The sequence below is a fragment of the Balaenoptera acutorostrata genome, chromosome X (assembly GCF_949987535.1).
Source record: "Balaenoptera acutorostrata chromosome X, mBalAcu1.1, whole genome shotgun sequence".
Classification (NCBI taxonomy): Eukaryota; Metazoa; Chordata; class Mammalia; order Artiodactyla; family Balaenopteridae; genus Balaenoptera; species Balaenoptera acutorostrata.
The window spans coordinates 60,626,165-60,749,831 of record NC_080085.1 but is presented as its reverse complement, the minus strand read 5'-3'; the positions used below and the strand labels follow the sequence as shown (position 1 = coordinate 60,749,831).

The window sequence follows — 123,667 nt, the reverse complement described above, 5'->3', positions numbered from 1 at the left end:
TACATGATCTTAGAAAGTCAATTCCAAAGGTCGCCTGCAAACCCCTCCTCTACCCCCAATACCAGGCAGTATTAGACCCGGAAGTGGAGAATAGCCCTTGAAAAGTGTTCTGGCTCAGCTTTTCAACACTTACAATAGATAGCTTTGAGGAGAAGAATCCCTGGGTAAGTTGACCAAAGAAGGGGGCAAAAATGTACTGTGTGATGCCTTGGCAGTGGGCTCACCCAGCAGGCGCCTTCGAAGCTGTTGTACGTAAAGTGGGTGATGATAAGTAGGCCAAGTGTCACCCTGGGCGAGGAGGAAATTGATTCCCCAGAGAACCCCCCATTCCATTCGATACCATCACACCTTCCTGTTCCCAGAGCCCAACCCAGACCCCTGCTGCTCTGACCCCCAAGGATTGCAGGGTTTGGATTTGCGCAGAGACTGGTGCTTGGGTGCCTCGGCTGTGGGCCTTCTGGTGTGCTGTGTGCTTGGCAGGTGGGTGGCACTTGCTGCCTGGGGTCACATGGCACTCTGTCCAACCATCAGCGTCGCCCTCAGGCCTGGTCTCAGGGCCATGTCCCCTCAGGCGCTGCCCGCAGCTCCGAGGTGGGAGTGGGATAGTTGGGGGTGGGGGCAGAGGTGGCCAGGGCTCAGAAGGAAAGCTGAAGGACTCACAGGGTGGGTGGCCTTGACAGAGGGAAGTCAGGGTTGTTAGAGGAAAAGCACGTGCTGCAGGAAATCTAATCACTGATGTGGGGTGGCGGGTGGGGAGGTGGCTCATTCTAGGTAGTTCCATTACCCTCCTCCAGGAGGAGGAGATACCAAAGCGATCAGTGGGCACATCTGGACAAGCTGATTTATTAGAGTGTTGCAGTGGGGCTTCCACACAGAGGCACCCGAGCCAGGCGCTCAGCTGCCCTCATCCCCCTCAGCCGCCAAAGCCTCCTGGCTCTCCTCTCTGCCAGGCTGCTGCTGAGTGAGCTCCTCGATGACTATATCCTCAGAGCTTGCAGAAGCAGCAGAGGGAGATGGAGGGTTAGGAACAGCTGTCTGAGCGTCTTCCACATCAACTCCCGTTTCCTGATCCCAGAGAAGTGATCCCTTCCCTGCTTTCCAACTCCGATCCTCACCCCCTCTCAGCTGCCCCCACCCCACTTGGATCACACTGGCTTGTTTCCTTTGTTCCCTCCCCAGTCTGCCAACACAAAAGCCCCCATGAGGGCCAGAGGGGAAATAAGAATGGAGGGTGGGAAGGAGGGAAGGGATGGGAGAATGAAAGACGGGAGAAGTTAGGGTGAGGAGGTGCGGGGGGAAGGAAAAAGAAAACTGGAAGGGATGAGGGGGAAGGACGATTGGGAGAAGAGCAGGAGGTGGAGGGCGGGGGACGCAAAAAGGTAAAGAGTGGGGCGTATGAAAAGCACTGAACTATGACACGAAGCTAAACCATACGTTTCCACTGCACACCTATTGAAAGCAACACTCCAGGGAAGCTTTTATCCATTTCCATCGTCATAAAATGGAGAGTGGCAGTGGGGAAAGGGGGGCGAGGTTTCCAGGCCTCACATTTTCTTACCTAGCGGCCTCTGTAGCAAGCATGGAGAGGGAAGGAAATATGGATTGAAGCTGATAAGTTCCCTGAAGAAATGTCTTGTTACTCATTCCTCTCCCTTTTTAACCCTCTCCCTCCCATATACACAATACACACACACACACACACACACACACACACACACCCCTTCCCCTGAAAACCTAGACACCCAACCTACCTATTGCTATTCAATCTCTACCCAAACTGCCAGTCCTCGATTCATGAGATCAGAACTGCTTGGTCCCCAACCCTCGGGACTACTGTTCCTGTGAGTCCCACCTGGTCACTCACCGTTCGATGGCTTTGGATGCATCAGGATCAAGGGCAGCTCCACGCCAACATCACTGCAAGGATCCCAAGGTAGATTTACAGATTTCCCTCCAAGGCCACCCCCTGAACCTCTCTCCCTCAATTTTTCAGTCCTGGGATGCCCTTAGATTCTCCCATGTCATTCTTTTGGTCTCCTGATCGCATCCTCCCCTTCTTGCCCCAGTTCCCCCTCCCCACAGTGTCTTACCTGGCTGTCAGTTCGCCTAGGATGCTGAGGGTAGAATGACACCCTAAAATTAACAGCTGGAAATGGTTAGTAGCAACCTAATTTTGCAGGGGAATGAAGGATTGTAAGGCCAACTCAACCACAGAATGGGTTTCTGGAAGGGAAGGTGGCTTGTTCGTGGAGCTCACAGGTTTGGGAAACTGGTCCAGGAGAAGGGGTGGGGAATAGCTTGAGTGGGTCAGTCCAACTGGGAGGAAAACAGAAGTGGCTCCCCAGCCCCTGCCCAGACAGACCCTGCGCTCTCACTCACCCTCCACAGGACACCATCAGGTTGACTCTGACTTTGTAGGACACCAGGATCCCCAGCAGCTCCTTGTCCATTCCTGGTCGAAGACTGGAGGTGGTAGTATTCATTGTTGTGTGTTTGGAGGGGAGGGGCTGGGGGTTAATTCATTCAGTGCACCTTTTGTCATCTGACAGGTCTCCCAGGCTCTGATCTCCTACTCATTGGGACCACATTTCTGTTCCTCAGATCCAGTTTTACCAGGTCACCCTCTGCTCAGGAGCCTACCTCTCTGAATATAACTACTACACTGCTTGGCTTTCATGACCCTTAACAATCTAACCTTCCTGCCCTAACTCCCTAACACCTGGGATACAACCTAAGCGGACCCATGCTCTCTCCATGCTCAGAACGTGCCATGCAGATTCCTACCTTCTAGCCTTTGCCCAGGCTATGTTCCCAACCCGGAACACTCTTTTCTTCCTCTGTTGCTATCCAGATCCAACACCTTCTTCAAGCTCTAGCTCCTTCTGTCTCCTCTAGGAAGCCCTCTCCAGCTATGCTGGCTTCTATTAACTTCTATCGGATTTATAGTCTGAACCACACGTACTAACATTTAACTGTTAGATTGCATTTAAATTCCTCTTTGTTCTCCGTTTAGGCTGTAAATTGACTGAAGGCAGAGACTGTCTTAAACGTCTTTGTATCCTCCCACATTGCTTAGCATAGGAATAAGCATGTAACAGGTGTTCAATGAAAACCCACTGATTGAAAAATAAGGCACAGAAAGCTATATGATCTTGGGAAAGTCTCTTCATTGCCCTGGGATGCTGATCCCCTATCTGTAAAATAATGCTGTTTGTATGATTTCTCAGGCTCTTTCAAGCAATAATAGTCCATAGCTACATGATCGATAAGGCATAGGGAAAGGCAGTGGGAATTAATGCTTGTTAGATGGTGGCAGATGGCTTTTGGTGGGAGACACATCTTACACTAGGGCCTCCAAGTGTTAGGCATAGGACCAAATGAATGATTTGATAGAATTATATCAATTCCTATCATATTTTTCTTCTTTTTGTCCTCTTTTCTCTCCATTTCTCATCTGTCTTCCATTGAACTTCTATCTTCACTAGAGAGTAGCTGCTGTAGAGATCGCAGTGTTAGAGCCAGATGACATGTGATAGAATCTTTTCCACCTCTGCCACTTATTAGCTACGCAAGCTTGGACAAGTTCCTTCATCTCTCTGAGCCTCAGGGTCGTTAAGTGTAAAGTAGAATAAGAATACATATCCAGCCTACTTTAATGGGATTCTTATGAAGATAACAGTACCATACGTTAAGACCTTTATGAGCTGTAAAATATTATACAACATAAGGAATTTTTCCTTTCCACTTTTTCCTTTCTTGTTGCCTATGACCTAAGCCTGCCATTGGTCCCATGGGTATTATTTAGCTTACTGTTGGCCCTCTTGCCTGGAGGCAGCTCTGAACACTGACCTAGGGACATTTTTAAAAACAGGTAGGCTTCATTGAAGGTGAAGCCTCAGAACTGTATATATAGCACACAGAATGGGTTGGGGGGTAGAAAATGAAGGTTGGGAGTTACATTTGAGCTTACATCGTGCTAGAGGCCAGATTGGTATCACCATGCTTAAATTTGCCATCCAGTGCCAGGCCCTGTTTCTGACAGTTGGCAGCCAGGAGTGGGGTTACTGCAAAGCTCTTGGAGAAGGTGGAGTTAGCAGCTATAGTCTCCCTTTCAAAGGAAAAGAAGAGATGAACTTAAGCTAGGCTTGCCAACTAAGTGATTCTCATTCCCAAGATTTTTTTGCACGATTCCACGAAACTACTGGAGTATCCAAGAGAGCTGGCATGTCTGACTGTGGAGAGTGGGAACAATTCACTCTAGTGGGAAATCCTTATGCCTCTGCCCTCTCTCAGGACTTGATGATCCTCTTGTGGTATCCCCCCTCCAGCTCTCTTGAGAATCCCTCCCTCTTTCCACATCAACCCTCACCTTGATGTTCCTCAGTCCTGGGCTCTTCTCCACTTCCTTCTTTCCCCAACCCCCTCCTCTGCCTCCAGACCCCGGCCCTCTTCCCACCACCCTATCCCTTGGCTCTCTGACCCAGGCCCCAGGGCCAGCTCACATGAACTCCTGAACGAACACAGTCTTGGTGTACTTGTCTAGTGAATACAGGACGACATCTGTGATCTGGTCAACTGAAGAGCCAGGAAAAACACATGACTACAATTAGTCAGCCATCCTCGAGACCCCAACTTGCTGCCCTTGTACACGGGCACACTACTCACGATATACTAAGATGTGCATATGGACAAACAGAGATACGTGTTCTGATAAGCCTGCAATGGAGGGAAAGCCTAGATGAATTCAGACTGGGTAAGTGGGGCAGAGTTCTGGAAAAAGACTTCTGGATTTGGGACCAGGTGCAGGGGGATAGGAAAAGAAGCTCACCTGAAATCTTGATCTTTTTGATGACCTTGTTGGTGCAGTTGTTGATGGAAACGTTGACAGTGATGGGTTTGCCGTGGTAGTGAACCTGAAGCAGGAGGAGAGGCCCATTATAAGACTGGAGGGAGAACACCCAGATCAAGACCTAGAATTTGTTTCCTCAGTGCTTTTGCCACCCTGGCTTCCACCCTTGTCTTCCCAAGTAGGAGATCAATGAAGAAAGGGTGTCAGAGGGGGTGCATGGTAGGGGGCAGGAAATGGGGGTCACAAACCTCCCTGTCCATCCAGGCCTGGAGTTGTAGGGGCTGAGCTGACAGAAGGAAGCGGCGAACAGTCTGGGCCCAGGGGCCAGGGCCTGGCTCCAGGGGTGCAAAGTGGATTTTCCGAATCACCAGCCGCACAGAGTCTCTAAGTAGAGGCCAAGGGGACAGCCAGAATGTCTCCTTAGGACTCACAGACCTTTCTCATGCCAACCCCATAGCCCAGTCCTTGCTTGGGGAGGGGAGGTGGTGGAAGGCCTCTGTCAGAGAACTCCTCTGGACCCTCAAGGTAGGTATCTAGACCACAGGTCAGCAAGCTATGGCTCAGCGGCCAAATCTGGCCTGCTGCCTGTTTCTGTATGGCCCACAAACTAAGAATGGTTATTACATTTTTTTAATGGTTGAAAAAAAATCCACAATAATATTTCATGACATGTGGAAATTATGTAAATTTCAAATTTCAGTGTCCATAAATAAAGCCACGCTCGTTCATTTACGTACTGCCTATGGCTGTTTTCACACTACAGTGGCACAGCTGAGTAGTTACAACAGAAACTACATTGCTCACAAAGCCTGAATATTTCTTTTTTGGCCTTTTACAGGAAAGTTTGCTGACCCTTGCCCTAGAGCAAAGAAGAGAAGTCAGAGGGAAATCAGAACTGGGCATCTGAGTTGGTGGTGACGGTACTACAGAGGTTAGAAGTAGGGCTGTTTCTGTCCTGAGAGCAAGATCTGTTTTCTGACGCAGGCTGGAGGCAGGGATTTTGGAGAGGACCAAAGAAATACCTCTTGGAGACTTTCTCCTCCAGGTTTTCAGCACAGAAACTCTTCACTTCAAAGTCAACACCACAGGCCTGCAAAGGGGCAGGAGCAAAAAGAACTCATTTCTGACACTACCCCTCCCTTCCTCATGGGTTTATAAGGAAATGTCTGATCCCGTCCCTTAGCTGTCCCTTTCTCTAGTCTTGTCCATTTATCCCCCTGTCCCTCTTTCTCAGAACCCAGACCTCACCTTCCCTGTATCATCAGGACCTGGCTGCAGTGTCACCAAACAGGGCAGGTTGACAACCATCTAAAAGATCAGAAGGAGGTCAGCCAACAGAAGAAACAGGGACCCCTTTCCTCTGTTCTCCTTCTTTAGCTTCCTTTCTTAATCTTCCCTGGAAGCCTTACCCAGGACTTGGGGTCAGTACCTGCAGGGTAAAAGGGTAGGCATTGTCCCCCAGCTTGTGCAGCAGTCGCTCCTGCAGGACTGTGAGGGGCCCCTGGGGGCTGCTGTGCTCAGCTGGGACCACTTGCTGGACCTGTACATACAGATCTTTGCAGAACGTCAGACCAATCACATCCAAGTCATCATGGCCATAGTGAAAGGCACATGTCAACATGACAAACACTGCAGGCAAAGGAGGAAGAGAGTGACCTGTCAGACCTGAGGAGGAAAGGAGATCTTAAATAGCTCAGAGGAAGACATGGAGAGACAATGTAATATGATCAAAACAGTATGGCCATAAAGAAAAGGATCAATACGTTTGACTATAGTAAAATTTAAAACTTCTTTACATTAAGAGTCTTTATAAATAATGAAACAAGCAAAAGCCTGAGAGGAAATATTTGTAACACATATAACAAACAAAAGTTTAGTGTTCGTAATATATAAAGAACTCCCACAAATCAGTAATAAAAATATAAACAGCCCAATATAAAAGTGTGCAAAGTTTATGAATAGGCTCTGCACAGAAGAGCAAAATGGAATGGCCAATAAGGTATGAAAACATGTCCAGTCTAATAATAATCAGATAAATGCAAATTAAAACCATAATGAGAGGACTTCCCTGGTGGTCCAGTGATTAAGGCTCCGTGCTCCCAGTGCAGGGGGCCTGGGTTCGATTCCTGTTCAGGGAACTAGATCCCACATGCCGCAACTAAGAGTTCACATGCCGCAACTAAAAGATCCTGCATGCTGCAACTAAAAAAAAAATCCCGCATGCCACAACGAAGATCCTGCGTGCCGCAACTAAGACCCAGCACAGCCAAATAAATAAATAAATAATTTTTAAAAACCCACAATGTGATAACACTTCACACCCATCATATTGTCAAAAACTTTTAAGTCTGACAGCACTATGTGTTGAGCAGTGCTCCAGATGTGGAACAATAGGGTTCATTACACACTGTGGTGGGAATATACATTAGTACAACCACTTTTTTTTTTTCTGTCAGAGTCCCTAGGTTTATTTATTTATTTATTTATTTCTGAAGGCAATTCAATTAATGAGGAAACCAGTAAGATGTTAAGACTGATACAAGAGAAAATTCAAGGACCTGGAGATTTGTAGTTGGTCAAAGGAATGCAGAAAAAAATTTGCTAACAAATGAGTACAACCACTTTGGAAAACTGTTGGGCACTATCCAGTAAAGCTGAATCTGCTCATATCTTATGACCTAAGATGAATTTAGAGGAAGTCTTGCTCATGTCTGTAAGGAGATACCTATGAGAATGTTCATTGCGTCAATGTTTGTCATAGCATAAGATTGGAAATGATTTAAATACCTATCAATGGGAGAATGGGTAAACAGTTGTGGTATATTCATATCATGGAATACTAAACTGAGGTTAAAATGAATGAACTAAACTCCATGTATTAACATGGTTAAGTCTCAAAAACTATTGAGTAAAAAAAGCTAGCTGCAGGATGATATGCACAATCTGATACCATGTACATGAAGTTGAAAAGCATGTAGAACAGTACCAAAGTTGCTCACTGATATATAAATATAGAGTAGAAGTATAGAAACATCATGGGAATAATAAACATCAAATTCAGGATAGTAATTATCTGCGGTGGAGGCAGGAAGAAAAGGAGGGAGGGAGGAAGGAGTATGGGATTAGGGAAGGATATACAGGAGACTTCAGTTTGATTCTGTAATTCTTTTTAAAGCTAGGTGGTGAGTACAGGGTATTCATTACATCATTCTCTAGGGTCAGAATACTTGGGCTTGAATATAACTTGCATAAATCCCTCGACTTGTGTGAGCCTCAGTTATTTCACCTGTCAATAATAGGACTGCACTGAGAGCTCTACATATGTTATTTGGACCTCACAATAATCCTCTGAAGTATTATTATCTCCACTTTACAGGTAGAGAAAATGAGCTCAGAGCAGCTAAGTGACAGCCCAGGATTTCAACTCAGGCCTGACTCCAAAGCCCAGACTCGTATGTGCCCAACTTAACTCATAGGATGGTTGTAAGGAGTTGATGTATGAGAAATCCCTTTGGAAATTTAAATTAGATGTGGATGATGATGATGATGATCATGGGAATATTAGAAAAGTGGAACAGTTATAAATGAACTTATACATTGCAGAGAGTACCTAAGATTAGGGGCAAATAGAAAGTCACTTGAGTGCACTAGTGGTGTGGGATAGGGTACAGAAAGATACCTGTCCAAGGACAGTGACAGAGACTGAGGGAAGGAAAGATTTAGAACAGGGGTGGGGAATCTTACTTTTAATCAGGAGCCCTGACCCAAAGAAAACTACCAAGAGCCACACACTAGTAGAAAGCAACTCATTTTTGTATTTTTAAGAGATCAAAATATCAAACAGCCAAATTATCTGCTTTTAAAATTATGAGCAAGCAAAAAAAATGAATCTATATTCAAAAGACACAACAAAGACTGAAAGTAATGATAATGGTAGTGTTTATAATGACTGGGGCAATGGGCAGCCTCATACCCTGCAGGAGGGAGAGTTAATTGGTACAACCATTTTGAAGGGCAATTTGGCAATAGAAACCTTTAAAAATGTGTGACTGCCCTTTGGCCATTCATTCCTTTTCTAGGCATTTAGTCTAAAGAAATAATTGGACAAGTATGAAAAGAAATACATACAAGCATGTACTTTATGGGGTTGTTTATCATAGCAAAAAATGTCCAATGATTGAAGTTGGCTAAATATATTATGGTACACCCATACAGTATACTACTAGGCAACTTAAAACTTTATAGATTTTTACATATTGCATAGGTAAAAAAGATTAGAAAATGTTATTTATAGTATAGCACTTTTAATAAAAATATAGATATTTTTGCTCAGAAAATATGAATAAATATGAAGTGAAATATTAGTGATTATCTCTGGGTGAGAGGATTACAGTCTTTTTCTCCTTCATCTGTACTTTCTAATATTTCTACAATGAAGACAAACTTAACAATTTCCAAAAGAGACAACAAATTAAATTCACCTTGGTTCCCAATTATGCCAATAAAAGTGGGAGAAGGGAGAGAGAAAGAAAAGGAAAAGGAAAGAGGGGGCAAAGGAAAAGAAAAAACAGAGAAGATGAGAAAAAGAGGAAAAGAGGTGGCTGGAAGGAAGCAAGGGAAGGGAGGAAATGAAAGAGATGAGAAATAAGACAGAAAAAGATCAGGCGAGGCCAGGCAGAAGGGTATCTAATAGCCCCTAAGTAAAGGTGTTAATCAGATGAATTGTTCTGTCACATTCCGCTGTGGCATGTGGGGAGGGCATCACTCCACCCCCAAGATCTTATTGGCTCTCTGGCAGTTTAGAATCATCCTTTTTTTAGTGTGTTAGGAAATAGCTTGTTTTTATTTTTTTAAAATTCAACATCTATTCTAAAGTTATTAATTTATATTTATGTTTATTATATAAACAATACATATTAATTGTATGGCAATCAGAAAACACAAAGAGAATCAAAGCCCTGCCATCATACATCATATTCCAGAGATAACTGCTGTTAATTTCTGTTGCATTTGCTTCCCAACTTTGTTTCTATAATTAAACATAAGGCCACCTTAGCTATTGACTTCTCTCTCATTGCCTTTTTGAAATGAAACATTTTATTTTGAGATCATCACATGCAGTTGTAAGAAATAATACAGAGAGATCCCACATCGATTTTTGTTGAACCACACTTCATTCGCACAACCGCATATGTTGCCCTACAACCAGCCTTTTTCATTCAAGGTGTAGCGTAAGCATATTTCACATCAACAAATGCACCTCAAAAGAAAAAAAAGCATATTTGAAAATATGATGCAAATAAGATTATCTTCATAAAAGTAACAAAACATATAAAGTAGCTAAGGAATAAACTTAAATATATACAACTTAAATGAATAATAATATAAAACTACTAAGGGACATGAAGAAGATTAGAATTAAAGGAAAAAACACATCTTATTCCTGGATTGACATGCATTTTTTCAACTAAAGATTTCTTTCTGTAGGTTATTCTGAAGACTTTGTAGGACTGTGAAAAAATGATATAGGTTTTAGAACTACAGAGTAATTGAGAGTCTTAAATAAGTTGGTTAATTTACTGGCCATACCCCAAAGTTCCTCTGATATTTAAAACTGGGTGGACTGCTTATCTGCACTGTTTAATCTGAGTGACTAAGTCTGGTTTATTCCACAATATCTAAAGGTTACATCTGAACTAGTATTCATCAATTTGTTCTGAGCCTTTTTCAAATCAAACCCAATTTTCAGTCTAATTGGATCACAGAGTAAGAATTAAAAGAAAAAAAAGTGGCAAAACAATATTTCAGTGTAATCTGGATCTATAATACTGTGGCCAGAGCAATGTCGCTTGCTGTTACTTGCTGTAGTTATTGTTTGTTTCTTTGTTTGGGATTTTTTAAATGGGAAAAATGGGTTTCCCTACACAAAGGAGATATGGAAAGACATATGCAATTGAAGGAAAAAGCAAATGCAAAGTGGCAGGCTGAAGGTCACATCCACCCTATGGAAAAATAAAGTTTTTTGATTTATCCAGGCCTTTAAAAATCTTTTAATTAGTTACCAACATTTGAAAATCAGGAAATTTGCATTAAAATATGGATTTCTGGTGTACTGGATCTTTCCATGGGCAGTCTAAGCAAGAGGCACCACCAACAGTAATGGAGAAAATCCGAAATTTTAGAAAAAAACTTAATTTCAGCACACATGTAAATTTTGTGTGATCTCGAAAAACAAAATTTCATGTATGCTTTAGAAATATATCTATTTTGAATATCATTTGGGAAAGGGGCACTAGAATCTTTTCAGACTTTGGGCCTCTCAAGGTCGTATTCTGAGCTTCGTTTCCAGTTCCTCTTTAACAATCGGAAAATCTGGCTACACTGGGCTGAAATTCCCAGTGGCTAGCCTCCACCAGACAAGACATTCACAGTTCCCACTACTTTTATATTTTCTTATACCCCTCTGGTCCACTCGTCCACTCCACTCATTCAGGCTACTTGTCTGGCATGTGTGACATTTTAGGTTGGGGTCCCTGGCACATACACAGACCAACAAGGATTTTTACTTACTCTTTCGACCTTTTAAGTAATCAGGGTCAACCAGGACTACACCATCTGTGGAGAGGGGGAGAGATGGCCCTCTGGTCAGGAAAGGTCCTCAGACTATGAAACAGAAGTTGACCCCTGAATGGTTCCTCCTATTTTTCTCTTTAATTGGCCTCCTCCTCTGCATGGTCCTTTCTTGGCTCTCTTTTACTCCCTCACTCCCATTCCCTTCTCCCCAGGCTCTTTCCCTTTTTGGACTCACTGACCAATGGGTTCCACCATGTCCACATGGTCCACGAAGTCCCGTTTCCCCAAGTAGATGGAGAGCTGTTGTGGAACAACCTCCCATGTTATTCTCATAATCATCTTTGAATGGATTCCCCTGAAGCCCCCAACCCAAACCCCTGAGACCTTGAAGGACGTACCCACCTATCCCTTTTGCCCTCTCATTTGCCCAGCTGGGCCAGGTTCTCTCACCTTGCCATTGGAGCAGGTCTTCTTAAACACCCTATGAGGAGAAAATCAGAGGATAGGGAGGGGGATTGGAAGAGAAGGGAAGAAGAGAAGAAGAGAAAGGGAAGTGGGGAGACAAGGAAATATTTCTAGGATTAGAAGAAGAGGCCCAGGGACTTCCCTGGAGGTCCAGTGGTAAAGAATCTGCCTTACAATGCAGGGGACGCAGGTTCGATCCCTGGTCAGGGAACTAAGATCCCACATGCCTTGGGGCAACTAAGCCTGTGTGCCACAACTACTGAGCTCTCGGGCCTCAACAAGAGAGCCTGAGTGCCACAAGCTACAGAGCCCATGCACTCTGGACCCTGTGCGCCACAACTATAGAGCCCATGTGCCCTGGAGCCTGCACTCCACAACTGGAGAAGAGAAAACCCACACACCACAACTAGAGAGAAGTCCGTGCGCCACAACCAAGATTCCGCGTGCTGCAACTAAGACCCAACGCAGCCAAAAATAAATAAAATAAATAAATAATAAATAAATCTTACTGGTGGGATTGGGGAGGAGCTGGAAAAAAAAAAAAGAAGAGCCCCAAGGAGAGCGAAATGACACAAAGGTGGAGGTAGTTGGGATAGAGTCCAAGACACAAGTTGGGGAGAGGTTGCAAACCCCTCCACCCCAAAGGCAAGTACTTGGGTTTGGGTAAGTGACAAGTCACAGAATCAGAGAATTAGGAGTTCTTACTTACCTGGATATGTTGGCCATGGCATTGATGTTGAGCCTTTTCTGGCAAAAGGGAAAGAAGGAGGAAGGCTCAATCATTTGGTCCCTATTCTCCTTACCTGGCTCTGGTATACCATCCAGACACACCTAGTGTGATGTAACCTTTTCTTCTTAGATAGACACCTCACCACCATCCACGCCTCCTATTCTCCCTCCTGCCAAGATTACTTATTCAGCCATAATCTCAACTATCCTGGACATGGGAAAAAACCTTCCGTAGTTTTTACGAATTGTTGATTAACCATACTGTCTATTCTCCAGAAAGAGTGAGGCTTTTTGAAATAGCTGGGGCACTCTTGAGAGCCTTTTGAGAGAAGAAATTTGTCTGGAGAAAGGCCTGCATCCAGGAAAGTATGAGGAGAATTGGACTGGATGAGGCTGAACATCACCTGGCACACGGTAGGCACCAAGACATGTTCGTTAGATACATGAATGAATGAATGAATGAACAAAACCCAGACTCTGGCTTTGCTCCTGCAATGGATTCTGAGCCTGAGTTCACCTCACGGTGGCCTTAACACTCAGGTAAGAAAGGAGAAAGGTGTGGGAGAGAAAAGGTTGGTACCTTCATGCTCCTGGTTGTTGGTGGCAGAAACCTGTATGGAGGTTGAAAGCCTTCCTTGAACCTATTCATCGCTCACATCACCCTCCCCAGATTTTCCCACCCTTATCTCCATTCATGTCCCCAGGTGCTAAGCCTTGGAGTAGGGATACTTAGAGAGAGGAAGACGTCTCTCTAATGCTTTTCTTTGATGCATATTAGATCTGACTTGAGGGGTGAGCTTAGGGGAGCTTCCAGAGGTCTCTCCCAGGGTCTCTCAGCCTGAGTGCCTGTCAGTTGTGTCGGGAAAGGTGCCCTTCAAGTGCTTCTTGATATATTGATGGGGGTGCTAAGGGCAGGGGATATGGGACCTAGTATGGGCTGGAAATAGAGGACTTTGGACTATTACCTGGAGAGGAAGATGAAGCTCACATCCGTCTCCAGCTCTGGTCACTATGCTCACCTCCCCAACCTCTTATACCCAAGGTCCTCTGAGTTTTTAGATTGGTGGGGGTCAGGAGAGAAGAATAGGGTTCTGGGGGGGGCATGAAATACTGCTTTATAAATAGCGCAGGTGCCAAGAGTTTGGAAAGCAGATTAGTGGCTAAAAGATTAGTGGCTAAAAGATTAGCAGGCTCTTGCTGCTGGGACAGGGCGGAGTCAGGGGTTGAATCTGATGGTGTTAAAGTCAGGGGAGCTTGAGAAAGGGAAATACAATGTTTTGGCCTTGTGAGGCCTTGAACCTGAGGACCGAGATCAAAGGGGACTCTGGGATATTAAAAGAAAAGCAATGTGAGGGATAGAAATAGGAGGGCTCAAAGTATAGGCCTTTGTGATTCTGAAAGGAGAGGCTTGTGTCATATTCCAGTCTTTCTATATCTCTTGATCAACTATTACAGGCCACACAAAAGCCAAGTGTATGGGAAAGAGCACCCCTTCCCCAGCCCCCCACTACTTGGGACTTGGGACTCTTGAAGTGATGTTTAGAGACCCGATTATCCCAGCTTATGTGCACAGCAGGAGTCAATCTCCCATACATGGGGGTGGGGTAGGGCAGGGGAGGCTGAGTGTGTTGAGCTGTGTGCACATGTCTGTGAGCCTTGAACTTCTTTTCTTGTTGGAGAGGAAGGTAACAAAGGATCCTTGGCCCAGGGGCAGGTTCTCTGGGCAGGATGTTGCCTGTGGAGAGAAAAAGCAATTGACATCTATATCACCCCCACCTGAAGTAAACCTTTCCTGCCCCCCAGCTCTTGACTCTCTCCAATCCCTAAAACTAAGTCCACGCTATAGGCTCTAAGCAGCTTCGCTCACCTCATATGACCACTCATGGAATTAGAGATATTTCTGTCCTGCAGCTGCCAGGACCCCCCACAATGGTAGCAACAAAAGTAATCTTCCTTTCTTGGCTGTCCTTCCCATAGGGCCCAGGGCCAGGCTTCATGGACATGGGGGATGTAGAGACGGGATATCCAAGCTCTGGGGATACAGGACCTTACACCACCTCACCTCACCATAGTGCCGGCTGCGCTTTAGTATCTATCCATAGATGCAGCCCTCAGCCCTCCACAACAGCATGTCCGTTCCTCAGAGGGTGACTATGTCCGTGGCTCAGGGGGCTGGGCCTTCCCTATCTCCCACTCCCCACTGTGGGCACTGGAGAGCTAGCTGTCCTATAATCTCTTTGCCCAAATAACCGGGTTAGCCTTTGCCATTCCTTGTTAGTATGCACCCCAGGGCCTTGGCTTTTAGTCATTGTGACTCTTTCCTTCTCAGGGATTTTCAGCTACAGCTAGAAGCCCAGACTCTGCGGAGAAGGTTGGTGTCTATGGAGGAGGTCAAAAGTCAGAGTGAATGTACTTTTGGACTAGCCTTCAACCCATTTTTGTCTTCAGGCCCACACTTGAAGCTTAGCCCCTCTTTCAACTCAGGTCCATGGTACTCTCAACAGGAAGTAGATCTGGTAGACCTTTAATTCATTATTATGGTTGAACTTAAATCATTCTCTCTTTTCCTGGAGTATGTGCATTTCTTGCCAGAGGTATAATTTAGCAAAAGTAAAATGCACAAATTTTAATTGCACAGCTTGATGAACTTTTACCTACTGTGGAAGGCTGAATAATGCGCCCCCAAGGATATCAGGTCCTAATCCCTGGAACCAATAAATGTTACCTTATATGGCAAAACATGGACTTTGCAGATGTGATTAAATTTAGGATCTTGAGAGGGGAAGACTATTTTGGATCATCCGGGCGGGCCCTAAATGTAATCACTAGTCTGTTTATAAGAGGGAAGCAGAGGGATATAGAGGGAGATTTAACTGCAGAGACAGAAGGCAATATGAGGACTGCAGCCAGATGTTATGCTCTGGGCTTTGAAGATGGAGGAATGCAGCTCTAGAAACTGGAAAAGGCAAGGACACAGATTCTCCCCTATAGTCCCTCATGGTTGCAGGGTGGCTGTCACAGTTCAGGCATAGCCCTGCTGATACCTTGATTTTGGCACAGTGAACCTGATCTTGGACTTCTGACCTCCAGAACTGTAAGAGAATAAATAGTGTTTTAAGGCACCAAGTCTGTGGTAATTTTTTACAGCAGCAATAAGAAACTACTACACCTATGTATACATACATGTAACCACCACCCAGATCAAGATATAGAACATTTCTAGCTCCCCAGAAAATTCCCTTGTGTCCCTTTCCAGTTAGTAGTCTCCCAAAGAGAGACACCATAGTTTTATTTTGATCAAGAGTATTTGCATTTTATGAGGAGGCAAGAGTAAGAAGGCAAAGGAGTGCATCTCTAAAGGGGAAGTGTCTGGCCCCTGTGATAGGAGAGGTATCTTCAGGTCCTTACCCACCCTCACTCTGCACACCCCAGTGATATTCCCAACCAGTCCTTCCAGTTTGGAAGTGATGACCGGATAGCTGAGTGAGGAAGGGCTGGTTATTCCATAAGCGATCTTAGCAGACAGGATTGTTTATCAACTCAATAGGCATCTCTCCCTTCCTTCTTGTGGGCAGAATCCCCACTTTTTTATGTACCCCACCCTCCTCCACCTGGCTCTCTGCTCCTCTCAACCAGTCATGGTCATTTCATCCTCTTTGCCGGTGGTTGGTTTAGTTATAGGCATGATGAAACTCAGGCCACTGAGACATGAGGGGAAGCATGCTAGGGAGATTCTGGGAAAGGTTTCCTGAGTGATAAAAATAAACACACAGGAAGAGAGGCCTTCCTCTCCTTTTGTCAATGGTATTTCCATGTTTGGATACAATGCCTAAAATGCAACAGCCACCTTGTGACCATGAGAGTTGCTGAGCAGCAGGCTGAGGGGTGCAGATCAGAAAGATGGAAAGAATCAGGATTTTTTTAATGACATTGTTGAACTGTTGAATTAATCAACTCTAAAGCTCCCTGCTCCTGGACTTAGATGCTAGGTAATACATTTCCTTATTTTAAAGTCAACTGAGTTGGCATTTTCTGTTATTGCAGCTGACAACATACCAGCAGACTTAAGTGGGATCTGCACAATGGCACTGGCTCAGTGCGGGAGGATGGAGAGGAGGCAGACAAATCAAATGGTAGAAGCAGAGACTTCCCCTGCTGTCCTAGGTACCGGACACGGTGGTACTGGTCTCTAGTCTAAAGTTGTTAACAGCCTTGTTGGAGATAAAGAACAGACATTTAGAAAGACTAAAAGGGAACACTACAGAAAAGACACCTGGACAACACTAACTTAGGTACAATTATATGGAACCAGTCACTTTCCCATGATTTTATTAGTAAATTTGGATTGTCCAGGATTTCAGGTTACTGCTCCTTTCCATCAAGCCTGTGGGGATTGTCTTATTCCACTCCACACTGCACCTTACTTTCAGCAGGCGACCTCGTCTTTTCACTTCATAAAGAAAACCTAGGCAATTGAAGAGAAATTTTGATTGGAGGGAGATTTGTATGGTGGAATCTCATTGGTCATTATAATTATTCATAACTTGTAAGTTAAATCATGAGAGTGGATGGAGAGAGAGAGGGAGAGAAGGAGAGAGAAAGAAACAATGGAGGAATGGAGAAGGAGGAGAGGAGAGAAGAGATCTGGAAGTAAGCGTTGCGGAAGGGTCACATTTGGAGGAAGGAGGACAAAAAGGAGCCAGGGAAGGGGTCAGAAGGAACACCCAGAGTTATAGGAGAATCAGAGTAAAGTCACAGAAATGAAAGTGAGGAAGAGTTTCACAGGAGAGAGGGGTCTGGTCTGCAACCTTTCATAAGGCATGCATTCCTTTTGGCCCAGGTGACGTCAGCGGAAGCTAGCTTCTGGTTGGGGAATGTTGGGAGGGGTCTTTTCCTGAAGTAGCCACTGGGCGGCAGTGGTGGCAGCGTTGGCAGCTGCAGCTGCGTCCAGGAACTGGCAGAAACCTGGCAGAGCTAAACCAGCTTGAAGCAGTAGGAGCAGGAAGCTGGCTCCTGCTGGGGCTTCTCTAGTTTAGTGGACACTGGAATGTCCCCTTGAGTGTATGCCAAGCTTCAGATCACACTTGTCCTCCTCTGAAAAGGCCAGCTTCACCCCTGGGAGCAAAGTAAATAATAACAAAGTACTTTATAGATTTGCAGCATTTTATGGTTTACAAAGTGTTTTCACATCTATTAACCAATTCAGTATTCAGAAAACCCTTAAAGGTTGGTATTAGTGACCCCATTTCACTCATGAGGAAATTCAGTCATGAAGAGGTATCCAGGGTGACACAACTAATACGTGGAAGAACAAGGGTTTGAATTCAAGTCTGTCTGGCTCCAAACACCTGAGCCTTTTGTGCAAAATCACAGCGATCAGCTGTCCAGGACTCAGGCTATGACTGCCTTCTCCACGCCTACCTTCTATCCACCACACCCCCACTGGGCAAGGATCTCCAGGTTTCCCCCATCTAGGTTTCTGGGTCTTCCAGGAGATCTAGGTTCTAGATTCTAGAGCCTCCCCTGCAGCCCTGCCTCCTCCCCTCACTCCCAGCATCCAGCTGGGCAACATTTTCAGGATCTGAAGTTCAGTTCAGAGTCCCCATTGCTTCCCAGCTCCCTTCAGAGTGGATTCTGCTGCAGCTTGCTCCCCCTCCCCAAGAGCACTACCCACCTTACCCTCAGAGTCCTCCAAGCCCAGAGCTTGCTTCCTGTGCCTAAGACTTCCATAATCACGGAGCCTTAGTTAGCCCCAGGAGCCTCAGGTCCAGAGCTCCTGACAATTCCATGTTCCCTAGCACTAGGCTCTCAAACATCTAGGCTTGGTGTCCGTACTGTCTTGGCTGTATTCAGACCAGGGTCTCCTGGGGTGATAGAGAGAGACGAGGGGTGGTATGTAGGAGGGGGTGGAGTCTTTAAGGGAAGCATGTGGGCTAGCATCCTTGGGGAGGAGTGAATCACCTCCTCACCACCTCCTCTTACATGCATAATAGGCATCTTGAAATTGGCAGGTGGAAAAATGAGCTCCTCATCTTTCCCCACACCTACTCCTCTCACAGCCTTCCCCGTCTTTGTCAATGGTGTAAGTCCATTCTTCCAGTTGCTCAGGCCAGAAATCTTGGAGTCATTCTTGACTCCTCTCTTTCTCTTATACCCCTTATTGGTAAATATTGTTGTCTCTACTTTCAAAAGCCAGCCAGAATCTGCCACTTCTCACCACCTTCACCGGCCTGGTCCAAGCCACCATCATCTCTATTGGCAATGGCCTCTGATCTGATCTTCCTCCTGTGTCCCTAGCCTTGTAGTCTATTCTCAACATAGAGCTAGCCAGGGATCTTTCTAAAATGTGAATCAGATCCTGATACTTGTCTCTTCTAAACCCTCAATGGCTTCCCAGTCACTGAAAGTAAAAGCCAAGATGTCCTCACAAGGGCTTCCAAGGACCTTCATGATCTGGTTTGTGCCAAACTCTCTGACCTCCTCTCTATGTTTCCTCTTCCTCACAACCATCCGGTCCTTATTCAAAAGTCACCCTAATATTTAAAACAGAAATCCTCTCTATTCTCTTTCCCTCCTTTACTTTTTTCCATAACAATGATCATGATCTATATATTTTACTTGTTAATTTTATTATCTTTTCCCTCCCACTGGTATGTAAGCTCCATTAGAGTAGGAGTTTTTGCCTGTTTTGCTTACTATTAGTGAACTACCAGTGCCTAGAACTGGTCCAAGCACATAATAGGCTCTCAGAACATGTTTGCTTATCCTTTCCTAGATTATGGCCAGTGGCTTAGAGAGGCCATTGAGCATAGCAATTATGGATTGCTAAAGCCTGGTTCAAACGCTGGCCTTCCTGGGTTCGAAATCTTGACTCTACCACTAATTAGCAAAATACTTCAACTTTCTGTGCCTTCGTTTTCTCATCAGTGAAGTAGGGACAATCATGATACCTACATCATAGAGAGCCTGTGGGGCCATTAATAAGTACAAAGCGCTTAGAACAGCGCCTTGCATGTAGTAAGTGCTATATACAAATTTCTTATAATTATATGGACATGGAGTTAAGATTTATATCAGTAGTTTAGATTTTCTAAAATCTTTCGATGTGTTATCCATGCTAACATTCATTTTCCATGTTTCTGCTCATACAGATTTCTATGATCTTCCTGCAGTTTTAGTTATCTCCAGTGGCCTGGCTCTTCATCTGTCATCTTGGACGTTTCCTTGTGTACTCTCTCCTACAGTCATTTAGGAACCGTTAAATAGTAATCTCACTGGGCCCCAGTTTCCCAATCTGTGCACTGAGTGGGTGGGACTAGATAATATTGATGGGCCTTTCTAGCTCTAATGATTTCCCAGGACGGGAGGAGGTACAGGTCCCACGCCCAACCCCGCCCCCTTGGATATGCCCTCTGGCTGCCAAGGGGACGGGTGACAGAGTCAGCTGGGCTCAGCTTCAAGGGGAGCAGGTAGGAGACATGCCAAGTTTCTTGGGTAAGGGTGGCAATGGGGTTCCTTGGCTGGCCCAGGCTGGGGGAAGGTATCAGAGATCACTGTAGTTCAGAGACACTGGGACCAGGGGAGAGAAGTTACTGTGTGGAGAGATGCCCTCTTCACAGGGACACAGCTGTTGTGATGAGCTGGGAGACAATTTGGGTCTGGGTATCTTCCTACATTGGATAGTCCTGGTAGGCCTTGACCCCCTTTAGCTAACCAAGCTCTGAAGGACAGAGTCAGCTTCAGAAGAACGACCCAAACCCACTGACTGCCCTCCTGAGCCCTGGCACTGCCTGCTGCCTACTATTCCCCGGGCTGGACCGAGGGAGCTCTGGCAGGAGCCAGGCTGGCCCGGGTTACTCCCAGATGCATCCTCTCAACTCCCCCTTGTGCTTCAACCATCGCCCTCCCCATTCTCTGCTTTTTTGCCCCAGGTCAGGACTGGGGGGCCAGGGAACTCTGGCCACCCTCACTTCTGCCCTTTCCACCCCTAGGGGGACCATGACCAGTATGGAGTCCTCACTGTTCACAACCTTAGGCCCCCACTCAGATCCTGACGACAGTGAGGTGGAGCTGGACTGCCGGTTTAATGAGGAGTTCAAGTTTATCCTGCTGCCCGTGAGCTATGCAGTTGTCTTTGTGCTGGGCCTAGGCCTCAATGCCCTGACCATCTGGCTCTTCCTCTTTCGCCTCCGACCGTGGGATGCGACAGCCACCTACATGTTCCACTTAGCTTTGTCAGATACTTTGTACGTCCTGTCGCTGCCCACCCTCGTCTACTATTACGCAGCTCGCAACCACTGGCCCTTTGGCACTGGGTTTTGCAAGTTCATCCGCTTTCTCTTCTATTGGAACCTCTACTGCAGCGTCCTTTTCCTCACCTGCATCAGCGTACACCGCTACCTGGGCATCTGCCACCCGCTGCGGGCTCTGCGCTGGGTCCGCCCGCGCCTTGCTGGCCTTCTCTGCCTGGCAGTTTGGTTGGTCGTAGCTGGCTGCCTCGTGCCCAACTTGTTCTTTGTCACCACCAGCCCTAAGGGGGACATCATCTTGTGCCACGACACCACCCGGCCTGAGGAGTTTGACCACTACGTGCACTTCAGTTCGGCAATCATGGGGCTGCTCTTTGGCGTGCCCTTCCTGGTCACTCTTGTCTGCTATGGGCTCATGGCCCGGTGCCTGTATCGGCCCTTGCCAGGGGCTGCGCAATCATCTTCCCGTCTGCGCTCGCTGCGCACCATCGCTGTGGTATTGACTGTCTTTGCCGTCTGCTTCGTGCCTTTCCACATCACCCGCACCGTTTATTACATGGCAAGGCTGTTGGAAGCTGACTGCTGGGTGCTGAACATCGTCAACGTGGTCTACAAAGTGACTCGGCCTCTGGCCAGTGCCAATAGCTGCCTGGATCCTGTGCTCTATTTGCTCACTGGGGACAAGTATCGACGTCAGCTCCGGCAGCTCTGCAGGGGTGGCAGGCCCCGGCTCCCCACGGCTGCCTCCTCTCTGGCGCTGGTGTCCCTGCCTGAGGACAGCAGCTGCAGGTGGACAGCTACCCCTCAGGATGGCGGCTTGGGCAGATAGATTGTAACGGAAGCCGGGAAGTGAGAGAAAGGAGGTGAGTGCAGGGCAGAGGGGAGGGAACCTTATAGTGACACCCGATCTGGCTGCTTTGTCCTCTTTTCTGAGCTCTGGAGAGAGGCCCTCACCCTGAGATTTAGGAGGAGCCAGAGAAATCACGTGCGACCCCATCTCCCCTAAACCCTTCAGTTGCCCTCTCCTTTTTAGCCAAAGACATAGCAGCCACTCTTCGTCCTCGACTTCTTTCTCTTTGTTTCTGTCCCCTTCCTGGGGCCACTGGTCCTGTTTCTTGGTCCTACAAGGCTGCTGGAAATCTTCCCCAGCCCTCCTTCTCCTGCCCTCTCCCCCCATGTCCTTGTATAGCATGCGTTCCTTCAGCCAGACCAGAGCATTTAACCGGAGGGGTGAAGAAGCTGGGGTGATCTCAGGATTGGCCTGACTCATCTGACAGTGATAGCCAGAATCAGGAAGTGGGGGCACCAGCATATCACAAATGCCTGGGAAGTGACATATGTAGTGCCCACACCCACTCTCTGGTTTTCCCTGGAAGACAGGATAGTCTTGTCTACCCAGGTGCTGAACTAGGGCACAGTCCCAGAGAGCCTGCCTGCCAGGGCCCCCATGTGCAGCTAGAGGCATGGCCCTGTTGAATGGTGTGTAGCCATGAGGTAGAGAGGGAGCCCTGAGTCTTCCCATGGGGTGGGGACCTTGAGGAGCCTCAGGGGGCAGGACCCAAGCTGATAATGGCCTTTGGAACAGGAATGGGACTGGCCCTTCTTTATGATGTTTGCTGAGAACATATTTGACAGCTCTCCAGTACTTAATGAAAGAGAGAGTGGATGGCTCAGAACGCAAGGGAGGAGTTCTCGTGTCTATGGCATAAGTTCCAGCACCAAAGGGTGGAGCAGGTTTGTGCAGAGATTGGGGTGGTGACAGGGACCGAGGCCCAGAGCTGACTCTCCACTGGTCTCTCCCCTTTCTCTAGCTCCTGCCCTAGATAAATGATAAATCTGTCACCAGCTCTTTCAGATCAGGTTTTAGGACTTCGAGGACAGGGCAAGGCACTGGGAGTAGGACAACTCCCCTCGGAGTTTCCCATCCAGTCACTCCTCTCCAGCACTATCTTAGTGCTTACAGACTTCCAGGAGTGGGGTGGGGGGTGTGGAATTTGGGGAGCTAACTCCCAAGCTTTGGGAAGTAAGAGTTTCTGGGAAGGCATGCGTGAGAAGGGTAGGCACCCTCTCTAAAATTACCTTCCAGTCCTTTGGTCTCTTGAGTCTCCAGCCTTCCTTTCCTTTTGCCCCACTCTTGCTGACCTAGCTCTGATCCCTTGCTTGTCTCCTGGCTTCTAAGGGGTCTCTCTGGAGAGTAAGGTTAGGGCTGGTCTGCAGAAAAAAAAATGATTTTAGTGCCCCTGAGTCCCCCTTTGCATTCTTGTAAATGCTCCCTCTTCCCCTCTAGACATCAAGGACCCCTTCCGCTAGGAGTTAGTGAACTGGCCTTCTTCTTACTAACCTCCCAGTCTCATGGCCACTGCCTAGACTGTTGCATATGCTGTTCCTCACCGGCACTCGCTCCCTTTTATTCTGATGACCACAGCCTCCTCGCCTATCACCTCTCCTACCCACCAGCCCCACCTAACAAAGCTGCTCTCTTCATCACAGCTGACCCAGGCTCCTCCATTTCTCCAGTCCATTGAAGTCCCCTACGCTTAACTGAGACTAACTGCCCAGACTTTGTAGTCTGCTACTTTTGGGCCACCTTCCCTCACACTCTAATTTTAAACACCTTGACTTTCACCTTGGGCCAGTCTTCTCTCTCCTAGGACTAGAGGGGATTGCAGGTGCAGCCAGAGCCCAAGGCTGGCTTGACCCACTGAAACTTGATGTGTTAGAACTTCATCTAAGCCCCCATTCCCCTTAGCAGAACTTCATCTAAGCCCCTACTCCCCTTAGCCTGCTGAGTTCCTAGTGAGCATTCCAGAGCAACTCTTTCCTGTCTTTTCTACCTTCTCAAGACCCCAACTTCATCCTCCCCATGACCTCTTAAGAGTTACCTTGCCTCCTGAAAAATGGAGAAAATCTAATATCTCAGCTTCCCTCTGTTTCATGCACGATAACTCTACTTCTATATTCATTTTGTCTTTCTCCCTTTCTTCCCTGCAGTCCCAGAATAAGAAGTGGCCCTCTTTCCTTTTCCTTTGTTTATCCCTCTTCATTTTCAGTCTCTTCCGTAACTGATTTCATCTAGTCTTAAAAAACAAACTCTAGGACTTCCCTGGTGGTGCAGCGGTTAAGAATCCACCTACCAACGCAGGGGACACGGGTTTGAGCCCTGGTCACGGAAGATCCCACATGCCGTGGAGCAACTAAGCCCGTGCGCCACAACTACTGAGCCTGTGCTCCAGAGCCCGTGAGCCACAACTGCTGAAGCCCGCGTGCCTAGAGCCCATGCTCTGCAACAAGAGAAGCCACCGCAATGAGAAGCCGGCACACCACAAGAAAGAGTAGCCCCCACTCGCCACAACTAGAGAAAGAACACGTGCAGCAACAAAGACCCAACACAACCCAAAAATAAATAAATTCAAACAAACAAAAAACAAATTCTATTCATTTTATTCATTTCACTCTCAAATATCTGGAAAGAATACCATGAATCCCATTTCCTCATCACAAAGTCACCCCTTAACTCTCTGGATCTGGTTTCCTTCCTACACTTTTCTGTACCTAGAACACAAATTGCCTCATAAGCAAAACCTTTAATGATCTTTTCTCTGCCTTCATCCTCTTTGAGTTCTCTGCTTTGCTTGACCCTGTTGCATATCTTCTTTAAAAATTTTTATAAAAACCACATTAATAAATTCCACTATGACAACATTAAAGCAAAATTTGAAAGAAAATATTTACCTCAACTTCCCAACCTTAGACAATTGTTTTTATTTTTCCACATTCTGTGCTTTTCCAGTTTGTATAATACATATATATTTTTTTATATAAGTGCAATCATAGTGTACATATATTTTTTAATTCTTCTTTTAAAAAACTTAATTGCAGGGGCTTCCCTGGTGGCACAGTGGTTGGGAATCTGCCTGCCAATGCAGGGGACACGGGTTCGAGCCCTGGTCTGGGAGGATCCCACATGCCGCGGAGCAGCTGGGCCCGTGAGCCACAATTACTGAGCCTGCGCGTCTGGAGCCTGTGCTCCGCAACAAGAGAGGCCGCGATGGTGAGGGGCCCGCGCACCGCGATGAGGAGTGGTCCCCGCTTGCCGCAACTAGAGAAAGCCCTCGCACAGAAACGAAGACTCAATACAGTCATAAATAAATAAATAAATAAAAGAACGTGAATTTCTAAAAAAAAAAAACACTTAATTGCAGATACTCTCCTTGTGTTACAATCTTTCATATTTATCATTCCAATGGCCACATAAAATGACATCCATCAGTAGATTATATTTTATTTAACTATTCCCCTATTACTGGACATTTAGGCGACTACCAATTTTTCTGTGCTTTGAATATTTTAATGCATATAGCTGTTTTCTTCTTTGTAATCCTCTTCCTAGGACAAGTTCCCAGGGGTGAGATTACTAGATCAAAGAGCATGAATGTTTTTATACAGCTTGATTTCCCAAAGGACTGCACGGTTTTCAACACCACAATGACATGTGAGTGTTCCAGTTCCCTTGCAGCCCCAGCATTGGACTTTATTAGAAATGTTTTTGGATGGCTTAAACATTAACTTATTAACTCCTTTCTTTGATTACTCATGGGATTGAACATTTTCCCATATGTTTACTGTTTGCATTTTCTCTTGGGTGAACTCTCTGTTCATATCCTTCTCCAATTGCTATCTTAGTGGTATTCTTATCTATCTAAATGTATTTTTATTTAACATACATGTTAACCCTTTGTCATATTTGATATAATTATTTCTTCCATTTATTGTAATACTTTTAACTTTAGTTTCTTATTTTATCCCCTTGCTTTAAAATTTCTCTCTTCCTACTTTACTCTCTCTTATTACTTCTTCTCTTTCTCTTTTACTCCCTAAGTAAACAGAGTTCCAAGATCTGTCATAGTCATAGCATTTGGGGATTATTTAATCCCCTCCCCTCATCTGAGCCTTGATTTTTCTCTTGGAGAGAACATATATGCATGTGAATACAATTCAGTTGACTCATAGTCCTTGAGAGTATCTCAGAAATCTTCTAGGCCCGGGGCACCCCCTCACTTTACAAAGGAGGAAACAGGCCCAGAGATATGACTTGCCCATGACTTAGTAAATTAGGGGCAGAGCAGAGACGAGGCTCCAGGACCCCTGAATTCCACAGCTCCTTCCATTACACCAGGCCAACTCAGTTCTATGTCTGACCTTTCTCCTAAGCTCCACCTCTATGTCTTCAGTTGCCCACTGGATAGTTTCACTGGATCTTCCATTGTTACTTCCAACCCAAAATGTCAAAAACTAAACTCCCTGAACCAGTTTCCCTACCTGTCTTGCTCATTTGTGTTCATGGCATCTTCTTTTCTCAAGTCACCTAGGCTTGAAAACACTCAGGCAACTTTGACTCTTTGCCCTCCCTATTTCACAAGATTCTGACATTTCTTCCTTCATTATGTCAATTACAATTGGCCTTCCTTTATGGTCCCAGTGCTACCATTCTAATAGTGGCTCTTGTCACCTTCTCCCTGACTGACTGTCACTGCCTCCCAACTGGTCTTCCTCGCCGCCAGTCTTTCCTAGCACGATATATACAGTGCATATTGCCAGATTAATTGGCCCCAAAACTGCTTTCAGTTTCACTCTCTCACTCAAAAGTCTTTCATGGTTCCCCATTGTCTACAAGACATGTTGAAATCCTTTTGTCAGAAATTCAAGAGCACTAATGCATATGCCTCCCCATCATTAGCCTCACTTCTGCTCCCTTTGTCTTTACTCTTTAAAATTAAATCCCTCTTGCCAGGCGGATGAGACGTTGATCTGTGAACTTAGTTCTCGTTTCTCCATTCTTTAGTCAAAGCTTGTGCTGTGTCAAAAAAAAAAAAAAAAGAAGAAGAAATTCAAGAGCACTTTTTCAGTTTTATTTTCCATTCCTCCCCAGTACAAATCTCTCTTCTCCAGCTCTTTTGATCTCCTCATTCTTTTTCCAAATAAAGACTTTCGCTTTCTCACCTCTCCACCTTTATTCTTCCTTTCCCATACTCTAGAATGCCCTCCCTTTATTTTCCCACTGTCTTTTTCCTACCCAGTGTCAAAGACCAGGCTTAAGTCCCACTTCCTCTTTGAGGCCTTCTCTGCTGACTCTTACCCACAGTGAACTTCCTGGTCATTCCTACAGTAATTATTATCTATATCAGTCATTTGACACTTTTATTGTCTTTTGATATCACTTATACTATTATCCTGAATTGTTATTTAAGTTTTTATGTGTGTTTGTTTTGAGTTCCTACCTGTAAACCCCTTGAGTTACTGTGATAGAGAGGAAAGAGCATAGAACTGAAAATCAGAAGAACCAAGTTGGAGCCCTAGTTATCAAGGTGGGGCTCAGGTATGTCACTTGGATGAGTCACTCAGACTCTCTGAGCCACAGTTTCATCATCTGTAAAATGAAGATCATAATCTCAGCTTTAGATACTCCAGATTGTGACAAGACTCTGCAAATCTAGACAGCTAAGCAAATATAAATATTTATTTTATCATCCCATTTGCTTAATAAATGGTGCTTAATGAATATTTTCTGAATAATTACATCTCAGTAATTCAGCTTAATGTTTCTTCTCCTGGGAATATTTCCATGTTAAGAGGCCACAGAGCTCAAGGAGCCTAAAGATCTAGGGGTACTTCAGGAGCAGTGGAGGTTGGGAGGGCATTGGAAAGATACTTTGAAGGAAAGTAGGCCTGACCAGCATATCTCACATCCTACTACACTGACTACTCACCGCTTGGCTTACCTGTAAGGGTAACCTGGATGTGGAGTGAAGGAGGTGGTACATCTGAGCTTTTGCTTTCCCCACATTTTCTACTACTGCATCCCACAATCCCTAACTGGTTATGCTAAATGCTTCACCTGAGACCTCTGTTCTCTTTCATTCATGTGATGAAAGCCAGTGTTTTGGTGAAGGAGGTGATGAGGAGTAGTAGAGAGAATAGCAATTTTAGTCAGATAACCAGATGTGGCTTTGAATCCTTGATCTGCTACTCACTAGCTGCATGATTTTGTACACGTTATTTAATCTCTCTGAGCTTCAGTTTCCTCATTGATAAACTGGAGATAGTAATACCTATTTGGCAGGGCTGTTGTGAAGTGTCAATGGAGTAATGGATGAAAAAACATCAGTTACAGTTCCTGTGGGTGGAAACCCCTTCTCAAAAGTTCTCAACTTTAGTGTAGCTGGATGAGGAACCAGAATTCTACATTTGGATTTGGTGCTGCTTAGAAGTGATAGTTAAGTACTAGCAAGGTAGTGAGAGCCCAGTAGCAATGTTGGACCCTGAAGTCTGTCTAGCCTGCACTGAGACTTCTCTGGGATGCTCATTTTCCTTATGGACAGCCCTAGTCATTTGGCATCAATGCTTAGTATCTGGGGAACTGTGAGAGACGCTGGGGAAGAGACACTTACGGAAATGGGAAAATAGTCCCTGATGTGGGTCCAGGCACACCAGTTCCTTACCCAGGCTGATCGCCTGTCACCTGAGATAGAAATATCTGTAGGGGATGGTGTCTGTGTGTGCCAAGCCCACCCCTCCCGCTCACCCAGTGCTTCCCTAGCAGCCTGGAGGGACCGTGGCTCTGCTAGGGAAAAGGAAGAGACCTCAGGATGGTCCTGGCTGGCCTAGCTCCTGTGGCTCTGAGAACTTGGATGAGAGGCCTGTGGCATGGTAAGTGGGACTGCCTGGTTACAGGTTGAGATGGAACATTCTTAAGTCCTGTTCTTTCTAGGTCCATGAGTCTTACCTTGCTCTGGGGTCTTCCAGTCCAGGAAAAACCAGGCAAAGTAAAGGGCTGGTAGTGGCCACTAGGATGTAAACAGCAGGTAAATGGGCAATGGTTGCAAGATCCAAACTGATGAGGGAGCAGATCAGACCAAATTTGTGCTGCCAGACGAACTTGACCATGTCCAGCCCTATTAAGAGCCCTCCAAACTCTCCAAGCCCCCTGGTCCTGGCCTTCTGCAGAATCCAGCTCCTGCTTGTCCATCAGCCATGTCCACTTGTCCTTCAAACTTTCCCTCTATCATCTACCATACATTCCAGATCTATTTCTCTGCTTACCTGTCATCCCTGTCCACCTGCCCGCTCACCATCCCCCCACTCCTGCTCCCTGCCTGCCACCAGCTTTCCCCCCACTGCTTCCATTCATCCACCATCTTTTCCCTCTTGTCTCCTGTCTCCCTCCCTATTCATCATCCTTGAACTCTTGTTAAAACACTAGCTCACCCTCCCTTGTCCATATACTGTCTATATCTCCCCATACTCCGTGCATACAGCATCTGCAGCCTTCTACTGTTCCCCGTATACCATTCTTGTCCCCTTGCCCAGTCACCATTCCTTCCATTATCTCTGTCTCCCCCCACCCCCACCATGCTACTACCACTCCCCTCCCAGAATGGAAAATTCTATGGTTCAAATACAGGCGATACTTCTGTGTTTGAACCATAGAATTTTCCATTCTGGGAGGGGAGTAATGCTAATGCTTCCTCTGCCCCACTCCCCATGCTTCCTTAAGATTTTGGACATATCATGCTTATTCCATGGCCCTCATTTCTCCTCTCCAGATAGTGAGGGTTAGGAAGTGGCCGAAATTAGCTAGATCTACTCATAACCAACATGACCCTGTTCCACCTCCCACCTCCACCTGTCCTTTCTGCCCCTGAGACTCTATCTCTTCCTTCTCCAGGGCACTCGGGGAACTTGAGACTCCTTCACTTTACTCTGTAGTACCAACTGAGATGATCAAAGGCCAGAGATGAGACTTCCCATGAGCACAAAAGTCACCCCAGATCTGGTCCTGGCCTTTGACCCTGGCTTCTTGCCATGCTCTCTTGGATCAGTACACATATATGGCAAGGTCGCTCAGGGGCCAGTGCAGAAATACCAGACTCTGGAAATGCTTAGGCTGATTGAAACAAGGCATGATGCCCAGGAGCCTGAAGGAGACGAAGATCCCAGAACGGTGTTCCAACCAAAGGTACCACTAGCCTCTGGAAGCTCGCCCGATATTGAACGCATATAATTATGAGGATTTTCATCTCCCTGTCCTGTCCTGGTCCAGCCCCACATCTACCACCCACTGAAGGGGGCAGGCTCTGGAGTGGTAAGGACTGCCCCATCAGGTCTGAGCCCTGGGCCTTGCCCATTTGCCCTTTGATTCCCTCTCCTGGTATTACTAGAACATAAGGATGAAGAAAAGGTGAGAAGGGCTGCTATCCTGTCCTAGTTACACAGAGGTCCGGAGAAGGGAAACACCCCTCACATCACAGGCCACTCTGAGACTGCTGGGGTTGTGACCTCAGGGAGATGGCTGGTGGGAAGGGAGCGCTGTGGGTTTGTGGGGTGGGGAGCACCTGGGGTTAGATGTCTGTTGCGGCCGTTGCCCTGAGGCAGCCTGGTTCGAGGCTGTCCCCCCTCTTTTAATTTTCTATTATAAAAATTTGCCCCCACACACAAAACTAGAGAATGCAAGAAATTTTCATTTTTGTTTTCATGTTTTATGTTCATCTTCAACAACTATTAACATTTTGCCATACTTGTTTCATCTATCTCCCAGCTCTTTTTTTCCCCCCGCTTGGAGTATTTTAAAGCAATTCTAAGGCATCATGTCATTTCACCCCTAAATTTCACCATGCATCTACAAAAATTTGGATGTTTTCTTCGATAATAACAATGCCATTATCACCCTTAACAAAATTAATACTCCTCTAAAAATATCTAATATCCAGTCCATATACAAATGTCTTTTTATACTTGTGGGCCAAAAAGTTCCTTCAGTTTTTAAATAAAAATAAAAGGCACATTTTTCATTTTCACCAAGAACTTTATTGAACAATGTATTCACCGTTTTGTTCCACTACCTTCTGCCATTTTTCAGGCAACTTCATAATTCCATCTTCCCAAAACTTTTAATCTTTTTGAGCAATGAACTGTTCCAGGTGCCTTTTACAGTCTTCCAGGGAATTGTAAGTTTTCCCATTAAGAGAATTTTGTAAAGACTGAAATAAATGGAAATCTGAAGTTGCAATGTCTGGTGAATATGGCGGATGAATCAGAATTTCCCAGCCAAGCTGTAACAGTTTTTGCCTGGTCATCAAAGAAACATGTGGTCTTGGGGTATCCTGATGGAATATTATGCATTTTCTGTTGACTAATTCCAGACACTTTTTGTCGAGTACTGCTTTCAGTTGGTCTAATTGGGAGCTGTACTTGTTGGAATTAATCATTTGGTTTTCCGTAAGGAGCTCGTAATAGAGGACTCCCTTCCAATCCCACCATATACACAACATCACCTTCTTTGTATGAAGACTGGCCTTTGGTGTGGTTGGTGGTGGTTCATTTCGCTTGCCCACGATCTCTTCCATTCCACATTATTGTACAGTATCCACTTTTCATCGCCCATCCCAATTTAGTTTTTAAATTTATTTGTTATTTTTTTAAATTATAATCATTTTATTTAAAATTTTTATTGGCGTATAGTTGCTTTACAATGTTGTGTTAGTTTCTGCTGTACAATTTGTTTTAGAAACAGAACGTTTTAGTTACGTTTAAGTAGAGAATCACATGCGGAAATACGGTCAAGAAGGTTTATTTCACTTAACTCATGTGGAACCCAAACATCAAAGCGATTAACATAACCAAGCTGGTGCAAATGATTTTCAACGCTTGATTTGGATATTTTGAGTATGTCGGCTATCTCCCGCGTTGTATAACGTTGACTGTTCTCAATTAATGTCTCGATTTGATCGCTATCAACTTCAACTGGTCTACCCGACCGTGGAGCATCGTCCAGTGAGAAATCTCCAGCACGAAACTTCACAAACCACTTTTGACACGTCCGACCAGTCATAGCACCTTCTCCATACACTGCACAAATCTTTTTTTGTGTTTCAGTTGCGTTTTTACCTTTCTTGAAATAATAAAGCATAATATGCCAAAAATGTTGCTTTTTTGCTTCCATCTTCAATATCAAAATAGCTACACAAAAATTCACCAATTTTGGTAATTTTTTTTTTTTAAAGGATTTTCTTATTTATTTATTTATTTATTTATTTATTTTTGGCTGTGTTGGGTCTTCGGTTCGTGCGAGGGCTTTCTCCAGTTGCGGCAAGCGGGGGCCACTCTTCATCGCGGTGCGGGGACCGCTCTTCATCGCGGTGCGCGGGCCTTTCTCTATCGCGGCCCCTCCCGTCGCGGGGCACAGGCTCCAGACGCGCAGGCTCAGCAATTGTGGCTCACGGGCCCAGCTGCTCCGTGGCATGTGGGATCTTCCCAGACCAGGGCTCGAACCCGTGTCCCCTGCATTAGCAGGCAGATTCTCAACCACTGCGCCACCAGGGAAGCCCGGTAATTTTTTTTTTTTAATGCACGCTGATATGACAGCTGTCACAATACAATCTAACAAAATTGTTTCGAATGAAGTTAAAGACAACTAAATGCTACTAGAGCCAGCGTATGGAAAAAACCGAACGAACTTTTTGGCCAACCCAATAGTTGGTTAATTTGAATCAGGATCTAAACAAGGTCCACTGATTTTATTTGGATGTTATGTCTGTTAAGTCTCTCTCTTTAATTGTTCATTGTAAAATAAAACCCAGATACAGAAAACCACCTAAAACAAATATGGCTTAATGAATTATTATAAGACAAATACGTTGTGGCCACCGTTAGGTCAAGAAATAGAAGTTTTTCACCCACCCCGGAAGCCTCCCATGTGCCCCATTACAGTCACAACTCTCTTTCTCCTCCCAAAGTAACCATTATCTTTGACATTTAGAGGAATTGTTCCCTTGCATTTCTATGGTTTTATTACCCAAACACACTTCCCTAATGACTATGGTTTAGTCTTGTCCATTAAAAAGATTATTATAACCCTTAAAATTTCTTTTTTGTAAACGTTTTATTTGAGAATAATTTTAGATTGATAGGAGAGTTGCAAAGATAGTGTGGAGAGTTCCCTATACCCTTCACCCAGCTTCCCCTTATGTTACCATCTTATGTAACCATAGTATAGTTATCACAGCTAGGAAACCAATATTGTAACATTACTGTTAACTCCAGACTTTATTCGAATTGCACTAGTTTTTTTCTACTAATGTCCATTTCTGTTCCAGGGTGCCATCAAGTCCCATGTTGTATTTAGTCATCGTGTCTCCTTAGTCTTCTCCAGTCTGTGACAGTTTCTTGGTCTTTCCTTGTCTTTTATGACCTTGGCATTTTGTAAGAGTTTAGGTCTGTTTTAGTTTCCAGCTTCCCCCTCCATCCCTTTCTTTTCCTGATCATTTATCTGTTGAACAACCCACATTTGACCTGGAGAATCTCCCACAGCCTGGACTCCGCTTGCTGCGTGTCTGTATTTCCCCCAGATTGGCAGTTGGATTCAAACACTGGATCAGACTCAGGTTTGAGCCCTTCAGCAAGATCTTCATTTACTTTTAATACAGAACAATCCCACTTCCTACCCTCCTTTTTCCCCTGCCATTGACCTGTCAAAGACTGTTCTCCCTTGGAGTTAGCCTGTCTTCCAGACCTCAGCACCATCTCCCATGAGCAGGGGTGAGCCCCACGTACAGGCCAAAGTGAGGAGGGGGGGCAGCAAAGCCCTCATTCTTCTTTCTGACTCCCATCTCTTACCTTGTTATAACTTCATGCCCAATGAAGCAAATTGAGTTGTTGGTTTTTTTGTTTTGTTTTGTTCCTTGTTTTTGTTTGATTTTCACACCTGAAGTCGGTATGCTTCTAAAGGGATACGGACCATATCTTATTTTTAGATGTATCTTCCTATAATGCCCGGAAAGTCCTAGGTCCTCAGTATTAAATAAACAATCAGTGAGTGAGTAACTTAGTTTGAGGTCTGTGGTTTCTTCTGGGTAATTAGATCACAGGAGTCCTATGGAAGAGTGTGTCCTGGGGACATGAGTGGGGGGACAAAAGGCTGTACAGAAATAGAGGACAATGGGCACGTTGCAAAACAGGAAAAGAAGAATGAGAGGAAGGAAGGCAAGTGTTGACCTTTGAGTCGGTTTGGCAAAAGACAGAGTTCTGCATACTTTGCCTTCTCTGAACCTGGAGGGCTGTCCCCACTCCAGCTCTTCCTGCTAATTGAATATCAGCCCGGCCCTGTAGCAAGCTTGAGCATTCAGGCATTACTGCATCTCCTGCAATCTGTGTTGACATCCCTGTGCTTGAAAGTGAGGACTAGCCCCTGGCAATACAGGGGAGATTAGAATTCTGTCTTTCCAGAACAGGATTTTCTGAGGCGACATTAACTCCCTCTCCATGCCCTCTCATCCTTGTAAATTGTCTTCCTCAGGACTGCTCCTAGATTAACTTTTAATAATTTGTGCATTTTCAGTTTTTCCCCTTTATTTCCTCCCACCCCCTCACCCCCCCCAAAAAGAGGTCAGTTGTTGAGAAGACACTTAAGCTACAGTGTTGATCTGTACACATATATTTTCCTTTTAACAGCAGATTGCATCCTTTATTTTCATATTTTAATGTTTAAAATGTCATAGACTTCCATATAATAATAGTTGTATTTTTAATATCCATTGATTGAGAAATATATAACAAATGAAACAACTATGGCTATACATCATGACAGTATACATCGTGACATTTGAAAAAAAAATATGTGTAAGCATATTTTTTGTTCATTCTAGACAGTGCTTGGGCCATATAGGAATTTCCAGAACCCTTGTAATAATTAAGTTACTCCCTGCCCCCCACAGTGGTCTGCTGCTGACAGGTTAGAAACAATGGCTTGTTTGCTTTTTTCAAAATGAAAGTTGATTTTTTTCCTGATTATAAAAATAATTCATGTAATTCATAAAAATTTCAGACTACGCAAGGAAACATAAAGGAAACAAAAATGACTCATAATCTCACAATCCAGAAATAACAACTGTTAACTGTTCACATCCTGGTATCTCTCTTTCTTGACTTTTTCCTGTATGAATATAGAGATAAATATTGTGTCACTGTGAAGAGTTTGGGCTCTTGAGTCCAACATATCCCAGTCTGTACCTCAGCTTTGCCACTTAAGTGAACTATGGCAAATTACTTAACTGCTTAGTGCCTCAGTTTCCTCATCTCTAAAAGATGAGTATAATACCTACCAATACCATTGGGTTGTCATGAGGGTAAGTAATTAATGTAAAGCTTTTTCTTCAGTGCCTTGTTTATTTATATGCTCATATTTAAAGCTCAATAAATGTTAGTTATATGTATAATTTCTTAATCAAAATGAAATCATATTCTCTGTACTGTTTTGTAACCTGTTTTTTCACCTAAGAGTATATCATGGACATCTTTTCATGTCAATTTTCTTCTATCACATCATCATTTCATTGTATGGATATGCCATGATTCATTTAACCAATCTCCTATTATGGAGGAAGCACTAATTTTTAGACATGCCTCTTTCACTATCTGGTCAGACTTGAAGGCCCCCTATATACTAGACCTGGCAGGGCTGCTGCTTAGTTTTACCTCCGCTCAAGCTCAGGAACGTTTAAACACAAGCCAAGTTCGGGGCTGAGGTGAAGTATAGAAAAATGGGTCTTGAAAGGTGTGGATCACTGAGATCGCCTGTACCCAGGAAAGATCAGTACAAGAAATCTGTTGTATCAATACGTTGGTTTCTATGCTTTCATATTGTTTTCTTTTCTTTTTGAGAAAAAAAATTTTTTTAATCTAGTCTCACCTGAACTAAGAATGAGAGTGATTGCAATTCCCTAGGCCAGAGACTTCCTTGGTATGTGGGTGGTCCTGGTCACCATGAATTGTATCAGAGAAAATGGAGTGATGGCCAAAAGAAATTAGGAAACCTGGGAATGTGAGAACTGATTGTTAGTAAGCACACTGATCCTTTCTTTTCTTCCCCCACCCTTTTTTTTTAACATGACCTCACAGAATTGTACTAATTGTAATCCTTGGTTGATGACACACTCTCATTGTTTATGGATGTCCCCCTTCCCTCTCATCTATCTATCTATCTATCTATCTACCTACCTATCATCTATCTATTTATCTACCTATCATCTATCTATCTATCTATCTATCTACTTTTGCAGTAGGAATTGCCCTCTTAAGCACTACACATGAGAAGTACTGTCTTGCCCCTGTGTCACAACTTAGCAGCTACTTGTCTGGTCTTGGCCTTCACTTCCTTCTCAGACATCTGAAGGTATCTTCTTCTTCTTCTTCTTCTTTTTTTAGTTTATTTTATTGAAGTGTAGTTGAGTTACAATGTTTTGTCAATTTCTGCTATACAGAAAAGTGATTCAGTTATACATATATATTCTTTTTCATATTTTTTCTATTATGGTTTATCACAGGATACTGAATACAGTTCCCTGTGCTACACAGTAGGACCTTGTTGTTTATCCATTCTATATATTGAAGATATCGTCTTGATGCTACAGCTTTGGTAATAGAGTTCTTCTTTTCCTTATCTTCAGTCCCTGACCTGGTAAGGATTCATGACAGCAGCATCAAATCCTTAGGTGAGTTCTGTCACAATAGGATGTGGATGGCAAACAGCCAAAGCAGGTCATGGGGAAGGATGGACAGGCATCAATATTCCCTAAAGCCGATGCCTCGTCCTATGGAGAGCTGGATATCAGAAATGAGTTGAAGTTCTAAGATCTGGGAAGTCAGCAAGGTGTGGAGGTCAAGGCAAGAATAAACCAAAAGGCAAGGCCATTCCAAAATGGCCTTATCCCCCAAGTGACACTGCCTGCCTCTGGCTATCTGCCTATTCCTTTCTAAGCCTGTTTTGCATGCTAAACAATTGGATGAATTCATGCTGTGTGGTGTGTGCAGAAATAGCCAAACTGTGGGTGGCAAGAATCAAGGATTTGTTTAGTGCAGTGGGAGTGAAAACCAGAGTTTGCAAAGAAAGAACCTGTCATATCACCGAACATGGCTGGGCAGATGCTAACTAGGAAGCTGCTTCAGTTTCCCCGATGCCACTGGACTCTGAGGGACCAAGCACTGATCAGTCTGAAGAGGAACGGTTTATTGGTTGCAAACTGGTGCCTAAGCACCCTCAAGGGATTCTTTCTAACTCATAAGTCCAGGCACATTTATCTCATACTTCACATTTATCTCATACTTTATATCCCTGATATAGTCGTTTACCTCGCAGGCCCCCTGATGTTGCTGGAAGATTTTCCTTCCCCATCCTTTTCACCTTTGATGCCAGAGAGTCCTAAAGAGTCATCAAATTCTTCATCTTATCTTCTAGGAGAAGCTAACTGGTGTGGCTTGACTTTTTCAAGGCCCCACCTTTGTCTTATAAGGCAGAGTACACTTGCTGAAGTTTCTGTAGCTGCTGGGAGGTGGGTGAAGAGGGCTTCCCTCCCTACTGCAGGGTAGTGGGGAATTACATCAGCTTGTGTTGTCCTCTCCTGTTCTAAAAACAAAACTTTGCATAAGGTTTGTTCGGCCTGTGGGAATGGCTGAACAAACCACGTACATGCAGGAGACATGGAGATGCAAGAGGGGCCAAGCCCTACAAGCTGAGCTACCAGTTGCAAACTCAAATGTCTCTAGGGACAAGGGGTACTAGAAATGAGGGAACAGGCTGAGAGTTAGAATAGGGAATGGTGGGGATTGTGGTGAACTAGAGAGGGCATGCTCCTTCTAAAGGCCTTCAAAGTTAGTTTTTCCAACTTGTTCTTGTAAAAAAAAATTCAAGCATACAAGAAAGTTGAAAGAATAGTATAATACACACCTGTATATCATCTACCTCTTCAAGTCAACAATTGTCAGTATTTCACATATTTATTTTATCTGTCTCTCTCTATAGGAATGTATGTACATATGTATGTATATATGTATGTGGGTTTTCTTTTTCTGAACGATTTAAAATTTTAAAAATGACAATAACTGGACTGTCTAAATAAAACACAACTGCAGACAGATTTGGCCCAAGGGCTGCTCATTTGTGACCACTGGGGAAGGACTGGACACAGACCAAGTGTGGGGAGCCAAGAGGAAGTCTTCGGAGTCCAGTTAACACCCAGTTAACACTGAGAGCTCCTACGCGGAGCAAAGGGGGGACCAGCAGAAATGGGCATGGCCTTCCCACTCCTCCCCTACCTTCTTGTTACTGAAAAGAATATATAATCTTTTTCAGATCGGCTAGGGTTCTACTTTTTCTTTTCTTCGTGTTTTTGTGAGATGTATCATATGTATAAAAGAATTGAAATAATAATGAAGACATTATTATGATATATTGTTCTATATTATTCATTTTAATAATTATAATATACAATAACTAATATTTCTATAATAATGAGGACACACGTGTATTTACCACCCAGCTAAAGAAATAATATGCTACCAGTAGCTTTGAAGGCCTCTGAGTGCCTCTCCCTAATCTCCTTCCCCTCATCTCCTCCCCTACCTTGAATAACCTCTATGCTGATGTGTTTGTCTGTCATTCCCCTTCTTTTCTTTTTTTTTTTAAATTTATTTATTTATTATCTTTGGCTGCATTGGGTCTTTGTTGCTGCACGTGGACTTTCTCTAGTTGTGGTGAGTGGGGTCTACTCTTTGTTGCAGTGTGCGGGCTTCTCATTGCGGTAGCTTCTGTTTGTTGTGGAGTACAGGCTCTAGGCACACAGGCTTCAATAGTTGTGGCACTTGGGCTTAGCTGCTCCATGGCATGTGGGATCCTCTTGGACCAGGGCTCGAACGCATGTCCCCTGCATTGGCAGGCGGATTCTTAACCACTGCGCCACCAGCGAAGTCCCTCCCTTTCTTTTATTTGTAGTTTTATCACGTATGTTGTTTAGTTTTGCCTACTTTTGTGTATATATGTGTGTGTGTATATATATATATATATATATATATATATACACACACACAAACACACATATATATGGTATTTCTCTCTGACTTGATTGTTTCCACTCAACACTAAGATTTTGAGTTTCATCTTTGTTGACATATGTAGCTTTGCTTTTTGTATTCCATTGTATGAATATGGGTGGATGTACCATGGTTTATTCATCCATGGTCTTATTTATGGACATTTGGGTTGTTTCCAACTTGTTTTTGCTATTATGAACCCTGTTTCTAGGACATTCTTATCCATGTCTTGTAGAGCTCATGCGTAAAAGTTTCTCTAGGGTGTATGCCTAGGAGTGGAATTCCTGAGTCATAGGTTCTGTGCAGATTTGGTTTTACTAGGACATGCTAAATTGTTTCCCAAAGTGATTATATCATATGCTTTTAGCAGAGTGTGGGTACACATTGCCTCATATCCTAACACTTGGCTTTAACTGACTTTTAAATTCTTGCCAATCAGTTTAGTGTCAAATGCTACCTTGTTGCAGTTTTAATTTGTATTTCCCTAATTACTAAAGAAGTTGAGCATCGGTTCTTATACTTATGGGCCATATTTCTTCTGGAAAATATCTGCTTACATCTTTTACTAATTTTTTTTATTGGTTATCTTTTACTTAATGATATGTAGGAACTCTTGACACAGTCCATATACTAATCCTTTGTCAGTTGGGTGCTGTGAACGTCAGTATACCAATTTACAATAAGGAATAGAGTACCTGGCCTCTAGGGCCAGACTGGGTTCAAATCCCAGCTCCACCCTTCACCAACTGTGATCTCAGGCAGTTAACCTCTCTGTGCCTCAGTTTCCTTAACCTCTCTGAGCTTCATTTTTCTCATCCGTGGAGTACCTAACCCACAGAGTTACTGTGCCAATTAAATGAGTTATTATATGTAAAGTATTTAGGATGGTACCTGGCCCCTTTTAATCAACATATGCATTTCAATAGAATGTTCCTTAGGGGCAGGGATTTTGTTTTGATTCATCTACTAATTTATCCTAGGGACCATTAACAGTGTCTGGAACATAGTAGGTGCTCAATAATATTTGTTGAATGATCTTTCTCCTCGTTTGTAGATTGTCTTTTCTCTTTCTTTAGAGATTTAAAAAAGTTCTTAGTTTTAATGTGAATGTATCAATCCTTTGTGCGTTGTTTTAATAAAAATTTCCCCATCTGAGAATATGAAGATATTTTTCTATACTTTCTTCCAAAATTTTAAAAGTTTGTTGTTCTTAAAAATTTTTTAATAACTTTGGGAAAAAGACAGAGATGCAAAAATAGCAGGTTTAGTTACTTACAGAAAACGTTAAAATCACCACAAAAGTCGATTTGAGTGCTTTTCAGTCTGTAAATGGGATTAGGCTAAGCCTCTTAGTTCCTCTTCAAGCTCATTCCTCCATGTTCTTAGCCTCAGGGCTGAGTGTTCCGTTCTAGGCCTTCCCTCCTCACCTCTTTAGCCTCATGTTTTCTCTAAAATTTCTTAAAGTCAATTACTCATAGAAGGACATAAGTAAGATCTATTTTATATCTCATTCATTCATTCAACAAATACTTATTGTGTGCCAACTATTGTATACAGTGTTCTAAGTGCTGGGAGTTCAGCAGTGTACTAAACAAGGTCCCTGTCCTCATGATGCTTATATTCCAGGGAGGGATGACAACAAAAAATAAATAAATATATAATGCCAAATGGTGATATATTCTGTGAAGTAAAAGAAATCAGAGTAAGGGGGATGGGGATGGGGCTGCCATTTCAGGTAGATTGATCAGGGAAGGCACGTGGCTATCAAGGGGAAGAGCCATTCCAGAGAGAGGGAACAGCAAATACAAAGGCCCTGAGGCAGGAGCATACTTGTTCAAGGAATTTATTCAAGGAACAGCAAGCAGATCCTGTGGCTGGAGTGGAGTTAACAACAAGTAGAGAAAATAGTAGGAAGTGGAGTTAGAGAGATGGTGGTAAGGTTAACCATGGTAAGTCACTGAGGAAATAAGTTATCTTGGATCATCAATGGCTACGTATTGGGTAGAAGCAAGGCCTAGGGCTGGCTTCCTATTCTGGTCTCCTGGTCTCTGGTTTCTCTTCCCTTCTATACTACTACCCACTTAATCTTTTGAGAATTCCTTCTGTACTACCACTTTCAGGGGTGCTCTATTGCTTATGAGATAAGGGCCAAATTACACAGCCTCTGAAACCTTACTCATGCTGTTCCTCTATCCAGAACACTCTCTCACCTCTTCTTTGCTCAAGGTCATGTGATCAATATAGTCAAGACAAGAAGCCAGTTGTCTTGACTCCAGTCATAATAATCAGAGCATGTTAAAATAAGAATGATTTGTTAATTAGGATGTAGGTTCAGTGAATGTGACAGAGATCCAAAATAAAATGTAGTTTACATAAGATAAAGATCTATTTCTCTCTCTTTCAGACCCAAAGATGAAGTGGCTATTGTGCCAGGCTACTCAGTGAAGTTGTCAGGGGCCCAGGCCCCTCCATCCCTAGGGTGTTGCCTTTATTTGCATGATCCAAGATGGCAGCCTCTAAATGACCTCTCTGCTTTGGTATTTGTCCTTTTTTTTAAAATATTATTTTATTTTATTTTATTATTTATTTATTTTGCCTGCGTTGGGTCTTCATTGCTGCGTGCAGGCTTTCTCTAGTTGCAGTGAGCGGGGCCTACTTTCCGTTGTGGTGCGCGGGCTTCTTATTGCGGTGGCTGCTCTTGTTGCGGAGCACGGGTTCTAGGCATATGGGCTTCAGTAGTTGTGGCACGCAGGCCCCCTAAAGCACGCGGGCTTCAGTAGTTGCGGCGTGTGGGCTCAGTAGTTGTGGTTCACAGGCTCTAGAGTGCAGGCTCAGTAGTTGTGGCGCACGGGCTTAGTTGCTCCACGGCATGTGGAATCTTCCTGGACCAGGGATCAAACCCGTGTCCCCTGCATTGGCAGGTGGATTCTTAATCACTGCACCACCAGGGAAGTCTGGTATTTGTCCTTTTAAATTCTATTTTTTACAAGGCAACTAGAGGAAGGCTTCTAAACTATAAGTCAGATTTTGTCATTCCCTTGCTCAGAACCAATAATGAGGAAGATCTCGAGACAGACATGAAGTGATTTCCAGGATATACTTTAAGTGAAAAAAGTAAGATACAGAATAGCATATACAGCTATGCAACCTTTAGTCAAGAAGAGGAGGGATATGAATATATATGTGTACATACAAATATATCATATAAATGCTTCTAATTGGAAAAAGAACTCTAGAAGGAAAAAAAAAAAAACAAATTAACCTTCCCCGTAGAGACAGGGAAGGAAAAGTTTAGAGGGGGTGGAGTTGGAAGTGAAGCTTATCAATACACTGCATTATGTGAGCTAATAAGTGTGGACAGGATGATAGAAATAGAAAAACATCCCTGTACAACTTCTGATGAAATAATTGTGACATGTAATGATCATCACTGACTGCTATAACCATGAGGTGAAGGTTGATATGGAATGTTGCAATGAAAAGATCAGGCTATGGCCACCCGCATTTCAGATTAATCTCAGAAGCACTAAAAGGGGGATAACCTCAATGTGAAGCATGTACCCATCAAGTACTCTTACCTTCAAAACTGAACCTGAATCTAAACAAGCCTCTGGCTAACTTCCAGTTTACAGAAAATAGGAAGGATAAAGGAACAACTTAAAAGACGCCATGAGGAAGCTAACAGACAAATCCAGAATATGGGACTTCTTTTTATAAGACAATGGTCTAGTTTCTTCAATAAGTCAATGGTTTGAAAAAAGTGGGGGGTTGGGGGAGAGGACAGCTCTAGATTAAAATAATTGATCGGACATCATAAACCAACTGTAAAAAAAACTATTTTGAAGGCAAGGAGGGAAATGTGACTATGGACTGAGTATTAGATGATACTAAGGAATCACAGTTAATTTTTTCTTTGGTGTGATAATGGCTCTATTGTTATATAAGAAAAAAACTAAACCTTCCAACAACTCCTCATCTCACTTAGTAGAAAATCCAATGCTATCACATTGTCTTATGAGATCCTACTTGATTAGCCCCTGTCTACCTCTGTCACCTCATCTTTCATTCTCCTGTTGTTCATTCCACTTCAACTAGTTACCAGGCAATCTTTAAAAAAATTTTTTTTTAATTGAAATATAGTTGATTTACAATGTTGTGTTAGTTTCAAGTGTACAGCAAAATGATTCAGTTATATATACATCTATATCTATTTTTTTCAGCTTCTTTTCCCTCATAGGTTATTACAAAATATTGGGTATAGTTCCTGTGCTATACAGTAGGTCCTTATTAGTTATCTATTTTATACAGAGTAGTGTGTATCTGTTAATACCAAACTCCTAATTTATCCCTACCCCCTTCCCGTTAACCCCGCTTTCCTCTTTGGTAACCATATGTTTGTTTTCTATGTCTGCCAGGCAATCTTGTTATTCCCTGAACATGCCAGGCTCTTTGTCCTTGCTGATCCCTCTGTTAGAACTGTTCTCCCCCCCCCATGCTAACGTGATTGGATGCCTCACTTCATTCAAATGTCTGTTCCAACAACACCTTTCCAGGGAAGACCTCTGTCACCACCCTAGCTGAAATAGGACTCCCCATCACACACTGGTCCCTTATTGGCTTTATTTTTCTTCATGGCACTTATCACTATTTGAAGATGCTTGCTTAATCTGCCTCCTCTAACTAGAATGTAAATTCTGTGAGGGCAAGGTCTCTGTTTTACTCAGTGCTCCAATCCTAGCATCTAGAACAGTGCCTGTCACATAGTAGGAACTCCATAAAACATTTGTTGAAATGGCAAAAGAATAGTGTCGTGACAGTTTAAAAGCCCTGAGCGACTTGGCACAGATAGCAATTCATGCCGACACATTTGCTGAACTGCTAATCCTCTAGGGACAGCATGTGCTGTGATGCTCTGTATGTGTCATATGGTGGGAGAGATCTTGGGGATAAGGAGTGAGGCATCTCCCAGACTCTGCTTGTCTTCAGGGAGGACTTGTTTGCACCGATGTTTTGGGGCTGTGTCTCCAGGCTGTTGGGTTTGTCAAGGGGGTGGAGTCCCCCTCCAGCTATCAGCATGACTGCTCTGTTTTCTGACTCACCAGTTCCCAGTTCTGGGTCATCCCTAAACTCAGTTTTCTTCCAGTTACTGGGGGAAAAAAAGGCAAACTGGCTATTGAGAAAAAGCACCAGGTCCTGAGAGCCAGAGATTAGGCTCTAAACATTTCTTAGTTTTTCCACAGACATTATGCCTTGAGACTGTGGTGTTTTTTGTGGAGGCATAAAAAGTGGGGGACTCCATGTGATAGCCTTGGACCTGGGGGCAGCAGTGAGTCTGAGGGTCTCTTCCCACCCCCAACAAGGAACCCTGCCCCTCATCTGTATTCCCTCCAACCTCTTTGCATTGTCCCTCTTGACACCCTCTTGTTATGCAGCCACAGGAGAGACATGAGCTTGGGCCTGTGGCACTCTTGAACAAAGCCTGTCCAGAGATGTCTGTGCAGAGACCCCATTCAATTCTTCAGCTCAACAAAGTCTGAGGGACCTTGGCCACTGATTTTGCTGCGCACTCAGACAATAGTGTTTTGCCATTGGGTTGAGGTCTTGCTTTGGCCTAGAAAGCACCACTGTCAAGAACAAATCTTCGTAGGCCCTGAGGAAACCCCCTCCATTTTCTCCCAAGGGAAGGACCATGAGGGAACTGTGAGCAGAGAGACTCTAAATCCTGTCAAAAACCAAAATTCAACCCAGTAGATATGAAGATCTAATTTGCTTTATTAGATGATTCATGAATCTGTCAGCATCCCGTCTAGCAACCAGAAGGAACCTCCCAGGAGCCATACAAGAGGGAAGGCTTTTATAGAAAGGAAGTTGGGGAGAGGAAGTCATTAGCAAAAGAATAGAAAGGGTGGGGACTTCCCTGGTGGTCCAGTGGCTAAGACTCCGCACTCCCAATGCAGGGGGCCTGAGTTCAATCTCTGGTCAGGGAACTAGATCCTGCATGCAGCAATGAAGATCCCGCATGCCACAACTAAGACCCAACACAGCCAAATAAATAAATAAATATTTAAAATAAAAAAAGAAAAGAAAGGGTTATTTTGGGCCAAGACATCTTCTTTTATTTAAAATAAATTTATTTATTTATTTATTTATTCATTCATTTATTTATTTTTGGCTGCAGTGGGTCTTCGTTGCTACAAGTGGGCTGTCTCTAGTTGTGGCAAGCAGGGGCTACTCTTCGTTGCTGTGCGCAGGCTTCTCATTGTGGTGGCTTCTCTTGTTGCGGAGCATGGGCTCTAGGTGCGTGGGCTTCAGTAGTTGTGGCATGTGGGCTTCAGTAGTTGTGGCATGTGGGCTTCAGTAGTTGTGGCTCACGGGCTTTACAGCGCAGGCTCAGTAGTTGTGGTGCACGGGCTTAGTTGCTCCACGGCATGTGGGATCTTCCTGGACCAGGGCTCGAACCCGTGTCCCCTGCATCAGCAGGCGGATTCTTAACCACTGTGCCACCAGAGAAGCCCCCAAGACATCTTCTTTTTGTGAGGAAGGGAACTAGCAGATTGCCTCTTCCTACTCTTGGGGGGCGTGGGGCAGATAGAGAGGGCCCTCGTGACGGGTTACCTCATTGGTGCTGACCAGAAAGTTCCGGACTGGTTGATTAAGATTACATTCCTGGGGAAGGTCAAAACTGCAATTAGGTTAGCTATCATGGGTTTAGGTTAGTTTTGGCGTTGTGGGCTTTAGCACAAGTGATGCCATTTTGGGTCTGTGGTTTTTCTCTTTAACATTTCTAATTGGTTATTATTAGTATACAGGAAAATTTGATTGTTGCATATATTAGCTTGTATTTAGCCACTTGATTGAACTCTCTTATCAGTTCTAACAATTTCTTAGTTTATTCTCTTGAGTTTTTAAATTAAACAATCAAATTGTTTGCAAATAACTTGTAACCTATTGGTTCCTGGACCAAGTTCAGTCATTAAGCTGTCATAAGGTAAATTCATATCCTACTGGTGCAATATAATACATTCTAATTTGTTCCTGAAAACTCATCTGACACTAAAAATACCAAAATTGATAATGAAAATAAATGAAAAAGAAAAGAAAATCCAAATATATGTTTTTAAAAGATCCTTATGAACTATGTAATACAAAACAGTAAATAAAACACTAAATAAAACACTAAAAAATGCTACATTTTAAATGCTTTAAATGCTACATTAAAAATGCTTTTTTTCCCTTTTTTTTCTGCAGTTGCATTTAATTAATTAATTTATTTATTTATAAATTTTTGGCTGTGTTGGGTCTTCGTTTCTTCGTTTCTGTGCGAGGGCTTTCTCTAGTCGTGGCAAGTGGGGGGCCACTCTTCATCGCGGTGCGCGGGCCTCTCACTATCGCGGCCTCTCTTGTTGCGGAGCACAGGCTCCAGACGCGCAGGCTCAGTACTTGTGGCTCACAGGCCTAGTTGCTCCGCGGCATGTGGGATCTTCCCAGACCAGGGCTCGAACCCCTGCATTGGCAGGCAGATTCTCAACCACTGCGCCACCAGGGAAGCCCCTAAAAATGCTTTTAATGCTACATTAAAAATGCTACATTATAAATGCTTCTTTCTGGGGGAGGTTATTTTTACTCATGGACTGGGCTAAGATGACCATCGTGAATATATGAAAAAACCACTGAATTGTACACTTTAAAAGGGTAATTATGTGGTATGTGAAGTATATCCCAATCTTTTAAAAAAGAAAATATAGTCCTTGAAGTTTGGAATGAAGATCTCATATTTTTCTGCTAAATATCAAGTGAACATAGGCATTCTTTATTACTCTTATGACCTTCCAAGTGCATTTTAAAATAGGGTCATCTTTCTGGAAAGTTTTTGTTGCCAATGAGCTGCATATTGAGACATGGTAAATGTTTAGAGAGGGATAATTTCTATGGCAACTTGAACAGTGACGCCTTGCTCTCCTATTTCAATAAAATCTTCATGGCTGAGTTCCTTTGAGGACCTAACAATTCAACCACCTCTGCTTTATAGCCAGGTCTTGATTTATATTTCTTGACATTGGAGATTTGTGACAGCATTAGATTACAAAAATTCCTGCTTTATTGATATTAGACACCTGTATGGAAATAGTAGCCTTCCTTTTCAATGATTTCAATTAACTTTTCCGGGAACTCCTTCAATGCTTCTGTGCCAGGACCTGCAGATTACCTCTCCCCCAATTCTGATATCGTAGTAAAATTTCTCTTGCTGTAGCTATTAAAACAGAAGTGTACTTTGTTCAGGATGAAATGTTTTCTTTTGATCTCTCTGCCTATTTTTATGTGTTCTTAAGAGAGACAATGTTTTTGTCAAAATTATTGCTTGGCTCATTATGCATTAATGGAGTCAAAATATCATATTTCAATTTTAAGTTTTAGTCTCTCAATTCTTTATTGATTTGGCATTTCTTTTCTCATATATTGGGGAAAGTGAAAATTTATTCAAATTTGAAGAAAACTGATAAAAAAAGTGATAAAGGGGATCAGATATTGGCACTTCCTCATTCAAAACTTTTCAGTGGTTTCCCATCTCACACAGAATATTTACCATGACCTCCAAGACCTTATGTAATTGAATCCCTGCCTACCCCTCCTACCCTGTTCTTATTCTTTTCCTTGTTCACCCACACCTCAGCTTATTATCAATTGAATTTGTATCAGTGTAAATAGCAGTTTGGGTATTACAGTGGGGATTTTAGTCTTGATAAGAAAGGAATCACCTCCAAACATAATTCTGTCGCCTTCTTTCCCATATTTATTCCTCTCAATTCTGTTTTACTTGTTATTGCTTTGGCCAGGAATCTGAAAATAGTAGTAAGTAACTGTGTTGATAAAAGACATTCTTGGTTTGTTTCTGATTTTAAAGGAAATGTCTACAGGGTTTCATTTTATGATGCTGGCTATTGACCTGAGATAGGTAGCATTTATGATATTACAGAAGTATCTTGTATTCCTAGGTTTTAAAGAGTTTTTAATCAAGAATGGACATTTAATTTTATTTTATGCTTTTTAAGCATGTATTAAGATGATCATACAGTTTTTCTCTGTTGACCTATTGTTGTGTCCTAGGAATAGATTTCCTAATATTTAGATATATTTGCATTCCTGGGATAAATCTTTCTTGGTGGTGGAGCATTCTGCTGGGGGAACTCTGAATCCAATTTATTCTTATTTTATTTAAGAGGTTTACATCTTTGTTTGTAAGTGATATTATTCTGTAGTTTCCTTTTTTGGCATGTGTGCTGTCTCTGTTTTTAATCAGGTACTATCAATGAAAACACTTGAAAGAGATGAACCATCTTGGTGGCCTTCTCTGAGTAGGTACAATGGTTCTATTTGCTCAGGGTGGCACTTTATACATAATCAAAATTTATTAATCCCTCATACTTTACACAAAAATTAATTCAAAATGGATCATGGGCTTAAATATAAAATGTAAAATTAGAAAAATGTTAGAGAAACACATGGGAGAAAATCTTGGGGACCTAGAGCTTGGTGAAGGACTCTTAGACATGACACCAAAAACAAGATCCATGTAGTAGGCTGAATAATGGTTAACCCTAAAGTGTCCATGTCCTAATCCTTGGAACTTGTGAATTTGCACTTTACGTGGCTGAGGACTTTGCAGATATGATTAAGAGATGGGAAGATTATCCTGAATAATCTATGTGGGCCCAATGTAATCACAGGGGTCCATATAAGAGGGAGGCCGGAAGGTAAGAATCAGAGAAGGAGATGTGATGCCAGAAGCAGGGGTTGGAATGACACCTTTGCTGGAGGAGGGTCATGAACCAAGGAATTCGGACAGCCTCTAAAAGCAGGAAAAGGCAAGGAATGAATTCTCTCCTAGAGCCTCCAGAAGGAATGCAACCTTGCCAACACCTTGATTTTAGCCTGGTAAGAGCCTTTTTCAGGCTTCGGACCTCCAGAACTGTAAGATAATATATTAGTTGTTTTAAGCCACTAGGTTTGTGGTAATTTGTTATAGCTGCAATAGTAAACTGATAACATTCATGAAAGAAAAATTTGATAAATTGGACTTTACCAAAACTAAAAATATTTTCTCTGCAAAAGACCCTGTTAAGAGGATGAAAAGACAAGCTATAGACTTGGAGAAAGCATCTGTAAACCATGTATCCAACAAAGGACTAGTATCCAAAATATATAAAGAACTCTCAACAGCAAAAAGCTAATCAACCCAATTAGAAAATGGGCAAAAGGCTGAAGAGACATTTCACTGAAGAGGATAGATAGATGGCAAATAAACACATGAAAATATGTTCAACATCATTAACCATTAGGAAAATTGTAGTGTAAGTGCTTAATAATTAGCTTTTTTTAAATTGTAAGTGCCTGTCATTAAGCTTTTGATTGCTGAGGCGTCCACTTCAAAAACATTCATCTTGAATAAACACATTGCCAGCTACACAATGAGATAAAGAGCCAGGCTGTCCCACTCCTGAAGTTCCCCTTTTAGAAAGCTCTGGGCGACCTAGATAACTGAAAGGATGCGTGACCCTGCTTTTCCCTTCCTATGCTTTAATTCCCACTCTTATGTTTTAAATTCACCAATAAAGAATGAACTCGTGAAATCCTGGGCACCCCACCCTCAACCCCAATAAAGGCAGACCGCAGGTTCACATACTCTCTCTCTCTCTCCCCATGACCTCTCTGTGTGGCCCTCAGAGTGCTATGTACCATCCAGGACTTATGAGTAATGAAACTCGTTTTTCTAAAGTTCCTTGATGGTCTTGCAATCGTAGTAAGAACCACAAGAGCCGATCCAGCCACAACATTGGCTCTGGTTAGGGAAATGTCCTTGGGGCTCGCCCACAAGTAGTAGGGCCCAGGTGAGTGCCCCCAGGCATTTCTAACTGATAACATCACCATTAGTAGGCTGAGACTGACCCCCCCAAATGCAAATTAAAACTACAACGAGATATCACTACACATGTATCAGAATGACTAAAATAAAAGCAGTGACAATACCAAATACTGGTTAAGATGCAGTGAAACTTGCTCCCTCATATATTGCTGATGGGAATGTAAAGCAGTACAGTCACTCTAGAAAATAGTGTGACCGTTTCTTATAAAACTAAACATGCAATTACTTATATAGCACATGAATTGCACTCCTAGGCATTTATGCCAGAAAAATAAAACACGTTCACACAAAAACTTGTACATGGATGTTTATAGAAGCTTTACTTGTAATAGCCAGAAACTGGAAACAATCCAAATATTTTCCATTGGGTGAGTGGTAAAACGAACTTTGGTACATCCAGACCATGGAATACTACTCGGAAATAAAAAGGAATGAACTATTGATATACGACACCTTGGATGGATCTTAAGGACATTATGCTTAGGGAAAAAAGCCAATTTCAAAAGATTACATACTGTGTGATTCCATTTGTATACAGTTGTCCCTTGGTATCTGAGGGAAACTGGTTCCAGGACCACCCCCACCTCACTGCAGGTACCCAAATCTTCAAGTCCCTTATATAAAATGATGTAGCATTTGCATACAACTTATGCATATCCTCCCTTATATTTTATTATTTTAAATTTTATTTTATTTATTTATTTTATTGAGGTATAGTTGATTTATAATATTATATTAGTTTCAGGTGCACAACATAGTGATTCAAAATTTTTATACATTATATTCCTTTTATAGTTATTATAAAATATTGGCTATATTCCCTGTGCTGTACAATATATCCTTGTAGCTTATTTATTTATTTATTTATTTATTTTGCTTATTTATTTATTTATTTATTTATTTATTTAAAATACTTTATTTATTTATTTTATTTATTTATTTATGACTGTGTTGGGTCTCTTAGTTTTCGTGTGAGGGCTTTCTCTAGTTGCGGCAAGTGGGGGCCACTCTTCATCGCGGTGCGTGGGCCTCTCACTATCGCGGCCCCTCCCGTTGCGGGGCACAGGCTCCAGACGCGCAGGCTCAGTAGTTGTGGCTCATGGGCCCAGCTGCTCCGTGGCATGTGGGATCTTCCCAGACCAGGGCTCGAACCCGTGTCCCCTGCATTGGCAGGCAGATTCTCAGCCACTGCGCCACCAGGGAAGCCCCATGCTTATTTATTTTATACATAGTAGTCTGTACCTCTTAATCCCTTACCCTATCCCTCTTCCCTCTCCCCACTGGTAGGCACTAGTTTGTTCTCTATATCTGTGAGTCTGTTTCTTTTTTGTTATATTCACTAGTTTGTTGTATTTCTTAAATTCCACATATAAGTGGTAACATACAGTATTGTGTCTTTCTCTGTTTGACTTATTTCACTAAGCATAATACCTTCCAGGCCCATCCATGTTGTTGCAAACAGCAAAATTTCATTCTTTTTTTATGGCTGAGCAGTATTCCATTGTATATAAATATACCACATCTTTTTTTTTTATAGTTCTTTTTTTTAAAAATTTTATAGCTACTTTATTTATTTATTTATTATTTATTTTTGGCTGTGTTGGGTCTTCGGTTCGTGCGAGGGCTTTCTCTAGTTGCGGCAAGCGGGGGCCACTCTTCATCGCGGTGCACGGGCCTCTCACTATCGCGGCCTCTCTTGTTGCGGAGCACAGGCTCCAGACGCGCAGGCTCAGTAGTTGTGGCTCACGGGCCCAGCTGCTCCGTGGCATGTGGGATCTTCCCAGACCAGGGCTCGAACCCGTGTCCCCTGCATTAACAGGCAGATTCTCAACCACTGCGCCACCAGGGAAGCCCCCACATCTTCTTTATCCATTCATCTGTTGATGGACACAGTTTGCTTCCATATGTTGGCAACTGTAAATAATGCTGATATGAACATTGGGGTGCATGTATCTTTTCGAATTAGTGTTTTCTTTTTCTTCGGATATATACCCAGAAGTGAAATTGCTGGATCATATTTAGTTCTATTTTTAGTTTTAGTTTTTAGTTTTTAGAGGAACTTCCATACTATTTTCCATAGTGGCTGCATCAATTTGCATTTCCACTAACAGTGTACGAGGGTTCCCTTTTCTCCATATCCTCACCAACATTTGTTATTTGTGGTCTTTTTGATGATAGCTCTTCTGATAGGTGTGAGGTGATTGATAGCTCATTGTGGTTTTAATTTGCAATTCTCTAAAGATTAACAGTGTTGAGCATCTTTTCATGTACCTGTTGGCCATCTACATGTCTTCTTTGGAAAAATGTCTGTTCGGGTCCTCTGCCCACTTTTAAATTGGGTTGTTTGTTTTTTGATATTAAGTTGTATTAGCTGTTTATATATTTTAGGTATTAATCCATTATGGGTCATATCGTTTGCAAATATTTTCTCCCATTCAGTAAGTTGTCTTTTTGTTTTGTTGATGGTTTCCTTTGCTATGCAAAAGCTTTTAAGTTGAATTAGGTCCCATTCTCATATATTTAAAAATCATCTCTAGATTACTTATATTATAGTGCCTAATACAATGTAAATGCCATGTAAATAATTGCTGGCTTGTGGCTAATTCGAGTTTTGCCTTTTGGAACTTTCTGGAATTTTTTTCTGAATACTTCGAATATTTTTGATCTGACCATTTTTTTAAAATTTTATTTATTTATTTATTTATTTATTTATTTATTTATTTATGGCTGTGTTGGGTCTTTGTTTCTGTGCGAGGGCTTTCTCTAGTTGCGGCAAGCGGGGGCCACTCTTCATCACGGTGCGTGGGCCTCTCACTATCACGGCCTCTCTTGTTGTGGAGCACAGGCTCCATACACGCAGGCTCAGTCATTGTGGCTCACGGGCCTAGTTGCTCCGCGGCATGTGGGATCTTCCCAGACCAGGGCTCGAACCCGTGTCCCCTGCATTGGCAGGCAGATTCTCAACCACTGCGCCACCAGGGAAGCCCCTGACGATATTTTTGATGAAATATTTTTGATCTGTGGTTGAAACCGTGGATGCAGAACCCTTGGATACAGAAGGCTGACAGTAATATCCTTGAAATGACAAAGCAACAGAAATGGAGAACAGGTCAGTGATTGCCAGGAGACAGGGACGAAAGTGGAGGTATGTGATTATATAGGTGTAATATGAGGGAGTTCCTCTATGGTGATGAAACAGTTCTATATCATGACGGTCATGGGGGCTACACAAATCTATACATGGGATCAAATTGTATAGATACACATACATGCACACACAAATGAGTGTGTATAAAGATGGTGAAAACTGAGTAAGGCCTGTAGTCTAATTAACAGTATTGTACCAGTGTCAATTTCCTGTTTTGATATTGTACTACAATTATATAAGATGTCACCATTGTGGGAAGCTGGGTAAAGGGTCAAACGAGCTCTATTTTTGCAACTTCCTGTGAATCTACAATCATTTCAAAATAAAAAGTATTAAAATTTTTTATTGTGATTTTGAAACTTTAATATAGCTCACACTTTTTCCCTTAAACTAAAAGGATAATTTTTCTTTGAGATATAATTCATATTGTAACCAAGCAGAACTGTGTGGGGCCCTCTTGGGGACAGACCCCCCTCCCCACAATGTCCCCTGCCTGCATCTTATTTGTAGAAGAAGCTTGGCATCTTTGACTCCGTAATGTATCTATCTCTTCTGCTGCTTTAATCTCTGAGTCATAAACCTCCGCTTAGCTCTACACGTAGACATGTTAATCACTAAAGAAATTTTGCTTACAGCTTAAGACTTGTGCAAACAGCCCCTCACCTGAAACTTGTCTCCCACAGGGAGATAAGGAAGAATGAACAAAAAAATAACGATTGTCTTGTCAAGATTTAAAGGAACATTGTGACCAGACTCACATCAACCCAAGTCAGCTGACCAAGAACAAAGTTTTCACAACCATCCTTGGACCCTTGCTGATGACCACATGTCACTTCCTGATCTTAACCTCTTCTTGCTTCCTTCTTCCTTACAATAAAAAAAAAGTTTGAATTCTACCCTGAATTAAGATGGTTCTTTAGGACATTAGTCCGCCATCTTCTTGCTAGCTTTCTGAATAAAGTCATTTTTCCTTGCCCCAACACCTTGTCTCTCAACTCAGTGGCCTCTTGTGCAGCAAGCAGTATGAGCTTGAACTCAGTTACAATATATCATAAAATTCACCATTTTAAAGCATACAATTTAGTGGGTTTTAACATATTCACAAGGTTGTGCAGCATCACCACTATCTAATTCCACAACATTTTCATCACCTCAGAAAGAAACCATGTACCCATTAGCAGTCACTCCCCATCACCTCTTTCCCCAGTCCCTGACAATGACTAATCTACTTTCTGTCTCTCTCTTTCTCTGTATCCACATATTTGCCTATTCTGGACATTTCATGGAAATGGAATCATGCAATATATGGCTTTGTGTTTCTGGCTACTTTTACTTAGCATAATGCTCGTAAGGTTCATCCTGTTGTGGCATGTATCAGTACTTCATTCTTTTTATGGCTGAATAATATTTCATTGTATAGATGTACCACATTTTGTTTCTCCATCCATCAACTGATGAACCTATGGGTTGTTTCCACTTTTTTGCTATTAGAGGCTTACCTAGGAGATGTTGTGGGTTCAGTTCCATACCCTTACAATAAAGCAAATGTTGCAGTATAGTGAGTCACGTGAATTTTTTGGTTTCCCAGTGCATATAAAAGTTATGTTTACACTATACTGTAGTTTATTAAGTGTTCAATAGCATTGTGTCTAAAAAAACAGTGCACATACCTTAATTAAGAAATGCTTTATTGCTAAAAAATGCTAACTATTATCTGAGGCTTCAGTGAGTTTTTGTAGCAACATCAAAGATCACTGATCACAGATCACCATAACAAACATAATAATAAATAAAAAGCTTGAAGGATTGCAAGAATTACCAAAAAAGTGATTCAGAGACACGAAGTGAGCAAATACTGTTGGGAAAACGGTGCTGATAGATTTGCTCCACATAGAGTTGCCACAAAATTTCAATTTGTAAAAAATGCATTATCGGGGCTTCCCTGGTGGCGCAGTGGTTGAGAATCTGCCTGCCAATGCAGGGGACACGGGTTCGAACCCTGGTCTGGGAAGATCCCACATGCCACGGAGCAGCTGGGCCCGTGAGTCACAATTACTGAGCCTGCGCGTCTGGAGCCTGTGCTCCGCAACAAGAGAGGCCGTGATAGTGAGAGGCCTGCGCACCGCGATGAAGAGTGGCCCCCGCTTGCCACAACTAGAGGAAGCCCTCGTACAGAAACGAAGACCCAACACAGCCATACATACACACATACATACATACATACATAAAATAAATACAGTATAAAGTGTTAAAAATAAATAATAAATAAATAAATTAAAAAAAAATGCATTATCTGCAAAGCAAAATAAAGTGAAGCAGAATAAAACCAGGCATGCCTGTGTAAATAGTTATGCTATGGTCATCCATATACAAATTTTTGTGTGACCATGTGTTTTCAGTTCTTTGGGTATATATGTAGGAGTGGAATTGCTAGATCATATGATAACTTTAACTTTTTGAGGAACTGCCAAGCTGTTTTCCAAAGGGGCTGTACCATTTTATGGCCCCATCAGCAATGCCTTAAGAATTCCAATTTCTCCATATCCTCACCAATACTTGTTATTGTCTGTCTTTTTTATTATAGTCATGCTAGGGGGTGTGAAATGGTATCTCATTTTAGTTTTGTATTATATTTCCCTAATGGTTAACTGAGCATTTTTCATTTGTATATCTTCTTTGGAGGAATGTGTCTATTCAAATCCTTTGCCCATTTTTAATTGGGTTGTCTTTTTGTTGTTGAGTTGTAAGTTATTTATATATTCTGGATACTAGACTCTTATCAGATGCATGATTTGCAAATTTCTCCTGTTCTCTGTGTTGTCTTTTCACTTTCTTGATAGTGTCCTTTGAAGCACAAAAGTGTTTAATTTTAATGAAGTTCAACTTACCTATTTTTTCTTTTGTTGTTTGTGTTTTTGGTGTCATATATAAGAAACCATTGCCAAATCCAAGGCCAGCAAACTACCCTGTTTTTTCTTCTAAGAGTCTTACAGTTTAAGCTCTCACTGTAGGTCTTTGATCCTTTTTGAATTAATTATTGTATATGGTATGAGGTAGGGTTCCAACTTCACCCTTTTGCATGTGAATATCCAGTTGTCCTTGCATCATTTATTAAAAAGACTATTCTCCCCTTCCCCCATTGAATTATCTTGGCACCCTTGGCAAAAATCAATTGACCATAAATGTAGAGTTTGTTTCTCAACTCTCAATTCCATTCTGTCGCTATAAAAAGTTTATTTAATTAACACATTATTTTCCGTGAGGCCTAACCTGGGACCACTTGGAGTAGAATCCATGTCATTTTTACCCACGCTTATGAACTAATTTAAGTAGGGTGCCACAGGACCACATTTAGGAAAATGAAGCTGATTAATAGGTCTCCAAGAAATGAGGAATGGGAGGTGTGGTGGTTTTTTGAATTAGAAACAGCTTTGGAATGGAATTAGCAAAACCTGGATTTTGTGGCTTTGGGCAAGTTACTCCACCTCTAGGAGTTTTAGCTACTGTGAAATGGAGATGATGGCAATCTCATGGGGCTGTGTTAGCATTCAGAGACCGAGGCTGTGAAAATGATGGCATAGCCTCTGGTACGCAGTAGGCTCTTTTATTATTATTATTATTGTTATCATTATTATTTTGTCTGCACCACGCAGCTTGTGGGATCTTAGTTCCCTGACCAGGGATTAGACCCGGGCCCTCGGCAGTGAAAGCACTGAGTCTTAACCACTGGACCACCAGGGAATTCCCCGCAGTAGGTTTTTGACATAAAGTAGACTCACAGCTGGTACATGGTCTTGTAGGTGCCCTCCCTCCTCACCCAGGGTGGTTATGTGGGATCAGGAGAGATAGGCTACTCAGGGCATGCCTGTGCCAGTTCCCATGGTTCTGTCCTGTCTCCTACACTGTGCAGCAGTTCTGGTTCCACTCCTCCAACTTTTCTGTCAGCTACACAGTAAAGGGTGGGTAAAGAAGAGGAAAATGGCTCTCCACAGACTAGCTTTCTGGCTAGGTTTCAGGGAAGCCCAGTAGTGAACCACACAGTAATTAGGAAATAGTCATATCCTGTTTTATATATCTAGAGCTTTGTTTTTATAGAAGAAATGGTGTAATTATTTTTAATAAAGTTTATGCCAGGGTAGAACTGTATCACAGCTGAGGGAATTGTGTCTGCTTTGGATCAGGAAAGCATAGCTCAGGTCCCTGGTTTACCTTGTGGTGGCCCCCAAATTGTAAGGAAAGGGCCAAGGGCCTAGGAGGAAACAAACCATCCTTGTTCTCAACAAGGCTTCTAAGCTTCAGCCTAAATAGTGATGGTGTCACTAAGGCTCAGGAGGAAAGGGCATGGTGTTCTTTAACTTCTCATTCCTCTGATCAGAGTTGACTGGAGTCAGGGGGCAAAAAAGATCTGTGGACTCACAAGACTCTGCTTACTAAACTGGGTTGTTGCCCACTCTTCCCCATCCCTCTGGTTCCTTCCTCTAAGCCGGACTCATTAAGTACTTTCTGGCTTGGTTGGCCTCCTCACTCAACCCTGAGATCTTCCCCTCTCCCCAGATTCTTCTTTCCATGTGGCCCTACTTGGATCCCTTAATGCTTTGGGGGTTCAATAACGGGGAAATCCAGCTCCTGTTATATGATTGTCAGCTCCTGGGTCTCAGGGAGGCCATACTGTACTTTGTGCTGGTCAAACAGCTTGCACAGGGCGCTGATGTAGAGTGCGTGGTACTTGTCCACCGTCTCTTTGTTTGGCTTCTTAATCTTGGGAATTGGCAGGGGATCCCCAACTGTGGGGAAGGAGGAGAGACAAGCATCAGACCTTTCCCCCCACCCAACTCAAATTACCCATTCCTCAGAGGGAGCCACATACTGAAACTCAGTATCTGGGTCCCCTCCCCTTCCTCTGTTCTTTCCCTCTGCTCCAACCCCATCCTGTCCCATATTCTCCAAATACCTAATCTCGTGCATGCTTAAGAGAATGAGAGTAAACTCAGAGAGTGCTGAAGGAATGTATGCGAATAATGATGCCCGCATGGCAGCTGCTGAACTGTGTCCCTCCCGTGAATGGCCACAACTCTGATCTGTTCTGTTGTCCTCCCCACCCTGCCCTCAACCACAGCCACTGGAATTCCCATTGCCCGTCCCAGCTGTGTGTCGGGTCCCCTGAGACTCGAGGGATGACCTGGGTGGGGGGAATCAAGGACCAGAGTGGTCCAAAGATGCTGGAAAACTTACCAACAGTGGTAATGGGCCGATTGAAAGGCAAGAAACCCCAGGATCCTCGAGTGAGGCCCCGGCTGTGAAAGGTACAGAAACTTAGTCTCAGGGTTTTTTTTGATTCTGTCCTGCAAGGTTTTTTGGAAGAACCTTAGCCACGTGCCCTCAGGGAAGGTCTCTTGATTGTGAACCTCATTCTCTCCAAAGGAATAGGAGGGGACAAGGTATGATCTGCAAAGAGACGGGCAGAAGTGTGAGTTGTCCCAGGAAGCTCCCCGCAGTGAAACCCTCTCCAAGGTAGGAAACCTCTACAATCTCCCCATTATAGGACAAGAGTCCAAGCACCCAAGCATCTCCAGCCTTGTGTCTCATTCTTGCTATGCTCCACACCCACCTCCCACAAGTGAACCCTTTGAGGGGAGTTGCTGCACCTTGTCTTGTGATGGGAGGAAAGTAATCTCAGGAAATCTAATAGCCCTTATTGTACCCAGCATCCAGAGTGTTCTTCCTAAACTGTGTATCTGGACATGTCACTCCTCTCTTTAAAACTCTTCCAGAGCTTCTCACTTTGTACCACGCTGCTTAGCAAGGCCTTTGTGCTCTAGCCTTGCCTACCTGGCTAGCTTCCCCTCTCCTCAGCCCTTTGTCAGAATCTGCCTAGCCATACTAAGTGTGCTATGTTCTCGCTTGTCTATGCGTCTTTGTACATCTTGCTCCTTCTGCTATAAATGCCTTCCCTCTGTCTTCACGTGGCTAATTCTATTTCGGCCTTCACTACTCAGCTCCAATTTCATCCCCTCGAACCACCTCCAGCCCTTTGACCCCCTCCAATTCCTTCCACTCCCACCTCCCTCATCTAGTGCTTACCTCTTTCCTACACTAACACTACCCCAACTCTGTACTACAGTCATCACCTTGCCTGGCTGACTCCCAGTAGACAGCAAGCTAATCAAAAGGGGGAACTATGTCTTATTCATCTTTGAACCCCAGGGGCCTGGCATAGTGCCTGACATGTCATCATTGGCCCTCATTGAATGCCTGAGTTCTTTTTCCCTTTTGGTCTGACTGGTAATGCCTACTAATATTTCAGTTCACAGTTCAGATGTCACCCACCTATGAAACCTCTACTTTGGGTGAAAGGCTTTCCATCAGTTGATGTTCTCATAGCGCTTTATACATATGTCCATTATGGCACATCTTTCATCCAACAAGTATGCATTGAGTTCTTTCTATGCGCCAGCACTTTTTTTTTTTTTAAATCTGGTGTTTTTTTTTTTTTTAATGCTATTCTTGTCTGCTTACATTCTTTTTATTTATGTATGTATGTATGTATGTATGGCTGTGTTGGGTCTTCGTTTCTGTGCGAGGGCTTTCTCTAGTTGTGGCAAGCGGGGGCCACTCTTCATCGCGGTGCGCGGGCCTCTCACTATCGCGGCCTCTCTTGTTGCGGAGCACAGGCTCCAGACGCGCAGGCTCAGTAATTGTGGCTCACGGGCCCATTGCTCCGCGGCATGTGGGATCTTCCCAGACCAGGGCTCGAACCCGCGTCCCCCGCACTGGCAGGCAGACTCCCAACCACTGCGCCACCAGGGAAGCCCGCCAGCACTTTTTTAAGCCCTGGGGACACATCAGTGAACACAATGGATTAAAAAAAAAATCTCTGTCCTCATGGAGCTTACCTTTTATTAAGAGAAGACAGACACTAAACAATAATAATGAACAAATAGAAAACCATATATGTAAAGAAATAAAATTGATGACGTATGAGGAGATGATAAGTGCAATGGGAAAAAGATCCAGCAGGATGGTCAGGATAGACCTTATTGAGAAGAGACATTTGAGCAAAGACCTGGAGAAGGTAAAGGAATAAGCCAAAGAGTTATTTGCAGGAATAATGTCCCAGACAGAGGGGACAGCTAGAGCAAAGGCCCTAAGCGAGGAGTGTGTGGCTTGTTTGAGGGACAGCAGGAGGCCAGTGTAGCTCTAATGGAGTGAGCAAGGGGGAGGGCAGTGGCTGATGAGATCAGAGACGTGGCAAGATCATTTAGGGTCTTGCAGGCCCTTGTAAAGACTTTGGTTTTGCTCGGAGTGAAACGGGAGCCACTGGAGCATTTGGAGTAGTGACATGATCTGACTCACGCTGAATAGGATCATCCTGGCCACGGTTGAGAATAGACTCTTGGATGTGAGGGAGGCAAGGATAGAAGCAGAGAGAGCACTTAGGAGACTGTTGTAATAATCCAGGGGAGAGACGATGGGGTGGTAAACCAGGGGGCGATAGTTGAGATGGTAAGTGGTTGGCTTCTGGATATATTTTGTAATTATATGTGAATATGTCTGTCTTCCATTGGACTGTGAGTTCCTTAAAGGCAAGGAGCAGGTCTTATTTATTTTTATATCCTTAATGCCTAGTACTATGCCTGACACACAGTAGCTGTTCAATAACTGCTGAATGAATGCATTCTATTTCTCAAACCAGATTATATGCTCTTTGGGGGCAGTATCCATGTCTTTTGCATCTTTGCAATCCCCACAGCATCAAGCCCAGTGCCTTCCTTGCCCTGGGTAAGTTCTCTGGGCCTCACAGTTCATGGGTTGATATAGACTGAAGCCCCACTTCCCCAGACCCCCAGCCTACCAGGCTAATGGGCAGAAGGTAAAGGTCTTTTACTGTTTTTTCTCCAATTTCAAGTTTTAAAAGTACCCACCAGAATGTGTCTGGAGGTCCAAACACCCTTAAGGCACAGTGTGAGCGCGTAGAGAGAAGCAATCAGTATGAAGAGGGAACCCCCTCTAACAGGTTTCCAAGGAAGGGCACCATTCTGGAGAGGTGCTACAGAGGACCTATGGCACCCTGACGATAGGGCACCAGAACCTAGGGACCCACCCTGTCTTCAGTGCCAACCTCACAAAACCTTTACGCTGTTTAAGGAGGACGGTAGAGGCTCCTGGGTGGCACAAGAGGGCTTCAGCAGCTCCACCCACCACAATAACCACAGCATTGCCCAAGCCTTTCTTGGTCAGCAAATACTTCAAGGCCAACTCACTCACTGGGCACACACCTGTGAAACCAAAGAGTCAAGTGGTATAACAAACTTGGTGCTTGAGGATGGGGTAAGGGGTTCCTCCAGGGTCTTCCTGCTGGAGACAGTTCTTCTGTCTCCTGACTGTGCTTGTTTCCACTCTTCTGTCTTTAATCTCCACATCCTGGGTTAGCCCTGAGGTTGGTCCTTAGGGTCAGCTGCTTGCCTTGCAGCTCTGTGCTACTACAGTTGGGGCTACATTGAGTTCTTCTGCCTACTTTCTCTTAGCTCTATAGTACTTAAGCCCATCCCTTCCTTCTCTACCCAGGAACCACAGCTGTCTTCCACTCTCCCCAGGCTGATGGCAATTGAGGCTCTCCAGAGTTCTCTTCCCTAGGAGTAATGAGGAATAGCCACCACCATCCTGCATCCTCCTTAGAGCAACCTGGCAAAGGGAAGCCATTGGCTGGGGCTTCTGGAGAGTAGGCAGACCCAGGGTCCTGTCCAAGCCAAATTGAAATGTAGATGAACCATGGAATGAGGATGACATCTTACTTCTCTACAACAGTCACAGAGTCTTTCCTCACCTCTTCTTCCCAACTTTGCCCTGTGCTCACCTTCTGTTCTCTCCTGGGATGGCAGACATTGGCTCCAGGCCACAGTCCTTGAGATCCAGGTTCATACCAACCTCAGAGTGGAGCAGAACCATCCTCTGGGACTCTAGTGGTCCCACCTGGCCCCTCCAGATATCAATGGATCTTACCTTTTAATGTTTGGCTTCAGTTGTTTTCTGGTGTCCAGAAGGATGGATATTCATCCAAAGAGAAGGACATTTGGCATAGTACCCCGGCTTGAAGCCTGGCACAGGGAAGTTGTCCTGGATTCTGACGGATGCTTATCCTTTATCCCTTGATGTCTTACACAAGTTCAAAGGGGTTCTCAGGAGATGAGGGTCATGGGCCAGGAGGGTACCAGCTAGTATGAAAGACTTAAAAGTGTCTTTGAGACGCCCTGAGATGAGAGCTGCTACATAAATGACTGGCCAAAAGAAGCCAGTTGACATCCCCCAAAAGTCAGGCAAAGTTCATCTGAGCTGTCCCATTCATGCCTCATTTTCCCTATATTTGGTTTTGATATTTGGCTTTTGCTTTCTGCTTTCCACTTTGGCTTTGATCCTGAACTCCAGGCTTCTGCTTCCTCCTCTGAAAGGATCCTTGGCAACTCTTATGAATGCCTATAACTTATCCTGCTGCCTAATGAAACCCTGCCTCCCAGATCTTGGACAGAACCTGAGGCTTGGCCACATATTCCTGTTACTGGCCCAGTGTGTTCTGGACTCATTTTCTACTAAGTCCTCTTCCAGCAGGGAGTGAGAACTGGACTGACTGTCAAGGCTTATAGAAGTTGGAGCCGTGAGGTAGGTCAGAGAATGGAATGATTTCTTATACTCACCCATTGACATCACATAATCTCGCACAATTGGGATCCAGAACATCCCTTCCAAGGTCCCTACATAAGGAGTGATGGCTGGGAAAATTCGAGCAAAGCCAGTGGCCTCAGTGGCAAAGATGATGAGGACACCATAAGAGAGAATGCCATGGGGGTGGTTGGCAATGATATAGTTGTGTTTGGGACAGAGGTCATGAGTCTTCACCAGCTATTAGAGGGAGATTGAATCACAGTAGTGGATAGAAGGAAGAGAGGACATGTGGACTCAGATCCCAGTAGGTAGCCTGTGTTTCCCTTGGGGAGCCCCAAATCCCTATTCACTGGGATGTCTTCACTGTCACAGGATTGCCAGGTGTTATGATGCTCAGAGAGGCTGACCTGGGTCTGCCACTCTGAGGCAAGGTGCTATCCATTTGTCTCCCCACCTGCCCATCCATCTTGGGTCCCTACTCTGCATTATGCCTCTGGGCCTTGACGTCCACTGCTGGCCACCAAAGCCTTTGAAAACATGGGGCTGAATGGGGAGGGAGAGTCTGGGCAACAGGGACTGAGGGCACCCAGAGGAAGCGTAGTCACCTTTACTGGGAAGTAATTTGGAAATACTTCCAGAGGGTCCAGTTTCGTACCCAAGTTGAACGCCTACCACCTGCAAGTACGGAAGGGAAGGGAAGACTGGGTGAGATCTTGCCAATCCCTCTACTTCTCCCGGAGGTGGAGGGTTCTTCCTAAAATCTTCAGGTCACTAGAGGGGCCTTCTCACATTTCCATATCTTGGGCACAGAGCTATAGGTACTGTCCCTGAATCCATCCCCCAAGGAGACACAGGAAGCCCCTGCTCCTCTGGAGCAGTCAGAAAGGTGGGAGGGAAATAGCAGGAGGCTGGGAGCGCCTGCCCAGAAACCAGCCTCAATTGTTCCTGGGCAGCCTGGCAGAGACCTCTGTTCCTTGCTGAGTTTTGCCCTCCTGTCTCCCTCCCCTTCCCTCTACCTTCCTGTGCTCCTCTCCCTCTCTCCTTCGCTTCGCCTCCCTGACCTCCTTTCCTTTCCCTTTCCTCTTCTTTCCTCTCCCCACCTCTTCTCCCTCTGTCTCTCCCACTCTCTCCTTCCACCCCCACCCCAGCCCTGTGGTTCCATCCTTGGTACAGACAGGGACCACCACTCTTCCCCTGTTTCTTACCTTGACTGTGGGTGTTCCAGTCATAGGCGAGCCAGGCTAAGGCGAGCACGGACAGCATCCCGAACTTAGTGAACACCAGAAAGTAGGGTATAAGAAGAATAGGAATAGCTCCTGAGGTGACACAAAGGGTTTGTGCCCTTCAGTCCCCTTCAAGTTTAATACACCTCTCATAACCCCGATCTCTGCTCTGCAGTGAAGGAGCAGGTCGAGGTCGGTGTGATACTCTTCTCTCCTCATCCCCCCCAACCCCCTACCCCCCTCCTAGCTCTCCTGTGGTCCGGGATGACTTCTGAGTCCCTGGATCTGGGTCCCCTTGATGGCTGAGAACTTAACTGAGGAAACAGCAGAACCATGACGTTCTCAGAGTAGGTCCTCAGCTGGGGTCAAAGGACAGCACTACTTGGCAATTGAAAGGAAACAGCATCTTGGGCCAGTGGCTTACATCCCCATTCTGGGACCTCAGGAAGTCCTTTCTGAAAGCTCAACCCTCCTTCCTTTGTGGAACTGCTCTGTCAGCACATTCCAGTGGAGAGGGGCGGCCTGCAGTGTACAGGCTGTTTGATGCTGAGAAGAAAACACATATTAGAAACTGCTTTACTTTGTTCGATTTTGTCCCATTCGAAATGTCTCAAAAGTTCAGGAGGGGGAAAAATCATCTTTGTTAGCAAAGGGTCACAGCAGGCTGTGAAATGCAGACGTGATACATCTTATAGCAGTGGGAGTTGAATTCCATTTAAAAATCTGCATTCATGAGAAAGAGGGGCTCAGTACACATATTGTGAATTTAAAAATACCCAGCTAAAGGAATGACTTCTTTGACCAGATAACATCATAGTAGATAAAAGTTTCAGAGAAGGGGAAGAAACTCAAGAGTTACCTGCCAGCAGGTGTGTCTCTCGCATTTTGAGCTTAGATGAAAATAACAGGAAAAAGATGGAATGGGCATTAAAAAAAAAAGTCGTGTTATGGAGTAGAAGAAACCTTAGTGATAGGCTGAATTCCCCTTACAAGAGCTGGCTGAAGTGGTTGTTGTAAGCATACTAATTAAATAGGAAATAGCAGGGGGAGGAATTTTATGGGAAGATTGCCATGGATACAAATCTTGCTACCTCTGACCCTCATAAAAGATGAGAGTAAATTTGCTGGGTAAGCTTCAGAAGAAAACTCAGATAAAGTTAAATATGAATCATTATTAATTTTTTTAACTTCTTTATTGGAGTATAATGGCTTTACAATGGTGTGTTAGTTTCTGCTTTATAACAAAGTGCATCAGCTATACATATACATATATCCCCATATCCCCTCCCTCTTGCATCTCCCTCCCTCCCACCCTCCCTATCCCACCCCTCTAGGTGGTCACAAAGCACCGAGCTGATCTCCCTGTGCTATGTGGGTGCTTCCCACTAGCTATCTATTTTACATTTGGTTGTGTATATATGTCCATGCCACTCTCTCACTTCGTCCCAGTTTACCCTTCCCCCTCCCCATGTCCTCAAGTCCATTCTCTAGTAGGTCTGCGTCTTTATTCCCATCCTGCCCCTAGGTTCTTCAGAACCATCTTTTTTTTTTTTTTTTAGATTCCATATATATGTGTTAGCATACGATATTTGTTTTTCTCTTTCTGATTTACTTCACTCTGTATGACAGTCTCTAGATTCATCCACGTCTCTACAAATGACCCAGTTTCATTCCTTTTTATGGCTGAGTAATAGTCCATTGTATATATGTGCCACATCCTCTTTATCCATTAATCTGTCGGTGGACACTTAGGTTGCTTCCGTGTCCTGGCTATTGTAAATAGTGCTGCAATGAACATTGGGGTGCATGTGTCTTTTTGAATTATGGTTTTCTCCGGATTTATGCCCAGGAGTGTGATTGCTGGGTCATAGGGTAACTCTATTTTTAGTTTTTTAAGGAACCTCCATACTGTTCTCCATAGTGGCTGTATCAATTTACATTCCCACCAACAGTGCAAGAGAGTTCCCTTTTCTCCACACCCTTAGAGGGATTTTTTAAGTAGATTTTAAAAGTATTTAATTTAATGGGATTTTCTGCACAGGTGATCATGTCAACTGTGAATTAGGACAGTTGTATTTCTTACTTTTCAATATGTATGCTTTTCTTTCTTTTTTTTTTTCTTCTTCTTTATTGCACTTGCTAGGACTTTTAGTATGATGTTGAATACAAATGGTGAGAGTGAACATCCTTGCTTTGCTCCCCATCTTAGGGAGAAAGCTTTCAGTCTTTCACCAGTAAGTATGATGTTACCTGCAGGGTTTTTTTTTTTTACAGATGCTCTTTATCAAGTTGAGAAAGTTGCCTTCTATTCCTAGTTTGCTGAGAGATTTTATCAGGGATTAAAGTTTGTCAAATGTTTTTTCTACATCAATTGATATAATTGTGTGTGTTTTTTCTCCCTTAGGTGGTTAATATGCTAGGTTACATTGATTGATTTTCAAATATTTACACTTGCATTCTGGGATACAGCCCACTTGGTCATGGTATATTAATCTTTGATTTGCTAGTATTTTTTTGAGGATTTTTGCATTTATATTCATGAGGGATATTGGACTGTAGTTTTCTTTTTTGTACTGTTTTGTCTGGTTTTGGTATCAGGGTCTGGCCTCATAAATGAGTTGGCAAGTGTTCCTTCCTCTTCTATTTTCTGAAAAAGATTGTGTAGAATTTATGATATATCATCTTTAAAATGTTTGGAAGAATATGCCGTTGAAACCAACTGGGTCTGCAGATTTCTGTTTTGGAAGGTTTATAACCTTCCAAAATTAAAATTTAATTTAATTAATAGTTACAGGTTATCTATTTCATTTTGGGTGAGTTTTGGTTGTTTGTGGTTTTCAAGGAAGTCTTCAAATATAATTGTTAATTTGTCTATTTTTTTTCCAGTTTTGTCAGGTTTCACTTCATATATTTTAAAGCTCTATTGCTAGGTGCATAGACATTTAGGATAATTATGTCTTCTTGGTGAATTGACCCTTTTACCATTATGTAATATCCTTTTTCACCCTTGGTCTTGACTTTAAAAAAATAAATTTAAACCTGTACACCCTCAAATTACTAATGATTACTAGCTTAAGTTAAAGATGGTACCAATATGAATCTAAGTGGGTCCTTTCTTCAAATCATTTCTGATTCATCTTGCTTGCTCACTTTCCCCATATAGTAATAGCCAACATTTACTGTACACTCATCATGTAAAACTAAGTATTTTACATGCGTATTTTATTTAATCTTCATAAAGCCCCCATTAGGACAATAAGCATTCTCATTTTGTGAATGAGGAACCCAGGTTCAGAGAAGTTAAATAACCACTTAAGGTCACACAGCCAGCTAGTGGGTGAGCCAGAGTTGAGAACTCACACTCTTCCTCCAAGAGACCGTACTCTTTGCCACTGAGCTCTAATTATTGCTTTCCTTTAGTCAATTATTAATTCCCGTCAGTTCTGTCCTCCAAACATCTTTCAAATTATTCTATTCCCCACCTCCATGCTACCATCCGGTCCAAGCCACCATTCTCTCTCTCTAAGCCGACTGCCAATGTCTTCTAAACAGGTTACCTGCTTCGATTTGAGCCATGATGCAGCCAGCATGCTAAATGCAAATCTCTGTCCTTCTATAGCATATAACCAAGAACATGGCTGGTTTGTCAAAGAGACATTTCTGTGGCTCTGTGATTACTTAATGGATCAAAATTAATGATAAATATGAGAACCTATGGGGGTTAATGGTAATTCAATAATTCAACAACTCACATGGCTTCCCATGACTCTTAGGATCCAGTCCAGTCTCATAACCTTGGTTCTGAAGGTCCTCCGTGATGGAGCCCCTGGCCACCCCCTGGTTCTCTGCATGCCACCATACTGTTCTTCTGTCAGTTTCTTCAACTCATTCTGTTCCCCAGCCTCCGGGCTTCTGTGCATGTTGTCCCTTTTGCCTGGAAGACTCTTTCCTCAGCTCGTTGCCTGGCTAGTTCCTATTCATATTTCAGACTTCAGGATAAATGTCACAGTTTCAACATTTTGGAGCTATCTTTAACTTCTCTCCCTTTCCAAAAAAAAATCTCTCCCATTCATCCTCCTGCCTCTGTCTCCATTGCCACTGCTGTGGTCCAGAACTTGATCTCCTCTGGTCTGGACTGCAGCCTTTTGTCTATTCTTGCCTGCTGGTCTCTTCCCCTCCAGTCTATTTTCCATGCCGCAGATATATATATATATATTTTTAAAGATTTATTGATTGATTGATTGATTGATTGCTATGTTGGGTCTTCGTTTCTGTGCTAGGGCTTTCTCTAGCTGCGGCAAGTGGGGGCCACTCTTCATCGCAGTGCGTGGGCCTCTCACTATCGCGGCCTCTCTTGTTGCGGAGCACAGGCTCCAGACGCGCAGGCTCAGCAGTTGTGGTTCACGGCCCCAGTTGCTCCGCGGCATGTGGGATCTTCCCAGACCAGGGCTCGAACCCGTGTTCCCTGCATTAGCAGGCAGATTCTCAACCACTGCGCCACCAGGGAAGCCCCCGCAGATATATTTTTGAGGCACAGTCATAATGTTGTTTGCCTCCTCTGAAGGCTTCAGTATTTTCCCACTGCTGACAGGATAAAGTCTGAACATGTTAGCCTGGTGTTTAAGGCCCTCCATGGGCCGGCCCCACACACCTTCTTGGCCTCATCTCTCAGCACCGGCACTCACACCCCTTATGATCTAGCATGAGGTGATCATACCCACACCACTGTAAGGACATGGGGTGATCTGAAGTGGCTCATGGATGGAAAGTTATTTTAATGTGTAGTGAATAAAAGTGAATTCATGGTGGTAATGTAAAGTTTCCTGTTAGAATATATTAATTTAGGGGCTTCCCTGGTGGCGCAGTGGTTAAGAATCTGCCTGCCAATGCAGGGGACATGGGTTCGAGCCCTGGTCCGGGAAGATCCCACATGCCGCGGAGCAACTAAGCCCGTGCGCCACAACTACTGAGCCTGTGCTCTAGAGCCCGTGAGCCACAACTACTGAGCCCGCGTGCCACAACTACTGAAGCCCGCGCAACTAGAGCCCATGCTCTGCAACAAGAGAAGCCACCACAATGAGAAGCCCGTGCACCGCAACGAAGCGTAGCCCCCGTTCGCCACAACTAGAGAAAGCCCGTGCACAGCAAGGAAGACCCAGTGCAGCCAAAAATTAAATAAATGAATAAATAAATAAATTTATAAAAAAAGAATATATTAATTTAGGTTACAGGAATGAGTCAATTTGGGGAAAAAATGTTAAGTAATAATAGCATAGGTGGTACTCAGCTGTGGAAAGAACCAGAAAGTGGGAGGCAAATGGCTGAAGAATGGGAAATGGGGGTCCAACCACCTTAGTCTACTCCCCATTATTTCAACTCACCATGCAATTTCACCTCTGCATGCCTTTGGTGATGCTGTTCCCTTATTCTGACTACCCTCTCTCCAACTTTCTGTCTATATCAAAATTCTCTCAGCCGTCAAGTCTTAGCTCAAATGATACCTCCTTGATGATATCTTTGCTTATTCTCTGGTCAGAATGAAGAGTTCCCTCCTCTACACACCCACAGCACATTACTTCTGCATCTATTTGGTCCTGTTTCATTTTGCTGCTTGTGTAGTTAGCACCTTACATGCCTGGCCCTTTGCCTTTTAGACAGTAAGCTTCCTTTTTTTTAAAAATAAATTTATTTATTTTTGGCTGCGTTGGGTCTTCGTTGTGGTGCGTGGACTTCTCATTGTTGTGGCTTCTCTTGTTGTGGAGCACGGGCTCTAGGCACGTGGGCTTCAGTAGTTGTGGCTCATGGGCTCTAGAGTGCAGGCTCAGTAGTTGTAGCACACGGGCTTAGTTGTTCCGCGGCATGTGGGATCTTCCCAGATCAGGGTTTGGACCCGTGTCCCCTGCATTGGCAGGCAGATTCTTAACCACTGCGCCACCAGGGAAGCCCTAGACAGTCAGCTTCTTGAAAACAGCCTTCAGCACAGTGCCAAGCACAGGAGGATGATGACTCAGGATAAATATACTTGTTACATTCAGTTGTAGCACAGGGAAGTTTGATTTCAAAATTCTCCAAGTGGCAGGTGAATGTTAACAGGGAAAGAAACCACCAATGCCCTTATTCCAAATAAAGAAAGGCCTTCTGAGGTTCCAGGGTGTGCATGAGTGTGTAAGGCTATGGGCAGCCTGTCATTTCTAGTGTAAAGCGAAAACCCGGCATCTTAATCAGCTGGCTCAAAGCCTTCAGAAATCCAAGAACGTGGCTGGTTTGTCAAAGACGAATTTCTGTGGCTTTGTGATTACTTATTGGATCTGTATTACTATAAATATAAGAACCTGCGGGAGTAAAAAGAAGATAATTTAGTAATTCAGCAAACATAGACTGAGCATACCTCGTGTGAAATCCCTGTGCTAGAAGCAATGGGGGCAGGCTTGGGGCCTGGAAGGAGGAGGGTGAAGAGCATAAGTATGAAAACGATGAAAATAATGTAAGTATGGTTACTGATACCTTGTATAGAGCATTTATTGTCAACAAGCACTCTGTTCAGCACTTAATGTGCATTATCTCATTTAATCCTCTCATGACCCTGAGAGGTAGATAATTTTATTATCCCCATTTTACATATGAAGAAACTGAGGCTCAGAGAGGTCATGTATCTTCATTTCAAGCTTTGGGAGAAAAAGTAGGTAGCATTTGTTGAGTCTTTATTATGAGCCAAGAGCTACTTTAAGCACTTTGTGTATGCTTAATTAATTTTAAGTCATATTAAGACATGTAAAAAATAAAGTTCCTGCTTTCCAGAAACTCCTAGTCTAGAGGGGAAAACTGATACCATAAATAATGGATATATCCCAGAGGGTGAGAACAATACAGTTAGGGTTCAAATGTCATTATATGGGACCAAAGGAGAAGGCCATTCTTTACTACTGGGCAACCTAGAAAGGCTTCTTGCAGAAGGTAAGATTTAAATTGAATCTTGAAGGAAGAGTAGGATTTTGACAGATGGATTAGTGGCGGAAGGGCCTTCCACATGCAAGGAAGAGCTCGAACGAAGGCCTGGAGATGGAAGAGTCCAAGGTCTGTGAGTAATACCATAACCTGTAAAAGTACAAGGGAGCATGGGAAGCCATGGAACAGGAGATGACACTGGGAAGGAAGCAGGGGAGCTCAGGTCCCATGCTGAATGGAATGAGAAGCCAGTGATGGTTCTTAGCAGAGGAAGAGCGTGATCATATCTGTGTATCAGTAAGATCATTTGAGATGACTTTGGGAGCAGGAGAAATGGTAGGCAGGGAGGTCAGCTAAGAGTTGCAGTGACTCAGATGAGAGGCAATGGGAACCTGAAATCGGCTACTACATCTGAAATCAATTTGAAAGATACTATGGAGGCAGAATGTTCAGGGGTTTGCAGTTGACTGGATGTAGGGGGTGAAGGAGAGGGAGTAGTGAACGATGCCTTGAAAGGGCCTGTGGGAATGCTCGGAAGGTATCAGTCTCTGTTTGCCTCATTTTCTAGGATCTAGTTACTCATTATTCTTCCTGAAGGTGCAATGAAATCAGAGTCTAGGGTGTCTGTCTCAGAAGTGGTAGTCACTCTTCTGTTGATCAAACATCTTCTGAGGTGGGGTGGTTGGGCTCCAATGTCAATTTCTATAACAGAAAGAAAATGAACGTCTACTGAGGGTTTTCTTTCCTCTTTGATTATCAGAATGGTCTTGAGAGCTTTGTTCTACAATGGTAGAGGGTGAACGACTTACTTGCACAAGCTCACATAACAAGTAAACGGCAGACCTGGTCTGTCTGACTCCCAAGAGTATGTTCTATTTTTTGTATTATCCGCAACCAGAGGTAGGAGGCAGACCCACACACACACAAAAAAAGATGTCCATGAGAGAGAAAAAAGAACAAGAGGTGGACTTAAAGGTCTTTACTGAGGAGAAGAAATCTGGAAGAATCAACAGTGTCAAGCCTGGTCTTGCAAGAAATAGAACAATGACAAGACGTGGCTCCTGTTTTCATGGAGCTTTACTGGGTAGAGGAGGCAAAGGGTATAAAGGCTGCTATGCAACCAATTTTTCCAAAGTGCTCTGGACTTTCAGAGATAATATAGTCTCAGGTTGCCAGGAAAATGTTGCAGAGAAGGTATGACTTGAGCAATATCTCAAAGGAGGGGTTGTCCAGGGATAGTGCAGGAAGGGTGATCAGGGAATCTTTTAAGTGGAGGAGATAGAGCAGAAGTGAAGGAGTGAGAGAGTAAGTACCCTTCGCATTTGTTCTGTGAATAGATTGCCTGGAATACGAGCTTCACCTAGGGGAAGAGTAGGGGAATGAGCTGGTAAAGAGTTTGAGGCAGAGAGTGGAGCAGGGCCTTGAATGCCCAGGATAACACATTTGTACTTCATCAAGTAGGCAAGGGAAAACCGCTGACTATTTTTGAGCAGCAGAGGGCTGTAATCAAAGATGCATTTGAAAGACTCTTCTGGCTGCAGGCAGTGGAATATATGGGAGAGGGTGGAGAATAGAAGGCCAGGAAAGAGGATATTGCAACAGTTTAGATAGATGGCAATACAAGCCCAGAAAAGAAGAGACAGATGAAGAGCCATCCTTTAACTGGAAGCTGGGCCTCAGAGGGGCTCTCAGGAGCATTGCCTAATTCCAAGGGTCATGAATATTTATATTCCACATCTCCCCCAAACCATCTCTTCATTCTTCTCTCCTCGCTTCTTTCCTCCTTCTTGTCCCTCTGCCTTTTCTCTCCCCCTCTTCCCTACTTTTCCCCCCATCACTCCCAGTAGTGCTCAGTAATCAGCCATGATTCTCAACATCATTCAGGAAGGAGGAGAAGCGCTGAGGGAGGCTCTGAGCAAGACAGAAAGAATGAAGGAAAAAGGGTGAGAAAAAGAAGGAAGAAAGGAATTAGGAAGGAGGAAGGGAGGGAGGAAGGAATGAAGGACACTTTTCTGTAAGGAGCATTTACTGGGAACCAGGCCATGGACCCCTTTGGCAGTCTGGTGAAGCCCTTTTCTGAATAGTATTTTTAAATGCACAAAATAAAATACACAGACTTACAAAGGAAACTCATCATAGTAAAACACCGTTATCAAAATATTGCCAAAAATGTCATACAGTAACATGGGCTTCTTGATTTATGCGTTAAATAACCACGCCTAGTGGTAGTTCCAGTAACTGTTGGAATTTGGAAGTGGTAACGAGCATAAATAAACTTTTGAGATGACTGCAACAACTGACATGTGAAATGTAAATCTCTGTGATGTCTATTACCGACAAATTCACAGGTATTTCTGTGGTTTGCTGCCTACATTCATCATTTCAATATGAGGTTAGTGAAAATAAACAGGTAATTTTTTCCATCCAAATTCAACGTTGTCCCTCCCTGCCTCATTCTAGGTCTATAGGTCCCTAGTTAAGAACAACTGCTCTATGGGGTCATATAGCCTCTCACAGATTGGACTTGGCAGCCTCCTAACCTGTCCCATCCTTCAGGATGACATCTCTCCATGTCCAGTTTCCAAACTTGCCCCTGTAATTGGCTGCTCACAAAGCCCTGGTTTCTGACTGAGAAAAGCTTCGAGCTCTCAGCCCATTTGCCCAGCACCGATGACTGTCATTCTCTGAGTCCATTGAAGAACTGGCCCTTTCTCAAAATTCTGTCTAATGAGTCACTCGTGCAGCCTGCAGATTTTCCATAATTCTCTCATCATAGTCTTATACTGGAAAATCACCTTACGTCTACCCAGTGACACCAACTCTGCCCCTGCCCCCGAATAGGACTCTTTTCAGCTAGTTCACAGGGGGCAGTCCTGAGAGAAGGCTGGGGTGATCTTTAAACCAGGAAAACCTGCAGCCTCACTCCTGGCCTTCATGCCCCTCAGATGGGAGGAGAGAAATCTAATGAACTCAACAGTAGCCCTCTCTCTGGGTGGAGAGGCACAGTCCTTCCCAGAGAGAGGGGACCAACCAAATGATCTCTTTGGAGCCCTCCTCATCTGGAGATTCCTGGTCTCTTTCCTCATCTGTTCCCTTGTGCTCTCCAGCCCCTGGGGTTCACTCACCTAAAGAGACATAGACTGGGATCCACTGCAAAACAGAGAGTGTTTGGAGGCTTTCCTGAAGATCCAGATGGGAGAGGAAGGCCATGGCCATGGTGCTGTTCTGTTGTGGTAAGAAGGCTGGTGCCCCCAAAGCTGAGCTGATTGCAGGTGCTTTGCTTTAATCTCATCACTGAGTCCTTTTATCTGCTGGAGGTTTTAGCCTTGACCTAACCTTTTCTCCAGTCTTCCCTGTTCTCTCCCCACCTCAACTTCCTACGCACACACCAGGCTTTATTTATTTATTTATTTATATTTATGACTGTGTTGGGTCTTTGTTTCTGTGCGAGGGCCTTCTGTAGTTGCGGCAAGTGGGGGCCACTCTACGTCGCGGTGCACGGGCCTCTCACTATTGCGGCCTCTCTTGTTGCGGAGCACAGGCTCCAGACGCGCAGGCCCAGCAGTTGTGGCTCACGGGCCCAGTCGCTCCGCAGCATGTGGGATCTTCCCAGACCAGGGCTCGAACCCGTGTCCCCTGCATTGGCAGGCAGACTCTCAACCACTGCGCCACCAGGGAAGCCCCACACCAGGCTTTAGATCATACTTTCTAATCTCTCTAATATGCATCCTTTCCCCACAGGTGCTCAATTGCCTCGGGCTGGTTCTAGCTGTGTGTGTGTGTGTGTGTGTGTGTGTGTGTGTGCGTGTGTGTGAGGAGGGGTCCCTGATAAATTAGTGCAGGAAAAGGGAATGGCTTAGGCCTCAAATAGGATCTCTGAAAAGCATTCTGCCCTGGTGGGTGCTCTTCGACTCCTCCTGTCTTCTACTGAGAGCCACCTAGTCGACTAGAGCCTTTTTCTGCATGAATATCTAGACTTCTCAGATACCTCCTTGTACCTCTGTTCCCAGGGCTTCTGTACCAGTGGCCAGTGGGAGAAGCACTGCACAGAGAGCAGACCTGGCTTTCGGTCCTGGCTCCGCCAAGTTCCTCCCCGGACGCTGTGGGGGAATTGCTCCATCTCTCTAGATCTGTTGTTGGGAGGCAATCTAGCGGCTAAAGGCATGGACTTTAGAGCCAGATAGCTGGGGTTCAGATCTCAGCTCTGCCACTTACAAGTTGGCAAACCTCTGTGCCTCGGTTTCCCCAACTGTAAAATGGGGATAATAATAGTACCCGCTTCATAGGGTTGTTCTGAGGATTGAGTGAGTGAATGTAAAGCACTTAGCACAGGGCCTGGCACACAGGAGGTATTACTGTAAGTGTTTCTGATTATTATTCTTCGTTTAATTAAATGAATGTCTACTGAACATCTATTATGTTTCAGGCTAAAAGGCTTGCTTCTGCACACCAGCCTTTTCAAAATTAAAGATTGTCTCCAGATCCCAGGCCTGTGGATTCCTTTTTTCGGTAACTATCTGTTGAGTGATTACCGTTTGCCAGGTGCTGTTCTAGGTGTTGAGGATTCACTGGGGAAGAAGATGGGCATGATTCCTGCCTTCATTGAACTCACAGTGTAGTGGAGGAGACAGACATTAAAAACTTATGAAACTGTCTATACACTTGAATTTCTGATAAGTGTCCTAAAGGAAAAGGCCAGTAATTCTCAGCATAAGGCCTCTAATGTAGGTGCTCAAAAAAATCTTTTGAATGTAATCAAAAAGGTTGCTAGGAAAATCAAATACAGAAAGGTATCAAGTGTCCTACAAGTACAAGGAAATATTGATTCCTTAGCCTTTTCCAGGAATATTAGTGGAACTCTGTCTCCCTCCCTACCTCCCACTCTGGCTTGGACCTCCTCGATTAGACTGACTAATATGAATCTTCAGAGTTGAGCTTAGGGGACGGTTTTGGTGCACCGTGGGATGTACTGTCCTCCCCCAATGTACCCTCCATGGCCACTTGACATGCCACCCCTCCTCCTCTTCCTCTTTCTTTTCTTCCCCCTGGCTAGCTGGGGTTACCAAGCTGCTTCTTGGGGGCTAGTTGGCCACATACAGGGTGAGACGTATTAGAGCACATCTGCTCAGAATCTGCAGGGGAGAAGGGAGAGAGGTAAGAGGTGGGCCTGGGTTCTTCCAGGGCAAAGCACAGATGTGGGGAGGGTGAGAGTATCCCGGATAGACGAGTTCCACAATGCTGCCAGCTCCAAGGCTGCTTACAAATCAAGTCTCTACCCTGCTTCACTTTCAGATGGGTAAATGGAAGAGGCCTAGAAAGGGCTCACACAGGGTGCTAGATGCAGGGCAAGGACACACGGATTTCCATTTCTGTCTACCTAATGTCCAGCTCGGGGCCTGGTACAGTGTAGGCATTCAAGTAAATGCTTGTGGAACAAATAATGAGGTCTGGTCTCCTGGTTCCTTAAGCAAGATGTACTGGCAGGGCTGGGCCATGACCCTGATTTGCCAGCCTTTTCCCCCCCAAAACAAAAAGCATACTGTCTGAGCTGGAGCCTTCCTGAGCCAACTGGACAAGTACAACATGAACACCAGTGAATGTAGTAAAAGCAGGAAGAAGAGAAGTAGGTGAGCAGACAAATCCTGAATAACCAGCACTCATGATTTCCCAATTACAATCCAACCAACCAACAAGCAAACCCTTAGCTGCCTCGGAGTAAGCAGTACCAAAGGAGAGGTGGCCGAGAAGCATAAACAGGTCTGGTAATTTCATTCATAGACATTTAGGGCTGATATGATTCTAACCCTCAAGAAACTCACAGTCCAGCATGTGAGGTGGATGGAATCACAGACACCCGTATGGGGTGCCGTGGGGTGTGCAGACGCAGATGAGAGAAGTATCCGCCAGCCTGAGGAGGGCAGGGAAGCCTCTATGGAAGCGGGGGTGCTGCGGTGAGGAGAAAGGGTGCAAAAGGCATGGAAGGACAGCATGGGGAAGACTGCAATTAGCTTGCCAAACCAGAAGCTAAGAAGCTTTGCAGGAACAACAGAAAACCAAAGAAGACTGGAAGGAAAAGGAGAGCAAGGGGACCGGGGAGCTCAGAAGAAGTGGGTGGAAGTGAGGGAAATGCTGAGAAAGAAGCAGCCCTAGGATTCTTCTTCCTGGATTCTGAAGGTTCACCCTCAGCCTTCAGAATGACTCCTTTCTAGAAAGCTTTGGATAGCTGAGGTTTTGCCATAATGTGTTTTCTTCTGATCGTTCCCCTTCAATCATACCCTTATTTGGTTCGGTACTGCAATTTCAGCAATACCTGAATAGGAGAACCTATTTAATGCCAGTCAATGGGCTAGGTACTATACAAGGGACATACATAGTCCCTTCTTTCACCAAATTTTTATTGAGGTTCTACTACAAGCCTGGCATTATTCTAGGTTGACAATCGTGTGTGTGATGGGTCAGGGGGCTGGCAGGGAGTGAAAGAAGTACACACATCATCAATACAAGGATTGGGGCCATCAGAGAAGTACAAAGAAGATGGAGGGGAAGGCTAGTAGCTGTGTGACCTTGGACAAGACACTTCCCTTCTCTGAGTCTCGGTTTCCTCCTCCGGAAAAAGGGACTAGTCATATTTATTTGCTGTGAGGAGTAGTGGTAACGTTTGAAAAGTTCTTGGGCAGTGTCTGCCACCCAGGAGCTTTTCCATGGTACTGGTACTCAGCTGTGTGTGGGGGGGGGTGGGGGTGTGTGGCATTTGCAATGGGCTTCAACAGGCAGAGAAGTAGGGAGAGTGATCTGTCTTGTGGCAGCTGGGGAGACACAAAAGTCTGCAGGTTTGCTTTGGCACAAGGACTAGTTTCGTTTGACGGGAGCCTCAGGTTTGTGGAGGGGAGCAGAAGGAGAGAAGACTGGACGTTGGTAAGTGGGGATGTCTTCCTCATAAATCCCTTTATGTCTGCAGATCAGCAGCTCTAGAAAGAACCTACAGAAAGTAAATGAACCCAGGAGCAGTGGCTGGAGGTGGGGACCGAGGAGGTGGAGGGTGGGACAGAACAGGGTGAGTATTTCAAAATCTCTTGGAAGTCACTGGATCACTTCTCAGGGCAGGCAGGCTCTGGGGAACAGCAGCATCTAGCGCCTTGGTTCAGGCTAGAATGACCGACTATGTCTATTTGCCAGGGGCTGAGGAGTTGCCTGGGACGCAGGACTTTCAGTGCTAAAACCAGGGTGGTTTGGGGCTCATTGGGACAGCTGGTCCCCTAGTTCAGGCCTTTGTCACTGTCTCCTGGACTTCAGCAGGCTGCTCCCCGCTGCTCTACCTTCCTTTGGTCCTTTGCTGCTAGAGGATTGCTATCAAACACAGCTCTTACCCTCTGCCCTGTTTCTAACCCTCCAAAGGTTCCCATGGCCTCCGGGATCAAGTTCGAAGCCCAGAGCCTGGCCTCCAGAGCCCTTGCTCCACTGGTTTCTGCCTTCCTTGAAAGTCTCACTTCCCATAACTTTCACACCACACCAGATACAGCCTCCTTTCCCAACCAGGAAGTGTCGTTTGCTATTCTGGGCCTTTGCCCACGGTGGTCTCTTATCAGCCTGACTAAGTCCTACGCATGCTTCAAGTTACTGTGAAAATGTCATTTTCTGAGACTCTCCACCCTGCTCTCTCCTCTGGATTCCCAAGGTACATTATACATACTTTTGGGAGAGCACATATTAGGAAGTTAGTCTGAGAGTGTAGACACCACTGCTATATCCAGCTTCTAGTGAGATGCTTCACGTACAGTAAGCTTTTGGTATATATATCTTGAATAGTCAGCATATTCACATGATTCAAAATTCAAAAGGGTCTATAGGGAAGTTCAGTGAAAAGTCTCCTTCCCACTCCTGGCCTCTAACAATCCCACACCCCTCCTCCTCCTCCAGGGAAATTTTATGCGTGCCCAAGCAAATAAGGTAATTTGCTTTGTTAAATGAATAAAGGAAATAACAGTAGAAACTTGGAAACAATCCAGATGTTCAAAATCTGGGCCTGGCTAAGTAAGCTATTATATAGCAATCTTATAGACAATCTGCAGTCATTAAAAGTCATTAAAATTATTATAAGGTAGACTCTGTAGTATATGATATGGTAAGCTTTCAAAGCAGAGTATAAAGCAGACCTCTCCACTGAATACACTTTGTGAAAATGTGGTCCCTTCAGTGATAGGATGAAAGGGGGTCTGAGAGAGAAATGATTGCTGCTTTAAGGTGAAGGGATTCTGGGTTTCCTTTTATGTAAAGTTGTTTGAATATGAAAAGAAAGAGGCTGCATTATTGTGAATCTGCCTGATGAAGAAGCGTGATTCATGATGGGACTCATTCATTCAGTAATTCATTCTGCAGACACCGAATGCCGGCTTTGTCAGGAGAAGGCCAGAAACAGTGCTGAGCTTCCCAGGAAGAGCACTAAGTAGGCGACAGGCCCTAAGAAACTCTAATGGAGCCAGAGGGGTGGGGAGTGTGATGAGTTCATTGCCAGGCTGTTGAATTTGAGTTTTTGTTCATCAAGAGGAGCGGTGTGGTAGATGATAGGCTATGGGACAGGGAGCTCAGCAGAAAGGTCAGGGCTAGTGCTGGCCATCAGCATACATGTGGTGAGTCATGGAAGCCGGAGGTGGGGTGAGCTCACCCAGGCAGAAGGTAGACAAGGAAAGGAGAAGACAGGTTCCATAAAGCGGGTGAGGAGTCTTTCTGCCAATCTCTCAATGTCTCTGAGCCGGGGACAAGGGCACCAGGGTAGCAGAGGCGGTATCTATCGCTGAGTGTGGGAGGGCCTCAGAGTTCAGGCAGAAATCCTCCCTCCCAGCCCCTGGCTGCCAAGTCTCATGCGCTCACAACCTGGGTCTGGTCTTTTTTTTTTTGGATGAGGGCCCACCTAATGGCCTCATTTTACCTTAATCACCTCTTTTTTTAAAAAACTTTATTTATTTATTAAAAAAATTTTTTTTGGCTGTGTTAGGTCTTCGTTTCTGTGCGAGGGCCTTCTCTAGTTGCGGCGAGCAGGGGCCACTCTTCATCGCGGTGCGCGGGCCTCTCACTATCGTGGCCTCTCTTGTTGCGGAACACAGGCTCCAGACGCGCAGGCTCAGTAGCTGTGGCTCACGGGCCCAGCTGCTCCGTAGCATGTGGGGTCCTCCCAGACCAGGGCTCGAACCCGCGTCCCCTGCATTGGCAGGCAGACTCTCAACCACTGCGCCACCAGGGAAGCCCCCTGGGTCTGGTCTTAGTTGTCCAGGAGGGCCTGGGAGATCAAGGCGGCGGGGGGGCTTTGACGGGCTTAGAAAATGTGTAGGAACTTAAGTGAGAGGGTGGAATAGATAGAGGGTTTAAAAGATTCACTTGTACCAAGATCGGATAGGGCTGGAAACAGGTGGGCCTGGCACTGGGAGCAGGAATGTTCTACAGGTTGAGGGATGTAGGGCCCCAGGAAGGGGAGAGTTCTGAGTCCGGGGTATTCCCCTAGTGAGCAGGTCTCAGATGTGCCCTTAAAGGGCCTGGCCGGCAAAGCTGATGATAGAATCGTTGCTCAAAATTTAGACAGAGAAAGGGGAGGGGTGATCCCCAGAGCAGTGCACCAGCGGGGTATCTCGCCCACCTTCCTATGTCCCCCGTGCTTTGTGCTTCCCGGGGAGTGTGGCAGACTGGAAGGACGTGGCCTGTGGAATCAGGCCCACCTGGAATCCAGGCCCAGCTCGACACTTAGGGCTGAGTGATCTTTGCGAAATCCCTTCTCTGAGCCTCAAGTTCCTCATTTACAAATTGAGGCAATAATAATATCTACCTTGGGACGTTGTTTTGAGGATTAGAAATAGTCAACTCCTAGTATACAGTAGGTGCTCAATACATGAATTCTTGTTATTTGTGCTACCACACGGGAATAGGATGGCCTAAGTCATTGCTGCGTTGTACTCTCTTGGAGGGAGTTATTGCCAGTTGGGACAAGAAACTGAAATCTTTTGTTTACCATCTTTTCACATACATTTGTCAAAGGCGGCCTGGTGGGCAGATAAGTAAAAACCGGTTCTCAATTCCCACTGCACGTAACAATTCTCTCCTGTGCTGGTCATCTCCAGCACACAAAGAAAAGCATGTTCACAAACCTTTTCTCTGATGGTGATATATATAGAAGACTGAGAAAGCAATAGGGGGGCAGGGGTTAAAATAAGTTGTGAAATACTGAATTTAAAAAACAATGCATCCCCTCCTCTGGCCGCCAAACTTACAAACATTTGTGCCATGTTTTCTAATTGTTCAAAGTGCTTTTCCATATTTGATTTCATTTGCTCCTTACTCTGGCCTGTGAGGTAAGTAGGCCAGATGTTGTCAGCATCTGGGAGGGGCTAAAACTGACAGAGCTGGTATTAGAACCCATACCTCCTTGCTATGGAGCGAGAGTGAACTGAGCCAGGTTAAACCTTGGATGAATGGGTGAAAAGCAATCTGTGATGAAATGATGTGCAGGTGTTGGAGGGAGCTGTTTTGCAAGGAGACAAAGGTCACAGTGCCGTCTTGTTGTTGGGTGTCTGAAAGAGCCAGGTGGCAGTGTATCTGTTGTGCTGATGAGCAAACCGGAGGCCCACACTAAGCAGAGGAGGACTTTGGAATTCAGTTGACATAGAGAGGTGGATTTAGATTCAAAAGTTTTATCCTTTGCACATTGTTTTATTTTTTATTTTTATTTTTTTTAATAAAGACAATGAAAGAGAGAAAGCCTTTTTTTAAAATTTATTTATTTATGGCTGTGTTGGGTCTTCGTTTCTGTGCAAGGTCTTTCTCTAGTTGTGGCAAGTGGGGGCCACTCTTCATCGCGGTGCGCGGGCCTCTCACTATCGCGGCCTTTCTTGTTTCGGAGCACAGGCTCCAGACGCGCAGGCTCAGTAGTTGTGGCTCACGGGCCTAGTTGCTCCACGGCATGTGGGATCTTCCCAGACCAGGGCTCGAACCCGTGTCCCCTGCATTGGCAGGCAGATTCTCAACCACTGCGCCACCAGGGAAGCCCTTGCACGTTGTTTTAAATGACAGCAGTGACCCCGGTGACCTGGGTGGCCCTGGGTCACCTGGCTAGGGAGGGGCAGAGCCCTGAGGATTGAGACTCAATTCAGAACCCTTAACTCCAACTTCTTGGGCTTGAAATCAGCTCATTCAGTCCCCTGCCCTGTCTTTCTCACAGGGGTGTTGAAAAGAATAAGAGTGGAAAGGACAAATCACCGCATGATGGCATGAAAAGAAGTAGTGCCCAGCGTTCACCTTTTCCAAATAATTAATTGGCCTCCATGTGAGAGCTACTGAGGGCAAATATTTTGGCTACACTGATACGTTTGCACGGTCTATGTATTAGCTGTGTGCTGAAGTAAGTCACTCACTGCATTTCCTCAAGCCAGTTTCCTGCCCTGTAAGACGAAGGCATCATCTCCTGCCTGACGGGTTGTGAGAATGAAATATGCAGCATACGTGAAATAAGCATAGCGCAAACGATGAGGCAGTACTGTTATCTGTGGAATGCTTCGAGTCCTCGCTTCCCGGAGTCCACCAAACCCAGCTCGCTCTAGGACCCTGAAACGCCTTGTTCTGGTGGGAGTAGAGAAGGTGGTTCTCTTTTTGTTTTCTCTAGCCGCCAGGCAGGCAGAACTGGGGAGGAAAATGGAGGAAGATGGGTTTGCTCACCGCCTCTGTCTTCTTATCCCCCAGCTGAGGGGGAAATGGCAGGGGGGAAGCGGGCTGGCATAACCTTTTCTTCGGTGAGTCAGCTAAAAAGGAATTTCTAGAGCTCCAATAACGTATAAGTGGTGGTTTGGGTTTGGATTTTTCAAGCTGCTCCCTCTTTTTAGGCTGCTTTAAGCTGCAGAACTAAAAGCACACGCAATTGGGAAGCACATGGAAAAATGATAGAAGCACAGCTTGTTACTAATGTGAACTTGAAGAAATCACTCAGCTTCTCTGGGCCTGTTTTCTCATCTGTAAAATGGGGACAATGCTACCTATTTTGCAGGGTCATTGTGAGTATTAATAGCACGTGAAAGTGCCGGGTCTGGTGCCTGGCACAGAACAGAGTTTCCAACACCTACCTGTCCGTTTCCTTTCCCTTCCTAGTGGACAGACCATAGTCACTGAGCTCAGACGAAAACACTTATTCTTCAGCCTATCATAATGGCTGCCATTGTTCATTTAATTCTCACAACAACCCTATGAAACAGTTCATCTATAAACATAGAGAAAAGAGAGAAGCAGTTCAGAGAAGTTATATCACCCAAGGTCACACAGCTTTCAACTTTTAAAGCCAGGATTTAAACCCACTTTGTCTAGTTTGCCTCTTAGATATCAGAATGTGAGAGGGCTTCATCAGGCTGGATCTTCTGGAAGGACCATATTTAAATAGACTCAGACCAAGGGGATAACCCCAACCTGGCCCATTTTGGGAATGAGCTCAGGGTGGAGTTTCAGGGGCACGAAATAGGCCATTGCTAGAGGCAGCCTGGCAATAACTGGAAGAGAACTACAAATGAATGTTTGCTTCCCAAATCTGTGGGGAAGTTAATCTGTGCTCTACCAGTTTCAGGAGCTTATGTTGTGAGGGTGACATGAATCCTTTATTAAGCAGCATATATTTAGCAATAAATATATTATTGGTAGTCTTCTGTCATCTCCCACTAAACATAACGTCCTACTCATCGTCTGACAGCCCTCCATTTACCACCCTACAAAGGAGAGGGATCTGAGTCTCCTTTTCAAACCCCTGTCCTAAGCTAGACTGCAGAAGCTAGAATAGGAAGGCTGAGTCATCTTCTTAAAAGAAAATGAAGTGTACCAAAGCCACATAGAACAAAAGTACGTTTTCTATACAGATCACTTGGTTTCACACATGGCTGCTTTTCTAGGGTATCAACCCGGGAGCTGAGGACGTGTCTTCTCTTTACCGCAGAAAGTAGGTACCTTTCCTTGTCATCTGTGCTGTCCCCCCTCCTCCACTTCCAGTTACTGGCATGACTGCAGGTACCTTATTAACTAGCAAAATGACTGCCACGGCACAATGACCGCTTGGGACTGTGCCAGGTACGGCACGGGCAAAGAGGGCCAGAATGGTCTTCCAGCAGCCCACTCAAGAGCTAGGCTATGGCCTGAGCTGCTCTTACCCTCAGGGTTCTAGATAGTTCCAGAGTAAAGGCCCTGGCCTCAGATGCTCACACAAGGATGGCTCTCATAGTGCCTCATTGGTTTCCTCATTTCTCATGGCTGAAGCAAGGAAGATTGGGTAGATAGGATTGTTACGTTCTGTTCATTTACAGCTGTAATTCCTGAAAATAGAGCCGTGTGGCAGGGCAAGTCCTGGCTTTTGTGCTTGTCCCTTGTAAAGCAAGTGTTGGGTTAGTTCACAGCACTGGGGTAGAAAGGAGAAAGCAAGCTCCAGCCAGTCTGGGCAGCTCTGATGCTGGGTAACTCACTGCCCACATCAAAGGGAGATGACTAGGATCTCTCCATAAGCCCAGGGACCCACAGCTGACCCCCTCCCCTCACCCCCTGGAAGAAAGCAGCTGATACTCATATTTCTGCACAGGCTCACATGACAGCGGGGACTTTTATTTTTCAAAGAGTATTCATACAGCCGTTGATTATACAGAACCATTTCTCAGTACTCTTTTCTTTCCACTTAAGAAAAGGGGAATATACCATGATGAGGATTATAATTCCAAGACAAGATTGCTGGCTCATCATCTAGGGTACAAATACACACTTAATTGTTTGACATGTTAATGAACGCAAAGCAAGATTAAGCATCTCTGCCTTCATTGTACACGGCTGAAGCAGGAGCCCAGGGAGGGGAAGACTGCACAGCTTTCCCTGGTGGGGAAGACAGAAGCCCCTGCAGTCCTGTCTTGTTGTGGGGAGACTAACCCATGTTCTGCCGGTTGCCATAGCCCCTAGGATGGGTGTCCTTCCAGTCATCCCACTCCCGAGCTCTGTGGACTGCCTGTTCATCATCCTCTTCCTCCTGTTCCTGATCTTGTCGCTGAGCTGCTGTTCTGAACTCTGCGCAAGCGGAAAAATGAGACAGCAGGGGTGAGGGAAAGAGCGACTGTCACGGGCCCCAGCTCCACTCTGAATACGACCACGTAACAAGAGAACAAGGAATATATACCTAGCTGCCTACCCTGGGGCCAGCAGAACTGGGGAGAGTACTTACTATTACTTAACAGGTGACATGTTAAATAATAGTAAGACGGGATCCTCTGAGTGGTTTTCACGAGAAAGCAAAAACATAAAAGTTGCCCCTCAAAATGAATTCTATTTTGGGAAAGAATTCTTGCTAAAATGGCCAACCCCTCATAACAGAAAACAAAAACACCAACTGACCAACAGAACCCCAGCAAACCAAAAACACTGAAGTGTTTCCATAGTATAGTGATTATCACACTCGCCTGACAAAAACACTAAAGTAAAAAATATTTATGATTTTATGACTTGTGATTTGCCAGGGAGGGACTATAGGTGACTTCTCCTCCTTCATCCGTTTCCTTTATTACAGTTCTACAATTCTGTGTGTGTATAAAATTGGAAATCACGGGGCAGCTGAACCTACCAGAAAAGAATGTGTGTTATTTTGCACGTTTGGAACAGGGTCTGAGGTCCAAATGGCACTTGTCATGCAGTGTACCAAACACTAGGTCTCTTTTGCACGATTTTTTTCTTTCCTTTGTGAGGTAAAGGAACATTTCCTAGCTACCTTGAATTTGCCCATGAGAAATACTCTCATTACCATGATAAAGAATGAAATATGTGGGGAATCTGATCTCTCCTTACAGCTTAGGAGTCTTGTGTTCTGTTTTTTTTAACCCTTTTATTGTAAAATAAAAGATACTGGAAATCACACAAAAATATATATGACTTAAAATTTGATAAGGAGGCTATACCTTTATAGCCTTCACTTGGGTCAAGATATAGATTTTCTGTACCCATCCCCAAAGCTTCTCCATGAGCATCTACCAAATGACACCCTGTGCTCACTGGCAGTTAATTCCCATTCCTTCCCTCCCTGGAAATCACCAATCTACCTTCTATCTCTATAGATTTGCCTATTCTGAACATTTCACATAAATGGAATCAAGTAACAACGTGGTCTTTTGTGTCTGACTTCTTTCACTTAGCATAATGCTTTTGAGGTTAGTCTTACCCATTTTCAAATATTTTGATATATATATTTTTTTAATTTTTATTTATTTATTTATGGCTGTGTTGGGTCTTTGTTTCTGTGCGAGGGATTTCTCTAGTTGTGGCAAGCGGGGGCCACTCTTCATCACGGTGCGTGGGCCTCTCACTATCGCGGCCTCTCTTGTTGGGAGCGCAGGCTCAGTAGTTGTGGCACACGGGCCTAGTCGCTCCGCGGCATGTGGGATCTTCTCAGACCAGGGCTCGAACCCGTGTCCCCTGCATTGGCAGGCAGACTCTCAACCACTGCGCCACCAGGGAAGCCCTTGATATATTTTTAATCTACAGGTTTCTTCTTCCATCCCTTTCTTTCCTTACAAGTTCTCTATTGAAGAGGCTGGGACATTTGACCTGTAGTTTCCCCAAATCTGGATTTTGCCGGCTGCACAGTCATGATGGAGTCCAACATGTTCTTCTGTATTTCTGCAGATTGGCAAGTGGGCACAGAGCTTGATATGACTCAGGGTTGATCCCTTCTCATGAATACAGGTGGTGCTGTCCTCCCCCAGCAGGTGGCACACAGTATCTGTGTCTCATATGTTGTGATGTTAGCAGGTGTTGATGCTCAATGCCTAGATTTGTTAATTTTCCCAGGGTTTCAAAATGGTGATACTCTTTAACATTTCTTTTTTTATTAAGTAGAATGCTTTTATAAAGAGAGGCTTTCCCTCATCTACTACTATTTAGTCACCCAGGAAAAGAAAACAAGATTAATGCTTGATTCTTCTGCTTTAATTTACCATTTCTCAAGGTAATAAATTGGTTCCTTATCATCCTCTGGAATTGAACAATTTTTGTTTTAACTATAGTTATGAACTCACGGATTTAAACATACTTGATGGGTTTCAATGAATTGCAATGATTTCTAAAAAATATTCAAATAAGCTTTCTAAGTTTAGTTTTAATTTACAGAAAAATTGAGAAGACAGTACAGAGTTCTTATACATCCGTACCCAATTTCCCTTATTGTTAACATCTTACATTACTATGGTTTGTGTGTCATAACTAATGAACCAATACTGACACATACATAACTAACAACTAAAGTTCATACTTTATTCAGATTTCCTTAGGTTTTACGTAATGTCCTTTTTTTTTTGGTTCCAAGATCCCATCAAATATTCCATATTACATTAGCCCTCTGTCTCCTTCGTCTCCTCTTGGCTGTGAGAATTTCTCACTTTCCTTGTTTTTGATGACCTGGACAGTTTTGAAGGGTACACATCAGGTATTTTGCAGAATGTCCCTCAACCTGGGGTTGCCTCATATTTTTCTCATAATTAGATTAGGGTTATGACTTTTGGAAGAGAATAACACAGTGAAGTTTCCTCCTTATCACATCAAACCAAGGCTACACACCACCAACATGACTTATCACTGCTGATGTTAACTGGGATCACTTAAGGTAGTGTTTGTAGGGTCCCCAACTGCTCCCCCCTCCTTCTATACTATAGTCTTTGGAAGCAAGTAACTAAACATAGCCTACACTTAAGGGGTGAGGAGTTATGCTGCACCTCCTTGAGACAGGTGTATATACACAAATTATTTAGCATTTTTCTGTAGGGGAGATTGGTCTCTTCGCCCCCATCTATTTATGTAATCATTTATTTCTATCACTATAGACTCACGGACACATTTTATTCCTTGCGTTATAATCCAATACTGTTATTTTCCTGCTCACATTCTTCCAGTTTTGGCCAGTAACAGTTCTTTCAGAAGGCCTTGTGTCACATTAACATACCTCAATAGTTTTTTGTTTGCTGCTGTTGTTTTTTGAGTGCTTCTTTATTTTCTAGTACTACAAGATATTTCAGGTTCATCTTGTATATTCCCTGTCCAGCCCTAGAATTATCCATTTCTCTAAGGAGCCTTTAATTGGAGAATAGTATTAGAAACCAAGATTTGGGCACCAGACGTGCTCGTTGCTACTGGCAATTATCCTTTTTCAAGCCAAACTGTCTTTGGCCAGTAGAAACGTCTTCAAAGTGGTTTCTGAGTACTTTTGATATGACCATAGTAGTCTTTGAAAGCTTCTTTCCTATCCTTTATGACAAGATGTTCCAAGCTCATCTTATTTATTTCCTGCTGCAAACTTGGAATTAGCTATTTCTCTAAGACATCCTGGTTTCTTTTAATGGGAATGGTATTTCAAGAACAGAACCTGGGTTACTAGGTGTGCTCATTGCTTCTGGGCTGGTCATTGTTTCTAAGCCTTTTCAGTGGATAAAGCAAAAGTGTGTGTGTGTGTGTGTGTGTGTGTGTGTGTGTGTGCTTTTCAATAAAATTTCTCATGAGTTCATATTCAGGACTACAGGGGTGTTTTGTTTCTAACACAAATTCTTTTGAATTACATCTGTATTCTTCCACACTAAAAGTCTTAGCTCTCAAAGACAGAGGATGATGGAATTTGAATATCTCATAATTACTCAGTTAATATTATCTCACATTACACAGTCCTGGAATAACACTAATACTGTTACCAATATAATTGCTGAGAACAGTTCTTTTTTTTTTGCATATCCTTTCCCCATTTCTCCATTAAAAGTTACACTATATCTACATTACCAGAGCACTGGGCATATAGGCATTAATACTTTGTCTCTTTCAAATCTCATTTAGTCTTAGTTCTACAAGTAACTATATATTTAATGCTGACTGATAGTCCTTATATCAATGTCTCTCTCATCACTTTGGTTGTCTTAAGCTCATTCTCTAGCAAATTCCTCAGAAACGGATCATGGGACCAATATTTCCTGAGTTCCTGCATGTTGATAAATACCTGTACCCTATAAAGGGTAAAAAGTCAGTTTTACCAGATATAATGTCCTTGGCTCACATTTTTACCCCTTGAGTATCTTAAATGTTACTCCATTTTCTTCTGGCATAAAGTGTTGGTGTCAAAAAGTTTGAAGATGATCTAATTTTCCTTCCTTTACAACCCACCTGCTGTTTTTGCTGAAGTATCCAAGGCATTTCTTTTTTAAAAAAAAATCTAGTAATTTTATTAGAATGTGTCTTGTTGCTCATTCTGGGTCAAAATTCTTAGGTACACGGTGTGCTTTTTAAAAGTAAATCTAAAGTTTCCTCAATATTAGGTTTTTTAAAAAAATATCTTTATTGGAGTATAACTGCTTTACAATGTTGTGTTAGTTTCTGCTGTACAACAAAGTGAATCAGCTATATGTATACATATATCCCCATATCCCCTCCCTCTTGCATCTCCCTCCCACCGTCCCTATCCCACCCCTCTAGGTGGTCACAAAGCACTGAGCTGATCTCCCTGTGCTATGCGGCTGCTTCCCACTAGCCATCCATTTTACATTTGGTAGTGTATATATGTCCATGCCACTCTCTCACTTCGTCCCAGCTTACCCTTCCCCCTCCCCATGTCCTCAAGTCCATTATCTACATCTGCATCTTTATTCCTGCCCTGCCACTAAGTTCATCAGTACCGATTTCTTAGATTCCATATATGTGCGTTAGCATATGGTATTTGTTTTTGACTTACTTCACTCTGTATGACAGTCTCTAGGTCCATCCAATATTAGTTTTAAGCATTTTTTCCTTTTTCCTTGCTTCGGTATTCTTCTTCAGATAATCTTATTATCCATATGTCAGGTCTTCTTTGCTATCTTTCATATTTGTCACTTTTTCTAGAAATCTGTTCATCTTTGTCTCTTTTTGATTTAAAACATTTTCCTTTTTACTTTAGAAAGGCATTTTCTGTTATAGTCACTCATTCTTGTTTTCTTCTAGGTTAGCCTTCATTTCTTTTCTTTTATTCAAATTGAAGTCGAATTGATTTACAATATTAGTTTCAGGTATACAACATGTTGATTTAATATTTTATATATTATATTCCATTTAGAGTTATTATAAAATATTGGGAAGACGGTGGAAGAGTAAGAGGTGGAGATCACCTTCCTCCCCACAAATACATCAGAAATACATCTACATGTGGAATGACTCCTACAGGACACCTACTGAACTCTGGCAGAAGACCTCAGACTTCCCAAAAGGCAAGAAACTCCCCACGTACCTGGGTAGGGCAAAAGAAAAAAGAAAAAACAGAGACAAAAGAATAGGGATGGGACCTGGACCTCTGGAAGGGAGCTGTGAAGGAGGAAATGTTTCCACACACTAGGAAGCCCCTTCACTGGCAGAGACGGAGGGTGGTGGGGAGGAAGCTTCGGAGCCATGGAGGAGAGCACAGCAACAGGGGTGCAGAGGGCAAAGCAAAGAGATTCCCACACAGAGGATCTGTGCTGACCAGCACTCACCAGTCCGAGAGGCTTGTCTGCTCACCAGCCGGGGCGGGCGGGGGCTGGGAGCTGAGGCTCGGGCTTCGGAGGTCGGATCCCAGGGAGAGGACTGGGGTTGGCTGCGTGAACACAGCCTGAAGGGGCTGGTGCACCACAGCTAGCCGGGAGGGAGTCCGGGAAAAAGTCTGGAGCTGCCAAAGAGGCAAGAGACTTTTTCATGCCTCTTTGTTTCCTGGTGCACGAGGAGAGGGGATTAAGAGCGCCACTTAAACGAGCTCCAGAGACGGGTGTGAGCCGAAGCTATCAGCGCGGACCCCAGAGACGGGCATGAGATGCTAAGGCTGCTGCTGCCGCCACCAAGAAGCCTGTGTGCGAGCACAGGTCACTATCCACACCACCCCTCCCGGGAACCTGTGCAGCCTGCCACTGCCAGGGTCCCATGATCCAGGGACAACTTCCCCGGGAGAACACAGGGCACGCCTCAGGCTGGTGCAACGTCATGCCGGCCTCTGCCGCCACAGGCTCGCCCCGCATCCGTACCCCTCCCTCCCCCTGGCCTGAATGAGCCAGAGCCCCCGAATCAGCTGCTCCTTTAACCCCGTCCTGTCTGGGCAGGAACAGACGCCCTCAGGTGACCTACACGCAGAGGCGGGGTCAAATCCAAAGCTGAACCCCAGGAGCTGCAGGAACAAAGAAGAGAAAGGGAAATCTCTCCCAGCAGCCTCAGGAGCAGCGGATTAAATCTCCACAATCAACTTGATGTACCCTGCATCTGTGGAATACCTGAAGAGACAACGAATCATCCCAAAATTGAGGCGGTGGACTTTGGGAGCAACGATATATATACATATTTCCTTTTTCTCTTTTTGTGACTGTGTATGTGTATGCTTCTGTGTGTGATTGTGTCTGTATAGCTTTGCTTTTACCATTTGTCCTAGGGTTCTGTCTGTTTATTTTGGGTTTTTTTTTAGTATAGCTTTTAGCGCTTGTTACCATTCGTGGATTTGTTTTTTGGTTAGGTTGCTCTCTTCTTTCTTTCTTTTTTCCTTTTTTTTACTACATTTTAAATTTTAAAAAATTTTTAATAATTATTTTTTATTTTAATAACTTTATTTTATTTTATTTCTTTCTTTCTGCTATTTATTCTAAGCCGTGTGGATGACAGGGTCTTGGTGCTCCAGCCAGGCATCAGGCCTGTGCCTCTGAGGTGGGAGAGCCGAGTTCAGGACACTGGTCCACCAGAGACCTCCCAGCTCCACGTAATATCAAACAGTGAAAATCTCCCAGAGATCTCCATCTCAACGCCAAGACCCAGCTCCACTCAACGACCAGCAAGCTACAGTGCTGGACACCCTATGCCAAACAACTAGCAAGACGGGAACACAACCCCACTCATTAGCTGAGAGGCTGCCTAAAATCAAAATAAGGTCACAGGCACCCCAAAACACACCACCGGATGTGGTCCTGCCCACCAGAAAAAACAAGATCCAGCCTCACCACCAGAACACAGGCACTAGTCTCCTCCACCAGGAAGCCTACATAACCCACTGAACCAACCTTACTCACTGGGAGCAAACACCAAAAACAACGGGAACTAAGAACATGCACCCTGCGAAAAGGAGACACCAAACACAGTAAGTTAAGCAAAATGAGAAGACAGGGAAACACAGCAGATGAAGGAGCACGGTAAAAACCCATCAGAGCAAACAAATGAAGAGGAAATAGGCAGTCTACCTGAAAAAGAATTCAGAGTAATGATAGTAAAGATGATCCAAAATCTTGGAAATAGAATGGAGAAAATACAAGAAACATTTAACAAGGACCTAGAAGAACTAAAGAGCAAACAAACAGTGATGAACAACACAATAAATGAAATTAAAAACTCTCTAGAAGGAATCAATAGCAGATTAACTGAGGCAGAAGAACAGATAAGTGACCTGGAAGATAAAATACTGGAAATAACTACTGCAGAGCAGAATAAAGAAAAAAGAATGAAAACTATTGAGGACAGTCTCAGAGACCTCTGGGACATTAAATGCACCAACATTCAAATTACAGGGGTCCCAGAAGAAGGAGAGAAAAAGAAAGGGACTGAGAAAATATTTGAAGAGATTATAGTTGAAAACTTCCCTAATATGGGAAAGGAAAGAGTTAATCAAGTCCAGGAAGCACAGAGAATCCCATACAGGATAAATCCAAGGAGAAACACACCAAGACACATATTAATCAAACTATCAAAAATTAAATACAAAGAAAACATATTAAAAGCAGCAAGGGAAAAACAACAAATAACATACAAGGGAATCCCCATAAGGTTACAGGTGATCTTTCAGCAGAAACTCTGCAAGCCAGAAGGGAGTGGCAGGACATATTTAAAGTGATGAAAGGGAAAAACCTACAACCAAGATTACTGTACCCAGAAAGGATCTCATTCAGATTCAATGGAGAAATTAAAAGTTTTACAGACAAGCAAAAGCTAAGAGAATTCAGAACCACCAAACCAGCTTTACAACAAATGCTAAAGGAACTTCTCTAGGCAGGAAACACAAGAGAAGGAAAGGACCTACAATAACAAACCCAAAACAATTAAGAAAATGGTAATAGGAACATACATATCAATAATTACCTTAAATGTAAATGGACTAAATGCTCCAACCAAAAGACATAGACTGGCTGAATGGATACAAAAACAGGACCCACATATATGCTGTCTACAAGAGACCCACTTCAGACTTAGGGACACATACAGACTGAAAGTGAGGGGATGGAAAACGACATTCCATGCAAATGGAAATCAAAAGAAAGCTGGAGGAGCAATTCTCATATCAGACAAAGTAGACTTTAAAACAAACACTATTACAAGAGACAAAGAAGGATACTACATAATGATCAAGGGATCAATCTAAGAAGAAGATATAACAACTGTAAATATTTATGCACCCAACATAGGAGCACCTCAATACATAAGGCAAATGCTAACAGCCATAAAAGGGGAAACAGACAGTAACACAATCATAGTAGGGGACTTTAACACCCCACTTTCACCAATGGACAGATCATCCAAAATGAAAATAAATAAGGAAACACAAGCTTTAAATGATACATTAAACAAGATGGACTTAATTGATATTTATAGGACATTCCGTCCAAAAACAACACAATACACTTTCTTGTCAAGTGCTCATGGAACACTCTCCAGGATAGATCATATGTTGGGTCACAAATCAAGCCTTGGTAAATTTAAGAAAATGGAAATCGTATCAAGTATGGTTTCCGACCACAACGCTATGAAACTAGATATCAATTACAGGAAAAAAACTGTAAAAAATACAAACATATGGAGGCTAAACAATACACTACTTAATAACCAAGAGATCACTGAAGAAATCAAAAAATACCTAGAAACAAATGAGAATGAAAACACGACGACCCAAAACCTATGGGATGCAGCAAAAGCAGTTCCAAGAGGGAAGTTTATAGCAGTACAGTCCTACCTTAAGAAACAAGAAACATCTCAAATAAACAACCTAATCTTGCACCTAAAGCAATTAGAGAAAGAAGAACAAAAAAAACCCCCCAAAGTTAGCAGAAGGAAAGAAATCATAAAGATCAGAGCAGAAATAAATGAAATAGAAACAAAGAAAACAATAGCAAAGATCAATAAAACTAAAAGCTGGTTCTTTGAGAACATAAACAAAATTGATAAACCATTAGCCAGACTCATCAAGAAAAAAAGGGAGAAGACTCAAATCAATAAAATTAGAAATGAAAAAGGAGAAAAAACTGACACTGCAGGAATACAAAGGATCATGAGAGATTACTACAAGCAACTATATGCCAATAAAATGGACAACCTGGAAGAAATGGACAAATTCTTAGAAAAGCACAACCTTCCGAGACTGAACCAGGAAGAAACAGAAAATATAAACAGACCAAGCACAAGCACTGAAATTGAGACTGTGATTAAAAACCTTCAAACAAACAAAAGCCCAGGACCAGACGCCTTCACAGGCGAATTCCATCACACATTTAGAGAAGAGCTAACACCCATCCTTCTCAAACTCTTGCAAACTACAGCAGAGGGAGGAACACCCCCAAACTCATTCTACGAAGCCACCATCACGCTGATACCAAAACCAGACAAAGATGACACAAAGAAAGAAAACTACAGGCCAATATCACTGATGAACATAGATGCAAAAATCCTCAACAAAATACTAGCAAACAGAATCCAACAGCACGTTTAAAGGATCATACACCATGATCAAGTGGGGTTTATCCCAGGAATGCAAGGATTCTTCAATATATGCAAATCAATCAATGTGATACACCATATTAACAAACTGAAGAATAAAAACCTTATGATCATCTCAATAGATGCAGAGAAATCTTTCAACAAAATTCAACACCCATTTATGATAAAAACCCTCCAGAAAGTAGGCACAGAGGGAACTTACCTCAACATAATAAAGGCCATATATGACAACCCCACAGCCAACATCGTCCTCAATGGTGAAAAACTGAAACCATTTCCACTAAGATCAGGAACAAGACAAGGTTGCCCAGTCTCACCACTATTTTTTATTTTTTTATTTTTTAAATTATTTTAAAATTTTTTTATTATTTTTTTAAATCAGTCATCAATTTTATACACATCAGTGTATACATGTCAATCCCAATTGCCCAATTCAGCACACGATCATCCCCACCCCACCGCGGTTTTCCCCCCTTGGTGTCCATATGTTTGTTCTCTACATCTGTGTCTCAACCTCTGCCCTGCAAACCGGTTCATCTGTACCATTTTTCTAGGTTCCACATACATGCGTTAATATACGATATTTGTTTTTCTCTTTCTGACTTACTTCACTCTGTATGACAGTCTCTAGATCCATCCATGTCTCAACAAATGACTCAGTTTCGTTCCTTTTTATGGCTGAGTAATATTCCATTGTATATATGTACCACATCTTCTTTATCCATTCGTCTGTCGATGGGCATTTAGGTTGCTTCCATGACCTGGCTATTGTAAATAGTGCTGCAGTGAACATTGGGGTGCATGTGTCATTTTGAATTATGGTTCTTTCTGCGTATATGCCCAGTAGTGGGATTGCTGGATCATATGGTAATTCTATTTTTAGTTTTTTAAGGAACCTCCATATTGTTCTCCATAGTGGCTGTACCAATTTACATTCCCACCAACAGTGCAAGAGGGTTCCCTTTTCTCCACACCCTCTCCAGCATTTGTTGTTTGTAGATTTTCTGATGATGCCCATTCTAACTGGTCTCACCACTATTATTCAACACTGTTTTGGAAGTATTAGCCACAGCAATCAGAGAAGAAAAAGAAATAAAAGGAATCCAAATCAGAAAAGAAGAAGTAAAGCTGTCACTGCAGATGACATGATACTATACATAGAGAATCCTAAAGATGCTACCAGAAAACTACTAGAGCTAATCAATGAATTTGGTAAAGTAGCAGGATACAAAATTAATGCACAGAAATCTCTTACATTCCTATACACTAATGATGAAAAATCTGGAAGTGAAATTAATGAAACACTCCCATTTACCATTGCAACAAAAAGAATAAAATACCTAGGAATAAACCTACCTAAGGAGACAAAAGGCCTGTACGCAGAAAATTATAAGACACTGATGAAAGAAATTAAAGATGATACAAATAGATGGAGAGATATACCATGTTCTTGGATTGGAAGAATCAACATTGTGAAAATGACTCTACTACTCAAAGCAATCTACAGATTCAATGCAATCCCTGTCAAACTACCCTTGGCATTTTTCACAGAACTAGAACAAAAAATTTCACAAATTGTATGGAAACACAAAAGACCACGAATAGCCAAAGCAATCTTGAAAACGAAAAACGGAGCTGGAGGAAGCAGGCTCCCTGACTTCAGATTAGACTACAAAGCTACAGTAATCAAGAGTATGGTACTGGCACAGGAACAGAAATATAGATCAATGGAACAGGATAGACAGCCCAGACATAACCCCATGCACAGAGGTCACCTTATGTTTGATAAAGGAGGCAAGAATATACAATGGATAAAAGACAGCCTCTTCATAAGTGGTGCTGGGAAAACTGGACAGCTACATGTAAAAGAATGAAATTAGAACACTCCCTAACACCATACACAAAAGTAAACTCAAAATGGATAAAAGACCTAAAGGTAAGGCCATACACTATAGAATTCTTAAGAGGAAAGCATAGGCAGAACACTCTATGACATAAATCACAGCAAGATCCTTTTTGACCCACCTCCTAGAAAAATGGAAATTAAAACAAAAATAAACAAATGGGACCTAATGAAACTTAAAAGCTTTTGCACAGCAAAGGAAACCATAAACAAGACGAAAAGACAACCCTCAGAATGGGAGAAAATATTTGCAAATGAAGCAAATGACAAAGGATTAATCTCCAAAATTTACAAGCAGCTCAATATCAAAAAAACAAACAACCCGGGCTTCCCTGGTGGCGAAGTGGTTGAGAATCTGCCAATGCAGGGGACATGGGTTCGAGCCCTGGTCTGGGAAGATCCAACATGCTGCGGAGCAACTAGGCCTGTGAGCCACAACTACTGAGCCTGCGCATCTGGAGCTTGTGCTCTGCAACAAGAGAGGCCGCAACAGTGAGAGGCCCGTGCACCGCGAAGAAGAGTGGCCCCCGCTCACTGCAACTAGAGAAAGCCCTCGCACAGAAATTAAGACCCAACACAGCCATAAATAAACAAACAAACAAACAAATAAATAAATTTCCATCACAATTATACTTATTAAAAACAAACAAACAAAAAAACAACCCAATCCAAAAATGGGCAGAAGATGTAAATAGACATTTCTCCAAAGAAGATATGCAGTTTGCCAACAAACACAAGAAAGAATGCTCAACATCATTAATCATTAGAGAAATGCAAATCAAAACTACAATGGGATATCACCTCACAGCAGTCAGAATGGCCATCACCAAAAAATCTACAAACAATAAATGCTGGAGAGGGTGTGGAGAAAAGGGAACACTCTTGCACTGTTGGTGGGAATGTAAACTGATACAGCCACTATGGAGAACAGTATGGAGGTTCCTTAAAAAACTACAAATAGAACTACCATATGACCCAGCAATCCCACTACTGGGCATATACCCTGAGAAAACCATAATTCAAAAAGAGTCATGTACCAAAATGTTCATTGCAGCTCTATTTACAATAGCCAGGACATGGAAGCAACCTAAGTGTCCATCATCAGATGAATGGATAAAGAAGATGTGGCACATACATACAATGGAATATTACTCAGCCATAAAAAGAAACGAAATTGAGTTATTTGTAGTGAGGTGGATGGACCTAGAGTTTGTCATACAGAGTGAAGTAAGTCAGAAAGAGAAAAACAAATACCATATGTTAACACATATATATGGAATCTAAAAAAAAAAAAAAGGTCATGAAGAACCTAGGGGCAAGACGGGAATAAAGACGCAGACCTACTAGAGAATGGACTTGAGGACACGGGGAGGGGGAAGGGTAAGCTGGGACAAAGTGAGAGAGTGGCATGGATATATATACACTACCAAATGTAAAACCGGATAGCTAGTGGGAAGCAGCCGCATAGCACAGGGAGATCAGCTCGGTGATTTGTGACCACCTAGAGGGGTGGGATAGGGAGGGTGGGAGGGAGAGAGATGCAAGAGGGAAGAGATATGGGGACATATGTATAAGTGATTCACTTTGTTATAAAGCAGAAACTAACACACCATTGTAAAGCAATTATACTCCAATAAAGTTGTTAAAAAAATTGGCTATATGCCCTGTGCTGTACAATGTATCTTTGTAGCTTACTCATTTTATACATAGTAGCTGGTACCTCTTAATCCCCTACCATCTTCCCCTTCCCTCCCTTTTCTCTCCTCACTGGTATCCACTAGTTTGTCCTCTATATCTGTGAGTCTGGTTCTGTTTTGTTATATTTTTTATTATTTTTTAGATTCCACATATAAGTGATATCATACAGTATTTGTCTTTCTCTGACTTATTTCACTAAGTATTAATACCCTCTAGGGGCCATCCATGTTGTTGAAAATGGCAGAGTTTCACTCTTTTCAGGGCTAATACTCCACTGTATATATATATATATATATATATATATATATATATATATATATATATATATATATATATATATATACACCACATCTTCTATATCTATTCATCTACTGATGGACACCTTTGGTTGCTTCCATATACTGGGTAATGTAAACAATGATGCTATGAACATTGGGGTGCATGTATCTTTTTGAATTAGTGTTCCATTTTCTTTGGATAAAAACCCAGGGGTAGAATTGCTGGATCATATGGTAGTTCTATTTTAATTTTTTGACAAACTGCCACACTGCCTTCCATAGTAGCTACACCAATTTATATTCCCACCAACAGTGTACTAGGGTTCCCTTTTCTATACATCCTCGCCAACATTTGTTATTTGTAGACTTCTTGATGATAGCCATTCTGACAGGTGTGAGGTGACATCTCATTATGGTTTTGATTTGCATTTCTCTGATGATTAGCAATGTGGAGCATCTTTTCATGTTCCTGTTGGCCATCTGTATATCTTCTTTGGAAAGATATCTACTCAGGTCGTCTGCCCATTTTTAAGTATTTTTTATATTGAGTTATATGAGCTATCTATATATTTTGGATATTAACCCCTTATTGGGCATATCATTTGCAAAATATTTTCTCCCATTCTGTAGGTTGTCTTTTCATTTTGTTGTTGGTTTCCTTTGCTGTGCAAAAGTTTTAAAGTTTAATTAGGTCCCATTTGTTTATTTTTGCTTTTGTTTCCTGTGTCTGAGGAGACAGATCCATAAAAACATTGCTACGATTTATGTCAAAGAGTGTTCTGCCTTAGCCTTCATCTCTATTTTTTTTATTTTTATTTTTTGGCCACACCACATGGCATGTGGGATCTTAATTCCCCAACCAGGGATTGAACCTGCGCTCCCTGCAGTGGAAGCATGGAGTCTTAACCACTGGACCGCCAGGGAAGTCCCAGCCTTCCTCTCTTTTCTTTTCTTTTAAAATTTACTTGGCTGCATTGGATCTTATTTGCAGCATGCAGGCTCTTTGTTGTGGCATGTGGGCTCTCTAGTTGTGGCTCGTGGGCTCCAGAGTGCATGGGCTTAGTTGCCCCATGGCATGTGGGATCTTAGTTCCCCAACCAGGGATCGAACTCACATCCCCTGCATTGGAAGGCGGATTCTTAACCACTGACCACCAGGGAAGTCCCTCAGCCTTAATTTCTGAAGTGATTCTTTCTTCTTACTTCCCCCAAGTTGTCACTACAGTTCTGAGCTTTTCTAATCCTGCTTTGTATTGTTCTTCCATGTCTTATTTAATTTTCTTAATGTCTTCCAACTCATTTTTAAACAGTATATTTTAAATTTGTTGTTTTTTGAGTGTGTCTTTCTGGAATGTTTTTTTCCCCCCTTTTTCTTTTTTTTTTAAATTGAAGTATAGTTGATTTACAATACTGTGTTAGTTTCAGGTGTACAGCAAAGTGATTCAGTTATATATATATATTTTTTCAGATTATATCACTTACATGTGGAATCTAAAAAATAATACAAATGAATCTATATACAAAACAGAAACTGACTCACAGACATAGAAAACAAATTTATGGTTACCAAAGCAGAGAGGGAGGGAGGGAGGGAGGGAGAAATTAGGAGTATGGGATTAACAGATACAAACTACTATACATAAAATAGATAAGCAACATGGAATGCTTTTGATTCTCTCATTTTTCTCATAATAATTTTGTGTGGGATCTGACCTTGATTAATTTTCTATTCATTTTTCTCACAGCTTTATTGAGATATTTTTCAAATACCATAAAATTCACCCATTTAAAATGTACAATTCAGTGGTTTTTAGTATATTCAGAACTGTACAACCATCATCACAATCTGTTGCTCATTCTCATGTGTACTAAGCTTTCCTGAACTTTTAGAAAGAAGTATGGTTCAGGGTGGCTTTTCTAACTTCACAGAGGCTCCCTTTCTGCTGTTTTTATGTATGTTAAAGGAATACAATGACTTGCTTGATTAGAGTTCTTGGTTCTGGTCCTCTCTGCCATTCTTATCTAGACATTTTCTTTCCTTATTCTTTATTGTCCCTGTTCTGCTCAATTTGAATTCTATTCTCAGCAATTTCTCCTCAGTGTGGGACCGTGTATGAGTAAGGAGATCTGGTGGCTCATTTTCAAGAGTTCATTAAGGGTTAGCCTGCTCCATCCCTTTCAGACCTTCTGACCACAGGTTCCTTGTATTCATTCAGTTTTTATTGGAGGGCAAAACCCCTCCCATTTCAACTAATGTTCTTAAACTGAACTGCCACACTTTTATTTTTTTCATTAAAAATGTTTAATTGAAGTATAGTTGACTTGCAATATAATATGTTTCAGATGTACAACATAGTGATTCTATATTTGTATCAGTTATGTGCCATACAAAGTTATTATAATATTATTGACTATATTCCCTGTGCTGTGCATTACATCCCTGTGACTTATTTATTTTATAACTAGTAATTTGTATCTCTTAATCCCCTTCACCTATTTCACCCATCCTCCCATTCTCTCAACCACTAGTTTGTTCTCTGTATCTGAGTCTGTTTCTGGGTTTTTTAGGACCCATTTGTTTTATCTTTCTCTGTCTGACTTATTCACTTAGCATAATACCCTCCAGGTCCATCCATATTGTCACAGATCGCAAGATTTCATTCTTTTTTATGGCTTAGTGGTGCTGGGAAAACTGGATAGCTACAAGTAAAACAATGAAACTAGACCATTTTCTCACATCATTTACAAAAATAAACTCAAAATGAATTAAAGACTTAAATGTAAGACCTGAAACCATAAAACACCTAGAAGAAAACACAGGCAGTATGCTCTTTGAAATTGGTCTTAGCAATATTTTTTTTGATCTGTCTCCTCAGGCAACGGGAACAAAATCAAAAATAAACAAATGGAACCATATGAAGCTAAAAAACTTTTGCACAGCAAAGGGAACCATCAGCAAAACAAAAAGGCAACTTAACTGAATGGGAGAAGATATTTGCAAATAATATGTCTGTTAAGGGGTTAATATCCAAAATATATAAAGAACTCATACAACTCAGTACAAACAATCTGAATAAGAAATGGGCAGAAGACCTGAACAGACATTTTTCCAAAGAAGACATAGAGATGGCCAACAGGCACATGAAAAGGTACTCGACATCACTAATCATAAGGGAAATGTAAATCAAAACCACCTCAAATGCAATGAGATACCACCTCACACTTGTCAGTATGCCACGCTTTTTAGTGAATACATGTTTGCTGTTTTGGAATTCTCCTGTTTGTCAGGTCTTTCACATGGTCTGTCAACTCCTGCTTTCTCCTACACAGATGTCCATTCCTTGTTGATCTTGTGGCTATGAATGATTTGCCCTTACCTGTTTTTATTTTGAGTTTCATGGGGATACACTGTCACTTAGTTTTGCTGTAAATATTATCCATGAATTTTTTCTTTTGTCTTTTTACTGAAATGTAACATACATGCAGAAAAATACACAAACACAGTATAGCTCAATCAATATTCACATCTGAACACATCCATGTAATCGGTACCCAGATTAAGATACAAAACATTACTAACTCTTCAGAAGTCCCCCTCAGGTCCAGTTCCATTCATGATCTCCCACTAAGGGTGAGCACCATACTGGCTTTTAACCAGCATATACAAGTTTCAGCCATGTCTGAACTTCATGCTCTTTTGTGTCTGACTTTTTTTACTCAAATTATGTTTGTAAAATTTAGCTATATCTGTTACTTATAAGTAAAGAACTATAGTCTGTTTAACCTTATTGCTAAATAGTATTTCAGTGTGAATATGCCAAAATTTATTTATCCATTCTACTATGTATGGGCATTTAAGTAGTGTTCAGCTTGGGGTATTACAAATGATGCTGCTATGAGCATTCTTGTACAAGCCTTTTGAGGAAATATGGTCTCATTCCCCTTAGGTATATACCTGGGAGTGAAACTGCCAGGTCATGAGGGTATACATATGTTCGACTTTTGTGCAACATTACGACCACCAACCCCCATGAGGTTCTCCATCTTTATTGTTTCCTTTCTTCCATATACTTTAAGCTTATTTTGTTCTTGTTTTCTCCAACTTCATAAGTTAGTACCTTAGTAACTGATTTTACCTTTCTTTTTTCTAATATAACTACTGAAAGTTATACCTTTCCCTCTCAGCACTGCTTTAGTTGTATCCCACAAGTTTTAATGTATTTCATTATCATTCAGTTAAAAATACTTCTTAATTTTCTTTGTGATTTCTTCTTTGACTGATAGGTTATTTATAAGTATGTTGTTTAATTTTAAAATATTTAGGGACTTCCTATATGTCATTGATTGCTAACTGGATTAGATTGTGGTCAGAGAACATAGTGCAATTTCAATCTTTGAAAGTTTATGGAGGGACTTCCCTGGTGGTCCAGTGGTTATGAATCCGCCTTCCAATGCAGGGGACAAGAGTTCAATCCCTGGTTGGGGAAATAAGAACCCACCTGCCACGGGGCAACTAAGCCTGTGCGCCACAACTCCTGAGCCCACGTGCTCTAGAGCCCATGCGCCACAACTAGAGAGAAGCCCGCGCGCTGCAATGAAGAGCCCACATGCCACAACAAAAGATCTCGCGTGCCGTGACAAAGATCCCACGTGCCACAACTAAGATCCAATGCAGCCAAATTAATTAACTAATTAATTTTAAAAATAAATAAATTAATTAAAAAAAAGAAAGTTTATGGACACTTATTTGGTGGCCCAGAATATGGTCTAAGTTAGTGAACGTACCATGTGCATTTGAAAAAAGGTGTATTTTGCAGCTATTGGATATATTTTTCTATAAATGTCAAACAGGTTAAGGTGGCTGTGAGTTTTCTCCAGATCTTTTATGTCCTTACTGGTTTTCTGTCCAGAAATTCTTTCAGTTACTGAAAGAGAAGTATGAAAATCTCTAACTATGGCTGTAGATTTGTCTATTTCTCCATTTAATTCTATCAATTTTTTCTTCATGTAATTTGAAGGCTGTTATTAGCACAAACATGTTTATGATTGCTATGTCTTCCAGATAAATTGCCCCTTTTATCAGCACTAAATGTCCTTTTGAAAGTCCAGTAACACCTTTTGTCTTGAAGTCTACTTTATCTGACATTATATAGCTACTGCAGCTTTCTTATGTTTACTGTTAGCATGGTATATTTAAAAAATCTTTTTACGTTCCACCAATCTGTACCTTTATATTTAAATGCATCTCTTGATAGGAGATCAAGAGGGTGGTGTAAGAAGATGTGGAGTTCACCTCTCCCCACGAACACATCAAAAATATATCAACGTGTGAAAAAAAAAATATCAACGTGTGGAACAATTCTCACCAAAAACTAACTGGAAATTGGCAGAAAGACTCCTGTACAACCAATGTTGTAAGAAAAATACACAGAAGTCCACAGAGAAGCCTGGGCTCCACTCATGAGTACTGCGTGGGTAGACTGCCCCCAGGTAGGGTAGAGAAACCAGTAGCCTGCTGCCCTAGGCTACTGGTTTCATGCAACAGCCATGCTGTGCTCTCCAGCCAGAGCTGAAAGAATGTTCTAGCCCTGCTCACTTCATGCCACAAGCATGGCACTGGATCTAGGGTGGCCAGGACCTGGGAAGAGACTCGACCTTGAGATGGAGAGCTGACCCAGCCCTGGGGTGGAGCCCAGGTGGGGCAGCAGTGGTGACCATTGCTGGAATTTACTCAAGAGGCGCCCCAGAAGCAGCCCACACTTCTGATGGCAGCAGAGCTGCTGGGTTTCCCACAGCCGCTTTGCTGCATGTGTACCCCAGCCCAAGCTGAATGTTCTGGCCCTGTTCACTCCATGCCACAGTGTGGCACTACAAAAAAAGGAAATTACAGGCCAGTATATTTGATGAATATAAATGCAAAAATCCTCAACAAAATATTAGCAAACCAAATCTAAAAATGTATAAAAAGGATCATACACCACGATCAAGCTGAATTTATTCTAGGGTCACAAGGGTAATTCAATATATGCAAATTAATCAGTGTGATACACCACATTATCAAAAGGAAGGATAAAAATCACATGATCATATCAATAGATGCAGAAAAACCAATGTGACAAAATTCAACATCCATTAATAATAAAAACTCTGAAAGTGGGTATCAAGGGAACATATCTCAACATAATAAAGGCCATTTAGGACAAACCCACAGCCAATGTCATACTTAATGGTGAAAAGCTGAAAGCCTTCCCACTAAATTCTGGAACAAGACAAGGATGCCCATTCTCGCCACTTCTATTCAACACAGTATCAGAAGTCCTAGTCACAGCAATCAGACAAGAAAGAAATAAAAGGCATCCAAATCAGAAGGGAAGAGATAAAACTGTCATTATTTGCAGATGACGTGGTACTATATCTAGAAAACCCTAAAGTCTCCACCCAAAAACTATTAGAACTAATAAATGAATTCAGCAAGGTTGCAGAATACAAGATCAATATACAGAAATCTGTTGCATTTCTATACACTAACAATAAAATATCAGAAAGAGAAAGTAAAAAAAAATCCTGCTTGAAACTGAATCAAAAAGAATAAAATACCTAGGAATAAACTTAACTAAGAAGGTGAAAGACCTATACTCTGAAAACTATAAAACATTTATGAAGGAAACTAAAGATGATACAAAGAAATGGAAAGATATCCTGTGCTCTTGGATTAGAAGAATTAATGTTATTAAAATGCCCATGCTGTCCAAAGCAATCTACAGATTTAATGCAATCCCTATCAAAATACACATGATATTTTTCACAGGACTAGAACAAATAACCCTAAAATTCATATGGAACCACAAAAGATCCTGAATTGCCAAAGCAATCTTGAGGAAAAAGAACAAAGCCAGAGGTATAATGCTCCCAGACTTCAGACGATACTACAAAGCTACAGTAATCAAAACAGCATGGTACTGGCACAAAAACAGACACACAGATTAATGGAACAGCATAGACAGCCCAGAAATAGGCTATGGCCAATTAATCTATGACAAAAGAGGCAAGAATATACGATGAAGAAAAGACAGTCTCTTCAACAAGTGGTGCTGGGAAAATTGGACAGCTACATGTAAAACAATGAGATTAGAACATTCCCTCACACCATATACAAAAATGAACTCAAAATGGATTAGGCTACCTAAATATAAGACCTGAAGCCATAAAACTCCTAGAAGAGAATATAGGCAGAACACTCTGACATAATCGTAGCAATATTTTTTTTGGCTCTGTCTCCTAAGGCAAAAGAAGTAAAAGCAAAACTAAACAAATGGGACATAATTAAACTTAAAAGTTTTTACACAGCAAGGGAAAATATTGACAAAATGAAAAGACAACCTACACAGTGGGAGCAAATATTTACAACTGATGTGACCCATAAGGGATTACTATCCAAAATATTATGAACAGCTCATACAATTCATCATCAAAAAAACAAACAACCCAATAAATGGGCAGAAGACCTGAAGAGACAGTTTTCCAAAGACATACAGATGGCTAACAGGCACATGAAAAGATGCTCAACATCACTAATTATTAGAAAAACGCAAATCAAAACCACAATTAGGTATTACCTCACACCTGTCAGAATGGCTATCATCAAAAAGTCTACAAATAACAAATGTTGGAGAGGATGTGAAGAAAAGGGAACCCTCATACACTGTTGGTAAGAATGTAAATTGGTGCAGCCACTATGGAAAACAGTACGGAGGTTCCTCAAAAAACTAAAAATAGAACTACCATATGATCCAGCAATTCCACTCCTAGGTATATATCTAGAAAAAATGAAAACACTAATTCAAAAAGATACATGCACCCCAATGTTTATAGCAGCACTATTTACAATAGCCAAGAGATGGAAGCAACTCAAGTGCTCATCAACAGACGAATGGATAAAGATGATGTGGTATATATATATGTATATATGTATACATACATACACACAGAGAATGGACTATTACTCAGCCATAAAAAAGAATGAAATTCTGCAATTTGCAGCAACATGGATGGACATAGAGGGTATTATGCTTAGTGAAATAAGTCAGACAGAGAAAGACAAATACTGTATGATATCACTTATATGTGGAATCTAAAAAGTAATACAAATGAACAGATATGAAAAACAGAAACAGACTCACAGATATAGAACACAAACTTGTGGCTACCAAAGGGGGCAGAGGAAAGTGGGGAGGGACAAATTAGGGGTATGGGATTAACAGATACAAACTACTATGTATAATATAGATAATCAACAAGGATATATTGTATAGCACAGGGAATGATACTCATTATCTTGTAATAACTTATAATGGAGCATAATTTACAAATATACTGAATCATTTTGCTATACACCTGAAACTAATATTGTAAATCAACTATACTTCAATTAAAAAACAAATAAAATGCACCTCTTGTAGACAGCATGCAGTTGAGTCTGGTAATCAATCTCTGATTTCTAATTTGAAGGTTTACTCCATTTATATTTAACATAATTACTGACATGGCTGGATTGGGATTTACCATTCTGCTATTGGCTTTCTGTTCATCTCATCTGTTTTTTGTTTCTCCATTCTTTCTTGCCTTCCTCCCTTTTAATTTCTCCATTGGCTTTATAGCTTTCTCTCTTTGCATTATTTTTAAAAAATGCACCTTAGTTTTAGAGCAGTTTTAGGTATACAGTAAAACTGAAAGAAAAGTACACAGCATTCCTATATACCCCCTGCCCCACACAGACACAGCCTCCGCCCACTATCAACATCGAGCCACAGTGGTACATTTTGTTATAATCAATGAACCTACACTGATGCATCATTATCATGCAAAGTCCACAGTTTACATTAGGGTTCACTCTTGGTGTTGTACATTCTATGGATTTGGGCAAATGTATAATGACATATATTCACCATTACAGCATCATACTGAATAGTCTACCTGCCCCCAAAATCCTCTGTGTTTTGCCTATTCATCCCTCCTTTTCCTCTAATCCCTGGCAACCACTGACCCTTTTACTCTCTCCATAGTTTTGCCTTTTCCAGAATGTCAAGTAGCTGGAATCATACAGTATGTAGCCTTTTCAGATTAGCTTCTTTCACTTAGTAATACGCATTTAAGGTTCCTCCATGTCTTTTTATGTCTTGATAGCTCATTTGTTTTTAGCAATTAATATTATTCCATTGTCTGTATGTACCACAGTTTATCCATTTGCCTACTGAGGGCATCTTGGTTGCTTCCAAATGTTGGCAATTATGAATAAAGCTGCTATAAACATTTGTATGCAATTTTTGTGTGGACCTAACTTCAACTCATTTGGGTAAACACCAAGGAGCATGACTGCTTGATAGTATGGTAAGAGAATGTTTAGTTCTGACAAACTGTCTTCCAAAGTGTCTGTACCATTTTACATTCCCACCAACAATGAATGACAGTTCCTGTTGCTCCATTATCCATGCCAGCATTTGGTGTTGTCAGTATTTTGGATTTTGGCCATTCTTATAGGGGTGTAGTGGGATCACTGTTGTTTTAATTTGCAATTCCCTAATGACATATGATGTTGGGCATCTTTTCATATGCTTATTTCCCCTCTATATAATCTTCTTCCATGAGGTGTCTAAGGTCTTTTACTCATTTTTAAATTGGGGTGTTTAGGGACTTCCCTGGTGGCACAGTGGTTAAGAATCTGCCTGCCAACGCAGGGGACACAGGTTCGAGCCCTGGTCCGGGAAGATCTCATGTGCCGCAGAGCAACTAAGCCCCTGTGCCACAACTACGGAGCCCGCATGCCACAACTACTGAAGCCCAAGCGCCTAGAGCCTGTGCTCTGCAACAAGAGAAGCCACTGCAATGAGAAGCCCATGCACCGCAACAAAGAGTAGCCCCCGCTCAACGCAACTAGAGAAAGCCCGCGTGCAGCAACAAAGACCCAACGCAACAAAAATTAAATAAATAAATAAATAAATAAATAAAATTGGGGTGTTTAATTGAGGCATTACTTCACTATCTCTGGGACCCACTGTTTCAAATGGGAAGGTGACAACAATTCATATCATTGTTCTTCTGTGTGTAATATGTACTTTATCTCTGGCTGCTTTCAAGATTCTCTTTTTCTTTTGTTTTCGGCAGTTTGACTATGATGTGCCTATGCTTGGTTTTCAGTGTATTTAAAACCTGCTTAGTTAGGGCTTACTGATATTTCTAAATTTCTAAATTTGTGTTTCACAGATTTGGGGAACATTTCAGCCATCATTTCTTCAATTTTTTTTAATGGCCCCTTCTCTTTCTTCTCTCCTACTGGTATTCCAGTTGTACATATGGTAGACCTTTTTACATTGTTTCACAGGTCATTGAGGCTCTTCATTTTTAACCAATCTTTTTTTTTTTCAGATTGGCTTATTTCAAGTTAACCAACCCTTTCTCCTGTCATTGCCAATCTGCTATTAATCTCATCCAATTTAAAAAAATTGAAATATAGTTGATGTACAATATTATGTTAGTTTCAGGTGCATTACAGTGGTTTGACATTTGCATACATTATGAAATGATCACCACCATAAATCTGGTAACCATCTGTCCCTACACAAAGTTATCACAATATTATTGACCACATTTCTTATGCTGTATATTACACCCCTGTGGCTTTATTTATTTTATAACTAGAGGTTTATAGCTCTTAATCCCCTTCACCTATTTCCCCTCTCCAACCTCCCTCTCCTGTGGCAACCACCCGTTTTTTGTCTGTATCTATGAGTCTGGTTTGATTTTTAAACTTCAGATATTGTACTTTTCTGTTCCAGAATTTTTTGTGCATAGTTTCTACTTCTCTGAGATTTCTTACCTTTTCATTCATTACAAGTATATTTTCCCCTATGCTCTTGAGCCTAGAAATAAGCTGCTTTAAAGTCCTTATCTGCTAATTTCAACATCTGAGTCTTGGGTTGGTCTTCATTGATTGCTTTTCCTCTTGAGTATAAGTCACATTTTCTTTCTTTTTTCCCGTACGTATAGTAGTTTAGGACTGAATCCCAGACTTTGTGAATGGTTATGTTGTAGAGATTACGAATTCTGTTTTGTTCCTCTAAAAAGTACTGATTTTTCATTTTAGTTAGTTTTCATTTGTCTAGAACACAAATTCCAAATTCTGTTTCCTCTGCATTGGGCAGTAGCTGGATTATCCATTCAGTTATTTTAGCTCTATCGAGGGTGCTTGGAGTCGATCCTGTATAGCTTAGTAGTCTGCCAGAGATTTGGGCAGGCTTTATACAATTAGGGCTCCTCCTCTGTGGTTCTATGCTGGGATATCGTCTCAGTTTTCAGTTGCTACAGTCACCCTGAACTCAGTTCTCTCCTTCCTCATCCGATAAGACTGGTTTCTATCCAAGTTTTACCTACATCCATATTACAGCAAGTGCAGCCTGCCCAAGGGTGAAAAGCTATAAAAAAAACAGGAAACCTTTTCAAATGACCACTCTTCTCTTTGTTACAGTGGAAAGAGCATTGGAAGTGGGAATTTTAGGGCCTGTATTAACATCCTGGCCTGGCCACTTTCTAGCTATGTTTACTTTGGGTTAGTTCTCAGACACCATTTCCTCATTCTAAAATGGGAGTAAGAATGTTTGCTTCATGGGGTTGTTAAGAGTATCAAGTGAGATAATACATGAGATAAGGAAAATAGGCTCAGAGGGGCTAGATGATATCCTATCTAAGTGGTAGGAGTAACTGGTTACTCCAGATCTGTCCATGCTTTTTCTGCTATGCCATATTGCTTCCATCTTTCTAATGACTACCAGCTCCACCTTTCCCTCCCAAAGACACCTCCAAGTACCTACCATGATCTAATTACCAAACTGAGCACCAAGAACACAGTAAGCCAAAGTCCTTGCCCTCAAGAAGTTCCAAGTACCATTCCCTTCTTTTTTAAAAAAAATTATTTATTTATTTATTTACTTTTGGCTGTGTTGGGTCTTTGTTTCTGTGCATGGGCTTTCTCTAGTTGCGGCGAGCGGGGTCCACTCTTCATCGTGGTGCGCGGGCCTCTCACTGTCGCAGTCTCTCTTGTTGCAGAGCACAAGCTCCAGACACGCAGGCTCAGTAGTTGTGGCTCACAGGCCTAGTTGCTCCGTGGCATATGGGATCTTCCCAGACTAGGGCTCGAACCCGTGTCCCCTGCATTGGCAGGCAGATTCTCAACCACTGCACCACCAGGGAAGCCCCCCTTCTTTTATAAGTGTTGACTGCCCTACAGTCTATGTCTGATTTTGGTCACTCTCAGGGCCTTCAGATAGCTGTTTTGTTATATTCTGTTCAGTCTGTAATTGTTATCTATAGGAGGGGTTGGCCTGATAGAACCTACTCTGCTGTTACCAGAAGCAGAACTGCTATTTATGGATTTTTGGCTTTGCTATCTAGCTGCTCAGTCTGTTTTTATGCCATGATATTTGGAGAAATTAAAAAACTACGCTGTCCCACTGCCCCCATCCTCCCAAAATCATGTGCTATTTATTTTAATAATAAATGAAATAAAATACTGACTAGAATCTTTCTATTACTCAGAATCTTTGTCCAGATTTCTTTTGCTTCCAAAGGGCAACAATACTTGGTCTGAATTTAATTGCTCGAGAGTTAGGGACCAGTAGTGTAGTAATATAACCACTCTCCTCCCACCCCTCCATACCTGATGTTTTCTTGGCTATACCCTGATCGGGTAATGCTCCAAATTTCTGATGCTGTTCATACCAGTCGTTCACTGTCATAGATGCCAGACTTGGATAACCAGCTCCAAATACTCTGCAAGAATCACACTGCATTTAGAAAAGTAAACATAAATAGCTCTATTACAAAGCCTCTTCTCTTTAGTGATAAAGCCTGTGTCTGTTTCATCCTTGCTCCCCTACCCAGCTATCTTCTGAGGATTTGTGCAAACTCCTGTTAGGATATGTAAAAAGAGGCATCCAGGAAGGAGAATTAAAGGCAAGAGCTTTCATGAGAAGATAAATAGCCCAGAATCATCTCCCAGTAAGCAATCCTGGAGGCTAATGCCCCACAGAGGAGTGATGATACGATGGAAGGAGTATTTATACTTGCAGGGTATAAAAGATACACAGAGGAAGAAGACTCTTCTGCCACCCTATGGAAAAGCATCCCAAAACTCAGAATTAAAACCTAGATAGGCAAATATGTCCTTTTGAGAACTGTAGCTGAAGGAAACAGTGGGAAACAATTTTAAGGTCTACAATTCTGCCTTAGATTCTTTTCTTCTTTCTGTTTTTAATTAGTTAATTAATTAATTTTTGTTGGTTTCCTTTCTAGCCTATTTTTAAGCTCGAGTTTGTGAGGGAAATGTCTGATGAAGACAGACAAAGTTATCAGAGGAGATAATATCCCTCTGATGAAAGAATAGCCTCCCCAGGTGAAGCCATTACCTTCTGTTACTCATGCACTGTAAATGAACCATAAAAGCAGGGGGCTTGCAAAGGCAACCCACTTTTTAATACTACCTACTTGGCTTGGGCCATGTTCCGAGTGAGAACAAACGGTTTCATTGGAGGCCTGTCCTGACGAGATGAGTGAGAAGTTGATGCCTAAAAAGGAAATTAATTATCAGAAGTGTACTTGTCATTCTGCCCACCCCACTATGCAGGCTCTTATGTCTTTAGGTGCTTGAAAAGCCCTATTTATCAGTCTCTAAGATATATCTGCAGAATACTAATGGTGGAGGTTGGTTAGCTCTCCTGAGGTGGCCCAAGTATCTTGCTGGAAAGGGAGGAAGAGAAAGCTCTCCCAGGAATCATTTCACCACAAGTGAAAAATTACTTGACTTTAAAATACTCCCCTCCAAAGAGGAAGATTCCAAAGCCTTCTTCCATGTTCCATCTAAAACCCTTGAGCTCAATTTGAAGCCCCTTTCCTTAGCCTGGCCTTCAGTGCTAAAGTTGAATTATGAAGACCCTTCTGCTAAAACCCTGTCCAATGTAATTTTTTTTAATGTCTGAAACATTTATATTAACATATTTCCATACAAATAACCCAATGAAAGTTTAGTATTAGTTGTTTTGTTTGTTTGGTTTTTTATACTGCAGGTTCTTATTAGTCCAATGTAATTTTGCTATTAATTGTCATGAGCTCCCTAGGGTGTTTTAGAAGCAGATGTTCCTAAATGCAAGGGGGGGGGGGAGAATGGGTTAGTATCTTTCATATATAGGTGCATAGAAATGTTTCAAGGAAACTTGGCTGTCCAGGGGCACACCAAAACAAACTATGGTCAAAGAAAAGATGTTCACTTGGTTCTAAACTCCATCACTTCCAGAGCCAACCCCAATACCAAATGAGAGAGCATAAAAACAAAAAACTAAGGAGATGGGAGGATCCAGAAGAGTCCAGCCTCATGATGCCTGAAAACTACTCATCTAGATATGCCCAAGGGGCCTTAAGGCTTTAGAATACTAATTGTTCATTCTTTGATCCTTTCACATGAGAAACTAGGTTGATGTTACCCTGAGGCAAAAGCTCCTGGGCTAATTAGTGCAAATCGAATTAGCAAGAGGTTTCTCTGAGGACTTAAATGCCTGCGACTAGCTGATAAATTCAACTCAATTCATGTTATATTCTGAACCAAAAAATAAGTGGCAGCAGAGCCTAATATTTTGAAGCAGCAGCTCCAAAACACAGTTATGATCTTCAGAGACAGCCAAAGTGGGGTTACACCAAGTTTTCTTTACCAATATGCCCGACATTTTGTGCACAGAGATGTCCTTGCTGTGTTTCATACTTGGGTGACCTAAGGTGTGAGAGTGCAGCATTGTCTAAGGTTAAATCCTGGTTTCTCCCCCAACCTAAACACATTCCATGTCTTTTGATTTATCTTCTTTTTACTCTTTTCTCTCTCTTCTCCAGTCACACTCTTCTTCTTCATTCCCATCCTATCCCTCTTCCTGTTTATTACAGTCAAGCACAGGTATTCAAGGCCCACCTCTCTATGCCTTCCTTCAGCAGTCATGACTGCTCACAGCCCAAACCAATTTTCACTTCAGAGAAGCCTCCCTCCCTCCTGGCATGTCACAAAATTACAAAAGACTGGAAGTGTGTTACAGGTTAGAAAGCACTGGGGAACGATACTATAAGCTAGAAAGCAAGCTATCCTAGTGAACCTTCAGCCTTCCTCCACTAACCTTAATAAGAACAATGATTTTATGGAGACTTAAAAGGATTTTCGTTTGATTACTCTCCTGTAGAAGATTCAAATCTCGGACAGTAGCTTTTTGAGCGATATAGGCAGTGACCAGGCTTACCTCTTTGGAAGAGTCTTTTCCTCTCAGGATCTTTATTTCCTGGTCAATGCTCTCAATCTCTTCTAAGCTGATGCCAATCCACCTTCGAAGGTGAAGGAGGTAATACTCACGAATACGTTCATCATCTGCTTGACCACTTTCCACAGCAGATTTCAGTGCAGACAACCTATGCTCCGCCTCCTTCTTCTGCTTGTATCTGTTCCACAGAAATGCATTAGCCAGGAACTTAAAAATAAAGAGGTGTTCCTTCAAAAGCAGGCCACAATACAATTTTACCTTTACAAATGACCAGGGACACCGATTTCCATTTAGGCAAAAATACAGATTCTATGCCTCAGAATTTGCCACCAAGGCAGTTCTCTCAAGACGAGAAGGCAAGGAAGGGATCAGCAGAAGGTGAGAAATACATTCTGAAACCAGAAAAATTTCGAAGTAACCTGATCTGAGCAACGCTTCCCGTCATATTTTGAGATGGGAGTGCCTTAGTAATTTTATGACAACAACCTTTACTAGGTTGGGTGCTTAGTATATACAATGTCCATTTGGGAATTACAGCTTCAAATAGTCATAGAATCTTAGGGGTCATTTACCTGCCATTGATGCAGGAATTCCTTGTGAAACAGCCTAAAAAATGGTCATCTCTTCTTTTCTTCTGGGCAAAACATTTCCAGCTCCTCTAACTCATCCTAGTATAATTTGAAGACTCATATCCACCTTGCCTGCCTTTTTCAAGATGCATTCTAGGGCTTCCCTGGTGGCGCAGTGGTTGGGAGTCTGCCTGCCAGTGCAGGGGACACGGGTTCGAGACCTGGTCTGGGAAGATCCCACATGCCGCGGAGCGACTACGCCCGTGAGCCACAATTGCTGAGCCTGCGCGTCTGGAGCCTGTGCTCCGCAACAAGAGAGGCCGCGATAGTGAGAGGCCCGCGCACCGCGATGAAGAGTGGCCCCCACTTGCTGCAACTAGAGAAAGCCCTCGCACAGAAACGAAGACCCAACACAGCCATAAATAAATAAATAAATAAAATTAAAAAAAAAAAAAAGGTGCATTCTAGTATGTCATCTATCACTCATTGGACAACTATTTACTGAGTACCTGTTGTGACTGGTACTGTTCTCAGTGCTTGAGACACAACAGTGCATACAAGAAAGTTCTTGCTCTCCTGAAACTTTCATTCTAGTGTGAGAAGACAGACAAAAAGAAATAGATGAGTCAGGTGGTGGTGAAGTGCTCTGAAGAAGCAAAAAAAGCAAGGTAAAGTGGATAGAGTGATGGTGTGAAAGTAGGGGTGATCAGGAGAGACTTCTTTGAAGAGATGACATTTGAGCAAAGACTTCAAGGAAGTAAGGATGGAAGCCATGCCAGTATCTGAAACAGTGTTCTAAGGGGGGAAAGCAAATATGAAGGTCCTGGGGTGGGAGAGTGCTGGCCTGACATGTTTGAGAAATAGCAAGGAGGTCAGTGTGGCTGGCATGGCGTGAAGAATAATAGGAAGTGAGGTCAGAGAGATAGCCAGGGCCATAATTTGTAGAACCCTGTAGGCCAAGAAGACACAAAATATCAAATGTCATGATATTTTGAGAAGAGAAAGCCACTGGAAGCTTTAAAATAGAATACATGAAATGAACTTTTTTTTAATGGACTACTCTGTTGTGTGTAGACTGTGGGGGGGGGTGGGTGGGAGGCAAGGGTGGAGCAGGAAAATCAATTAAGAGGATATTGCCACAATCCAGGCAAGAGACAGCGACTTGAAATAGGGAGGTGGTGAGATGTGGACGTAATTAAAATATAACAGTATTTGTTGATTTATTGGATGTAAGGTCTTGAGGCAAAGAGAGGAGTCAAGGGAAAACTCCACAACTTCCAAGAGAAGTATCTTGAAATATCTATGTCTGGAACCCCACTCTAGACCTCCAGAATCAGACGCTCCTCTGTGGGTGTTCACCCAAATCTGGAGTTCTTAACCTGAGGTCCACAGACAGAGTTTGGAGGGAGGGGTGTTCTTGAACTCCCCCAAATGTTGTATAGAATTCTACGTGTATGCTTCTTCTTCTTCTGTTTTTTTTTTTTTTTTTTTTTTTTTTTTTACTGGGGAGAGTTTAAGGAGGTCCATGACCCACAAAAAGTCAAGAACCTCTGCTCTGGAAACATTCTTTATTATAAAAACTTTTAGGCTCTTCTGCTCCTTTTAATCAACAAGTGGGCACTTTATGTAATGTTACAAATAACTGTCACAGCACCATCATAGGTGGCCTTCTGAGTAAAACACTACACAGGTCAATTCCTAGTTAATGAATGCTATTACAGATATCACTTGAGAACATTTAACTCTGGTGCCACTCTTACCCCCACCCTCTTTCCTGGATGTACCTAAGTCAGGAAAAAAAGAAAAAAAAATACACACACACACACACACACACACATATATATATCAGGGCCTTAGAATGTATGTAATCCAGGGTAAATTCTTGGTTAGTCTACTGGGCCTTTGAATAAGGTTCCTGTGCTTCCTTTCCCATCCTCTGCATGCATGCAGTCTAGTCACACTCTCTGGTCTTTCCTTCTTCTCTACTTCCTTTGCTTCTATGACTTTGCTCCTAGTCATCTTTGGGACTTCTAAGTTCCTGAACTCCTATTCTTTGAGGCCAGTGTTTTTTAAACCTTTCTGTCTTAGCAGAAGAACCCTTTCTTCTTATGAGAGCTTATTTGGAACTCCAAAAAGTAATAAAAGATAAAATCCGCCTTGGTTAAATCAGAGGAGGGCTCCCAACATGCCCCCTACCCAGGCACTGTGGTGGAATCTTAGGGCTCGAAGGAACAGATTGTAAACCACCGTCCTAGACCTTTGTCACTGTTCTAGATTTCCTATGGTGAGCCACTGCATGCAAACACTCCCTATCATCCTAGAATTCCCCAGTGCCTGTCACCCTTCTGACTCTGGGCAACTTTCATCATTCATTCCCCTTTTCTGCTCCCAAGCTGCTGAAGAGAGGTAACGAATTACAAATTTGTGTCAAATGAGTCAACTACAAATTCATATGATCAAACTTCAGCGGAACGGTCACTCTTGTTCAGCTATCTTTTTGCTCATCTTTTGTGGATTCCATGCCACCATCATGCTCACCAGATGGCCAGCCAATGTAGAAATTCAATTTCCCTTTTTACCTTAAAATCTCTATAGCTTCACCTTTCCTCCTCTCCTCTTGCCTTTAAGGAGCTAATGTTGTTTTTACCATTCCACTTTGGCTATCAATCCTGTCCCCACCCACATTCTTCCAAGCCTCACTCAATCAATCATCCTCCCTGTCATTAGCAGTCACAATTTTTCACCCTACTGGTGCCTTTCCCCTATCCTAGAAACACCTTCCCTCGATCCATGTTCTGCCTTTTCAAATGACCACTCTTCTCTCTTTTCTAAACAGCACTAGAACTGGGAATTTGAAGACCTGAGTTTAAAGCCTGGCCACTTACCAGCCATGTAACTTTGGACAAGTCAGTACTCAGAGCCCATTTCCTTATTTCTAAAACGGGATAATATCTGCTTCATGGGGCTGTTAAGAGGATCAAATGAACAATATTCATGAAAGTGCTTTGTAAGCAGCAATATATTGTTATCTGATGGGAAAAATTGAGGTTAAGGGGGGCTAGATGATGCCCCATCTACTAGGTGGCAGAAATTGGACTGGTCACCCCAGGTCTGACTCCAAAGCCCAGGCTTTTTCTGCTATACCATATTGCTTCCATCTTTCTGATGACCACTCTATCTGTCCTTCCCAAAGATACCTCAAGTACCTACTATGATCCAATTACTGGTTGGGTACCAAGGATATAATGATATAATCAGGATACTAAGGATATAATTAGTCAAGGTCTCTGACCTTTAGAAGTTCCAAGTCTAGAAAATAACAGATTGCTATGGCCTTATAAGTAACATAAACTAAGTGCTACAGTATCTGGGAGGGGAGACAGGTAGAGAGAAGCTTCAAAGAGGACATGACATTTGTCCTCTCTCTTCCCCAGGCTTCTTTCTATAAGTACTTTTACCTGTACCTTGTTGAGTCTCTTACCTCTGCTCTTTCTTTCCTCTTCCTTCTCCCTTAATTTGCCCCAAGGTTTTATCCTTGGCTTTTTTTTTCTCTCTACATGTTTTTTCTTGGCAAACTATCCACACCCAGCGACACGCCTGAATTTTTAGCACTAGCAGCAGAACAGTCTGATGAGTTTTAGTTACACATTTCCATCTGTCTATGAACATGGCTATCCAGTTGTCACTTGAGGACCTAAATTCAGTAAATTTAAAACTAGACTCATTACTTGCCCAGCTTCTACTTCTCCATTTCTGTCGAAAGAATGTAGGTACAGTTAATCAAGACTTACACTTACACCTCAAAGATGGGAATTAGAGTAGAGAAGATACGTGAAGAAACAGGTTTTGAGGGAGAGAGAGGACATACCATTTAGGTGTTTTATGTAGGATGGCCTCACTGTGTAAAGTCATGAGGTGGGGGATGGAAGACTTACAGAAACTAAATGAGGATTTGAACAATTTGTTTTCTAATCATATAAATGCTTCTTGCAAAAGTAATATCTCTGATAGTTGTAACTTCATTTTTATCACTTCTTCCCAGTTGAAGTACTATTATAACACGTTAACTTGTCTTTCTGCCCCTCTCTTCCCTTTCAATGTTCCATACACATCACTTCCTTACAGTCCTCCAACCATACTACTCTTAGCTTCTGCCAAATCAGACTATTCTCCATTTCCTGTACATACCTCCAACTACCCTGCCTTGGGCTTTTGCTCATGTTGTTCCCCCCTGCTTGTCAAGAATAAATATTTTTTGCGCACCTTCTATATACCAAGTCCTGTGCTAGACATACCACAGAGAACAAGAGAGAAATGGCTCCTGCTCTCATGGAGTATACATTCTAGTAGGGGAGAAAGACAAAGCCCAGAAAGACAGATAAATGAAGAACATTCTATGCAAAGAGAACAACATGTACAAAGACTCTGTAGAAGGAAAGAACTGGATCTGTTCAGAACTGAAAGAAGGCTATTACGGCAGCAGTCTAGTGAACAAGGGGAGTATGATATATGACGAGATTGGAGAGAGGCAGATGCCAGATCATCCAGGTCTTTATAGTTAATGGCTTGGATATTTCAGATGAGAGATGCTGGTGTCCTAGATGAAGGTATGATAGTGGAGAAAGAGAGAAACAGAAGGACATAAGGTACATTTTGTAGCTAGAACTGGCAGGCCTTGTTGATGGACTGGATGTGGCAATTCAGAAGGGAGGAACTGAAGCTAACTCCTAGGTTTCTGGCTTAAAACCTGGGTGAGTGGTGGTCTGTTTATTGAGATGGTAAAGACATGAGTGTGGGGGTACATTTGGGGATTAAAAAGCCAGCAGTTCAATTTAGGGCATGTTAAGTTTGAGATATCTGTGAAACATCCATGTATGGTGTTCAAAGTCACGAGAGGTCTGTGTTAGTGATATAAATATGGGAGCCATTAGCGAAAAGATAGTGTTGGTATCTCGTCTGTCAGGCATTAAAAAAAAAAGGTCAAAGATCAAGCTTTCTAACCAAAGAAATGCAAATCAAAACAATGAGGTATCTTTCCTGCTTGCCCATATGGATTTTCTAGGTGTTGCCATTCAATACTGTTGCAGTGGGACATACTTTGAAACTTTGTTATTGTGGAAAGCAATATAATTACCATCAAGAGTCAAAATATTCAAACCTTTTGATTTAGGCACTGGTCCTTCTAGAAATCTGTCCTACAGGAACAGTGACAGATGCAGTTATGTTTCCTCATAACATTACTTAGAATAGCAAATAAAAAAATCAACCCATAAACAGGCTAAGCATTTGACAATAAAAGATTAGTTTAAATAATTATGATATGACTGTAAGCTGGAATACTATTTAACCATTAAATACCATGGCTTCAAAAGACATGGGGAAATCAAAACAGGATGTTAGGTTTAAAAAAAAGGATAAAAAAACTATATATATGGTATTCTTCCAAATTTATTAACTAAAATAACTATGTATCTGGAAGGAAATACATCAGATAGTTAACAAAGGTCATCTCTGAGTGCTAGGATGAAGACTTACTTTTAATTTAAAAAATGTTCTGTTTTCCAACTTTCTACAATGAGTATTATTACTTTTACATTCAGGCTAACCTGTAATTTGCATTTTTAACCATCCTTCTAGTCTCACCTCAAATGCTACTACATTCGGAAACCTTTTCCTTAACCCTCCAACCAGATGTGATCACTCCCTGGTCTTTGTCCACAACACCATCTGTATCTCTCTAGTGCATTTACAGTCTTTTTTTTTTTTTTTGGATATATTACGATTATTTGGATACCAAACTCACTGTTTAAACTACCTGTTACATGCCAATGGGCTGCCCCTACCTTCTTACAAAGGACATGATACTGAATTCCACTTCATATCAGTCTATCCCATTTCCTCAAAAATCATTCTCCGTCACTCACTAGCTCTTAACCATACTTTATTATTCTTTAAAGCCCTTACCACCTAAAATCACATTTTTATTTAGTAGCTTACTGTCTGTCTCCTCCAACAAAACAAGAGCTCCATGAGGGCACGGACTTTGTCTGGGTCTCCATTACTTAGCACACAGTAAAGGCTCAATAAATATGTTAAATGAACCAATCAATTTTCAGCTCTCTAGACCAGGCCTCTCCTCTGAGCTTCATGCTACAGATACCTTGACTTGGATGTCTCCTAGGCACCTTAAATGCAACATGTCTCCATATACAATTCATACTCTCCCCTATCTGTTCTTCCTCTTCTATTCCCCCATCTCAATGAGTTCCACAGCCACCCACCTACATCAGAAACATGGACATCTTCCTTGCTGCTTCATCCTACCCTACCTGTCACAACCAATTGATCGTTTTCTACAGATTCAACCCTATTAATAAATATATCCCCTCCATCCCTTCTGCCATTGCAGTAGTAAGGTCTCATCACCTCTGTGACCTAACTGGATCTAATCTTCTCTCTCAGAATGCTTCCTAACTGCTGCCAGAGTATGCTAGTTAAAATGTAAATATGACCTTGCTACTCTTTAAGGAAAAAAAAAAAAACCTCCAGTGGATCCCTAGTCACCAAACAAATCTCAAGCTCTTTAGCATGGCCTAATAATAGGTAACATTCTTAGAATATTTACTATGTAACAGACACTGTGCTAGCTGTTTTATGTGGTTTATTTTATTAATGCCTCTTAACCCTATGAGATAGGTACCACTGTTACTTAGACTTCACATATGAGGAAACCTGAGGCTCAGACAGGTTACATAAGTTACCCAAAGTCCAATGGCTTATAAGTAAAGCTGGGTCTCAAACCCAGGTCTCTCATTCCACGACCTGTACTCAGCTACAAAGATACAATAGCTGACTTTGAGTGCTTACTGTATCAGACAATGTGGTAAGAGCTTTTTATGCATTTCTCTTCTATTTTATAGGACCTATTATTATCCAATTTGACATCTGGGGAAGTTAAGGCACTGAGGGATTAAGCAATCTACCCAAAATCAGAATGATTAAATTTTGGAGCTGGGATTCAAGCCCCTTTCCCAAGTTCTCAGGAACAAGGTCGTTCTTTCACCTTCCTCACACCCCAAGCTCTCCTTGGTCTGAACCCTACAACATTCTTCAGCATCATTCTTTCCCCTTCTTCAACACCCACTTTGTGTTCTAGCATCACCTAATTGCTTACAGTTGTTCCCCACCCCAGCACTGTGGTCTTTAATGTCCCTGTAGCTTTACTAATGCTATTATCTCTGTTGGCTAAAGCCCTCCTTTCCTCTTCCTCTAGATGATACTCCTATGCATCCTTAAACAACTCAGCACAGGAGTCACCTCGTCCATGGAGCCTTCTCCTCTCTCCTGCTCCCTCTTTGGTTAGGTGCCCCTCCTGTCTGCTCTCCCGATACCTTGTGCATTTCCCTATCACATCATTTTATAATTTATACCGTTTCTATGCCTCTTTTCCTCACCACACTGTATGCTCCTCCAAGGCAGAGACCACCCATATTCAGACAAATGCCCATACTCAGTTTGAATCCCCAGTGCCTAGCATAGCTCCTAAACACTGTGAGCGCTCTTTGTAAAAAACTAAACTAAGAGAGTAAGCAAGGTGTTCAAGGTCACATAATGAAGCTATGACAGTACTAAGATTAGTTCAGGATGTTACACACCTGATCCAGTATTGTTAGAACAGAGCTTCTCCATCAATTGACCATAAGTGGACTTGTGCCCTTCAGAGATACTTACCTCACTGTACCATGTGAGTATTGCTGTGCTGTGATGTGGGAGAGACTGGGAGACACTCTGCTAAACTACATTGCTGTCGTTGGCAACCATAAGGTGCTAGGGGTCTGACAGTTAGGTATGATCATTTCAACCAAGGCAGAGGCTTCTTGAAAAACTCAGGAGTTTGCTCTCACCAGGGCCTATGCTAAATAAGAACCTAAAGAGTGACACACACCATTGTTTCCCACCCCCCCCAGAAAAAAAAAACATGCACCCCTCCCCCCCAACAGCACTGCCATTGGGCAGTCCTCAAATGACCCACCTCTCTATTTTAGCCTGTCTCTGGGATGCCATAGCAACGAGGCTAGGATAGGCCATGGAGGAATCAGCAGTGTTATTTCCAGCGGAGTTGGTCTTGGTTTTGGGCAGCTCAAACTCTGCCACATGATAGTATTGGCACTGAGTTAAGTAGTTTAAAAAGTGTTCTCGAGCCCACTGCAAATGATCTAGACGCTTGCTGGGGTTGACTTGTTTCATGGCGAATGCTCCTTGAAATGCTGGTACCATCAGGTACTTCAGATCGGTGGAAGCAATCTCTTCCAAATCTTCATTTCGGCTGGAAAGAGCAAAGAGGAGGCTGTGAAGTCTGGCTGGGCATTCAAACTGTGGCCCTGGCTTCCGGGGGGAGGGAAGGGCTGGGGTGGGGGTGGGGGTGGGACAAAGGGAGGAGGCACCGGGAACAGCTGCCAGTTTTCTTCACTGACAGTGGCTGAGCGCTCTCACCCAATGCCTATGCAAATAGCCAACACTAGGGAGCAGAGTCGTGTAATATTAAGGATCTCGGAAGAGAGGTGGAGAATGTAAACAATGTACACAAGGTCGCAGTGGGAGGTAGGAAAGAAAGGCTCCGGGTTTTAAAGGTCTCCTCCACCCAGGGTCAATGGTTCCGCCCTTGGTAACTATTATTACCTACGTTCCCAGTCGTACTACCCTCTCCCCATACCTGAACAAGTCGAGCTCCAATAACATTTCGGCAGCCTTCTTCAGGAGGTCCAGTCCCTTGAACACCTTATCTTGGATGATCCGGGAGCCGGTGGGTTCAGTCGCGACTTCCACTTCGTCCAGAAGCTGCTTGCTGGTTTCGAACAGCTCGGGGAGCCGCGGCAGCTGTAACTCGTCTTCGGCTGTTGCCATCTTGGAGCTGAGAAGAACACGGAAGACCTCACTTCCGGCCCTGCGACAGATGGGCTGGGCTGTCAGCAACGAAACCGGAAGGGGCGTAGCATTGGTCCAGTGGCTCCATTGCTACCCAAGCGTCGGACGACTGCCAGAAGCGGCTTTTAGCTAAACCTAGCAACCGTTTCCATAGACTCATTTTACCAGGCTGCCTATTACCAGTAGTAGGCATCTGTTACAGACACACAACGCGCAAACAAACAAGCAAACCCTAGGTGCTGCTTTTCGCGTGGCCGCTCGTCGCCGATCCGGGTCTGGGCAGTGCCGTAGGCTCTGAAGCGCGGCTGTGACGAGGCTGAATTCGGAGCTAGGGCGGGCGCGAGAGGGTAGGCGCGGGCGCGCCCCCGGAGTCCGCCAGGCGTGCGCCTTACCTCGCAAGGCTCTCCCTGGCCTGAAGGGCCGGGGCGGCCAGGGTCGTGCAAGTAGCGCCCCCCTCCGGCTTCCGTCCACCCAGCAGCTGGAGCTCTGGGTTCCTCCCAGCCAATCCTCGCCTGCTCTCTTCCC

General features: G+C 42.9%; 4 protein-coding genes across 5 annotated transcripts; 1 reads left to right on the top strand and 3 right to left on the bottom strand.

The window, feature by feature from the left end:
- Window positions 1–894: 894 nt before the first annotated feature.
- On the bottom strand, window positions 895–12,613 carry ARR3 (arrestin 3). The gene is made up of 16 exons (XM_007184970.2): window positions 12,597–12,613; window positions 11,873–11,903; window positions 11,662–11,722; window positions 11,420–11,464; window positions 6,279–6,478; window positions 6,098–6,157; window positions 5,872–5,939; window positions 5,098–5,233; window positions 4,829–4,913; window positions 4,503–4,575; window positions 3,971–4,108; window positions 2,380–2,463; window positions 2,091–2,114; window positions 1,865–1,917; window positions 1,559–1,568; window positions 895–991 (listed from the first exon to the last, which is right to left on the bottom strand). The coding sequence occupies exons 1-16, from the start codon at window positions 12,611–12,613 to the stop codon at window positions 895–897; spliced, it is 1,182 nt and encodes a 393-aa protein (XP_007185032.2).
- An 8,001-nt stretch (window positions 12,614–20,614) lies between these two features.
- On the top strand, window positions 20,615–24,061 carry P2RY4 (pyrimidinergic receptor P2Y4). Its single transcript, XM_007184971.2, has 2 exons — window positions 20,615–21,728; window positions 23,962–24,061. The coding sequence occupies exon 1, from the start codon at window positions 20,615–20,617 to the stop codon at window positions 21,692–21,694; it is 1,080 nt and encodes a 359-aa protein (XP_007185033.2). The 3' UTR covers window positions 21,695–21,728; window positions 23,962–24,061.
- Window positions 24,062–57,482: 33,421 nt separating this feature from the next.
- On the bottom strand, window positions 57,483–73,894 carry LOC102999398 (diacylglycerol O-acyltransferase 2-like protein 6). The gene is given in 9 exon segments (XM_057538934.1): window positions 57,483–57,637; window positions 58,086–58,185; window positions 58,187–58,298; window positions 60,955–61,129; window positions 62,543–62,747; window positions 63,116–63,135; window positions 63,138–63,185; window positions 63,716–63,826; window positions 73,804–73,894. Coding segments are annotated over 9 exon segments (1,017 nt in total).
- A 10,371-nt stretch (window positions 73,895–84,265) lies between these two features.
- Window positions 84,266–123,140, bottom strand: IGBP1 (immunoglobulin binding protein 1). Of its 2 annotated transcripts, none has more exons than XM_007187649.3 (6): window positions 122,931–123,140; window positions 122,250–122,543; window positions 113,631–113,826; window positions 111,844–111,923; window positions 111,017–111,129; window positions 84,266–84,736 (listed from the first exon to the last, which is right to left on the bottom strand). In XM_007187649.3, exons 1-6 carry the CDS (start codon window positions 123,119–123,121, stop codon window positions 84,597–84,599), a joined length of 1,014 nt encoding a protein of 337 aa, XP_007187711.2. In that variant the 5' UTR covers window positions 123,122–123,140; the 3' UTR covers window positions 84,266–84,596. The 2 variants fall into 2 exon arrangements, with proteins under 2 accessions (XP_007187711.2, XP_057394113.1); XM_057538130.1 differs by lacking the exon at window positions 84,266–84,736 and adding an exon at window positions 110,297–110,508.
- Between the last annotated feature and the right edge of the window lie 527 nt (window positions 123,141–123,667).

Coding starts and splice junctions, on each gene's coding strand:
- ARR3 (XM_007184970.2), bottom strand. Junction 5,234..5,871: donor GAGGAGAAAGTCTCCAAGAG/GTATTTCTTTGG, acceptor GCCTCTACTTAG/AGACTCTGTGCGGCTGGTGA. Junction 4,914..5,097: donor AGGCCTGGATGGACAGGGAG/GTTTGTGACCCC, acceptor CTCCTGCTTCAG/GTTCACTACCACGGCAAACC.
- P2RY4 (XM_007184971.2), top strand. CDS start 20,615: ATGACCAGTATGGAGTCCTCACTGTTCACAACCTTAGGCCCCCACTCA.
- IGBP1 (XM_007187649.3), bottom strand. CDS start 123,121: ATGGCAACAGCCGAAGACGAGTTACAGCTGCCGCGGCTCCCCGAGCTG. Junction 113,827..122,249: donor AGACAGGCTAAAATAGAGAG/GTGGGTCATTTG, acceptor TCTGTGGAACAG/ATACAAGCAGAAGAAGGAGG. Junction 111,924..113,630: donor GAAAAGACTCTTCCAAAGAG/GTAAGCCTGGTC, acceptor TTTCCTTTTTAG/GCATCAACTTCTCACTCATC.